Genomic DNA, 144,179 nt, shown 5'->3' on the forward strand with positions numbered 1-144,179 from the left:
CTTAATTTACCTCTTTAGCAAAGGGTGTTGCAAATAAAATCCACATCTGTTATTCTTGAGGGCAAATTGCAGTACAGCAACAAAAAAATGTGGTTGAAAGGTTTTATATATGCTTAGATTATTTGTCCTATGGCAATCAGTGCAGTATTTTCACCTCTCTTGTTAATCTGATTTTTGCTGCTCTTGCTAAACACATTGTATGTAATGATCCATAGGCCAAGTAGACACCATCTAACATTACCAGCTAATAGCATAAATGTAGCAGAAATAGCAATCATGACTTCCTGCTCCAAAAATATAGGTCTACAGCACTTGAATTAAAGAACAATCTCCATAAATCACCTCTAATGATCAGTTTTCTTCAGCCCATCAACTAAGGAGTACAAGCTGTGTGAACACTACAGCAAATATCTGTCCAGCAAATATTTGTGGCACAAGCACACACACACACACACACACACACAGAGAGAGAGAGAGAGAGAGAGAGAGAAGTCAATAAACACCAAGAAGGGCAATATTAAAAGAGATCTGGGGGAAGAGTTAAACTTATCAAGAAGGACATTGGAAACTATATGACTAGACCTAATAAGGTACATTTTACCACTTCAAGAGGATTATTTTATTTTATAGTATTTGTTAATGTAGATACAACACATATGAGTTATAATTTGAAGTCAATTGATTGTGACAATAAATATATAACCTCTGATGAGCAATATACATACCAGTTTCTAAGATTTCACCTTGGAACACTGGCATTTTCAAGACTGACTTTCAGACAAAGGAATGGTTAGGAGATACACATTTGCACTATTATGTGTAAATATATACTAGCCATTTTGTTTTTCAAATTTGAGTGCCTAAAATTGGAAATTTAAATCCATATATAAGCACCTAAGCAAAGGTGTCTTGATTTTTAGAGAAACTGAGGGTATGTCTACTCTTAAAACGCTACAGCGGCACAGCTGCTGCTGCACTGTTGTATTGCTTCAGTATAGACACTCACTACAGGAACAGGAGGGGTTCTCCCTTTGCTGTAGTTAATCCACCTCCCCAAGAAATGCTTGCTAGGTCAATGGAAAAATTTTCCCATCGACCTACTGCCTACATTGGGAGTTAGGTCAGCATAGCTACTACATCTGTCAGGGGTGTGGATTTTTCACATAACCTGATAGGTGCTCAGCCCTTCTGAAAATCAGAGTCAAATGGCCCAATTCAGCCTTCAGTTGTGTGACGCAACTCCTATTTACATCAGTGGGAGTTGGTCTCATATAAAAGAGTGCAATTGGGCGCAGGCTTTTAGCATCCAAGTGAAGCCTTAACAACTGGAAAATCCTTTGAGAATAGCAGTCATTTTGTAATAATCAAAATTCTTATTTTAAATAAGTTCGTAGGTTAAAATAAAAAGAAGGTGGGTGGAAGAAAATGGAATTATGAGGTATGTTTGAAATTTATTATAACAGATGGCAAGCGGCCATTCATTGGATTGTTTTCACAACTTGGAATAAGTATAACAAAAGCAAGCCAATTCCTATAATTTGTTTTAAGATCAGCCGGAAAAGCATTTTTTCCATGCCTTGCAAGTCCTCCCCCTCCCCGCCCCATTTCCAACTGCTTACCATCTCGGAATTTGTGGTTGTGAACTGTTAAAAGTTAATTTTTGAGTCAAAGTTGTCATTTTCTGTAAGTGTAAGTGCTTGGATCCCACTTTTGGTTTCCTGTAAATGAAGAGAAGAAGAAAAGCTTGTTCCAGTAACCAAATGTTAGATAAATCAGAGTGTGGATGAGCTCAAGTGGTTTACTTTTGTGACCAGTATTTAAGATACGGACAATATAATGAAAATCAAGAGTTCTTTTAAACTGTTTTTGGGACTTTCTGAGATTTATTATACATTAATTCTTTGAGGGATGGTATGCCTCAAAAGATTGGTAATAGGCTACAGAGTGTCTCTAGATTAACAGTACATAGCCAGCCCAGGGAAATGACTTTGAGTGGTTTATGTGAAAGGAGGTGGTAGTTTCAGTGCACTGTCTGCTGAGTGGGTAAATACCCCCCCAAAATTCTCAGCACTAAACATATATCTTTCTTGCCAGACTTAGCAGAGGATTGAATGAGAAGGGAGAATGAACTTGCCTTAGAGGTCATTCCTCTGAAAGAGTGTTGAGGTAAAGTGGTAGGACAATATCAAGGACTTCTATGCCACTCTTTGCCATAGATGCCTCTATGCCTCTTCCTTCCATTTGCTCCACTTTGCCACCACCTTGGGCTTCTTTGCCCCTATTTTCCATTGCAGTGCATGGCCCACCAACTCCCAACCTTGGCTTCTTCTACTCCTGTTCCTGGGCTGCCGATTACCTCTAGAGAAAAGCTCATAACCACATGGAATTCCTACACTACAAATTCATTCTTTCATTGTTCAGTTCTGCCACCTTCCAAGCAGCTCTTCTTCTCCGCCTCTGCCCCTCTCCCCCACTGCATCCCACACCTGAAGTCCTAGGCACCTGTTCAATGCCTTTGACTTCTTTCTAAAACCACCTCTACCTATCTTCTGTTCCTTCTCTGCAAAGGTTATTTCTGAATCTTTCAGATAAAGTGACAAGATCTGATGTGACCACTCCACTCTCCCCCTTTTCCCCATCATCTCTTTCTCCTACCTTCCTTGTCAGTCATGCTGCGGTTTCTGTCCTGCTTTCCTCCTCTTACCTTTCCATCTATTGCAGCAATCCATTTCTGCCTCATGACCTCTCTTGCCCTTAAGCTTCCTCTCTTCTTCCCTCCCCTATATCTCACACTCTCATTAAATTCCTTCCCCTCATAATTTAATCCTTCCCACCCTTAAAAGAAAGTCCTGAGCTCACTTCTCTTTCTAACTCTAATGCCATGGTCCTTCATTACTTCAATGCTAAATTCATTGAACTTGCCATCTAAAACTTTTGCTTCAAGTTCCTCTCCTCCACCTCCTTCCTTGATCTCATCCAATCTGGTTTCTTCCCTCTCCACTCTACTGAAACTGCTCTCATTGAAGTATCTAGTGACTTATTCTCAAGGTCTTTTCTACATCCTCCTCCTTCCTAACCTTTCTGCTGCCTTTGGCAATGTTGATCATATTCTCCCTCTTGAAATCTTGTCCTTCCTTGACTTTCATCACTCCATCTTTTCCTAGCTCTCCTCCTGCCTCTCTGGTTGTGCCCTCAGCATCTCTTTTCAGTCACTCCTGCCTTTCTTCTCCCTCACTTTTCATAGGTGTCTCACAGGGACGTGTCCTTAGATAACATCTCTCAGCTTATGACTCACAAATCTTCTTTTCCACTTCTGGCTAGACTCCCTATATCCAAGCCTATATATTGGCCTTTCACTTTAGCATCTCTTCATGAATCTCTTTTAATTGATTTAAACTTAATATGGCCAAAACTGTACTGTTGTTTTCCATATTCCCCTCTTTCACTGTCACTGTTCATAGTACACCATACTCTAAGTCACTCTGGCCTGTAACCTTAACTTCGTCATTGATTCTGCCCATCTCTAGACCTGCACATCCAGACTGTCTGAATCTTGCCACTTTTTCTTACATAATATCTTTAAAATGCATTCTTTACTCTCTACCTACACTACTATCACAAGCATCTTTGCTCTTTTAATCACCCACGTGTATGGAATACCTTCTCTGAACCAGTTCACAAAGCCACTATACTCTGTCCCCCTCCAAATCCCTCTTCAAGATTAACTTCTAATGTGACACATACAGGAAATTACCACCTGGTAACAGCTAGGTAATTGGCCTATACAGACATCTAATATATATTTTATTTTTTGTTTATGTATATCATTTTTTTAGTTACCCAACCTCAAACCATCTAGATGTGTATGTATTTTTCCTGTGTTTCCCTCACCCTTTCTTCCCTGCTCCTTCAAATGGTTTGTCACAACCTCTTGTTGCATCTTCTCAGCTAGCCTGTAACTCTTCCAGGCAGGGACTAAATCGCATTTTCCCAAAAATGATTTTGCACTTAGAATCATAGAATATCAGGGTTGGAAGGGACCTGAGGAGGTCATCTAGTCCAACCCCCTGCTCAAAGCAGGACCAATCCCCAACTAAATCATCCCAGCCAGGGCTTTGTCAAGCCTGACCTTAAAAACCTCTAAGGACGGAGATTCCACCACCTCCCTAGGTAACCCATTCCAGTGCTTTACCACCCTATTCCAGTGCTTAGAAGCCTAAGTCTCATAGTGTACCTCTACACATGGAGTTGGGGGCGTGATTTCCAGCATGAGTAGATATGCTCATGCTAGCATGGCTTAGCTGCTTTTGAAATCCTGCTAAGTGTCTACCTCCATCTTTAGGCACCTAAATACCTTTGGAAATGTAGCCCCGGCAATCTGGGGAGTGTAGCCACCTCATGCTAGCCTGAAGTGCACTCATTGTCCATGTGGACCCTGCTGATGTGCATTAACAGTTAGTGTGCTTTAATCTACTCCCACTTCAAAGAGGATAGCAGCACCTAGGCTGAGCCTAGTAGGTAGATTTTAGTTAAACTGGTTACTTATAGAAAGATGAGTTGAGTGAAGGAGGGAGAAATGAAGAAACCTAGTATAATTTAATCTGTTTGCTTTGGAGAGGATTCTGAACAGTGGTGAGTCACCAACAGCTTTCCAGTAAGTAAACTGAAACAAATGTGGAAGAAGTTCTTTAAAAATTATGGGTCAGATCCTTGCCCACCCCCAATTCCTGTGTGTCACTGGAGCAGTGACCTTAAACCAGCCTTAAAAGGATTGCCCTGGCATGAGGGAATCCTCAGATGGCCTTATGCCACCCATTCTTCCCATCTCCAGCATAAACTGAACATCAAGGCTAGAACAAAGGCATTGAGAAGACATGTCAAGGAAAGAGGGGGTGGAGTTAGAGTGTGTTGGATGTGCTCTGGCAGTCCTGAGTCAGCCAGGAGAACATTCCCCAGGGATTTATTCCTGCTCTAACTTGTGTTGGGGCTGTTATGGCCTCTAGCCACCTCAGGATTAGGGGAGATGAAACAGTGGCTTTAACTTCTCACCCTTTTCACCTGCACCAAGCATGAATATGTGCAGATATTTTAAAAGAAAGGAGGATACTAAAACACCATTGTATTCCATACTTTCCTCACTCCTTTTACCTAGTTCAGTTCTGAAATAATGAACTTCCAAACTTAGTCACTCTCACCAAAAGGTTTCTTATCCACAAGATTATTATTAACTGTGATGACTCTTTCCTTCATATTCATGACCTCCAGCTGTGAAGCTGTGAAACAAGTTTTGATCTGCTTCTTCTGATGGCAACACTTTCATTTATGATACCCAGAAGGTAGGCAGTTGATTAACTATGAATTCTGTTTTCTTTTACTATTTTCAGCAATCAAATTTCAACAGAAAAATGACTTTTACCCCACAATTTTTTCAAACTCAGTTCTCAAATATTTTAGGCCAAATTTTCAAAGGTACCTTAACCTGGCGTCTGCCTATACCAGCACAAAAGCATGTCTATATTATATTTTAGGCACAATCACCTCCATGTTTGTGTGAACAATCAACAAGCAAGCACTTCTGCAGCACTATTATCAGTCCAGGAGATGGAAGCACTTTTGCCAATTCATTTCACTATTAAATTGCATTTTAAGACTTTTCTGGGGTCTTTTTTTCCAAGTACAAAATTCAAGTATGCTTTTCCTTTGTTTCTCTATAGCTTTTTACCAGAAGAGAGTTCCTTTAACATAAGCACAAAAGGCCAAATCCTTTCCTGACCTACACAACTGAGGGTATGAGGTTTAATCCAAAAAAAATTGGCTGAAGATCTAAAATTACCATTCTCCTCGTTCAGTACTTTCTGACTGTAGACCATGAATTCAAAACTGAAACTGAAACAAAGGGTCGTTTTACACTTGCAAAACCAAAACATAATGGCTGAGGGTTTGCAAAAGCAATCATCCCTGGCTCATTCCATCTCTACTCATTTTCAAAAACATCACACTATACTCTGATCACAATAAAACTTTCATATAAATGTGCAATCCAAACAATATTTTTTACAAAAAGGCCAGGGCTGAGTTCTGCCTGGTATCGGCAGACCATATTGTAAATAATCCTGGGAGAAAGGACAGCCATGGGAGAGAGAGCCTCATGCTACATTGCAACCTGCCATCAAATCAGGACTGGACAATGACAAATGGACACAGGAGATAAAATCCCAAACACTCAAGGCATAATCGTATCTTGGAGGGAGAATGCACATAACTGAACAGATTTCTCTCTTTTTAATCAAATTCTTCATCAGGTATTGTACTGGTTGGGATTAACTGAATTGTATCTCCACATGCTTCTACCAGGGATGAATTGAACCTATTTATTAGGAAAATTAAAACATACCTTCTACAGTCAAGAACAAAGCAATTTACCCTAGCCTCTGCTTCTGATATAATAAGGAAGTAGGTAAAGATACTGAATACAATTTTCAAAAGCACCTCGGTCACTAAGGCACCTAATTCCCATTTTGAAAACCTGTCTAAGCACCATTGAGACTTAGGCACCTAAGTGACTTAGGCATTTTTCAAAATTTTACCCACTCATATTATTGTGCAGTCTTCCATTATTCATACACATTACAATAGCAAGCAAACACATCAAATGAAAATTAATTCCCTCCAGTTTGGGGGCTGGCAGGCAGTTTTCCCAGCTTTTAAAGTAAATATAGATAAACCAAGACAGTTGAGGCAATCATAACTCAGACCTCCTCAGTATCCCTTGCTAAGCCTCCTATAGCTGTAATTATTTTATCTATTTACTATAGTACATAGTTTGTCACTATTTTCCAAATGAGGACTATTCAGATATGTTATTAAATTAAGGAATCCTAGCAGTCAAATACCACAGTAAAATTTTTCAAACATCAACCATATTATTCCATAACAGCCATCTTTCTTCCACAGTAATTTACTCTTGGCTTCCTATGCATCTGAAGAAGTGAGGTTTTTACCCACGAAAGCTTATGCCCAAATAAATCTGTTAGTCTTTAAGATGCCACCAGACTCCTTGTTTTTTTTGTAGATACAGACTAACACGGCTACCCCATGATACTTTACTCTTGGCTTGTGATGACATGTAGGTAATAACAGCAACACCAGTTAATATTAATTATCTTCCAAGTAGCTGAATTGTCCATAAGGTCTTAATTATAAACCTGAGACAGAAATTCCAAGCATTTTAATTTATGAGGGACAACAACTATACTACATTTTGCCTTTTATGTCTAGATTAAATACATGTAAAGGACCCACCCTGCACATGCTTACTCAGGAGAGCAGTCCATATTCAGATCAGAAGTACCACTGAGATTGGTGAAGGCTTGAGGGGTTCGATTTCCAGACCCGGATGTCAGTTAAAGATTGCATGTTTGGACCCTAAAAATCCCAGTCCTGAAAAGGTGTTACAGACTTGCTTCACTTTATATATGGTGAGATGTCCTCATTGAAGTCACACCTAAATTCCAAGGAAGAGATCAGCTAACATTTGTGGTGCTTGTATTTAATTATTATGATTAATTGCTGATGTGTATGTTCACTTGGTGGTGGAGAGTAGGATGGGCAGCAAGCCAAATGTTTTCTTTGGTACAGTATCCTTATCACCAAGGAAACAGGCATTTAGATCTAACCATTCTAGCTATAGTGAAGCTGGGATGGCATAGGTAGACTGGAATAAAAGCAAAGAGAAAAAAATAGTATTTAAAGTAACTTTATAGGCACAGTTTTATTGAGGGCATATCTTGGCTAGACAGAGATTCGGTTCTTAGGGCAGATTATTAAATAGATGTGATCACTTCAAGAGCTTCATATCCATCAGTATCTCTAAATGATCATGTCTCTCTTTCACATCCATTCTTATCTGCCAAATAATAGTTGCTTATTGTATCCATTCCTGTTTGCAAGCAACAGTACTGACAACAATATATTTTAAAATATATTAGAAACAGGCTGGCTAGGAGTGACATTGGCAGGTTCCGCAAATTGAATTATGCAGAATTTTCTACATATGTGCCCAGAAATTCCAAAGAGTATTTGCCAGAATCTTTGGAATTAAAAATAACTTTTATGTGACACATTTCTATACATAGGGTTTTGCTTAGTTGTAAAAAATAACTCTGTTTTCCAATACAATTCATGTTTCAGTGTATGAACAATGAATATATTTTACCATCACAACAAAGCCACTGTGGTTTAGATGTAGCTTGCCAGATTCTTCTATCAGTTGCATTGGTGTAACTGAGATCAGAATCTGCTTCATTAATGTCCAAGCAGATTGTGGTAAGGAAATCGAGAAATGAACTTGAATAGCGAGGAAAAAATAGGATCTAATTAATGAAATTAAAAGTTGTAGTTTTGGAATCCATCTAATTTGGTACATTTCCAAACTATCCAAGTGCATCAATTGGTTTTACAGCAACTCCAGAATTCACACTCTCTCTTTTATGCCATTGCCATATGTTCATTTGGTAAAAACATGTCTGAAAATCCCAGAAGACAGTGAGCTAGTAGTCTGTAGCTTTCATGCACAGTCATAGATAATATATTCAAGGCCAAGAAAACAATGTTTCATATTTTCTGTGATGGCAAATGGAGCAGGAGTGTGGAGAAATCTCTTTTGTTTTAAACTAATACCTTCATTCTCACACTGGGTTGTCTACAACAGCTACTGTACATCTCCTCCTATTTCATAGAAACCAAACTTTGGAACAGTCTTTGACTCCCCATTGCTTCATTGGACAGAATGTATTTCCTGTGCATGAAAAAACACTTGGGTTGGGTAATAAAGAACCCAGTGTTGGTGCCCCATCTGCATATGTCATTTCATGCTATAGGAACACTGCATGGTCTGCTGAGATATGCAGACTTGAAAATAGATTATTCAAGACTGTCATTGTAATGTTAATCTCAAAATCATGCCATGTCGTTACAAATATTGCCTGACTTGAAATGCAAAAATATCAAAAAAACAAAAACATCTTCCTGAAATAACTAGTGTCACTAGTGTTTATAGACAGTAGTAAAGACTAAGAAAGGGGTGAACCTACAGAGAAAATGGATAGTAATAAGGAATAATTAATTAGCAATATTTAGAAAAAAATTATCCAAAAAATTGAATCTCCCCTGTATCTTTCATCAGATACTGAAAATCTTCAAAGCAAGCCCTTCTCTATTGAGAAATGACTTCCCAGCAAGAGAGCTGTCTTCTTCATTATGAATCTTAATTAGTGAACCAGGAAAGAAAGAAAAATGATTCCCTTCCCTAAGTGACAAATAAAAAGTTGCACACAGATGACTAACTATGGCTTCCATTGAAATAAATGAGAGTCCTGTAGGCATTACCAAAAGGAGTTTTGGTGTTAAGGCTTTATTTAGCTCAGTTCTGTACCTATTAAAATCAGAGCCACAATGGGAACAAGAACATAAATTTCAGGTTTTGTTATGGCTGCTTATTATCTGTAATATTTTGCATCACATTAGAACATGGTAGCAGTTTTGATACTTGGAAAATCTTACAAAAAGGAAGACAAATAGTGTTGGCTTTGACCCTGAGACTCTCCTACCTTAATTGTAGGCAAGTTCTTTGTCATTATATATAGGCCAACATCACAAAAACAGTTAGAAATATGGTACTGGGGGACATGTAAATACTTTTTGCTATAAAACTTTTCCTGGAGGTGTATTTTGTTGTATTAGCTTTAGAAATGTATACGGGAAAACTCCCATTTTGCTGAGAGCTTATAAAATAATTAGCACTTCTGACCATAAATATAGTTTGAAATTGATTTGAAAATAACGTTTTTATTTATAATTGGCCTCCTTAGCCTGCTTCTGGGTGGGACAGATAGATAAGTCCTCCCTCCTTTTATCTTCCATGTTCTCACACACTTCTATTTCTTGCCTTTACAGATAAAAACTATTATTTAATATTTATATTTTCATTGTATCCAGAGGCTCCAATCAGGATCAGGACTCCATTGTATTAAGCATTGTAAAAAACACACACCAAAAATGGGGTGCAATTCTGGCCTCATTGAAGTCAATGGCAGTTTTGCCACAGAATTCAATGGGACCAGGATTTCATCCATAGTCCTGGACCTGAAGAGTTCACAATCTAAGAAATGACTCTATTATTATTATTTATTTCTCTATTTTTATTACAGTAGCATCTAGGAATCCTACTCATGGCCCAGGAATCCATTTATCCATCCATAGTATGACACCATTTATTTCACTTGGCCTGTTTTGTCTGCAAGTACTGGCCCAGATTTACCTGTATACTCCGACTGTTTTGAGTCATTCTAGTGATGCAGAATACCTGTAGACATGGCTTAACCAGCCAGTTAAATGGGGTTTATGACTGCTTTGCTTCCTGGAGTAGCTCAAAGTCATGGGAGCAAACTGGAGAATCTGGTCCACTGACTTTTTAAATAAATCCAGAACATATATTGGGATTGGGTACTAATCATTTGATATAGAAAGGTTGATTTTGTTTATCTATAAATCCTGGGCTATCATGCATGAAGCGGTGCTAAATAAGCTGAAGAATGATTCATTGTGATACAATGTAATTCATCTCTCAATCCTTGGAAGCAGTAGTTTTGATGGTTTCCCTAATGGAAATAGACATTGCATCAAGACAAATCTGACTCCTGTTGAGCAAGAATTAAGTCAGTGCTAGCCAGTTATGGAAAATGAAATTTTTCCAGTCTGATACTTTTCCACTGATTCAGAAAACAAGTATCCAAGGCTGGTTTGAATGCAGAATCAGGATATGACCTGAGCCAGGAAGTATTCAATATCCACAGAAACCACAAGTAGAGGGTAGAAAATTTTCTTTAGCTGTGATAATGATGTTTCAATTATATAACCCCATTAATCCAAATGGGCCCTCAAAGTACTTTACAACCAAAGCAGGTTATTTCCTAGTAGGGGAGTGGAAATTTGTGAGGTTCAATCCTAGAATATAGTAGTAATAGTTATTTCTGAGGGATAAGGTTTTCTTCACTCGCACATGCATGTCCTTCCGCCCTCCATGAAACACACTGATGGGTTCCACTCTGAGTACATAATTGAGGGGATTTGCTTGATATGGGTCACTCAGGCCTTTCACACCATTGTTCCAACAGAAGCCAGGTTGCTAGGGGCCCCTCTAGCTATAAATGCCCATCAGTCCCTTGGGTGGTCTAAGCCTTCAGGGAGAAGCAGTATAACAACTATCTGCTGAAACTTGAGTCAACTTCTGCAGTAGGTTTGGAGGGGATAAGGGAGTAAGATAATCTGGCAGCCTAATGTTTGTCTCTCTCCTTAACCCACCCTCCAACCTGTCCTCCTTTAGTCTTGTCTCCATTACTATTATTTGTGATTTGCAGTGTGGTATACACAGCCTCCATACACTGAACTACTCACTAGTGAAGTCTCCAGGCCTTCTGCATGTGAACTCTTGTCTGATATATCATTTTTGTCCGAGACTGTAAGAATTTTGTAAAGGGGATTTGTCGAAGTGTTTTGTAAAGTGGGATGTACAGTCCTAGTGCTCTGTAAATTATAAATAACTACCACAGCTGAAAAATAAGCTTTAAATCAAAATATCATTTTCATAGATATTCCACTGACTAGGAAGAGGCATTTTAGGACTGAGTACCCTAAAAAGCTATGAAAGGACAACTGCCACTTTACATATAATGGGATAAGATTTACTTTCTCAAAGATTCCTTTGACACAGACAATCACAATTATACTTGGCTACATATATTTAAATATAATTTGAAAGGGTGCCGTAAATGCATCCTTTTTAATTGGTTAAACTCCCTACATTAAAAATAATCATGGGAACATTTAAGTTAGCATTGGCAACAGTAGCAAATGCTATCTGGAAGCAGGAATGGCAGAAAAAAAAATGCTATTAGCAACAAGATATGGAAACACAGAATGGACTGGAGATGCTTGGCTGTACAAAGCACCTATTTGAAGTCCCTTTAGTCGTTTGATTTTTCCCCCCTAATGACATGAACCAAATTTTCCTTTAAAAGTATTGGTTTTGGCTAGTATGGAATAAGAAAAACAAAGAGTATTAAGGATAGGGGGGTGGGGGAGGGAGGGAGCTGCTGCTGCTTTTTTTTTTTTTTTTTGGTCCCAGACTCATTTTCCACCTGTAACTACATTCCACGATTGTAACAATAACTCTGCCTCTAGAAGCCAAGTTGCTTAAGGGTGTTGTGATTTTAAAAAGTGTTGTTAAAATAAAAGGTCATTTTAATGGGGTAAATGTTGGTCATCAAATTACAATAGCGAAGTACCACATGGAATCTATTGCTCGAGAGAAGTTGACTTTGTATGGCATGTAGCGAAGTGTGAAGCAAATCAAATAGACCCTGTACTCCTTCTGTGACAGGAGTCATTGACAACATGTGGGCTTCTCAGTGATGCTGTAAACACAATTTGCCACTGGATTTGAATAATTTATTGTCTCATTTAGGACCTGATCTAACCCCCATTATAATCAATGTGAATCTTTCCACTGACTTCAATGGGAGTTGGATTGGGGTCCCAGTCCTACACTGAGTTCTGCACAGTCAGACCCCTGTGCATGCATGGAGCCCCACTGACTTGGATGGGGTCAGTGTGGGAGAAAGGGTCTGTCTGCATGGAGCTCATAGCAGGATCAAGGCCTTAAGTCATCACAGTGCATTAAAATATAGATAGCAATTTTATCAATAGCTGACAGTATCAAGTAATTGGCAGTACCAACTGATTAAGTAAAACATTTATTTTGCATATCTTTATAACAGTGCACTCCGTAAGCCTGAAGGTACTAAACTGACAGCAGAGAAGAGGAGGAAAATATTTTTTCAGACATTTCTAAGTGTTGCATGAGTAGGATTAAAATATTTTGTCGAATATGGTATCAATTATTAAAGATCAAAAACAGTTTATAAGCACAAAAAGTATGTTTTGCTTTTGTTTTAGTGTGCAGTAAAAAGATTCCAAAACAAGAAATACACAGTTTAAATTAGGGATTGCACTTATTGTAGGACCAGAAAACAAAAATAATTCTAAAACAATTACTCCTACAACTATTGCCAAATAATAGCCTGATCCTGCAAACCTACTCACACAAGTGGTTCTGCTAACCTCCTTTTCTCAATAGAACTACTCACAAGAATAAAGAACTATAGCGCGAGTAAGAGTTTACAGCCTCGGACACTGATGGTCCAAAGGATCTGTGCTACTTTATACTAGCAGAGAAATAGGCCCTGAGAATCAAAGGGCTAAATTCAGAGATGAGAAACATGGTGATGTTGCACATTGGTAAGACAATGCAAGTAGGCTACCCTGCTTTTTATTACACTTTCTCAAATCCTTCTGCAAGTTTCTTTTTCCACTACACACTTCTTCAATGAGTGAGGTACATGAGATGGCCAATGTCAATGTGTATTTTATGCTACCATTTTTGTCATCTCTGATTTAGTCCTAATATATATAATTTGTTTTTGAATGCAAGTACATATTCTAAAAGAGAAAGAATCAAAGTTGGTAAATGTTTTAATTTGTCACGTTTAATTTTTTTTTCACATGACCAAATTAAAAAAAGAGGAACCTATCGGAAAATGACATTTATGGATATCAACACATGGAAACACATTACTTTGGAAAGAATAGAAATAAAAATACAGGTCTATAAAACACGACTTGGTAGAGGCTACAAAGAACAGAATTGTATTACAGCCATTTTGACTTGGCATTAAAGTCCTGTTCTGTATGTAGTTACTATTTATGAAAAAATATATACCAAGCCAATGATAACAGTAATACATTAGTAACACAGGGGAAATTGCCAGCAGAACTTTACTGCTTATCAGTAAAAGTTGTATTGCAAAATATTTTATCAACTTAAACTCTATACTATAGTCTTCATACCACGAAGTAGTAACATTAAGGGCAAAATTGACTTTAAAGGAGGTTCTCTGGATTTGCACTAGTGTAATTGAAGGGTAAATCTGGCCCTGTGGGACTAGACTTGAACTCAAAAGAGGAAATTTAATGTTAGAAGTTTGATTCTGCTCATTAAAGTCAATAGGAGTTTTGCAATTAATTTTAATGGGAGCAGGATCGATTCCTGAGATAAAGATTTGGGGATCAATTTTCAGAAGTCTTTGTGACATAGGACCCTAAATCCCATTAATTTTCAATGAGGCTTAGGATATCTGTATCTTGTAATCGGAGGGGTGATTTATAGTTTGTGTATACATGTCCACACTAGCTGTACCCTACATAATGCAGCTAAAATAGCAGTGAAGACACAGTTGCACAGACTTCAGCACAGCCTGTACAAGCCTGCACAGTCCTCCTGGGTTCATAATTGTATTACTTGCCCATGCTGCCATGTCTTCAGTGCTATTTTTAGCAAGCTAGCTGGATTAAAACAAGTGTGGGTACACCTACACGAGCTGCACATCCTAAGTCTGATTGCAGTCTAGACCACAGGGGCTTCTAGGGGCCAGATTTTAAAAGGTGTTTAGGTGTCTATAGAGGCAGATCAGTTTCTACTGGGATTTTCAAGTGTCTAGGAGCCTAACTTCCATTGAATTTCTTCCCATTTCTCTCTGAATTTCTTATATTTTATTCAGTATCTTCTAGTCATAGGTTTGGCACTTAAGATCATCCAGCTGAATGTTGAAGGGTTGTCTGATGGCAAGCCTGAATTTACTGGTGTTCTGGCAAAGGAAGTTCTAACTGATGTCATCTGTCTACAAGAGATTCATGTTGCGCTGAATGAAGCACATCAGTTTAAGGTAATTGGGTTTGATCTGTTAAGTCACGATCTTCATGCAAAAGATGGTTGAGCCACATACATCCATAGTGACATATTGGATGCTCTCTGTGTAGAATCTTCACCCTTTTGTGACACGATTGAAGTTGGTGGGTTTCAAATCGCAAATCGTATATAAGCCACTGGGTGAAACATGGGGTCCACAAGTTCTCCCAAGGCTTAAGCATCTAGCAGTGTATGTTGGCAACTTTAATAGTCATCACAGCAAGTGGGGTTATGCGACGGCAGACCCAAATGATGAACAACTGTTGGAGTGGGCAACAAAGAATGATCTTGCACTGGTCCATGACCCTAAGCAGCGAGGTACCTTCCATTCAGCATGTTGGAATAGGGACTATCGCCTAGACATGCGCTGGGTTACATTGTTTGCCAATCACCTGAAGCCAGCGGTGTGTACTGTACTTAATGATTTTCCAGGTAGCCAACATCATCCATTGTTGATGCAGATATGAATGCATCTTATTATTATAAGGACCATATAGAAGTCAAGCTGGAACTTCCAGAAGGCAGACTGGGGCTGCTTTACAGAGTACTTAGAATGCACTGTCATAACCATCCCATTAAACATCATCTCTGTGGAAGATGCAAACTGATGGGGTAAGGGTTGCTATAGTCCCGCAGCCAAGTCTGAGCGACCACTCTGAGTCTTGGGGTAGCGTGGCCTAATGGCCAAAGTCAATATCTGTATTATCTCCAAGTTATTCAACTTATATTCAAATGACCTACCATATACTGGGTCTCGAAAGTTTGTTTATGCAGATGATATATGCCTCGGAACTCAGTCACACTCCTTTGACATACTTGAGAGTGTTCTGAAGATGGCGGCTATGGCCGATTATTGTTGTCAGTGGCTCAGGATACCAAGTGGCAGTAAGACTATGTCAAGTGTCTTCCACTTAGCTCTCTGACCACTTGTGCATAATGTAATTATAGTTCTCAATGGTTAGCGAATAAAACATGATTCATAGCTGGTCTATGTAGGCATCACGTTGGATAGAACTTTCATATATCATGACCATCCTACAAACACAGCAATTAAGGTCAAAATGCGTAACAACCTGCTTGGAAAACTGGCTGGAATGACATTGGGTGCCAATGCCCAAACGTTATGCACGTCAGCCTTGTCACTCTGGTATTCAGCTGTGAACTGCACTCCAGTATGGGCTCACTCATCTCACACAATGATCAAGGTACAACTTAATTCCACCATGTATATTATTTCAGGCACACTTAAATCTACTCCTCTATCGTGATTACTGATTCTCTATTGCTCCATGCAGTGTTCACAGAGAGGACAGCATAGCAAAGCTCATGATGAAATTGCATGGTATGCCACATCTACCATTAATTAAAGACTTGTTTAATCCACCACATGGTCTGCCCTCCTGGTGCCTGTTGTGGATAAGTTTACCGGGTGAGTGATTTATAGTAGAGGCATGGTGAGCTTCATGGTCCACAGAGAAAGTGACAAATAATTATCTTGTCTTGGACCCCACTCAACACTAACCTGGGTTTGATTTACCGTGAAGGCAATGGAGCTTTCTGAACCGGTTTCATGCCAGACATGAAATTTGTGCTGCAGTGGAATTTCAATGTCATTTTAGAGATAGCCCACTATGTCAATGTGGGCAGCCACAAACCATGACACATGTTGCTGCAAAATGACTCAACTTCCTAGAAGTCTTCATGCCTTGAATATTGTTGATAAGAACGCTGTGGCTTGGCTTGACCAGATTGCATATGCCAAATAATAATTCAGTATCTTTCTAGGAATGTGCTACTCAAAACTGAATGTAACATTCCAGGTGTGCATGCACCAGTGGTCTATGTAGAGAAACTACTAACTCCCTGCTCTGCAATGTAATCCCTTTATACATTTAGCACAAAACTGCACTGAATCTTTTAGCAGCTATATTCCATTGCAAATGCATGTCTGGTTTGCTGTCTACCTTATCTTTTTGAGCATTACTTCTTCCCAAGTTTCTCCTTGCTACTGAATATATGCAATTTAGGTGCCCCCGCCTCCCCTGCAATTTATTGTTTTCTGCCCACATTTCCAGTCTCTCTAGATACCTTGTATTATTTCTCTGTCCTAGCAGCTCCCTCCAATTTAATATAATCTGTACATTTCATTAATGTGCTGTTTACTTCCTCTTCTGGATCACTTGTGAAGAGGATAAATAAGACCAGATGTATCAACAAACCCTGGAATACCCCCAGTAGACACTCTCTCCAACTCAATACACTGCTGTTTATCATTACCCTCTGTTTACAACCAGCTAGCTAGTTTTCAAACCACATTACAGTGTCAAGCCAATTTGAACTGAATTCATATTTCAAGTAGATTTTCAGGAGACAAAGTATTAAATATTAATTAAAATCTAACAATAGCACAACTGCTGTGTTCTCCTCATTACCCAATATTATAATTCTGTCAAAAACTAATTGAGTTTGTACCATCAGGCACTTCTGCACTGGTGCTCACTGCACATTTGATCTGTTGCGTGTTTTTACTGTCCAGATATGCAGCTATGCACACACGCCAAGATGTGTACAGTAATGCAGGCACCTCTACATTGGCTGAACACTGCACCATCCTGTTTACTAATGGCACGTACAATGGATATCACTGGAAACTAACCCTATATACTGCTATGGGCAATATAGAGTCATAGAAGTGTAGGACTGGAAGGGGCTTCAATAAATCATCTAGTCAAATCCCTTGCACTCAAGGTAGGACTACATAATAACTCGACCATTCCTGACAGGTGTTTGTCTAACCTCTTTTTAAAAACCTCCAGTGACGCAGATTCCAGAATCTCCCTAGGCAATTTGTTCCGGTGCTTAACTACCCTGACAGTTATGGAGTTTTTCCTAATGTCTAACCTAAACCGCCCTTGCTGCAATTTAAGCCCATTGCTTCTTGTCCTATCCTCAGAGATTAAGGAGTACAATTTTTCACCCTCCTCCTTCTAACAACCTTTTATGTACTTGAAAACTGTTATGTCTCTGCCTCCTCAGTTTTCTCTTTTCCAGACTAAACAAACCCATTTTCCCCCCAATTTTTCCTCATAGGTCATGGTTTCTAGACTTTTAATCATTTTTGTTGCTCTTCTCTGGACATTCTCCAATTTGGCCATATTTTTTCTGAAATGTGGCATCCAGAACAGGACACAATACTTCATTTGAGGCCTAATCAGCATGAAGTAGAGTTAATACAGCTATTTCCTTTGTCCAGCTACCTGCATACTGCTGCCAAGTGGTTCATTGTCCTGTCATTATTGCCATCCTGTCTCTGGTGCTTGCAGTCAATATACCAATGTAGCCAGTGAATGGAGTTCTCTTGCTAACTCAGTGTCCAAGCTGATGTCACCTCTGCCTAATGGGGATGTGTAAGTGAGCAAATGGTGTAAGTGAGAAAAAGTTACAACAGTTTGGACCCTGCTCTACATGGTCACAAACCACTGCGGATAACTGGGTTTGAAAAACTCATTTGCATGATAATCCAAGAAAATCAAAAATTTTGCCCAGAAAACTGGGTTGAGTGGCTCTGAAGAGCTTCTGGCTTCTTCTCTGTAGTGGAAGGGAAGGAAAACAGCAGAATGGCTTTTTTAACTGGCTTCTTTTTGTTTAATAATAATAGCATTTTGCCAAGTTTAAGTCCCAGTTTTCTCCAGTCTAATTTTAAATAATCCAAAACCATGAGGTTTATACCACACCCTCTCTGATTAAGCAGTTGGCAGAATCCTTTTGAATGATACATATTCAATAAAATAATGAATCTTTGGTCTGCAGAATACACTAACAGCAGGTATAAAAAGAGTTTTACTGAAAAGTATACACAGTTAATATTCTGGGTAGTAAAGCGTGATTATGTAATATTTGTAATTTTCCATAATTCAAAAACAAAGGACCAAATTTCTCTTGATGTAACTGTTAGGCAATGGAACTACATCTGGATGATTTTGACTGATGATATTACTCACTGCCAATTCAACATTAAAGTCTGCATTACCCCCCAAAATCTTTGTAAAGAATGCAAGCAAACAAGTCAAAAACCATTGTGTTCTTTCAAGCAATAATCAGGTAGTAAAAGGATGGGGAGGTTATACAAAAGGAAATCTTGGAAGAAAGTTAATTCATATCCATCTTGTGAGCACTCCAAACCTCAAAATAGACCCCTGGAACCTTGTCAAGGCTGCTTCCCCACTTTGAACTTTAGGGTACAAATGTGGGGGCCTGCATGAAGACTTCTAAGCTTAACTGCCAGCTTAGATCTGGTCCGCTGCCACCATTCCCACAGCTAATTCCCTTCCCTGGGAAGCCTTGAGAAACCTTTCACCAATTCCCTGGTGAATACAGATCCAACCCCCTTGGATCTTAAAACAAGGAGAAATTAACCATCCCCCCTCCTTCCTTCCACCAACTCCTGGTGAATACAGTTCCAACCCCCTTGGATCTTAAAACAAGGAGAAATTAACCATCCCCCCTCCTTCCTTCCACCAACTCCTGGTGAATACAGATCCAACCCCCTTGGATCTAAAAACAAGGAAAAATCAATCAGGTTCTTAAAAAGAAGGCTTTTAATTAAAGAAAAAGGTAAAAATCATCTCTGTAAAATCAGTATGGAAAATAACTTTACAGGGTAATCAAACTTAAAGAGCTCAGAGGACCTCCCTCTAGCCTCAGGTTCAAAGTACAGCAAACAAAGATAAACACTCTAGTAAAAGGTACATTTACAAGTTGAGAAAACAAAGTATAACTAACACGCCTTGCCTGGCTGTTTACTTACAAGTTTGAAATATGAGAGACTTGTTTAGAAAGATGTGGAGAACCTGGATTGATGTCTGGTCCCTCTCAGTCCCAAGAGCGAACAACCCCCAAAACAAAGAGCACAAACAAAAGCCTTCCCCCCCCCAAGATTTGAAAGTATCTTGTCCCCTTATTGGTCCTTTGGGTCAGGTGTCAGCCAGGTTACCTGAGCTTCTTAACCCTTTACAGGTAAAAGGATTTTGGAGTCTCTGGCCAGGAGGGATTTTATAGTACGGTACACAGGAGAGCTGTTACCCTTCCCTTTATAGTTATGACAAACCTACACTGTCAATTAAAATTATGATATGTTTTATACAAAGTATGCCTCATGAGGTGGAATTTTTAAAGTCTTAATCTGTTGAACATTAATATCCTATTGGATTGTATGTGCTATCATTGTATGGGAAGTTATGAAGTATTGCTATATGTGTTACTGAAATATGTTCTGAGGTTGGGAACACTCACAACCAGCCTTTCAGTTACAACAAAGGAGCAGCCATCGATAATCAGTCGTAATCCTCTATCCCAGAAACTCCTTAAGAGAAGGCACGTACACAATGGAGTCTGCTTGACCAATGGGGACTGCCTGACCCCCACATCACAGCAAGGACCTTTCTATTAGTTGGAAGAAAGTATAAAGTTGGAAGAGAGACAGTGACATCATCACTTGACCTATCTCCCCCACCCCATCTCACGTTTGGTGGACAAAGACTTTGAACTGGGGAAATTTGGACACAGGCTGGAAGGGAGTCCCAGCCTGTGTATTGAGGAACTGTAACCTGTTTGTACCATCTGTCAGGATGAGAAAAGCTGTTTGATTCAGCCCTTGTTTAGACTAAAAGTTTAGGATTTAGAATAGGTGTTTACTTTTTATTTTCTTAAGGTAACTATTTCTGACCTTTATGCCTACCACTTACAGTCACTTAAACTCTACCTTTCTGTAGTTAAACTTATTTTAATGTTTTATCCTTACCAGTGAGTTTGTCTAAAGTGCTTGGGAAATCTGCTTAGGTTACAAAAGCTGGTGCATGTCCACTTTCCTATGAGCAAGTGGCAAACCAAGTAATTAACTTACACTCGTCCGGTTTCTGACAAGTACAAGATGGTACAGTTCTGGGATGCAAGACTGTGGAGCTGGGGGAATTGGATGGAGTCTCTCTATTGATGGTTCATGAATGGCTGGGAGATCATTCATGTAACACTGTTGGGTGTGTCCCTGCCTGTGGATGTCTGTATAAGTGCAGTACCTGCCAGAGGTTTGTAGCATGACATTAGCATCACAATGTGAGGGTTACCCCAAGCTGGTGGGTTTTGGAGGGCTCAGCAATCCCACAGTCCAGATTCCACCCCAGGGACCCCACCACAGATCCCTCCTAAATAATTACCTCTTCTCCAGGGCCCACACAAGAAGTGAAATAATAATGACTATGAAGCTCCACATTTAAAATAAACAAAAACAAGCAGCTCCCTTCTCTGGGTCTCCCAGTGTGTCTTGCTTTTTTCTGTGTCTGTTTTCTGTGCTGTGAACTCCTCTGGTCAGGGATTGTCTATTTTTGGCCATTGTACAGCCCCATGCACCTAGCTAGTGCTTATTAAATAGTAAATAAAAACTTAATACTAATCCAATTTAATTTTTGATGTTATGACAAAAATCCTATCTTACAAATGGATCAGCCAAACAGAAGCAGGTAACAAGCACATGAGCTGATTGTTTCATTTGGCAGCTGCTCTGATGATGTTTTCACACACCCTTGTAGTTTTAAGAAGTGGGAAGAGGTTTCCTCTTTGATTTAGGAGAAGAAAAAGCATGTGTGTATTTCAGTGTCAGCACAAAAAACTTAGTTATTACATTTAAATCTCATCCCAGCATTATTCTGGCTTCTGATTGTTTAAACAAAATTGCTTTGGCTCAGAGCACGTTAGCCTTTTAAGGGATTGTTTCATCCTTCATGTTGTTACTTGCAGTGAGTACAAATGTTCTGTGCATCTCTTGTTGCAAAATTAGGGCTCAAGGCCACTCTCACTGAAGTGAATGAGAGTTTTGCATTCATTTTACTGGGATCAGGCCCATGCTATTTCACCGGGAAAAGGTAAAATCCAGATGGAAGCAAATGATTTAAGTAGTATCAGTCTCTGTCTCTTATAGGAATGAGCCCACTCCATATGGATGGTTGTATGGAGCTGGTAAACTTGTTGACATTGCTCAATCTATATAGACATTGTGCATTGCAGATAACTAAGAGGCTACTTATACTGCATTACCATTTCTCTTCTTCCCCCACAATCAGAATCTGACCGAAATTATGTTGTAATAAGAAATGGAAAAAAAAAATCTTTGTACTATAGAAACATCTGAACAGAAGTTATCCAGGTCTGTGGATCATTTGCACTCTGAAGGTGAGAAGGAGGAATGCCCAAGGCCCCAGCAAATGCCCACTGCCACAAATCCCATAGGGCTATGGCAACAAGGGGTGCAGATCTGAGAAGATACAAAGCTGAACCAGGGCCAAGCCACTGCCCAGCAGCCCTGAATAGGGAAGTACATGCTGCCTCCCCTTGGTCTTTATGCTGGTGAATCTCCCCACCCCCACCAACACATTTTGGTAGCTGCCCCTTGGCTGCAGAGTTCTGTTCGACAAGAGTTAAGAAAAACCCCAATTCGATCACCTGCATAGCAAAACGCAAGACTCATATCCTTTCCCTAGCCTCCCTATGACACACATACTCTACAAAAGTTGCCCAAACAACCCCAAATCCACCTCCTCTCTCTCTCTCTCTCTCTCACACACACACACACACACACAGGCTTTCTTCACTGCACAAAAAGTATGTGTTTTTACATTGAGATAGCTGCCTTGGTGTAAGATGCTAGTGGATATAAAGTACTGTAACTTCTACCTCAATGTAGCTAGTCAGGGCAAAACACGTGTGGCGTATAGGGTCTTCCTCAGCTAGCTCCCTCAAGTTAAAACTACCTGTACCTTGTCTCTACTAGGATTTTACCTTGAAATAGCTATTTTGCTGTAAAAAAACACCTTTTTTGTAATGAAGACAAAGCCACACACATCTGACCCTGTTCTTGGAGTAGGCATGAAAAGAATAAAAATAGAGTATTAGAAGAAGAATGAAGTTCTAGACAGTTCCTTTCCTTGAGACATATAAAAGATGAAACAAGCACAGCTTTTTGTGTAGCTCACTAGCATGCATTTATGTAATTTCATAAAGCACACAAATATTTTGGTGATGAAAGTAATATAACTACCCACACAGATAGAGAAATTTGACTAGAGATATCATACATGCTTAATGCAAAATCTTTTTCAGGTCTTCATGAAACACGTGCTAAATGGAATCATTTGCTTAGGATCTACAATCATAGAACATCATAGAAATGTAAAACTGGAAGGGCCCCCAAGAAGCTATCTAGTCCAGTCTCCTGCACTGAGGCAGTACTATTATCTAGACCATCCCTGACAAATGTTTGTGTAAACTGTCCTTAAAAACTTCCAATGACAGAGATTCCACAGCCTCCCTAGGTAATTTGTTCCAGTGCTTAACAACCCTTTTAGTTAGGAAGTTTTTCCTAATGTCTAACCTAAATCTCCCTTGCTACAATTTAAGCACATCACTTCTTGTCATGTCCTCAGCGGTTAAGGAAAACAATTTATCACCCTTTTCTTTATAACAACCTTTTATGTACTTGAAAACTGTTATCGTGTCCCCCCCCTCATTCTTCCCTTCTCCAGACTAAACAAACCCATGTTTTCAATCTTTCCTCATATGTCATATGGTCTAGAGTCTAAACCTTGAATCATTTTTATTGCTGTTCTCTGGACTTTCTCCAATTTGTCCATGTCTTTCTTGAAGTGTGGTGCCCAGAACTGGACACAGTACTCCAGTTGAAGTCTTATTAGTGTTGAGTAGAGCGGAAGAATTACTTGTCATGTCTTGCTTAAAACACTTCCGCTAATACATCCCAGAATGGCGTTCCCTTTTTTTGCAACAATATTATATTGTTGACTCATATTTAGTTTGTGATCTACTATAACCTCCTTTTCTGCAGTAGTCCTTCCTAGGCAGTCATTTCCTATTTTGTATTTGTTCAATTGATTATTCCTTCCTAAGTGTAGGTACTTTGCATTTGTCCTTATTGAATTTCATCCTATTTATTTTAGACCACTTTTCCAGTTTGTCAAGATTTTGAATTCTAATCCTGTTCTCCCAAGCACTTGCAATGCCTCCCAGTTTGGTCTCATCCTCAGACTTTATAAATGTACTCACTATGCCATTATCCAAATCATTTATGAAGATTGACTCAAACAGAACCCAGGACAGATCCCCGTGGGACCCCTTTTGATATGACCTTCCAGCTTGACTCTGAACCATTGATTTACTACTCTCTGTGTATGGTTTTCCAACCAGATGTGCATTCACCTTACGGTAGGTTAATTTAGGCTATATTTCCCCATATTTCCTGCAAAGGAGCAGGTTACAATAGACTTGTCAAATGTCAACATTGAAACACATACATTCCTGACAGTGCTCTTTATATTTTCTTATGATTACTGGATGCTCTTTTTCCTCAGCAGGGTTAGCAAAGAGAGGAATTTACACCCTAAATATTGCCTTGTTTTATTCCCTCCTTTTACCCATCATTTTTAACTATTTGCCATTACCATGGTGAAAGGTGGAAAAATTTAAACACTGAGGTCAGTCTAGTGCAGCTTGGCCATGCAATCTCATCAGAGATCCAAAAGAGCAGAAGAGAAGGTGTCCTTGACCTCTACATACAGCAACCAAATGTCATCCTGCATTTGATAACTATGTGAGAATCACAGAAAGTCACACATCTCAGAAGTCACAACATCACAACTGTGTGAAAGAAGAATCAAACCACACCCAAGAACTTCATGTCTGGGACCTTTGCGGCCAGCAGCCAAAAGTCATTGTGTGTATTTTAGAAGCTGTAATGACACCGTTCAAATGTTTATTTAAAATATTTTCCTGCAATTAAATATTCATCCTATTGGGAATTACCTGGCGTGGTCATGTTTGCCCAGACGCAATAGGAGATAGACTGATAGTCATAAGTCGAACAGTTTGTGATGAAAATATTTACTCTGCAGCCTCTCCATGAGCCTGTATAGGGTCATATATGTACAGAGCCTTCCTCAGAACAAAATGTACCGTTTGAAAGTTGCTCACATTACAGCCACACCCATATGCAGCAGCAGCAGCACAAGGCTTAGATCTACAGCATTTAGAGATATAGGGTCAGATTTAACTTTATGCAGAAAAGAGCAAAATAGCAGGACAGGAGCCTTCCACGGAGGTCTGTCTTCCTTCCCTGCCTCCCCCATTCTGAGCAGTGTTGCTCCCTTTTCAACCCTATCTCCAGGTGGAGCATTCTCTACAGGGCTGGAGAGGCAGGGACACCTGGGCCCAGTACTGCCCTTTACCCCATCACACCCATCATAAGCACGTAGGGCATGCCTACACTGCCTCAAGGAGTGAGCCTCCCAGCTCAGGTTCACAAACTCATGTTCATGAGGCTTGTGCCAGTGCTCTAAAAATGGCTGGGTAGACATTGCTTTGACATTGTGGCTTGGGCTGGAGCTCAGGCTTTCAAGCCCACCCCTAGACTTCACAACTATTTTTAGAGCACTAGCATGAGCCCCGAGCACAAGTCTGTGGACCCGGGCTGGGATGCTTGCTCCCAGATGCAGCATAGACATGCTCATAGAGGCCTGCACCCATGCATACAAAAATCACTCAGTTATTTCCCTGCTCATCATGCACCTTCACAAGGAATGTTGTTTTCTCCTCTTCGTAGCCTCGAGTAGCTATGACTTGGAATGCCCCCCCACAGTGAGGTCTCAGTGCTGCCATGCCAACTGGCACTGTATCAAATTGGAAATGTTACTCAGTGTTCTCTTTAGATTAACTTTCAATGTGCACAACTTACAGTAGCGGCTGCTGAACAGTGATGGCTACATTTTGTCATTAAATCGTCTTTAGGGAGGGTGCAGCAGGGATTGCATTGTAGTGGGGATTCCAAGAGGAATTCTGATTGATTCAAATACCTCCTGAGCCTCATTTGCATCCTCTTTTGAAATGTCACACCATGAACTTCCCTCGCCATGCCAGGCCAGTTTTGCTGGCTAGCATCAAAGCACGTGCCTATGTCTATGTTCATGCTTTTATTCAGGGCCCTCTAAGGGCAAACACTGCTGGTGCTGCTAGGTGGGAAAAATGCCTCTGCTTCTCAACAGGATTGTGCTCATGTCTTAGGTCTGTATCTTTAAGACCTCAAAGAATGTGGGACCTGGCTAGTTTAGAGAGCCCTGTTTATCACTTAACTGTCAAGACGGTTATACTCATCAATTACGGAAGCTGAGAAAGCTCGAGGTAAAATTTTCAGTAGCTGGAGAAGAGTGTTCTGAGCTGATGAGCTTAACCTGTGAGTGTTCGTTGAGACACTAGAGATGGATTTTGTGAAAAAAGATTGCCAGGTGACAACCACCTTTACCAATACACTCCCTTCCCCTTGTCCACAGGGAAAAAAACCCTCTGTCTTCTTCACTCAGCAATAATAAAGCAGTAGTATTTTACAGATCATAAGTGTTGGAACTACAGGTTCTGGGGGTGCTGCCGCACCTTCTGGGTTGAAGTACTTTCCATTATATACGCAGTTTGGCTCTCAGCACCCCCACTATGAAAATTGTTCCAGCATCCCTGTTACAAGAATTTGCAATCCTTAAGTTAGTGTTTTTGGCTAGATAATATAGTAAGTAAATAGAGAGGGCTACAGACGATTAGAGATGCAGGCAAGGTTATTACTAGGGATGTCAATTAATCACAGTTAAACAATTAGCTCAAAACAAATTAACTTGATTAAAAAATTAATCACAATTGCATTTTTAATTGCTCTGTTAAACAATAAAAGAATACCAATTGAAATGTATAATACATATTTTTGGAGGGTTTTCTACATTTTCAAATATATTGATTTCAATTATAACACAGATTACAAAGTGTACAGTGCTCACTTTATATTATTTTTTATAACAAATATTTGCACTGTAAAAAAGATAAAAGAAATAGTATTTTTCAGTTCACCTCATACAAGTACTTATTGCAGTCTCTTTATCCTGAAGTGCCATGGTAGTCAAAGCATGAAGGGACATACAAATGTTTAGCAAACCTTGCAACGCCGGCTACAACAGTGCCATGTGAAGACCTGTTCTCACTTTCAGGTGACATTGTAAATAAGAAGCTGGCAGCATTATTTCCTGTAGATGTAAACAAACTTGTTGAGACAGCAATTAGCTGAACAAGAAGTAGGACTGAGTGGACTTGTCGGCTCTAAAGTTTTATACTGTTCTATTTTTGAGTGCAGTTATGTAAAAAATAATTTTACATTTGTAAGTTGTGCTTTCACAATAAACAGATTGCACTACAGTTCTTGTATGAGGTGAATTGAAAAATACTATTTCTTTTATCTTTTTTACAGTGCAAATATTTGTAATAAAAAAAAATATAAAGTGAGCACTCTATACTTTGTATTCTGTGTTGTAATTGAAATCAACGTATTTGGAAATGTAGGAAACATCCAAAACATTTAAATAAATGGTATTCTCTTATTGTTTGACAGTGCAATTAAAACTGTGATTAATTGCAATTTAAAAAAAAAATCTTGTCATTAATCATGATTAAATTTTAATCATTTGACAGCCCTAGTTAGTCCTAAATAAATAGGCAGAGGAGACAGTGATTCTGAGGGGAAACCAAAATATCCGTAGCACTGTGCTTCTAAAAACACTGTTTAGAAAATCTGTGTTTGTGGATACAGGCTAGATACTAAGGAACTGTATTACTTTCTTTTACTCTGCTGAAGGGAAGGAATTGGCAAGTGCTGAATTCTACATATTGTTTACTTCGGCTAAACAAGAGCATTATTGTAAGGAGATGTTCTACAATTGACAACTGTACAGTAAAATGGTTATGTTACAGTATGCAAATACTTTTGTATGTGTGTGTTCCTTCCTATTGTTCAGCTCACTGTGTAAGGAATTAGAAAATGAAATGTAAATTGGAAAAAGCACAGAACTGATGCCAAATGAAACTGAATCAAATACTTGAAACTAGGAAAATGCAATGAATGCAGGATGCAATTTTTCCAACAGTGGCTGGATTACTTCTCTCTGTCTCTGGTATCATTGAAGCATAGCAATGTAATTTACAACTAAGCAAGCAGTTCAATGGGCTTGTTTCTGCTGAAGGAAGCCATCTAAATCTTGATTTCTGGTGACAGAAAATGCTGCAGCGGGATCTGGAACTCAGAGTGGGGGTGGTGCAGGGCTCAGTAGAGTGTATGGCAAAAGTTCCCATCAAATGAGCTGGATCAGAGACTCTCCCACATAGCTTCTGCTTGATGGGCTTTTACGAAGTCCCAGCCAGAATTTAAAGTTAGCGCTTCCTGGATGAAACTCACAAAAGCAGCAACATTTCCTCTGCCCAAAGGCACACAGTTGCCACTGCTGGTACAGGATCTAATCCTTTGGACTCAAGCTTGAGCCCTCTTTGGCTCCCTTGGCACACCTCTGGGAAGAAAAGGAAGAGAGCAAAATGTAGCCATATCTACCCAGCTGTAGAATTCCCTACTCTGAGAGAGACTTCAGCTGGTGTAGGGCTGATATGTCCTATGCCACCCTCACAACCCATAGTCACTGGTGTAAGCTATCTCCAGGCTACCCTCACCTGGTGGACAGCCTCTTCAGGGGCTGCTAGTGCAGATCAGAGCAACCCAAAGGTTGCTCGAATATACATTGGGAATGGGGATGTTGGAGGATTCACACCCACATTACTCCTCTGAGTCCAAGGCTAGGTCTACACTACCCGCCTGAATCGGCGAGTAGAAATCGATCTCTCGGGGATCGATTTATTGCGTCCCGTCGGGACGCGACAATCGATCCCCGAATCGACGCTCTTACTCCACCAGCGAAGGTGGGAGTAAGTGCCGTCGACAGGAAGCCGCAGAGGTCGATTTTGCCACCGTCCCTACAGCGGGGTAAGTCGGCTGCGATATGTCAAATTCAGCTACGCTATTCGCGTAGCTGAATTTGCGTATCTTAAATCGACCCCCCCCCCGTAGTGAAGACGTAGCCCAATTCTAACCTTATTTACATTAGTGTAACTCCAATGACTTCATTGCAATTATGCCTGATTTATACCAGTGTAAATGAGAAGAGAATCAGTGCCATTACATAACACAAAACCCACAACAGACTGCAATGCCTAAGAAGGTGAGCCAAAGTACTGCATAAGGATAAAAGTCAAGTGCTAGTAATGGTCTATATTTTGGGGCTCTGCTTTTACAAGGACTGGAAAGTATTTGTTTGAAACCAATTTCTGCTGCACAAACTTTATAACTGAACATACCTGATTGGATTTTCTAAAACCCACTACAGTAGAACCTCAGAATTATGAACACCAGAGTTACAAATTGACCGGTCAATCACACACGTCATTTGGAACTGGAAGTATGCAACCAGGCAGCAGAGACAAAAAATAATAGCAAATATTGTACAATATAGTTCTGTGTTAAACAAACTACTAAAAAAATAAAGGGAAAGTTTAAAAAAGATTTGACAAGGTAAGAAAACTGTTTCTGTGCTTGTTTCATTTAAATTAAGATGGTTAAAAGCAGTATTTTTCTTCTGCATAGTAAAGTTTCAAAGCTGAATTAAGTCAATGTTCAAACCTTTGAAAGAACAACCGTAACATTCTGTTCAGTGTTACGAACATTTCAGAGTTACAAACAACCTTCGTTCTTGAGGTGTTCGTGACGCTGAGGTTCTACTGTACTTGCTTTAGAGATGAGATTAATGGTTTTCTTTCATGTGCGTCGAGGGGCATATCCATGGCAGTGGTTTATGGATTTTAAAACATTATATTTTGTGGTTCAATTTGGCCAGGAGTGTAATAGGGGTTATGATACGCTGAGCGTGCATTGTTAAAACAAGGATAGCATAATGGCTGGGTTTAATATAAAGCAGATTGCTGAACACTTTGGAGTTTACACGAATTTGAAGTGACACTGCCATAGAGAGGAAGCTCATACCCACTGTCCATGTACACGTGGCTATTTATTTTCAGTGTGCGTATCTGGATGCATCGACATTTGCTTTTGCAAAGAAAGCGCCTTTTACAAATCAGCTCTGAATGGAAAAATGTCAATATTTGCAATTTAAATTGTTTACATGTGTATGCGGCTGCTGCCTTTCTTCAAGATGAAAGATTCATTTTAATTAAGAGCTGCTTTGGAGAGAACTTGATTTCTCTGAGGAATGGTAATTGGATATGGAGTATTTCATTTATTCAAATTCAGCCCAGGTCAGTAGGAATTGAAAGTTAGCATCGGATGTCTCTTTGGTGGTCTATTGACAAAATTACTTGGTGGTCTCAATCCAGTTCCTAATGGGCATGCATCAACATCACACATCTCCCATTACTATTAGTTTCAGGGCTCATCTACATGGGAAAGCAAATCAAAATAACTACAATTGGTGGTAATAACACCTTTAGTTATTTCGTTCAGGTCTGTGTGTGGACACCCTAATTTCAAAATAAGTGCCCTATTTTGAAATAACTTAATATGGAAAATAAAAGTAAGTTATTAGTTATTTTGGTTCCTTTTACCATGTAGACAAGCCCTTGGACAAAAATATGAACTGAATGGGACAGGGAGACTAAACTTACCTTTCACAACTAAACGTACTTCCTCCAAGTCATTGTTGGAGCACTTTTCTAGAGCCATGCAGGGAGGCTCATACCTGTGTTCTTCCAGCTTTACAGCTAAACAGATGGCTTCAGTCACCAGAACTATAAATCCAGGGTTTTGCATGAGCAGTCAACCTATTCAAATAATCAAGAGCTGTATTTTGGTAAAAGTACATGAAGAAACTGTATCAATACAAAACATGACCTACAATGAATTTGTTTATGATATGGTGAGGAAAAACCTCTGGATTGTTAAGTGTCCTGTTCAAAATATTCAGCCCTTTGTAAATTATATTTTTCATATATAATATATATACACCCGTAAACAAACTCGGGCTGGGTACAGTTAATGGCTTAGTGGTCAAATCCAAACCAGGGGTGTTTCAGTTTGAAAAATACTTACATCCCTGTAATGGACAATGGTCAGGAAAACTGTAAAAGAATGGGGGAAGGGAGATGAAAGACCAAAATCAAGTCTAGTCAAAAATGCCTTAGAGACTGTCTTCAGATATCAGCTTTTGTTTTTATTATTATTATTGTTTTAGTGACACTAACTGCTGTTGGCTCTATTAAGCTTATGGTTGTGTTCCCAGCATAAACTCTTCTAAACAAGGTTTAGAATCTAGCTATTAGAAATTTTTTAAAAGACAAATTACTATGTTCAGAAATGACATTATTATTTCATTTAGAAAAGGGGCTAATTGGCATGTGCAGTAACTTCATTTTCTCAACAAAAGATCTATAAACAACAGACTGGCTATATTGCCATTATATGCAGCGTTTTAGACCTGAAGAAGAGCTCTGTGCGAGCTCAAAATCTTGGAGAAGTTGATCCAATAAAATATACTATAACCTCGTCCATCTTGTCTCTCTATGACAGTTACATTAAGGAGAAGGAATGTAAATGGTCCTCATTGACAGATATCTGTCACAGTTACCGGACGGGCTGTATTTTACATCCATTTTGAGGGCACCCCTTTCATGACAGTTTCACTACCTCTGCCTCTCTCTGGGCCAGGAAGCTAGATCTATTTACTGAACCATCTGCTGTTTAGAAATCCTGTAAACATATATTATAGTAGATAGACCACAACAGCCCAAAAGAACTTATTCCATTGTCTTGAGCCAAAATATGCATTTTTAAATGAATTGACAGGAGACACACTATTCTCCTTAGTAAAGAACATAAGACATTTTAGAAAAAAGAGCAGAAGGCCTATATACTTTGGGATATCTCGCTTTGCCTTAGCAGTAGTTCTCCAATCAGTGCTCTGGAATAGTTTATTTTCCCTCAAAATCCTTTTGTAAACCATTTAGAGTACTTGGCTCCTGTTTCTTCACTATGCAATTTATTGCATATAATAACTTCTCTCTGTATGCAAAATTCCACCTAATTTCCTTTAGAGCATAGGCTTTCTATAGTTTATATTGTCTGCCCTCTTTATCTGACACAAGCTTAAATAGCATTGTTGCATTTATCTTTTCAATTCCCTTAACAATTTCTCATAGTTTAAGAGATCCATCTTAATCTTCTCTTTCCAAAAGAATACTGACCTAGTTTCTTAAATATTCTGGAATAATGAAAATTCTTCATTCCCGCTCTCATTCTGGTTGACCCTTCTTTTACTTCAGTACACTTCTCCCTTCCCCCAAAGAAGAATTTGTAGAAAGTTCAGTGAGGAGAAACTCATGAAATCTCCCTTCCTCTTAACTCCTTCCTATGGGGATTTACCATAGGGAGGGGTGATCTCATCCTTCCGTCAGCTTACTTTGTTGGGGGATATCTGGAGGAGATGGAGCACAACTGACACATGTTTCCATCTGTAATGGGGTGGCAGTTGTCCCTCCCCCTCTAACTCAGAGAGAGGCCAGTCCACCTCACTGGGTCACTGTGGGGTCAGCCCAATCACAGAGGGAGTTAGCCAATCGAAGGCTGCAGTCTAGGAGGCCCTGGCCCTAAAGCTGTGTGGAGTAGCAAACAGTCTTGGGGCTCAGTCCCTCAGACAGGGTGGAGCAACAAACAGTCTTTCACCTGGCTTCTTGGCTCAAGCAGACAGCAAACAAACACAGGCCTCTTGGCCTAAGGTGGGTAGGCGGCCACCCCAGGAAGTGGGGAGGCCACAGGGTGTAGGGGGACCTGGGCCCAGCCTACTCCACCAGGGGTCCTAGCCCAGGGCCCTGAGAATGGTGGAGGACTCTGCCACTGGGCCAGCGGGGATCCCACCAAAACACACCAACCCAAGCACTGACAGAAAAACCAGACTAAAGTCTGGATTCCCTGGGCTACTTCCTATCACAATCTGGGGAGGGGTTCTGGTGTCCAGGAATCCTCCGTCTCCTCAGAGTATCTGGCTGCCAGGAAGCTAAGCGACTCCTCTCCTGATTTGGTCTCCTCTGGAGGCAGGGTATACCTAGTTCAGTCGCAGGGCCGGGGGGCTGCAGTCAAGAGGTTTCTGTCTCCTTCCCTGGCTTCCCTTCAATTGAGCAGATGCCCACCTCTTATACTTTCTGTCCTGCCTCTCTCCCACCTTGTGGTGCGAGGGCCAGGCCTGGCCTGACTCCACCCACCCGGGCACAGAGGGATGCCACTCCACCTCACTTCACCATCTGATACCATGAGACCTATGGAGCCCAAATGCCATGGATGGGCTTTCACAGGATGATTGGCAACACACCACAGTGGCAGAATGCCTCCTCTATCTGTTGGCAGGGTTCCCCTCTGCAGCCAGATGGATAGTGGAACAAGAGGCCTTTATATGGCTTTGTATTAATGTTCTTTGTATCTCTTTGCATTAATTTTAATATCTCCATTGCACACATGGTAAATAAGTACATTTAATCATCCTATTGTAGGTTTCTGCATTGACAGGTTAAAAAAGAGTGACTTAGCTCTGCTTTTTGAACCTTGGGCTACTCCACTAACCCTAATCCTCTGTTTCAATTACTTAGATAATTTAAAAGTATCCTTTCATATATAGGGCATTTCTCTAGAGATTCAAGCTCACCCTTATACTCAATGACATGAAAGAAGAATGCAGTTCTACACAGTGTGCATAGCTAGGTACCTTATGCTTATTATTGTTTTTACTAATTTGCAGTGATTCAGTGGTCTAATGTCAGCACATTGCACCTCCATGGATTGAATTTTGAGTCCCAAGCTCAGGCCTGGTCTAATATGCAGGCAAAAGCACTAGTGTGGACACAGTTATGCCAGACAAAAAGTCCTTTTGCCAGTTTAACATATACCAGGTCCCCAAGCAAAATAAGCTATACTGGCAAAAGGAGTTTTTTCCCCCTGTGATGGCATATACAAACCCCACACTAGGCAGGAAGGGGTTAAAGGGCAGTACTGGGCCCAGGTAGCCCCGTCCCTCCGCCCTGCAAAGCATGCTTCAACTGGAGAAAGGGTTGAAAAGGGAGCAACCCAGCTCAAAAGGGGGAGGAGTACAGACCTACCGTGAAGGCTCCTTCCAAAAAGGACTGGAGAAGCCTCCCTGAGGGATGAGGATTATATGCTGAGCCCAGTTGGGGCTAATGGTTTGGTTTCTTTTCCGTTTTCTTTTTTTTCTTATATGGAACCAGAAGCGGAGGGAGCAAAGCAGTTGTAGAAAGTGACCTATGGTGGGTAGTTCAGAGGGACCCTGGAGGACAAATGTGCTGGTCGTCCTACGGCCCTGGATTGGAGCCTGGTGGAATGGGCAGGCTTGGGCTCCCCTACCACTGCCCTACAACTGGTTGGCACTAACCACTAGACCACCCAGTCCACCAAGGACCCTCTTACTTTACCAGTATAAACTGCATATACATAAAGAGGGTTTTCCAGTATTGCTATACCGACAAACTTTTTACTTTCACTCCCCAGGCCATCTGGGACCTATGTGCTGCAGTGACAATCAGTAAACTGCAGTTTTCAGAAACCCTTGTCTGACCTTGCACTCTCAAATTATAGCACATATTCTCACACTTGCTTTAAGAGTCATCTGGGCATGATGGCTCTCTCTCCAATACCCAGAAAACAATCATTGGTATCCATGGAATTGCTTTACTGCAAGAGAGAAGCAGTTAACACTTTTCATCTGAGCACACAAGAAGGACCTTCTGATGAACAGCAGAATATTGTGGCTTTTGTTTTTCTGCTGTGACATTAAAGAGGAATGATACAACAACTTGATCTCGCCAAACAAACTCCATTTTGCCACCAATCTTTTTTTCCCCCATGATTAATATGATGCAATTAGACCTGAAGTTATCATTCCTGCAAAGTGACAATTCCCATGTTCATATTAACAGATACTCCAACACTTAGGAGCCATTGTGGGTATTGTGTTACCTAAAGCCCATTGTTAGAGTTTTGGCAAACAAATATTACCCCTGAGTGTTTTCTGGATTGCATAATATCATTACATCTGGTGAGCGTCTAAGCCAAGCAATCCTCATGTCCTTGATAGCAGCTGTTATTACCACTAGGGTAAAGTAGGCTATAATTTCCTATGTCAGCAAAAGAAAAAGACGTCTCCCCCTAATATTTTTATTACCATATACATTTAATTGCTAGCATAACAAAGTGTGTGTTTTGTCAGGACTGAACATTACAAATTAACAGGGGTAATATAAAGTTCTTTGAGACCATCTGTGTTTCCTATATAATTTTAGGTTTGTGATTAAAGAGCAACCCACTTCTTTTTTGCAGATATCTTTTTTATTAAGTATCCAGTACCTCTAATACCCAATGACTACTAGTCAAAGGATACTTTCTCATTTCCTACCAGAATTCCTTTTCTAAGTTCCATGTTGTGCCCCCTCTTGTTTCTCATCAATAAAGATAACATATTTTTGATTTATGCACAATGGCCAATAATAACCAAATCAGAGTACATTTACCATCTTTTTGGTAGCCTATCTGGAACACAACAAGAAGCCAACAGAGAGCACCAAAGTGAGACTTCGACATGCAAAAAACGAGGTACAGCAAGCAAGCAGACACTGTGCAAATCATTACTGGATCAAGCTCTGTGAAGAGATACAGACAGCCTCAGACACAGGAAATCTCAAAGTCAGGTATGACGGCTTGAAGAAAGCTCTAGGTCCCACTGTCAACAAGGTTGCCCCTCTCAAATTGCACAGTGGTGAAATCATTACAGATAAAAGCAAGCAGTTGTCTCATTGGGTTGAACACTATTCAGAGCTATACGCACAAGAAAGAAACATCACCAGTGAATCACTGGACTAAATACCAACTCTACAGGTCATTCCAGAGCTAGATGTGGCACCCACTGTAGAAGAGCTAAGCAAGGCCATTGATTCGCTATCAAGTGGCAAGGCTCCTGGAAAAGATGGCATTCCAGAGGAAATCCTCAAGTGCAGAAAAGACAGCTTATTACCGTATCTTCATCAGCTGTGACTTAAATGCTGGAAAGAAGGTGAGGTACCACAAGAGATGTGTGATGCAAACATCATCACTTTGTATACAAGTAAAGGCGAAAAGGGTGACTGCAACAACTACAGGAGCATCTTGCTACTAAGTGTAGCAGGAAAAGCTTTTGCAAAAATCATCTTAGTGTGTCTACAACAGCTGGTGGATCATGTCTGCCCTGAATCACAGTGCAGATTCAGGGCTCGAAGATGAACTATAGACATGATATTTTCTCTGGATCAACTCCAAGAAAAGTGTAGAGAGCAAAACCGAACATTCTTCATCGCCTTTGTGGACCTAACCAAAGCATTTGACACAGTCAGCAGAGCAGGTCTATCTGCAATACTAGAAAAGATAGGATGCCCACCAACCCTGTTAAGTGTAATATGTTCATTCCACAACAATACGAGAGCAACTCTCCAGTTTGACGGGTCCACTTCAGACAGCTTTGTGATGAAAAGCGGAGGGAAGCAAGGATGTGTTCTTGCCCCTACACTCTTTGGAATCTTCTTCTCGGTACTCTTGAAGTGTGCATTTAAGGACATGAAAGATGGAGTGCATCTCCACACAAGATCAGATGGGAAACTCTTAAACCTGTTCCGAATTAAGTCAAAGACCAAAGTCAAACAGGTGCTAATCAGGGAACTTCTATTCACTGATGATGTTGCCCTCATAGCCCACAATGAAGATCTACTACAAGAACTCATGGACCGCCTTTCAAGTGCCTGTCAGGCATTTGCTCTCACCATCAGCATCAAGAAAACGGTTGTATTACGACAGCAGGTTCCACAAGATCCTTCAATCACCTTAAATGCAAACCAGGTAGAAGTAGTCCAACAGTTCAGCTATTTAGGTTCTACAGTGACCACCAACCTCTCACTGGATGAAGAACTAAATGTTCTCATTGGAAAGGCAGCCACCACCTTTAGCAGACTAACTAAAAGAGCATGGAACAACTCAAAGTTTACCATCAAGACCAAAATGCTAGTTTACCAGGCCTGCATCCTCAGCACTCTCATGTATGGTGGGAAAACATAGACAACTTATGCTCATCAGGAAAAAGTGTTAAACAGTTTCCACCTACGTTGTTTACGTCGCATACTCAATATTAAATGGCAAGATAAAGTCACCAACGCAGAGTTCTTCAAAGGGCAAATTTACCAAGTGTGACAGCCCTACTCAAGCAAAGATGACTGCTCTGGCTGGGCCATCTGAGTAGGTTGGAAGATGGATGCATGCCCAAGGACATGCTATATGGGGAGCTATCACAGGGAACAAGTACAACAGGACATCCCAAGCTTCGCTATAAAGACACATGCAAGCGAGATATGAAGGAATTTGGAATTGATCCTGATCAATGGTAAATCTTGGCAAGTGATCGTAACAAGTAGTGCCATCATCTCCATCAGGGTATCAAAGTCCATGACAGAAGCTGACTCCTACAGCTTGAAGAGAAAAGAGCCTGTAGGAAGTGAGCAGCTCCCAATCAAGATACATACATTTTGTAATAACTGCCAAAGATCATGCAAATCTCGGATTGGACCATTCAGTCACATGAGACATTGCAAACCATCTACATCATAGGCTGCAGTTCCCACCATCTCTCACAGATGAAAGGATGCCGACATAGGTAGTGATTTATGTGAGAGAAAGCAGCGTTTAATGAGATCAACTGGCTCTGCAGAAAAACAACAGCACAGTGAAGCAAAATAAACAAAAATGACAGGGAAATCTCAGGGTATATGACATAAATATTTGAGAAGGAAACTTTTCAAACTAAAAGCCTTAATGAAAACAATCAGTCAGTCTCCAACAGAATGAAAACTGCAATGGTATTACTAAATAATGCTGTACTGTTTGTATCACCCTCCCTTATAATTTCATCTTGACATGGGACAATACACTTTACCAACTACAACTTCTAAGAAAAATATCGAATTTATTTCTTTTGTATTCCAAGTCAAAGATTATAGCAACAGGTACTGTCGCTTAATACTCACTTATGTTTCACAGAACGCTGGGCACTGTAATGGCTACAGATAGATTTGACTATTGTTTTTTTTATTTTAGAAAAACCTGAATCATGTTTTGTCTTGCTAATAACAAAAGAAAAGCCACCCTAGCTTTGGGTGCTTTTATATTCATGACTTACAGATCTATAATTTTGTACCTTTTTAATATACATGCTTTCCATTTTTTCCCAGCTTACTTTTGACATCTTCAAGATAAAACCATCATCTCCTTTTCCCCTTTAATTCTTGCCATGCTTCTAGGATTAGGAAAGCTATAAAATAGGAAAGAGTCAGTGGCTTGCTATCTACCTCCAGTATTTTTCCTGCAGTAAGATGGTAGGTGCCCTCAGCACCTTCTGAACTCAGGCCCTCCTGTGTTAAATAATTAAGTCAATGACTAGTATTCAACAATTGAATAAAGATTGGACAAATAAACCAAAAAAGTGAACTTTGATAAATAACACATTCATCTACTAGTACTGAGCCAGCTCTAATTAAATGATACCACTTTTGTACAGACAAAGTACAGATCTTTTTCCTCTTACCACTGACCCAGCTGCTATACTTTTGAAACCCACTCAGTGTTTACATGAAATGAGAAATGGAAAGCAAAACACTTTCTAAAGCTAACTTCAGAGAATAGTGAAGTGATGCTTTTTTTGGCACTAGACGATTAAACACTGCCTTTTCTCTCATGATTTCCTTTAATGGCTCCAGTCAGTTACATTTCTGCAGTTAACAGTTTGGACTCCTAGAAGAGCAAACAAAGTCCTTTCTCATTCTTCATCACCTTTTTGACTATGAGTTCTCCAGGGCAGGGACTGTTCCTATATCTCTGTCCGTCATAGTACTCAGCACAATGGGATTCTGATTCTAATTACAGCCTTTGGGCACTACCAAAATATCAATGTTTAATAAATAACAATTGTGCCTTTCATTTTATTCTGTTGTTTGGAAAAGACATAAAAACATGGTATTGCCCACGAAGGCTCTGTTTCCAGAAACTAAGAGTGTTAGGCCTGTTATCCTGGCTGAATTCCCCAAATAGTTAATTACATTCTGAGTACTATAACTCCTCTGTCACTTTAATTAGATATGGCCTAGCCATGCACTGTTTTGTGGTCTTGCAGATAATAATGGCTTCCATCTCCTGCAGTGGAATTACCCGCATTTCAATGGTGAGTTAAGCAATGTGATCCACATTTCCCAAGGAAACACAATAAAAAAGGTTGTCATTGTCAAACAAAACAAACACTGAGATAGCACAATCGTCTAGGACTTCCAGCACAGTTTTGTGACCAGTTGTCCTTTTCCATTGTAAACTCAGAGTAAGGACTGTTTCTTCCTTCCTACCCTGTCGAGTTCAAAGCACTCTATCAGCACTTACATAATGAAGCAACAATATAAAAGTATACAAGATATGCTGAGGCATGGTAAAAACCCTGAATAAATCACTAAAGGACCCACTCCTGAAAACACTTATGTGCATGCTTCACTTTAACTGGTTGACTTCAGTGACTCTACTCGTGTGCTGGAAATGAAGCATGTGTGCTTGCCAGATTGGGGCCTAAATGACCATCACAGGAATTTCATTAGAATGTGTCTTCTTGTCTATGCAGTTGGCACACAGTTAGCATTACTGCTAGGAGATTTTTATATACGCTGTTATGGCTTCTTAAAACATACAATTTATAGTCTTAAAACCATATAGAATGCTCTCCTCAGACACATCACTGTAAGAGAAACTTCCAGATGGGAACGGTTAGAATAGTTCCTGCTAGCATAGGTGTGGTGACGACGCAGGAAAGGAAACAGAACACCAGGTCTGTGGTAGCTGAAAAAGCCTCTTTTAGCTTCAAAAGCCTCCAGCTAAAAGCCTCCCCGGAAAAAACCTTTCCTGGGGTTTTTATTATATTACTTGCTTTGTTTACAACATTTCTTATTGGTACAAATCTTGCGCATGAAGAAGACATGCAGTAGTCAATTACATAAGATAGCAAACCCATCTCTTGTGCACGTGAACACCAGCTGCAAGGGTGATGTCAGGTTGCCAATAAGTTTTCCAAATACAGACGCTAGGACAAGGTCACTCCTGCCTTGTGGCCATGGAAACAGTGTGCCGTAACCATGGCTAACAATTTGAGAGCTAGCATTCCTACACATAGGCCGGTGGAAAGCTTTCATAAGAGCTGCCATAGTGAGTCAGCCCATGGTCCATATTGCTACTATTCTGTCTCTGACCACGGCCGATACCAGAGCAGAGGAGGTGTGTACAGAACATGGCAATTATGGAGTGCTCCATCCGTCTTCCACTCCTGGCAGTCAGAGGTTTAGGGTCACCCCAAGCATGGGATTGCATCTCTGAACATCTTGCCTAGCAGCCATTAATGGGCCTATCATCCATGATATATCCAATTCTCTTTTGAACCCAGTTATGCTTTTTGCCAACATATCATGGCACTGAGTTCCATAGGTTAGCTGTGCATTGTGGGAAAAATTACTTCCTTTTGATTTTATTAAACTGGTTGCCTATTAATTTGGTTTTTGTATTGTGTGATGGGGTAAATAACACTTCTCTAGTCACTTTTTTCTGCACCATTCATGATTTTAAAGACCTCTATTATATCCCTCCTTAGTCATCTCTTGTCTAAGCTGAATAGCTTAATCTTTTTAGTCTCTCCTCATACGGAAGCCATTCAATATTCTTGATCATCTTTGATGCCCTTATCTGAACCGTTTTCAGTTCCACCATATCCTTTTTAAGATGGGGTGAACAGAATTGGACACAGTATCCAAGGTGTGGGAGCTCCATGGATTTATATTTTCTATCGCTTTTCTAATAGTTCCTAATATACCGTTAGCCTTTTTGGCTGCTGCTGCACATTGAACTGATCTCTTTCTTTGGTGGTAACAGCAAATTTAGAACCCTTCACTGCATATGTGTAGTTAGGATTACCTTTTTCCAATGTAAATTACTTTGCATTTATCATTAAATTTCATCTACCATTTTGTTGCCCACTCACACAGTTTTTTGAGGTTGCTCTGTAACTCTTTGCTCTCTGCTTTGGCCTTAACTATCTTGAATAATTTTGCATCATCTGCAGATTTTGCAATGTCACTCTGCATTCCCCTTTACTGCTCATTAATGACTATGTCAAACAGCACTGGTCCCAGTACAGATTCTTGGAGATCCTCTCTGTTCACCTCTCTCCATTGTGAAGACTCACCATTTATTCCTACTCTTTGTTTCCTATCTTTCTACCAGTTACCGTAGGTGGTGCTGCCACACTGTCTGGCTTGAAGTAGTAATAACCACCCAAATAGATGATTTCTGCCTTCAGCACCCGTACTATAAAAATTGTTTCAGCTCCACTGCCAGTTACTGATCCATAAGAGGACCTTCCCTGTAAATCCATGACTGCTTAGTTTGCTTAAGAGCCTTTGGTAAGGGACCTTATCAAATGCTTTCTGAAAATCCAAGTAAAATATCAAGTGGATCAACCTTATCTATGTTTGTTGATTTCTTCAAAGCATTCTAATAGATTGGTGAGGCATGACTTTCCTATATAAAAGCTGTATTGACTCTGCACCAACAAATTGTGTTTATCTAGTGAGACAAAGCTCTGTCCTTGTCTCTGTGGGTCCCGCGTTTCCTAGCAGATTTTGCTAGCCTCAGAGGCTCATTGTGATCCTCCACATAGCCCTTCTCTCTCTAGAGGCAGGGGTCACAGCCTACTGAGCCATTTTCATCATAAGCCAGCGAGGGAGGTGAGGAGAAGCTATCCTCCCTTGCACAGTCTCTGTTGTCTCTCAGTCTCAGTGATTAATCAGGGGGGCAAAAAGGAGGATCCCGGGCCTACCCTCTACTCTGGGCTCCAGCCCAGGGACCCTAATAGTATCAGCTATGGTAGCTGATGTTTTAGAAACAGGACGTCTACAATTCCCTGGGCTACTTCCCCACAGCAGCCCCCACTTCCTCAAGCTCTACTTCACCCTTACCTCAGGGCCTCCTTCCTTGTGCCTGATATGGTGTGTACTGCTCAGTCTCTCCAACAGCACAACTTCTTTCCACAGCTCCTGACATACACGCCTCCCTGACTAACTGTGAGGCTTTTAACTAGTTTCAGCCAGCCTCTGATTGGCTTCAGGTGTCCCAATCAACCTAGCTGTTGCCACTGCTTTCTGGAAGGATCTTAATTGGCCCCAGGTGTCTTAATTAACCTGGAGCAACTGCCATTTGGTTACCATGGTAACAGGGATTTGTTTAACCTGGGGCTAACATACCTGTTTCTCACTACTTTCCTATAGCCATCTGGCCTTGCCCCATCACATATTCTCCCCCCACCCCCACTCAACACCATAGAGTTGGGCAACTTGGGATGCCAGGCAGTGTGCTCGTGACAGACCATCAGTATTGCCGTGGTGGCATCCAGCCCTGTGCTGTATGCGGAACTGGAACGGTTGCAGGGATAAGAATCACCTGGTGACCCTGGAGTTCTTTTCCTTATTCCGCTGCATCCACTAGAGGGGTGCATGGTCCGTCACAAGAGTAAATCACCAGCCTAAGAGGTAATAACGCAGTGTCTCCATGGCCCATTTGACAGCAAGGCATTCTCTCTCGACTACTGCGTATTTCTGTTCTCTTGGGAGCAGCTTTCTGCTTAGTAGAGGATCGGGTGTTCCTCTTCTCCCACCATTTGCGACAGAACCGTGCCCAACCCCACCTCAGAATCATCTGTTTGTAAAATAAATTCCTTGTTAAAGTCCGGGGCTATGAGTACGGGGTCATTACAAAGGGCCATCCGAAGGTCTGTGAACGCCCCCTCTGCTGCGTCTGTCCACTTGACCATGTCTGGACCTTGGGCCTTTACCAGGTCCGTTAAGGGACTTGCCCTAGTGGCGAAGTGGGGAATAAAATGTCAGTAATAGGCTACCATGCCTAGGAACACACGGACCTGCTTCTTTCGGGTCGGCCAGGGCCAGTTTTGAATTGCCTCTAGCTTATTCATTTGGGGCTTCACTATGCCCCTTCCTACAATATACCCCAGGTACCTAGCCTCTGCTAGCCCTATGGTGCATTTAGCGGGATTAGTGGTGAGGCCAGCCAGTCTTAAGGTGCTCAGTACTGGCTCAACTTTCTACAAGTGGGTTCCCCAGTCTGGCGTATGGATTATGACATCACCTAGGTACGCGGCTGCATAACTAGTATGGGGGCGCAGCAGTTTATCCACAAGGTGCTGGAATGTGGCTGGGGCCCCATGTAACCCAAAAGGGAGGGCAGTGTACTGGAATAGCCCGTCCGGAGTGGAGAACACTGTCTTTTCTTTAGCTTCTTTTGTCAGGGGAATCTGCCAATACTCTTTTGTCAGATTCAGTGTAGACAAGAATTGGGCACTACCCAGTCGATCAACCAGTTTGTCGATGTGTGGTATGGGGTATGCATCAAATTGGGATACTTCATTCAGTCGGTGAAAGTCATTACAGAATCTCATGGTACCGTCAGGTTTAGGTACTAGAACAATTGGACTGGATCACTGACTGTAAGATTCTTCAATAACCCGTAATTTTAACGTTTTCTTCACTTCGGCCATGATTTCTTCTCTTTTGGCTGCTGGGATTCGGTAGGGTCTCAATGTTACCTTGGCTCCGGGGATTGTGCGGATATGATGATAGGTCTTAGTTGTCCGCCCTGGTTTTGTAGAGAACACATTTCGGTTGCGATTAATCATGTTGGCTGCCTCGATCTTTTGGATCGGCGTCAAGTCGGGTGATATCCTCACTTGCTTGTGTAAGTTATCCTCCTGGGGAAGGGTCTTCTGCGTGACTAAGCATGCCTCTCGATCGTGCCAAGGTTTTAGAAGATTGATGTGGTAAATTTGCTCCGGTTTCTTACAGCTGCCTCACCTTATAGTTCACCTCTCCCACAGCTTCGATCACTCCGTAGGGTCCCTGCCACTGGGCCAACAGTTTACTTTCTTCTGTTGGCACCAGGACCATCACTTGATCCCCTGGTTGGAACCATCAAAGCTTTGCTTGGTGGTTATAATGGGTTCATTGGGTCTCCTGTGCTTTCTCCAAATGTTCCCGTACAATGGGCGCAACTCGGGCTATCCGATCCCTCATCTGCAGTACATGCTCGACTACGTTCTTTCTGGGATTTGGCTCCTCTTCCCAGGCTTCTCTGGCTATATCCAATATGCCCCGGGGGTGGCGCCCGTATAGTAGTTCGAATGGAGAGAAACCCGTGGAGGCTTGCAGGACCTCCTGGATGGTGAACATGAGGTCCGGCAATAGGGTATCCCAATCTTCCCCATCCTGGCTCACCACTTTCCTGATCATGGCCTTGAGGGTCCTATTGAACCTTTCCACAAGGCCATCTGTTTGCGGGTGGTATACAGAGGTCCGTAGGGCTTGGACGTGGAGCAATGAACAGAGATCTTTGATTAACTTGGACACGAAAGGTGTCCCTTGATCCGTCAATATCTCCTTGGGTAGCACAACCCGGGCAAAGATCCGTACTAGCTCCTTAGCTATTGTCTTGGAAGCTGTGTTGCATAGGGGGACAGTTTCCGGGTACCAGGTTGCATAGTCCAGTACAACAAGCACATGTCGGTGGCCCCGAACTGTTTTCTTTAGGTGCCCTACCAGATCCATGGCTAGGCGTTCAAATGGTACCTCTATTATTGGAAGAGGTTTCAAAGGGGCCCGCAAGTTGAGGGCTATGTAGCTGACACTCCAGACAAGAGGTGCAGTATCGCTGGACATCTTCATGTACTCCTGGCCAGAAGAACCTCCGCAGGATCTGTGCCTGGGTTTTCTCTACCCCTAGGAGTCTTCCAAACAGGTGACTGTGGGTGAGGTTCAATTTGGCTTTTTGATGTTTTCATGGCACCAGAAGTTGCTGTATCTCTTGCTCCTGCATTTGCACCACCCAGTACAGGAGATCTTTCTTTACTATAAAGTAAGGTCCTGGACCCCGGTCCTTCCCATCCACGGGTATCCCATCTATCTCAGCCACCTCTTTCCTGGTGTTATCATATCTGGGGTCCTCCGCCTGGTCCCGCCTGAAAGTCTCTTTCCCAGGACTAACCTGCCCGAGCTCCCAGGGGCCCGCTTCTGCTTCTTCCAATGGCTCGCCGCTGTCATGGCTGTGGCCGGCCTCTGGCTCACCTTCTGTGGTGGTAGTTTCTCTGTTGGCTGCTCATGTCCATCTGCCTACTAGGGGAGTCTTCTGGCCTTCGGTCAGGATCCGGGTTCCCAAGACTTTTGTGGCCTTCCTCTCATTTTTGGTCTTCCGGGTCCTTCGGGGGGGGCTGAGAACAGATCCTGAAAAATCTCAGCGAACATAGGGGGTTGACATTCCCCTGGCGACGAGTCGCTGCCCTCAGGGTTGCCATCTCCCTCCAGCCTCTCCGGGGGGAGTAAATTATCAAACCCCGGATAGTCCCTCCCAATTGACTACAGGATATGGGAGTTTAGGAACTACGCCCACTGTCACCTCCATGGGGTTCCCCTGAACCTCTATTTCCACTGGGATGGTGGGGTAATGGCTCACAGCTCCATGCACGCATGTCATTGCTACCCATTTGGCTTGTAGCAGCTGGCTACTATTTACCAGCTTACCAGATATGAGGGTGATAGCACTCCCAGAGTCCACAAGTGCTGTAGTCTCTGCTCTGTTTATCTTCACTGGCCTGGTGTAGTTATGCGGGGCTAATGTGACCCCTGCAAGGTGGATAAGGGAGCACGGGACCTCCCAATCCCCCAAGTTACATTGCATAGGCTCCTCGGTGCTGGGACACTGTGCTGCTATGTGTCCCCACATGCATAACATCTATAATTGCTTCTAATCACTCCCCTATCACAGAAGTTAGGGGGTTTAGTCCCAGGGTTCCTCCCCACTTAGGCCAGTCCCTTCCTTCTGGGGTCCCTGCTGCTTTTCAGCCCATCCCTTCTTCCACCTAGGACTCCCTGGGGGTTTGGTCGCCCAACCTTCCAGGGTTGGGTTCAGGTGCTTGCTCCGAAAGGGGCTTTCCTTGTCAATTCCCTGTCTGTCATCCATCTTTCTACCAGTGTTATCATCTCATCGTAGGGGGATGGATCGTTCTGGCCTACTCATTTGCTGAGATCTGGCGGCAGTCCCCACATGTAATGGTCCACGACTAGGGTCTCCAAAATCTTGTCCAGGCTGCACGCCTCAGGCTGTAACCACTTCCGTGCGAGGTGTATGAGGTCGAATAGCTGGGACCTTGGGGGTTTGTTCTCCTGGTACTTCCACTCATGGAACCTCTGCACCCGTACTGCTGCCGTCACCCCTGACCATGCTAGGATCTCTGCCTTTAGCCGGAGATAGTCAATCGCGTCCGTGGCAGGCAGGTCAAAGTAGGCCTTCTGGGCCTCTCCGCACAAAAAAGGGGCGAGAATGCTGGCCCACTGCTCCTGGGGCCACGCCTCATGCTGAGCAGTCCTCTCGAATGAGAGGAGATATGCCTCTACGTCATATTCTGATGTCATCTTTGGCAGACAACCAGTGGCCTTCAGGGTTCGCTTCCCGTCGGATCCCTGGGCTTGGGTGGTGAGGATCTTCAGCTGGTCCACAACCTCTCGCAAGAGGGCAAGAGCTTGGGTAACCTGGCCCATCAATAATTGATTGGTTTCCTGCTGTAGCCTCATAGACTCCTGTTGCGCCATTGCCTGAACACAGGTGGCCTCCTGCTGGGATGCCGTGGCTTGTACCAGAGCTCTTACCACCTCCTCCATTGTAGTACAAAGCAAACAAACAAACCAAAACAAAAAAATCCCAAACCCCGGTGCACTTTTTTTTTTAAACTTCTTTCTTCCGCCATGCTGTGAACAATGATCCCACTTCAAACACCAGTTGTGACAAAGCTCTGCCCTTGTCTCTGTGGGTCCCACATTTCCTAACAGATTTCGCTAGTCTCAGAGGTTCACTGTGACCCTCCATGTAGCCCTTCTCTCTCTAGAGGCAGGGGTCAGAGCCTACTGAGCCATTTTCATCATAAGCCAGCGAGGGAGATGAGGAGAAGCTATCCTCCCTTGCACAGTCTCTGTTGTCTCAATCTCAGTGATTAATCGGGGAGGGGGGGCAAAAAGGGGGAGTCCGGGCCCACCCTTTACTCCGGGCTCCAGCCCAGGGACCCTAATAGTATCAGCTATGGTAGCTGATGTTTTAGAAACAGGACGTCTACAATTCCCTGGGCTACTTCCCCACAGCAGCCCCCACTTCCTCAAGCTCCACTTCACCCTTACCTCAGGGCCTCCTTCCTTGTGCCTGATCTGGTGTGTACTGCTCAGTCTCTCCAACAGCACAACTTCTTTCCACCGCTCCTGACATGCACGCCTCCCTGACTAACCAGGAGGCTTTTAACTAGTTTCAGCCAGCCCCTGATTGGCTTCAGGTGTCCCAATCAACCTAGCTGTCTCCACTGCTTTCTGGAAGGATCTTAATTGGCCCCAGGTGTCTTAATTAACCTGGAGCAACTGCCATTTGGTTACCATGGTAACAGGGATTTGTTTAACCTGGGGCTAACATACCTGTTTCTCACTACTTTCCTATAGCCATCTGGCATTGCCCCATCACACTAGCTATCTTGTTTCCTTTAGCTTACCTGATAAAATGTGTGCCTGTGGAACATGGGTGTCAATTTGAGTCCCAGAGTGATGTCTACATAATAGTACACACCACTAATTAGCTAAATTCACTCACAATGTCTGGCCACCAGCAGAGGCCGAAATGTCTGAAATAATTCCTTCAATTGTTATAACTTTTGTTTTCTAATGGCTGTTTACTATACATAGTGTGCACTAATACCATTCATTGGTCTATGTTATTGTAATATTGTTATTTTTGTCCCATCACAAATATTAACATCCTCTTGGGTAGGTTAAATTATCTTGGCTCTTTGGCTTTTGCCTGTAATAATATCCAAGCTCTGGCATTTGCTTCCTCATCTTTTAATATCAGATTTGATGCATTTTATTTCACACTAATTGAAAACTTTTCTTTCAAACAGATTTACTAATGCTATTGCTATTGATGCAAATGCTCTTTATTTATTGTAAACTACTAGATATTTCATATGAATAGAACCACTATAGATATTAATCCAATTTCTATTGTACTGGAAGATAGACATCATATGCCAGTAAGTGCATTTGAAATTGAGCTCGGTTGAATGATTTCTATTTGGAAAGTGCTAGTAAACAGGTGGTTTTCATCAAAGGCCTCTGATAATTTGTTTACATCTCCTTTCTTCTTGGCAACACACACATAAAGTTAACATTTGTTTCATGGCAAAGATGACATTCTTTTTGGATTGCAGCTTGTTTCTTATGTTCCTGATTTTGGAGGGAGACTGACTGACGAGTTAATACTTCTTTGGTACAAAAGCAGCTGAGCGTCTAAAGAGAAGTGCCAAGTACCTGATCTTTCCCTGCTTCTCATTTGGTAGGGCAAGAGGGAGATTAGAAACATTAAAATAACCAAGCCTAGATTAGTGAGCTAGTGGAAGTGGCTCTTTCCCTTAAGCATGAGGATCAGACTTCTCCTGCATTTAAAGGTATTTAAAGATAACACTAGGGTTATTAAAAATAACTTTCTTCCCACTTCACTGGGCCAGTTTCTGTGTTATATTACAAAGGAAGAAACAACAAATCTCTACCATATGGTCTGAGATGATTGAATAGATGGTAATAGCTTCATTGTTAGAAATAAATCCATAAAGATTTTAATATATTTGTGCAAAAGAGTAAAGAAAGGTATTATCAGGATTTGTTTTTTATTGTTACTCCTTTTTGACCCAAACAGTTAGCCAAAATTCATGGCCCTGTAGGATGTTTCCATCAAGAGGAGAAATTGATGATGGAGTCAGGGATTTCCTTGATGCAATGCTGTTTATTTACAAAGAACGTACAAAGTCCTTTCCCCCTGAAAACAGTAGGAATCAAACAAAGGAGACTGTTCTCTGTTCACAGCTCCAATCCTCTTTTCAGCCAGCACTGTACCCAAAACGCCTCTCTCTTGACATATTCTCAGTGCCACACTCCCAGTGCTTTCTCTAGCTGTCGTCTTGATTTTGTGGTTGTTCTGTGTGTCTGTTTCTATAGTGTTTCTCACTGCTTCTCTCAGAAAACACCAGACACACACAGCTCCACCAATCAATGACCTAGCCCCTGCATTTGTTATATCAGTCCTCAGGGAAACTCTTTGGGCCACATGGTTCAGTTTCTATTTAAGCCTTGCTATGTGCCTGTGTTTTGAGTGATGCACATATTGTTTCAGCTGTCTGGTTCCATAAAGGAGCTCAATTGATTTTTATACCTGTCCTGAAAGGCAGACCCACCAGCTTCAATGAGATTTAACCCATCCTATAACTTTATTTTTCAAGGTATGAGGCTTTTGCATTTGGAAGACAATGCCCCATGCTCAAAAGACATGCAGCCTAAGGCCTTGATCCCTGTGGGATCCACATGGGTGCAGAAATCCCTGCTAGCAGATTGTAGGAGCAGGCCCTAAATGGACAACGTAATAGTAAGCAGTGTAAATAAATGTGAAATTTAAAACATGTTAATACCATGATTTTGTTTATTATTCTTTGTTCATGAGGAACCCTGTTCACCTTTGCTCAGTTACTAACCCTTATTCAACACAATGCCACATGTTGAGAATATAATAGTGGGTCAATACAGGGCATTATAATACAGTTTGTGTTACAGCGTAATTAAAGTTCTGGTCAGTGTTTATATTCTAGAAACTAATATTTTACTTGATTAAATGAATTTCTAGATTCTTATCTTTGGTTCATATGATTTTGACATCCTGATGCTGACATGGTAGATTTAGTTACATAATAAAAGCTCTCGGAAAATGATTCACACTAATCCAATCCACATCATGCCTAGACCCCAATTCAGTCTCTCTCACCATATACTGTAGTAAGCCTCCAGCTGTTGGGGAGTGGAGGACAATGGAAATGTTGATGTAAATCAGGTGCAACTCCACTAAAAGCCATGGAGTTACATCAGTAGTCTAAAGCACAGTCTGGGTTCAGAATCAGGCTCATTGTGGGTATATTTTAATTGGGTAGTGTAGCTATGGTTAAAGCTTTTCTTCTGCTTTTGGTACAAATTGTAAATAATCCTGAAATTATGTTAAGCCAGTTTCATTTCAGACAGTAAAATAAATAGTAATCAGAGGAAATGAAAGCAGTTGTTTTATTTCACTGGAATCCATTAACAAAAATCATATTTTAAAATGATCTTTTTTATGCCAAAACATCACATCAAATGCGAAGCAGACAGTGTACCTGTTTGGCTTAGATTTTAACAATCTTCATCAAGTAAGCAAAAGCAGCCCATGCTTTGGTAACTTGCTTTTTATTAAAAGAACAGGAGTACTTGTGGCACCTTAGAGACTAACAAATTTATTAGAGCATAATCAACTCAGGATTAAATAAGGACTGGGAATGGCTGAGCCATTACAAACATTGAATCTATCTCCCCTTGTAAGTATTTTCACACTTGCTTCTTATCAAACTGTCTGTACTGAGCTATCTTGATTATCACTTCAAAAGTTTTTTTTCTCTTACTTAATTGGCCTCTCAGAGTTGGTAAGACAACTCCCACCTGTTCATGCTCTCTGTATGTGTGTATATATATCTCCTCAATATATGTTTCACTCTATATGCATCCGAAGAAGTGGGTTGTAGCCCACGAAAGCTTATGCTCTAATAAATTTGTTAGTCTCTAAGGTGCCACAAGTACTCCTGTTCTTTTTGCGGATACAGACTAACACGGCTGCTACTCTGAAACCTTGCTTTTTATTCTTAATAATACTCTTGCTTTCTTACCTTTGTCTCTACAGGGCATGTTTTAATTTTTTACCTTTTTCACCAACTGTTGGTCTCTTTTGAGTGACACTGTCAATCCAACCCGACACCTTTCCGTATGTTAAAAAAGGCCAAATTAGAAAAAAATTTGGCTCTATAAAAAGGTGACTTCTGTAAAATCAGCCATCTCCAAAAGGAATTAGTCTCTGAAGTGGTCCAGTTAAAAAAGGCACAATTTGTGCTAATTGTTCCACTACCTGCTAAGGTTCATGAATCATGGGAGTTCTGAGTTAGAAAAAATAATTTAATGTTGTCTTGCTTTACTCTTTCTTTTCAAAAACACTTTTATAAATAGACTGTCTTAGGATCAACATCATGGCAAATCCCAAAGTGATCTAGCCTCCTTGAAGATCACGCACCATCTGAATCTATCTCTAGCTAGATCCTTATGGTGGTCTGGCTGGATGTTCAATTTATGTCCATCATTGGCAATCTGATCATGTGACTGAAGTTTTGGTGACCAGGTGATCTCTGGCCATATAGTGGCATTCCTTGGTAAACACACTTCATAATTCATTGGTCTTCCATTCTAACAACATGTCCATACCACAAAAACCACTTAAATTGAATCAGTGCTGATGGAGGCAGCTGCTGGGTCCGACTACAGATATCTTCTTTTCTGATCTTGCCTCAGGATGTCACACCTTTATTATGGATTTACAAACCTTGAGAGACTGGTTCTTGTACAAAACATGTTCACTTGGAAGGGTATGTTCTACAGAACCTGAAGCTCCAAAGGGAAATGTATCTTGCTTAAACTCCCAGTCTCTTCTCAGAACCCCAAAGCTGCACTCTTCCCTCTAGACTTCAAGGATCTACCCACTTTCTATCAGATGTCTTTTGGGGGATGAGTGGCCTGATCATGGGGCAAGATTTGGCCCTGTTTTCAAAAACTGCCTTTAAATTTGAGTTAGTCATTTTCCATACAAAATCATTAATTCTCCCAACTTCCATTAGCATACAAACTAAGTAGTTCAGTATCTAGCTACTTGATATTTTGGCATATATGTTGCTTGTGTATGGTAATTTGGGGGTGGAACTGAGGCCCTTTAAAAACCAGGCCCACAATTTTGGAAGCCTGAAGTGTAATTCACAGAAACTAGGCAAGGTTTATGCTATTAAATGGCATTTTATCATGTTAAGGTGAATTAACAAAGCCCAAAATTCACATTGCTTTAAAATATGCAAGACAAAAGATTTAATGAACATTAGACTTTGCCATGGATGTTTTATGAACCAGTAATCGCAGCTCTTTATACTATTACTGCAAATTAAACTGGACTTCAGGATCGGATTTTGTTTGTTTCTCTTTCCTTGCTTTTTTTGGAGGGGACCATTACTAACTGTTTGGCTGCCTTTTTATTATGTTTCATTTTCATTATCAATTGCTTTTTATTTAAAGAGTTCATGTTTTTTTTTAAATCTAAAAATAACACTTTAATTGTGAAACATTTTTTCAAAAGCAGATCTGTTTGAACAAAAAGTGGAAGGAATAGGAGTGAGAGTCTCACCCCAATTCTGGCCCATTTATTGCTGAGTAAAAGGCCAGAGTGATGTAAGGAAGCTGCAGGACATATGGCTTTGGAGATGCTAGGCAATGCCAACTCCTCTAGAAAGCTGGGGATCGGCTGCCATAACTTAAACAGCCTCCTAGGGCTGTTGAAGCTACCTTGGAGACTGCTTCAGTCCCCTATGCAGCCCAGGATGAGGTGGGCCTGTCTATGAGTTTGTGTTTCTCCTCCTCCAGCCCAAAATCTCACCTGTGTGTGTGTGTACACGGGTATCTCCTGTCAACTCCTCAAAAATATTGAGTCCAATCGGGTTACAGCAAATACTTTAAAGATTCTGCCACACTTACTCCCACTTAGCAGTACCTCACTCAGCAATTAGTCCACTTGATAACTTTTAAAAATATTTTCCACATAATTCAAAGGATTTCCTCAACAATCTATCCTTTCAGCTATTTATCCAAGTTTTTGTATCATGGCTATTGCCTTACTATTATCTCCATCATTTTCCTTCCATACCCTCTGTCAAAAAAGAAAAGAAACGAAACAGGGCAAGCACTGAAATTTTCAGGCCAAATAGTAAAATTTCAAAGAGTTCTGAGTGAAAACAGGGTGTTATAATAATGGTAGCTGCTATGATAATTTGTTTGAGTTTAAAAGCTTCAAGGACAAATAAAACACTAAATGGGTTGTGAAACACAAAACTAATGAAATAAAAAATGAAATTACATTATCAGTCTGAAATTATATCTGTGTAATAGAATTATTCTATTCTATATAGGTTCTTAGACCACTGTGTGAGTGCCTTCTGGTAATACATTAAGCAAACAGACAACTCCATTTGAAGAAATAAGCAAGTTCCTTGGGGACAGAGTCTAATACGGTAACGCATGAGGCCCAAGTAGTCCCAACTGTAGTCAATGGAACTAGTTGCAGAGAAAGGTGCAATCCACTAGGAAATGTCACAATTATTTATTAAATCAAGCAACTGTCAATACAGAATATTGAAGGCTGTAACCTATGATCTAGCAGAACAAGGTATGCCAAAGCACAATTCAACTGGAAACATGAAAAATGCATAATGAAACTTAGTATACAATTTTTGTTTCAAATTATATTAATGGTACTAGAGCTACTGAATTATCTGGGATTGCAGTTGAAAATGAAAAAGTATAAAAACAAGAATATATGTGTTTACACAGATATACAATTGTGAACAGAAAAGAACATTTTAGTTAAACTGAAGTTAGACAAAGAAAATAAATCAAAATAAAAAAAATAAATTCATGATTAAAAAGGGGAATTTAATAAAAGAAATTTGATCATATTGAACCTGCTGAGACAATCTTGGGTAAAACATATTCAAACCACTCTCTCTATGGGGTGAACAAATTTAGTTTGAAATTGTGAGTGAATATAGTGTTTATGAAAGTGAAGGATTATGAGCATTGGCTTGACTCCAGAATAATGCAGGCAGGCACTGTATAAATTCCCCATAAATCTCTGCCCATGCACCTTAATCCAGATCTGCACAACTTCTATTGCGTCAGTCCTGGGTTTCTCATAAGCAAAACTGCAAATCATGCCAGACAGCATAGTGGGTTGGGATGTGAACAGACTTATATGAGATCTCCACATTCATTTTCATTTGTGGAAATGATTGGATGTTTGTTTCCAGAGATGAATGGTAACAATTCAGTGCTCCATTAACTAAAAGAAGATAATAAACAAGATATAACCAAAGTAGGAGATTATAGGAGATGAATCCTTCAACATTAGTTCTCTATCCAAATATTGGTTTGTAACAAAAAGAGAAAAATAATAAAATTGTCTGAATAATAATAAGTTTGCTTAGTGATACAAGTCCCCTGTCTTTAAAGATGAAAAGTTGGTCAACATAAATTTACTTTTGCCCAAATTGTCCAAACGTTTGGGAAAGACAAGGAAAAGTTTGAGCTTCACAGATTCCACAAGTACAAATTACATTCTGTGACCTCCAGAAGGAATAATAAGGCTACAAATACATATGTGTATCTTCATACAAATCCATGTTTCTGTAGCTGCTTATGTATCCCTCTGTACAATTACACCCACTCAACCACAAAGGTTTCACAGTTGAAAACATTACATTCAAAGTGCCACCACATACTGAATTAATTCATGTCTGTTCTCTGCTATTAAATGTATTTTAAAAAGAGAAGTACTATGATATAGTTCCTCAGAAAATTAGTCAAACCATACTACTATACTCCCAAGTTGATCAATGCATTTCAATATAACTGATTTATTTTTTTGGCTTATTTTTCAAACAAAGCAACTATCAGTCACTTTTGGTTGATTTAGTCTTTTTCAACTGGTTAAATATTTTCAGATATAAGCTACAACCTTTCAATTAATTTTGCTGATACCTAAAAGTAAACACTGAGCTAACTCCTGATTCTCACGCTTATGATGCAACTTAACGTTGAACAGCTGATTAGGGGTGAAATTCAATTGTGGCATGAAGGCCCAGTACATGTCCCTTTGTATTACTTCAGCCCCACATGGGCTGCATAGGAGGACCACAGATGAAGAGCTAACTAGGCCAGGGTGTCTGTGCACCTGCTACATACTATGGAAAATGTGGCTACATGGGCTCCACATAGGTAGGCATCGGAAGGCTGGAATGCCTAAATAAATCCAGTGGACACAACAACCCACACAGCTGTTATGAAGGGGCTGCAACGTCTGTCCAACTCATAGAATGGATAACAGCTGCAAAGTCAGTGCTGCATAGTCACCTGCATTCAGGGATGGATACCAACTATCCAACTTTTCTTCAGTCTTGTGCATAGACCCACTGGGTGAGCAGAATGAATTTCACCCTAGGTGAGTGTTTTTAAGTGGTTAATTTTCTTTTATCTGTACTAGCAATCAGAGGTGGTGAGGTTCAAATGAGCCAGAGGCGGGGGGGTGCTTGACCCCTGCTCTGCCCCAGGCCCAGTCCCACTCCACCCCTTCCCCCAAGGCCCCACCCCAGCCCAGTCTCTTCCTGCCCCTGCTCTGCCCCCACTCCACCTCCACCTCATTCCATCCCCCACCTTTGCTCCTCCCGCTCCCCCCCACCAGTGCCTCCTGCATGCCGCAAAACAGTTGATCACAGTGGGTGGGAGGCACTGGGAGGGAGCAGGAGGCGCTGATCGGCAGGGTCAGCAGCAGACAAGAGGTGCTGAGGGAGGGAGAGGTGCTGTTCAGGATAGCTGCCATTGGGTGCTCAGCAGGTGAAAATAACATTAGTCAGTACAGGTAACAGGATCAGCACTGCTGGGTATTGAAAAGTGAGTATCAAACAAAAATATGCAGCAAGCTAGAAAACTAGTTCAGTGATTCCTTAGTTCAAGTTAACTTTTAAACAGAAGCAGGTAAATGGTAATTAACTGCGACTGTCTGCCCCTCTTTCACTAAGAAAAGGAAACCAAGTGCACAGTCTCTGTATTTCCACACCTTCCAACGAACAGGATAAAATCTTGGAACAGCCTGTTTCATACTTAACTAAAAATGACACCCACGTACTGAAATGAAAACGAATTCTGAAAGCTTTCTAGCAGACATATAATGAAACAGCAGGTGGCAGAGAACAAAAAGTACTGTCCTTGCACAATAAATTAAATTCATGTATCCTGTGGAGTTAGAAATATTTAGTTAGAAATAGGGATATTGTCTACCGGGGGGGAAAAATCACATTTGAAAATCTTTTACCTGCTATTGTTACAAGTAACACATAAGATTAAAAACATAGATTTTTACCAGCATCACAGCAGCAGAACTGCTGCTGCTGAGTCTGGGGCCAGAAAGGTGTCCACTTTCCGTGCCTGGAGCCAGGCAGCCAAGGGCATGCCAGAGAACTCCCATTCTTTTCTCTCTGACTGCTGCACAGAGTTTGGAAATATCAGGAACTTGTGGAGGGAGGGCACCCCTTTCTCTGCCTGGACATTTACATGGTCTCTTCATATCTCTTCACAGGGCTGGGAAGCAATAGGTGCCTGGATAGAGGAGCATCCATCTTCCCTCCTTAAACCCCCTGCTCGAGGCTTGAGAGCAATGGGAATGGAAGGGGCAATAGAAGGGACATTGTTCATTCTCTGAAACTCTTGCATACATCCCAAGGATAGTATAGAATCTGGAGGGCCTCAGGACAGTGCTGCTAAAAGGGAACCACAGGACTGGGCAGAGAAGAAGCAGAAAGGGACATGCCAGGAAGGGACACTAGTGGACCTTATCTAACCTAGGATTTAAAGTCTGATGTTAATATGTGTTCACTAATCATAAAATCATAGCAACATAGGGCTGGAAGTCTAGTCCAGCCCCCTGCACTGAGGCAGGATTAAGTATACCTAGACCATCCCTGCCTGGTGTTTGTCTAGCCAGTTCTTAAGAACCTCCAAGGCTGTGGATTCCACAACCTCTCTAAGTAACCTGTGCCAGTAATTAACTACCCTGATAGTTAGAAAGTTTTTCCTAATATCTTATCAATCTCTCCCTCGCTGCAGATTAAACTGATTATTTTTGTCCTACCCTCAATAGACATGGAGCACAACTGATCACTCTCCTCTGTACTCCTCGCTCTCCTTTGACATTTATGAAGCCTGAGTTGAAGACTAATGTGCTAACACGTTGTAAAAGTCAATTATTAAAGGTAGTGTGCCTTGTCTACACGTGTCAAACTGGTGAAGGTAAAGTGTAGAGGAAGGCCTTGAAATCAGCTTGATGGTACAAAATAGGGTACTATAAAATGTGAGTGCAAGTGGCTCAATTGGGCCTTAAAGGCTGCTTTATCAAAAACACGATTTTTAAAAAAGAACTACTAAATTCAGGAGTCACTCAACCCTTCACTGGAAGGGATCCAAAACAGACTTGTCTACACTAGGAAAAGTTATTTTGTTTGTTGCTCACAGATGACAGGAAGAGGTACAATTTGGGGCTGAATACTCCTTGACTGCAAGTACACCTCTACCCCGATATAACGCGACCCGATATAACACGAATTCGGATATAACGCGGTAAAGCAGTGCTTCGGGGGGGCGGGGCTGCGCACTCCAGTGGATCAAAGCAAGTTCGATATAACATGGTTACACCTATAACACGGTAAGATTTTTTGGCTCCCGAGGACAGCGTTATATCGGGGTAGAGGTGTACAGCCAAGGACAAAATGAATTCAACACCATTTCAGAAAAAAAGAGATTTAAACGTCGGCCCCACTATTGCTAACTCCCTTCATGTGGGAGCAATAGTGGGATTTTTTTGTCAATATCCCCTAGGACAAACAATCTCTAGCAGTTTTAAACACCATTTCTAAAATGGTGTCAAACACCGCTTGTCCTTGGTTAAATTTACAGTTAAGTCATGCCCAGCACTGGTTCATCTGCACCCATGCTTGACACCCATTTCCTAGGGTAAATAAAGCTAATGTGTTAATCTGCTGGTTACATAAGAACAACTATACTGGGTCAGACCAAAGGTCCATCTAGCCCAGGAACCTGTCTTCCGACAGTGGCCAATGCCAGGTGCCCCAGAAGGAATGAACAGAACAGGTAATCATCAAGTGATCCATCCCCTGTCACCCGTTCCCAGCTTCTGACAGAGGATAGGGACACCATTCCTGCCCATCGTAGCTAATAGCCATTGATGGACCTATCCTCCATGGTTGTTCTCAAGGCTGTCTGAGACTAACCATTTATGGTTTATAATCAAATATTCTGTATGTATATTGAATTCCAGAAATCTGTAAGTGCAGTCTAAAGACACTTCACTAAAACACAGCTACTGTGCTGGCTAAAATTTTATATTTGTTTTACATAAAAAGATATAGGGGAACAGACAACAATGAAAACTGTTGTGAACTGCATGAAAAACAGGGTTTTTTATGACTTCACTCATCTTGATTTAATTGCTGCACTGACCTTATGGTTTATTGGTCCCAAGACTGTACAAATATTTGTCTAGTTAAATATATAAATAATAGGGTGTGGTCAGTTTTGTTAATTTCAAACAATGTAAGAAACATCCTTGGGGGGGAAGGGGGAGAAGATAGGTACCTTGCATGACTTGCATGGCTAGACATGAATAAATGTGCTAGAACAAACTGGCTCTGTTTCAAATCATATGCCATTTTCTCTCTTTTTTAAAAACATCGGCAGGTTTTTGAGCATTTGTCTTACTTTTCATTGTACAGCTGCAAGATTTAATTTGCTCCAAATGTTTCATGCAGAAAACAGACAGAATGAGTCTGGCCAATTTGCCCATCCCTTCTGTTGGAAAGGAAGATGTACAGGATCCATGCAATAATTGTCAGTTGTTCACTCCTGAATACAAACAATATAAACCTCAAGGCTATTTTTTCCCCGATCAAGGCTCTGATTAGGAGTTTGTTAAACAAAGTCAATAGGTATTATCCTGAGCAATTTTGTCTCCATTTTAATTGCACTCTTGGGAAAATTATATGTGCCTAATTAAACCCTTCTACTGTAGCCAAAATCTGCAAACCTAAAAGCCATAGCCTGTAGCCAAGTTGATAAAAAGTGCAAAGAGCAAGAAAAGTATGTTTAAATATCAGTCAGTAAGCACTACAGAATGTGATCCTATAATGTGCCTAAAATATATAATCATTATAAACTTCTATCACGCTATAAGGAAACATTTTTTCATCAAGGTTTCAGTAACTGATTTGGCTCTAAAGTAAAATGAAAATAGGAGGCTCTTTAAATGATTACTATCTAAATGATCATTTCTTGATCTTTCTTCTTTTTTTTAAATGTGAACTCCTTAGTTTTCTATGAAATGTTTTTGAGGAGTCTGACTGTTTGCAGTACTAAGGTAGATAATGATACATAGAAAGCAACTTAAAGAAATGAAGATAAACAGGTAAAGAGATAGGTTGTGGGAACAAGCATAGTTTAATTCAAGGTTAGGAAGCAGATATGCTTTAGCTGAAAACCAAGTCTCAGAAAAGCCTGTAATGACAGACAAAGGCTTGGTCTACATAACAAACTTATGTCAGTATAACCACATTGCTCAGGAGTATGGAAAATCCACAACCCTGAATGACACAGTTATACCTATCTAACCCGTGTTCTAGACAGCGCTATGTTGATTGGAGGGCTTCTCGGGGGGGGGGGGGGGGGGGGTGTGTGTGGAGTGCCTTCACCAATGGGAGAGGTAGCATCTTCACTAAGCTCCGCAATGGTGTCACTGCAGCACTGTAAGTGTAGACAAGCCCCAAGTAGTACTGACCCTTTTCCTGATTATGTGACATCTCCATTACTGGAGGTTTGCATGGTAGCCCATTCAGTATGATCCTCTCCTAATCTTTTTGTGGATGAATAGTTCTTTTGATCCATGCAGGATCCAAGATCATCTTTTTCTGCCTCATGTTCTGCTTCCATTAACTTTCCTATCCAGTGCCTCACCTGCTGAACCTTTTAAAATGTGCCTTGGAAATCAAATCTTTCTTTTCATAAGATCTCTGACTAGTGTTTGCTGAGTCTCCAATACCTTTTCTTTGGTTACGCGGTCTATCTGTGAGATTTTCAGAATTCTTCTATCACACCATAATTCAGAGGATTGTAATGTATTTATTATTGATTGTTTGGCCATGTTTCATGGCCATAAATTTAACACAGGCCAAATTTAAGTTTTTTATTTATTATTAATTATTATTATATTATATATTATATTATTATATTTTTATTATTATTATACTTATTTATTATATTTATATTATTTTGTTATTATTATTAAGTTTTTAAGAGTTGGAATTTAGTGTTAGTCTTTAGCTGGAAGACCTGGTTCCAGCTCAGGTCAAGGCCTTATTGAACACTTACAAGTGCATAGCTTGAAACCAGTCTTGTTTACCTGTATGTTATTATCAAAATAGGTATTGGATGTTAAGCTAATAAAAATGTGTTGTGTTTATAAAATGCTTGTGGGATACTGCATGTATTGATCTCACTTATAATTTCGATAGTCCATGATATAAAGTTATATTGAGTGCTTGCATTGTAAACCTCTGTAATTATGTAACTCAACAAACAGGAAAAGAAGCATTGATTAAGGTAAAGCACTCACCCTGCATACAAGAATGATCACTGAAAGCAACTGAAGCATTGTGTAGCATCAAAAGACAGAAACTTTGTTGTTCGCATTCCTAACTCCCTCCAAGAAGGGAAGACCTATGCATGAACTCATCCCATCAGTTTTGGACTCCGGAGAGGATGGATAAAAATCCCTGACAAGGAGAAACTGGATCTCTTTGATGCTGTCTGGCCTCTGAGGGGTGAGATTTCCTAAACATAAGCATAGAGATCCCCATGCTGCTTGGCATGGGTAGCCCTGAAAAAAGACATTTTGAATTGGGAAATCACTATTAACTCTGTCACTCTTAGGATTCAGACTTCAACTCATTTGTGTTATAAGCTTGCTTGATTTAACCAGTAAATAACTCTTTTATTTATTTTTCCTCGTTAATAAACCTTTAGTTAGTATATTACAGAATTGGCTACAGGCATTGTTTTTGGTGTAAGATCTAGGGTACCAACTGATCCGGCATAAGTGACTGATCTCTTGGGACTGAAAGCAACCTGAATGTGGTGTGATTTTTGGTGTAAATGATCATTTATCACAAAGTCCAGCTTGCCTGGGCAGAAAGATAGACTAGATAGCCCAAGGAGACTGTTACCGGTAAGACTGAAATAGTGATCCAGAAGTTCACATTTGTTACTGGGTTGGTGAAATCTAATTATAGAACACACCACGAGTTTGGAGTGTCTGCCCTGCTTTTGACAGTGTGCCCTGAGGTTGGCACTCACTGTCATGAGCCACTCCAGACAGTGTGATGATCACCATAGTTTTTGTCTTGTCCACATTTAACTTTTAGACCAATATTTGTTGCCATGTTCATATATAACCTCCACTACCTTTCTCAGACATTCTAAATCAGCCAACAGCACTGCCATCTTCATAGTGAATGTTATTTGCCCATTTTCCATTCATCTTAATACCTTCTTCACTTCCTTTGATTAATTTAATCAAATGGTCACTATAAATGTTGAATAAAGTCGATGATATTATACAACCTTTTCTCACTCCTCTCTTGATCTCTATTAGATTTTCATTTTCATCTCCCGTTATAATTGGCTTCTGATTCCAGTATGATTGTTTTATTACATGAAGTTCATATTCATCAATCCCTACAGATCTAGACGTGTTGAACAATTTGTAATGGTAGATTCTGTCAAATGCTTTTTGGAAGTCCATGAAACACAAGGATACTGTTTTACCCATTTTATTGGATCTTTCTAAGATGAGTTTCAACTTCATAATAGTGTTTATTGTGCCCTTTCCCCCTTTCCTTAGAAGATTCTATAAATAGGACCTAGTAAAGGGAAGTCAAAATGACTTTTCAGGTTATGAAACATGTAATTCCTCGCTGGAGCGCTAAAATTAAATATTGTTCAGCGTTAAACAAGTTCTTTAAAAATATATATATTAAAAGTCCCAGAATGGCATCGTACCAGAAGTACGTACAAGTAGTACTGGAACACACCATTCCAGCTCCCCAAAAGAGTATTGGGATGGCATTCTGGCTTCCCAGAAAAGTGCTGAAAGAGTGTTCCAAGACATTCCGGCACATCTTGAATGCTGGAGTTAAAGAACTTTTGAACAGATTATTCCACAAAAGTTCTGTAAACTGCCGACCATCCATACAACACAAATAGCATAAAAAGATCTAAGAAAAAAAGAGAGGCGTTTTTGTTTTTAAGGCCCTGACTGGGACTCAGAGATCTGGGTTCAATTCCTGGCTCTGCCACAGACTTGCAGTGTGAGGCAGGTATCCTGGGGAAGTTTGTGCTTTGTGCCTCTATTCCCCATCTGTAAAATAGGCCTGGATTCATTTTTTCTCCCACCCACTATTTTGTCTATTTAGATAATAAACTTTTTGAAGTAGAATCTTTCCCTTACCGTGTGTTCATACAGACTCTAACGCAATGGGACCCCAGTTTTAGTAATGACTCCAAGGGTAGTACAAATGAACAATACAAAACAACCCTATACGTAAATCTGCAATCACTATATTTTCTGTATTTTTAGCTGAATCTCAAAAAATTAATTTGGAAGAGACCTATTAGCACATGTACCGATTGTTCCTTAAACTATATTTTGAGTAGTTATTCAAAACCAAGTTTTAAATGACTCAGGAGAAGAAGATTCCAGCACTCAACTGGGGAAACTATTACACAGACTAACAGAACTCATTTCTAGGGAATATTTTCTCTCTCTAAATTTTATCCCTTCCTTTCCTTCTTTAGTGATTACTTCCTTTAAAAACTAGCATTGATTTCCTCCTTCCCTCTCACACTCACCTTATCATTGAAAACCATCAAGCAAATTACTGTTAAAAATCAAGCAGACTGTGTTTGCAAACTGTGGGTACAGAAAATTAAGAATGCTCCTAATTTAATTGTACATTCTCTCTCTCATTCCTAGTGGCCCACATAAGATTAATGTTATGAATCTGAGCAATGTTGAGCATCTATAAATTCCCTTTGAAGCCAATGGGAGCTGCAGATGCTTAGCACCTTCCAGGATTGTGCCCTATTTGTTAAGTGTGGCTTGTTTAGAAATGCTTTGTGGAGAACACAGAAATGTAGTTCCTTGTAAAATAAAGCTGGCTGAAAAACATGATTCCTACATCTTCCCCCAATGTTTGGCTCAGAGATGCTGACCCACTGGTAACAATGACTGCCTCCCAAAATATCTCTAGAGGATCAAACAATAACTTATACATTGAGCAGCCCCCATGATTGTTGTTTAACAGAAAGCTTTTTAGCTCTCTCTTAGGGTATGTCTACACCCAGCCGCTAGTTCAGCGGCTGGGAATCGAAGTTCTGGGTTCGACTTATCGCGTCTTGTCTGGACGTGATAAGTCGAACCAGGAAGTGATCGCCGTCGACTGCGGTACTCCAGCTAGACGAGAGGAGTACCGCGGCGTCGACGGGGGAGCCTGCCTGCCGCGTGTGGACCGAGGTAAGTTCGAACTAAGGTACGTCGACTTCAGCTACGTTATTCACGTAGCTGAAGTTGCGTACCTTAGTTCGAATTGGGGGGTAAGTGTAGACCAAGCCTTACTGTCATGTATTCCTCTAAATGAGTCCAAGTAATATCTCGTAGGAAGAAAAGAGACAGGGAAGATAGGGAGAGATGTGAGCTGGAATGATAAGAGCTACTTTTATACCTTGTTCTTGTAATAAAGAATAAAGGAAAATTAAAGGATTCAATTTAAATCTCATTACCCTCTTCCCAAAGCCTATTTTGTACAACAGCATTTCTATCCTGTAGATCTGAAAGGTATTAGCAGAGAACTTCTAAACCAGGCAGCAGCACCCTATATTATTTGCCAAGTTTTCCATTATTATTGCAGATCTTACATCACATTAATGTAGAGGATTAGAGTATAATATTATGAGATAGAGGAGAAATATAAATTTGGAGAAGTAAACTTTGGATGTACTTGCATAAGAAGAGGAGGATAAATATCTTAGAGTTTAGCCTGCCGAAGACCCAATTTCTTATATGCAGCATTTTCTCATAACATCTTGGAAGCATTACTTTGCTATTTAACTCTCCACAGACCTCCCACAATATTGAATATTTGTGTTTATAGAAGATAATCTATTTGCATTGTAAACTCAGACCTAGTGGCACCGAGCAGTTAAGGGGACTGATAGCACAAATCCTACATTATAAGAAAGGACTGTGTAGAAAGCAGGTTTTGTGGGCTAAGTTTGTGGTTTAGACATTGCCCAGTAGAGGTCCCTCCATTTTAACTCTTTTATACTATTACTTCTGCTAGAATTTGAATTAAAGTTACCACATTCATTTAATCAATTTAAGGGCCTGGGAGTGAATTTGGAAATGTGCAAGTTCAGTTTATTCTGATCAAGTTTAGATCTTTACTGTTCAGTGATGGAGAGCACAAATTTCAAATGGAAATGCACATATTTTTCATGTAGGCATTTTTCAGCTTGACATTCTTTTCTCTGTAGTTTGTTCGAAAAAGGAAGGAAACAACATTTGTTGTTTATATAGCTCTGGTCAGATGGATTTCTGGAGAGAAATAATAAAATGCAACTCTAATTAACATAGTGCCTTTCTTACAAATTAAAACCTAAAATTGAATACAAGACAGAAAGAGAATATGTAGTGTGACTTACAGAAAACAGTGGTATAAAAACCTTGTAAGGTGGATAAAGAGAAGCTTTCAGGCATAACTCAATAACATAGACTGATGCAGCAAAGCTGTTTCAGATGCTAGGAGCTGCAGAGAAGGCTCACATAACACAGTGGTTTGATAGGCAGGGGACCAGAAATATTTGCAGAGTGATGGTGACATCCAGGAGGGCAGCATGGTCCATACACTGTATGTTTTGTTCATTTTCAAGGAGAAGAGCAAAGGCTCAAAAGCAGTAGATAGAAAGTTCTTATCTACTGTGAGACTTTATACCTTCTAGCTACTTACCTGGGGTCTTCCTCAGGACTAGAACTTCCTTATGTGAGGGATAGTATGGCAGGAAGCTGATCCTTTTATATTTTGAGATCACCACTTTGACCTATGACATTTGACCTCAGCTTCTAGCATTCTAGAAAATTTTGGCATACTAGCCCTCTTTGTTGAAGACTAGTGCATCCTTGTTGATGTAAATATTGCCTGGTTTTGTGCTTTTTTTTTTTTTTTTTTAAGCTAAAGATGTTATTTCCAAGAAGGAGGTGTTGTAGCAATAGGATAATACTGAACCATAGAACTGTAGAACTGGAAGGAACCTCAAGAGGTCATCTAGTCCAGTCCCCTGCAATTATGGCAGAACTAGGTATTATCTAGACCAATCCTGACAGTTGTTGAGTACCAGGGTTGCTTGCTTGATTTTTTTTAACAGCCTTTATGCAGCTTGAATTTTATTTTCTTTGGAATAAAAGGAAAAAACTGGTCATTTAAAATGGAGGATTCTGGGTAATTTCTGAATATTAACAAGAGAACTGTTTTTGGGTAGAGGGAAGTTGCTTACATCCTTGGTATAGCCTAAGTTAGAAGTAGACAAGAGCAGACAGCAGGCTTCACAATTGCTTCCCATAATGTTACTTTCCCCTCCTTTGGCTAGGAAGATATAAGAACATAAGATGAAAGTCACCCCCCCATTCTAGCCTGTTCAAGCTCCTAAATTTTATAAAGCCATTCATATAGTGGTGAATGCAGCCTGTCCCTGCCAAATGATTGCAGTATATATGGGCTGTTCCTAAAAACATACAATCAACAAGAAAGTGTGGAAGAAAAATACAAGGAAAGACAAAAGAAAGCAGCTTAGAAAGGAGAGCTTGGAAAAGTCCAGGAGGAGAAATTTGTTATGCTCACGGCAGACAAACAGAAAAGTTAAATAAAAACATAAAACCCTCTTTTAAGAAGGTTGCAACGTAAGACGACTTTAATTCTGAAAATCCAGAACTTTAACACAAAAGAACCAAAAAGAGAGAGAGAGAGAGAGGGAAAGTAGGTTGCTCCCTAAGGCATAGAAGCACAACTCATCCCACCTTGCTCTAGCTGGGCTCTTTACAGTCTGACTCTGATCATGTGATTCCCTACAGAACCCTCTAGCCTGCAAACAGGACCAGGAAACACCTTAAAAATTAAAGTGATAGCCTGCAATTCACACACAGCTTTGAAATGCACCACAAAGCTGTAAGAAGCAGATAATAATGTTTCCTTTCTCCCATCCTTTGTCTCTCTTGCCTATCTAGCTTGTAAGCTCTTTGGGGCAGGCACTGTCTCTTACTGCATGTTTGCACAGTGCTGAGCACAATGGGGCTGTGATCTCAGTTGAAAGCTTTTGAGAACTAGTACAAATAAACAATACAAATATCTTATTCCACCAGCATCCCCTTTGACTTCATGGTGTAAGGTACAAATTCAACATGAATAAGGCATTGACAGCCTGGCCAGGGGTGTTTAGAATGTTGATAAGTAAGCTGAGCAGTGAGGCGGCAAAGGGGTGGAAATAAGAACATGGCAAGACAGTTCTTTCATCTTTCCCAAAAAACAATTTTAAAAAGAAAATGATTTTATATCATTTCCTTTGTATGTAGGAGCCCTTCACAGCTACAGAGGAAATCGTTATTTTCCTCTGACCAGATCAGAAGCCTCATTGAAATCTCTGAGAGGTGATTGTGGAGATGAAAGGTGGCTATTTCTTTCAATCACTTGACTATAAAATGAACAGTTATAAGGTCCTGGCATGGAAAGTGGAGGATCAAGAGAGGAAGGTGGTTGTTTTGCTGTTTGTTTGTTTTTTTAAAGAATGTGGGAGACAGAAGCATAATCTAGAAAACTGGAGAAAGTGCCAGAGGCAAAAGGAGTTGTTGGCAATAATGCAGGGAGTAAAACTGGAGAGACAAGTCCAAGAACAGAAGAAAGGAAGGTACCAGAGAAAGTTACTTTTCTAGACACACGGGAAACTTTTGAAGAACCAGGAGACACAAGAAGCTACTGTTTAGCTTGTCATCACTGAAGACTTTAATTTAGATCCTAATTAGGCCACAATCAAAATGAGTTTTGATATTTCCACTGATTTTTGCAAGTGAACATCTGTGTACATCAGAAAAATCACAATGTGGCATTGTAAGTATATAATCTTCTTAGTAAAAATCCTGGTCTGGATAACAGGGCAATTATTTCTGCTAGGGATTGAAGTGTTATTGAAGCTTGCTGTGCTTTTGCCTGCATTTTGGCTAGATCTAACTACTGCTATCATGCTCCTGCTTTCAGTAATTAGCATTAAAACTCTGCAACTTTTTTAATGAAAATATCAGGGTGGTTGAATATCAGATAGACATTTGAATCTGTGAAGTTTTCCTGGGTTTTCATGCTGGGGCATGGTCTATACTACGTTAGCACTACTATTTATATGTGTTTCAATAGCACCTCGCAGCCCCAGTGGAGATCCCATTGTGCTCTTCAGATGGTTCCATTGGGCTAAGCATTGCACATTCACATATGAAGGCACATTCTGTACCCTGAAGAGCTTGCACACTAAATTGACAGAGGGAGGGAGAAAGAAAGTATCAGTATCACAATATTACAGATTGGGTACAAGGCCCCTCAGACCAAGTGACTAAGCACAAAGTTACACAGGAAGTCTGTGGTAGAGGTAGGACTGGAACCCAGATTTCTGTCCAGAGGCTTAACCACAAGACTGTACATTTGCACAATTCTAGCCGCTCTTTGACTGAAAGAAATGAATATTTGTTAGCCACTAGATATTAGGCACAGACTTACTGCAGGGAATTTGTTTGAAAAGCAAATCCTGCTATGAAAGGCTGTGATGCATTCAGCTATAAGAAGTTAAAGTGAAAATAAAATTGTTGCATGGATAAAACATTACTCTGTAAATTAAATAGTAAAATGTATATTGGAAGATAGTTGATAAGTAACAATTTTTTACAAGCAGGCATCTTGGACTACTGGATAGGGCATTAGGAGTCAGAAGGCCTGGGTTCTATTTTCGGCTATGCCACTGACCTCCTGTTTAACCTTAGGCAAGTCACTTGCACCTATTGGAATTCTACTTTCTCTACCACTCTTTGTCTGTTTGGTGTATTTAGACTGTAAGCTCTTCTGAGTACAGACTCTCATACGATGTGTATGCTTAGCACCAGGAGCTCTGATCTTGGTGGGTGCTCAGATTTTATTACTATATTCAGGGGTATTTGTAATACATAGAGTTATATTAGAACAAATCTGAAGAAAATAAATATTTCTTACCAAACTTTCTGGGTTAAGTTACATTCTAATGACCTATAAAATGAACCACGTGGGATATTTCACACTGTGGTCAAAGACTGACAATTTTGGTCCTGAAGATTTATAGAAATTGGAGGTGGAAAAGAGTCAAGACTTATTATGTCATCTAGTCCATGCACCCATTCAGTGCAGGATGTCTTAGCCTTAAAGACCAACCCCCCTCCTATGTCTGATCAGGTATGAACAGAAAGTTTGGTAGATAAATAGCACTACTGAGGTGGTGCTATTGCATGTCCTTTGGTAATAATCTTTCCTCATTCCCTTCTGAGTATTCTCTAACCCTGTTGTTACCTATTCACAAGCCATGCGTGGGATTACAGAACAAACCCAGCTGAGGGAAAGGTGAGGTGGGGAAAAAACTACCCTGTGAGACAAATACATACAGCTACCAATTTTTCACATTCCCCATGCCCACTTTCAAAGTCAGCTTAAGTTACCCTCTAATCATCTCCTAGCAGTGGGTCAGTGATTATAGCCACAGGGACATGCTCCTCCTTCCCTTTGATGTGGAGCCATAAAGACAGGAGAAAACTGCATGACAACAACTAAAGAAAAACTGAACCTCTGTGCAAGATTTGCTCTGTTCTGGCATTAGGTGTGCTGTTGTGTACATAAGTATTCTTCACTTCACTTCCCTTTCCTCCTCCCAAACAGAAGTCCGGATCTTGCAAAGTGCTGAGTGTCTTCTGCTCAATAGAGGTAGATGGCACTCAGCACTTTACAGGCTCAGGCACAGAAAGCACTCTCATTATAGCTCTTTGAGCTGCAGACTACAGAAGCCTCTTGAAGGCCCACTTCTCAGATTTAGCAGCCTGCTCTTTGTAGAGAGAGCACCAATTAGGAAACTTCTATTTAACAGACCACACATAATTGTCAGTCTTGTGTCCGGACACCAGTCTGATGCTCAGAACTTTTAGGTCATTGTTAATGTTTACTAAAACTATTATCTAAGCAAAGCTTAGCAAAACAACACATTTGTCAGCACTGCAACATGTTGAAGCATTTTACCTGTGAGGCAGTGTAAATACCTATCAGACCAGTAAGGTCTTTAAACATAGTTTGTTGTCAGTTTATTGTTCTTGGTTCCCATAGCAATAATTTTAACATGTGTTATCAATTCTCCTTCTGAACAGGTACCAAGGGACCTAAAAGAAGTACCAAGGCTGGGTCTGTACTTGTCTGCAGTTATTTTACAATGCACATATTGCATAAGAAGACAGTTGATTATGGGCTATATAAGACCAACTGTCTAACAGAAAGGTGACCCACTAGCAATAAATCACTTTTATTCAGTTTTTTCTCCATTTAAAAAATGTCAGACAAATCATATCTTCCCTGCTAGTAAACAAAACACACTAAACATGATAATTAAATAGAGCCCCAAATCCATCTTATTCAGTAAGCGGCCATGCACTCAGAAGTGTGCCTAGAAAAGCAGGTCAAGAGAATACCTGGCACAAATAAAAAACAACAACAAAAAACAAAAAACAAACAAAAAACCCCAACAGTGTTTGGAAAACTGTTTGAACTATGACCATCGAAAATAAATGTGATATGCTGAATATTATTTATACAGAGTCATATGCCAGGAAACTGAACCTTACCCTGCAGTTTTCTCTTGAGCATTCTGCTAGGGGCATGGGGTTTTCCCCTCCCCTGTACCTTTGGTCCATGAAAAAAGCAGGAGGCAGGCTCTACAAAACCAATACATATCCTGAGCTCCACAGAGAAAACTCCTGGCACCCAAGGACCCCAGTAATCCCAAACTTCTGCTCAAGGCTTCCACTTCCCATGAAAGCATGGTTTGCTTTAGAGCTATGCTGCCATTGCCTCCTTGCTGGTAGCTACCCCACTTCTTCCTCCTCCTCCTCAAGGGATTTCACAGTGCAGAGAGGGAACCTACAGAAGATAATGCCAGGGAGTTCCTCTTAGCCAATATAGGAGATATTTCAGAACTGCCAGGGTATCTTCCAGGGTCTGATGCACGGGAGTCCACTGGGATTATAGGTAACTGAATCACACTCATTTTATGGTTAAACACAACATCACTCCCCACACACAGACACACACACAAATAAAACTGTATGGAGCATATGCCCTCTTCTATTAACATGGACAGGCATTATGGAAACTGGGCATGGAGTAGCATCTCCACAGCGTGCGACCACTTTTCCTATGGAAGTCCCTTTACCCACACTCCAAAGGGTTCAGACTCTATAGTAAGAGCATAGCCACAACAGGAGAGGGCAAGGCTAGAAGATGGCCACTCTCACAGTGCAAAATACATTTTTTTTACTAACTCACTCATTGTAAAATGTATTTCTTTTCAAGTAGATTTTAGTCTAAAAATTGATAAAAGGATAACAGAGAGACATATCAACCCCGAAGTCAACTGCGAAGACTTACTTTATTTAGTCATTTTGTTAGACAAACAATTTTGGCTTTAGCTCTCCCCAGTGTCAATAAATGTGTCTAGATTTTACATAAGAAATACAATCTACTGCTGACAGTGTGTGGGCTCAGTTACAATGGTGATTTATCTCTTATAGTAGACAAGAAGTCTGTAGCAAATTGAATTTCTATACATATTCCCTTGACAAGTGTTTGTTACTTTAACATTACTAGGGTTTGGATAGTTATCCAGTTCATTTCATGTTTCATATTCCATTTCATGGTTAAAGTTTGCCTACCTGAAACAGCAATAGGAGTTGTTCCAGTGATTTTAGTGGAGCTGGATAGGACTTTGCCTGCCATGCCCATAAGGGAAAAAAACATAGAAGACACTCTTTTCTATAGCATTGTTAAGACAACCCCTAGAATTCTGTAGAAGGTACATAATTCTTTATGTATAAGTTGATTTCCTGAGACAGAATGTTATCTCAAATTAAACATATAGGGTCCAATTCACCCTTGCTCAAATGGGTACAACTCCTAATCAAGCCATTTAGAGTTGCACCCATTTGAGTGATAGCAGAATTGGGGCCATATTATTCATTATTTTAAACAATTTCAAACATCTTTTCTCTGGAGATATTTTTTCAAAGTGTAGCTTTATAATCCTCTTCTTTAAGGCTAATTGAATCTGAGGGCACGTCTGCACGAGCACTTATGGTGTGGCCAGCTGGGGTGTAAATCTACAGCGCTCCAGTGTGCCATGCCCTAACTGTCCATGCAGCCCTGCTGCTGTGCACTAAATTTCCATGGATACTTGGGAAATGAAGTAGGTATCAGTGATTAATATTTGGTACATGGATATGGAGCGAGTCACTGAAATGGACACGTAGAGTCTGACTCTTTACAGTGAGTACAAAACTCTACCATTCTGGTTTGACAGCACAAGTGGCAAAATGAAGCTGAGACTGTTCTTCAATGGTAATTCTGTTAGAATTTATACATATGTCTCTGCTGGATTAAGGATCTTGTAGCTGAGCCAAAGAAATCTTGGAGGGAAAAAAATTCTCTGCAGCTTTTACAGGAAGGCAGCAGAAATCTCTCAAAGCAGACATTATGAGAGAAGAACCAGTGCTAGTGAGGAAGATCTGGGTTGTGAAATATTGCATGAGTTGCAAGTAATAATGTGGGTATTGACAAAACCAGAGAAGAAATAAAACTGTAGTGTCGAGGGAGCAAATGACTAAAGCATGTACCATAGTCTCTGCATCCTTTCAAACCAACATCATCATTCCTTAATTTAACAATAGTTTTAAAACAACAATGTACAAGAAGTTTAGATGTCCTAATTAAAACAAGTTCTGATCAAAGGATAGATGAATGGCTAAAGAGCTGTTATTCATGAAGTAAAGGATAGTGTAAAGGCCCCTATTTGTAACTGAGGGTATGTCTACACTAGAAGCTCTCCAGCTGCCCAGCTGTAGTATAGACACTACAATGACAGAAGGGGTTCTTCCTTCTACATTATGGTGTCTACACCAGGGTTTAGTTGGCTTAATTACACTGCACAGGGCGTGAAATTTTTCACAGCCCTGAGCAACGTAGTTAAGTTGACCTAACTTTGTAGTGTAGACCAGTCCTCAGGTCCTTCAAGCTGCCTGGCTTTTGTTGGCCCAGGTGTTGTCCACCACCATTAGATATTTGCTTTGCACAAATAAAGGGAGGCTTGGGAACATAGTGCGATCAAGTTAGTTAATATAACCTGAAATATAAGTCTCCCACTGCAAAACTAGACCTAATAGAACACATCCAGTTACTTGGTGAATACCATGATGAAGTTAAGATGAAACAGGGGTTGGTATGTAAATTGCACGGGAGCATCACATAGGCCCTGGTTGAGCTATCAGAGTTTTCTCTCCCTGGTGGCACTGGAACCTCAGAAATTTGTTGTTTTCCATGTTTTCAATGTCTGTGAAAATGACAAATTTTATGGCTTACCAGCTCTTGATCTCATAGTGGCCATGATTACTCTGAAACTTGTTCCAGCTGGTTTCTAGATCAACAAATATAGATGGCCATAATCAGGAACTTGTGTTTGGCTGCGATAAGAATCAGGAGATTATACACCCTTGTCATGGACCCTTGCTGTCACCTTCACCAATTCAAGCCTCACATGCGCCCCTCACATCTGGCCTAAGGATCTACTTTATTGATGTGCCCTTTGAGAAAAGTGGGGCAGATATTTATTATATATATATAATATATAGCAGGGCATAAGGCAATTTAGATAATGCTTTAAATTGAATGACACGTTTCAGAGTGGTAGCCGTGTTAGTCTGTATCAGCAAAAAGAATGAGGAGTACTTGTGGCACCTTAGAGACTAACACATTTATTTGAGCATAAGCTTTCATGGGCTAAAGCCCACTTCATCAGATGCATGCAGTGGAAAATACAGTAGGAAGATCTATATCTATATATATCTATATACATATATATATACACAGAGAACATGAAAAATGGGGGTTGCCATACCAACTCTAATGAGACTAATCGATTAAGGTGGACTATTATCAGCAAGACAAAAAAAACTTTTGTAGTGATAATCAGGAAGGACCATTTCAAACAGTTGATAAGAAGGTGTGAGTAACAGTAGGGGGAAAATTAGCATGGGGAAATAGTTTTTAATTTGTGTAATGACCCATCCACTCCCAGTCTTTATTCAAGCCTAATTTAATGGTGTCCATTTTGCAAATTAATTCCAGTTCTGCAGTTTCTCGTTGGAGTTTGTTTTTGAAGTTTTTTTGTTGAATAATTGTGACTTTTAGGTCTGTAACTGAGTGACTAGGGAGGTTGAAGTGTTCTCTGACTGGTTTTTGAATGTTAAAATTCTTGACGTCTGATTTGTGTCCATTTATTCTTTTGCATAGAGACTGTCCGGTTTGGCCAATGTACATGGCAGAGGGGCATTGCTGGCACAAGATGGCATATATCACATTGGTAGATGTGCAGGTGAACGAGTCTCTGATAGTGTGGCTGATGTGATTAGGTCCTATGATGGCGTCCCCTGAATAGATATATGGACAGAGTTGCAAGGATAGGTTCCTGGGTTAGTGTTGTGGTGTGTGGTTGCTGGTGAGTATTTGCTTCAGATTGGGGGGCTGTCTGTAAGTGAGGACTGGCCTGTCTCCCAAGATCTGTGAGAGTGAGGGATCGTCCTTCAGGATCAGTTGTAGATCCTTGATGATGCGCTGGAGAGGTTTTAGTTGGGGGCTGAAGGTGATGGCTAGTGGTGTTCTGTTACTTTCTTTGTTGGGTCTGTCCTGTAGTAGGTGACTTCCGGGTACTCTTCTGGCTCTGTCAATCTGTTTCTTCACTACAGCAGGTGGGTATTGTAGTGGTAAGAATGCTGGATAGAGATCTTGTAGATGTTTGTCTCTGTCTGAGAGGTTGGAGCAAATGCGGTTGTATCTTAGAGCTTGGCTGTAGACAATGGATCGTGTGGTGTGGTCTGGATGAAAGCTGGAGGCATGTAGGTAAGTATAGTGGTCAGTAGGTTTCCGGTATAGTGTGGTGTTTATGTGACCATCGCTTATTAGCACTGTAGTGTGCAGGAGGTGGATCTCGTGTGGACTGGTACTCCTCGTTCTTTTTAAATTGAATGTTAACTTAGCTTTCTTCTTCTAAACTCCAAATGCATGTTGCAATAATATTCAATCAATGTAACCCTTATATATTCAACTGAGGCTGCTCACTTAAAAAAATGTTGTGTATGAAAGTTGAGGAATTCTTTCCAAAGAAGGAACATCAATCTTGCTCATCCTAAAATGTTTGTTCAGTAAATCACTTCCATTTTTGGCAACAGGAATGGGGTTTTTAAGGTAATAAAATATTTCTGAATGAGGACCATGGAAACTGATTAAGGTTGAGTGTTACTGACTTGTTTCCAGTTCCTGTTTGAGTAACCAATAGACAGTTGTTTGTGTCTTGGCCACTTAATGTGGAAAGATCAACAAGCAACTGTATCAGGTTTATGTCTTACATACTAGATAATGCATGAAGACTATTGTGGACAATGCATATGTGCCCCGAGGAAAGAATAAAAATTGAGAGAATTATGCATATCATGGGACTTATTGCTCATTACAGCATGAACTGCCAATAGGTAGCTACTTTACCATGAAACGTTAACAACTACATTTTCCAATAGGGGCACAGAACTGTAGATTCTTATCCTCTTCCCCCAGCTGCCTCCAACAGCACTTTCCTGGCAATTTGGTGGACTTTACATTTTTTTAAATTTGTAAATGTCTGTTTTTAAAAGTTGAACTAGGAGAACTAAATAATTCCTGACAAAGTTTTTCTTAGAAAAATTATCAGGTAAAATCAGGGAAGCACCATCATCATTGTTTTGACATTGGAGACAAGCAAGGGGGAACACGTTTTCTGCTAGGAGCAGGAGATGGCTTTGCCTTTAAAGTCAACTCTTTGCCCCTGAGCTGAACAGCACTTCTCTAGTGGTTGAGTCAAGGACAGAGTTTCTGTTGTGGCTGGATAAAACATCCAACTTAAGTTTGCCCAATGAAGCTTTGAAGTTCAAATGTGCCAAGGGAGTGTTTCTGGAAGCAACACAGTAGGCAAGTGCTTTCAACCACCCACTCCCTCCACAGCCCAGCTGCTGCTCCTACAGCTTCTTACAGGTGGCTTGGCGGCTGCCAAATTTGCTTCTATTAACCCTAGATCAGGAGCATGATAACTTTCAAGTTAGCTTCAGAACCATCCATGAGGAGCAGCTGAAGAGGGGAGGAAAAACAAGATGTGTGTGGCAGGGAGAAGGAGATATTAAATATACAATTTAGAAAGAGAGAGAGAGAGAATATATTGTATTTTCCCTATTTTCCCTTCTCTTTCCACTCTGAACTATTTCTATGAGTGACATTTTTTATTATACTCAGGCTTTACTTTAAAAATAAATCAGATTTATTTATAAGTTGGTTTTTGCGTCACCATCCTCTCCTGCTTCTCAAACCAGACAAAACTAAGGCAATCACTTTTGGATGTGGGGGACCTGCAGAATCCCTCATTTTTCTCCCTAGAGGTCTACTTTCCATAGATTCTATGCCACAACGAGTCCTTCCAACTTGTCAAGAAGTGGAGAATGTAGCTTCAAGTGGAACTTGCCATAGCATTAGCCAAAGGAGGATGCTTGAGAACAATGAAAAAGCATTTTTCCCACCACCCAAACAGACCATATCCCTGCCCCCTGGAGACAACCCTTGGAAATCCTAGCCCCTGGAAACAGGTATATGTATCACGTTTCCATACTTCCACATTTTAACCTCAGTGCCTTAAAAATAATTGGAATTTAAGCAAAGTAATTTATAAGTAAATGTAGTACAAACTACATTTTCAAAAAGCGCATATCTAACAATCAAAGTTACCAAATGTGTAGACAGCCAAGAAAGTGATCTACTAATAGGAGAAGACTTTCTGAGCCTTTCGTCCAAGAGAATTCCAATAATTGCTCATGAAACCCACAGCACAGCATCACAGCAATAGCAGACACTGAGCAATCACCAGATAATGCATGCCAGGACAGAATGTAATGTTACTGGCAACCATCAGAATGTGGACTGTATAGATGCAGGACAACCACAGCTCTTCAGCAGAGTCTAAAAGCAGGATGGAAGTCTGGCTAGCTAGGCTAGTCATTTGGTGAATGTAACACTACAGGTCAGAATAGAATACTACCTTAAGAGGAGAAGTCTCACCAGCAAATGGTAACACAGGGAGAAAGAGTACAATCTATGAAACACAGAGGGAATAAGATGGAAAATATATGAAGGAAAAATAATTACAGGACATCCAAACTGCTTTAATTTACAAATTAAAACCATCAGGAATGGAGCATTCATATCAATAAGACAAACGAGTGAAGTGTGTTGATACACTGCCAAATTTCTAAGCAATGTGAACAAAAATTAGCCCATCATCACAGAAGAATGTGGACTGCCAGTAACTGAGAGAAGACAGCAGCTTGATAGCTCTCTGAGAAGCACTCTGTTAATATTCTCTATCCAATATTGTCGAAAAGTGCAGACAGCCAACCCACTCCTCAAAGAGCTTCTTTTAGAGAAAGTGGATCCCCAAGCTCCGTAGAGAGGCAAAAACAGTATCTTCCCTTGCTGAGGTCCAGAATACAACATGCCCCATAGACTCATCCTGACATTAAAGGCTGAATCCTGCAAGGTGATGAAAGCCATGAGTTCTCACTAAAGTGCAAGAGAGATGGGCTCGTTCAGCACACTGCAAGATCAGGCCTCAAATTTGCTAAAAAAAAAAAATCATATTGGGGGAACACAGTTATGAACTTAGCTGTCAGTCTTTGCTTTATATCAATAATATGTTTAAAGATTCAATTCCTTAAAAAACATTTTGCTTCATTATGCTAGAACTAATACTTTGCTTCTGCAGTTATGAAGGGAAAAAAAGTTTCCAATTCTCTTCATCTAAAACAATAAGACTTTCATATTTATAAGACTGATTTATCTCAGGCTCCCTCTCTACTTGGGCTGGGTGAACAGTGGAAACATTTATTTTCAAATACATTAGCTAAAACTGATTCATATTCCATTCAACCATGTCTGTGCCACCATATTTTTCACCTGTCCATGAACATTTCTGCAACCAGCCCGTTTCCATAAATGTTTGGGGAGAAGCTTTTATTCATGCAAACACACACATCTGCATGTATAATAGCTGCCATCTTGGTTGATGCAGTGGGGATTGAAATTGACACCTCAGAGCTAAAATCAGCAAGGCTCTCAACCTAGGCTGTGAGCTACAGAGCCAAGGCTCTCTAGGTGGGGGTTATAACAGACTCATATCCTCTATGGATCAGGCCCAGAGAGGGATCTGTAACCCACTCACAAGTGAGTTATGCAAATGAACACATTGGATGAAAGTGCTTACCTGGCCTCCTTACATACAGGATATACACAATATCTCAGAAGAATGTAAAAAGGCTAAAACTGAATATAAAATCTGCTAGATAGTTCAATAAGTCAGGCTCATATATTTATCCTCAGTCAGGAGGGAAGCAGTCTATTTCTGAAGCTTGCTTCCATATACCTAGGCCAAATGCAATGCCTTTTTATGCAGGAGAGGATAGGAAAAGATTTTCAATATTGTAAAATTTCCTAGTCTCATTTCTCTCTCATGCGTCTTTCTCTAAAGTTCTCCCCACAGCCACTCTGAGATATTCAATGTCCTAATAACATCTCTTGTTAGCCATGCAATCGGGAAACAAAAAGCTTTGTCATATAACTAGGGTGAACAAACACACATGCACTGAATACCACATTTATTCATGTTTATCTTTCTTCCTGTGTGACTCTCTCTATTGTACCTGATTCTGAACAGTGAATATTCAAAAGAGATCTCACTCTGAATATGTTGTGAAATTGCATAATTTTTAACTGGCATATTTGGGCTTATTTGTCAAACAATTATGAGTAACGGGTTACTTTTAAAAAAAGTGTCCAAGTAGTATAAAAGCCTAAGTCCCATTGACTTTCAATGAAATTTAGCCTCCTGTTCATTGACCACTTACAAACAGAAGAAAGGACCAAACTGACAAATTGTTTACAACAAATAGTCTGACCATCTACCCTCGGCAGGGAAATAGCTAATAAAAGGAATGTTACACAATATGCAGCTTACTAGAAATATCTTGCCAATTTTAGAAACACTCTGCTATAGTATACTGTACCAGGAGACCTAGCTTGGTCTCAAAATCACATTATCTAAGGGTGCCATTGTGATTGTGAAAGGATTTCCATTTGTGATTTTTATGCTGACTTCTGAAGGAAGTGGCATGCATGATAGTCACCTCTCCACAATTGTACCCACTGTGCCTTGTACGTTTTATGCATACTTTCAAAAGTGGAAAATAAGAAAGCATCAAAAAAGGATGCTTCGGTCTTCAAACTATCGTATTGCAGTTCCAGACATAATTGGTTGCACCCATGTTGTAGACAATGAATGCCTTTTGACAAGATACTCAATACTTGGTATTCCATCGCATTTTGATGGTGTGAAACATCTTGCAACCTTTTGAAGCTTGCTTCAGTATGGATATGGGAGGTAGGCTATTTACTACTCACTCACTCTTTACTCTCAGAATAGCTGGAAGTCCCAAAATTTTATAGAAATGAAGCATGACATGCTGTTAATACCCAGGCTATCCAGAAAACCAATATGTTTGATTACTTTGTGAATAATTGTAGTGAGCAATTAGCCAGTTTAATGAGAAGTTGCAAATATCACTAATGGTTATATCCCTGTGCGATAAATTATAATATATAAATTAATGGAGATATCCCATCTCCTAGAACACGAAGAGACCTTGAAAGGTCATTGAGTCCAGCCCCCTGCCTTCATTAGCAGGACCAAGTACTGATTTTGCCCCAGATCCCTAAGTGGCCCCCTCAAGGATTGAACTCACAACCCTGGGTTTAGCAGGCCAATGCTCAAACCACTAAGCTATCCCTCCCTCCTAAAATGTGTGGTTTGTAAATGCCCTAAAACCACTACAGTAAAAATTGCTCCAAATGCTTTCTGAAACCAAATTAAATGTATTAAAGAAAAAAAGATAAATTGCCTAATTGGTGTCTTCGAGAAATTGCTCTTTGAGGCATGCAGGAGAGTGCCTTTTACATCTAAAGCTGCTACAAGGATCATCTTACTGACTACTTTTATGCTGTCACTAGCGACAAAAGATTTTTCATTCTTCAGCATTTGCAAACTTACAGTAATTGCCTTGCTTATAAAGAGTATTCATATCTCAGTACAGTGTGAATAGTAATGAGAGATAGGACATGCATTCAATTGAGGACATGTATGACTTTAAATGTACACAAAAGGGGCCTTTCTGATTTGCTGAGAAGCTGGATAAGTGGGCTGGGTGATCATATTTTGCATGCCACAGAATCAACTTAATCAGGAAGTGGACATACAGTGGAAATCCATTCTCGGGTAGCTGCTCAAGCAGAGAAAAGGAATCAATAAATGTGAGGTTAAATACAAAGCACATGAAGCCCTCTTCTTTGCTATGAAATCTCACTAAGAACATAAAAGCTTCCATTAACAAAATTGGAAAGCAATTGTTCTTGTCAAGCTTAATTAATATTTGTTCTTTGGGAACCTTGGATGAAAGATGCAAAAGTAGTGCAAGGTGTTGATTATTAAATTATGATGATGATGATGATGATGATGATGATTACCGTATTTATTCAGTGCAATGAATTCTGGATGGCTTCACTGAGTTGTGAAGTTGTTCTACGGAGTTCCATTCTAAATATGGATCCTATTATAGAGCCACTTTGCTCCCTATTTCCCCTGTACACAGAGTTCCAGTCAGACTCTGTACAGAATGTCCGTGATCCTTTTATGAATCACCAGCAGTCCAAAGGTCCACTTCACAAATTGTAATGTTTGCACAATAGCTTGCAACTCCCTGGTGAGGTAGATGCTAAGAGACACCAAGAAGCTTGCCTAAGATCACTGAAGACATCTGTGGCCAAGCAAAGAAACAGAACTCAAATGTCATGAAGTGCATAAGACTACCTTCCTTTCCATTGTATCCTTATACCATTCTTCATGTTTATTAGTGAACTAAATATAAAAATATCTAGTTTAACTGACAAAAGTTGTGTCTATTGTACGCACCCATCCCGTTCATTCTTTCTGTGGTTTCAGATAATTATAAAATTATGGGAACTCCTTATAACCAGAGTTGGAAACAGTTGGACCTAAATAAACATGACTGTGTTGCATTCCAGAGACAAACGTCTCTGTACTTGCAAGTTCAAATAATCTTATTTTCTTCCCGAACAGGAAGCACAAACAGCCAACATTTTAGCTCATCTTGGCCTTTATTGAGGCTGGGTGAGGCCCAGCAGAATATACATTATAAAAGCTAGGTGCTAATCATCTCTGAAAATCAGAAAGAAAACATGAGGATGATTGTTGGCATGAGTCTGCTCATACATGCATCAAAGTAGCTGCATTAAGATTCATTTTACAACTATTTCTCCAGCTTTTGACAACAGGACGATGTTCCTCTGAAATGCCCAATTGTGATTTTAATTCGTGTACTGCCCAACCTAAAGGATATGCTCACAATTTTGTTTTTTTGCTTTTTTCTAAAATCTAGCTCTTTTTATCAGAGAAATAAATTCAAATTAACATCAGTTGATTATAATCTTCTGTCAGGGATATGAAAATGAAACAGCTGCGCAAAACAAAATTAATAAAGGTTACCCCAACCTTTTTTTTTAAACCTTCTGCATTTAAACTGAGGATTTTTCCTAAATCAAAAAGGACATTAGTTGAACCTATGATAGATATCTAAGGTCCTTATGCTTCAGTTACTTATTTATCCTGAGTGGAGGGGAAAATCCTTCTTTTATAATGATTTAACTGTAGGCTGAAAGAAAGTTCAATCTACTGTTTACATAGATCACAGAAGATCTATATATACCGGCTGACAAGTTAATTAATGCTATGCAACAAATCTAGTTTTAAGGGAAAGAGAGATGAAAAACTGAGAAGCTCTGAATGTACTGTGCATTTTAAAGGCTAACACAGAAAAGTTACTACAATTTAGGGCTACATTTTCCTTCAGATTAGTATGCTGGATCTCAGCTACATTATTCTGCTCTCCTTTCATGTCTCATATTTCTGGGCATGTACAGGGAATAGAATATTGCAGCTGAGATCCATCATGGAGCTGATGTTTTTGCCCTGAAGCTTTTTGCTTCATTCTATGATTATATTTCTGGAGAACTTTCATTCTGCTCTTTTTAATTTTTTTTTTATTGTATATGCCATAAAATGCAGTTAACCTTGTAAAATCACTGGGTTGACATCTATTATGTTGAAAACAAAATAGTCCATCATTTATTGGTAAAATTATTGTATCTATTAACTGTCTATGCACACCCCAAAATTGTACTTTGCTAAGATTTTCTTTGCTATTTTAATTTTAAAACTGTGTTAATTTGGTAGCTATATTGATTGTAATTATAGATTAACACTGAAATATTTATATACTGTACATATTTTTGGAAAAAGAAAAGGGACATGTAGCTTTCTATTAAAGGAAGACTTAAGATAATGGAGAATCATTAGTTTAGAACTCAAAGGAACATCATATTTAATAAGTTAGCTAAGCAAACTACAATCCTAAACAAGAGGTCAGTGAGTGAAGAATACTGGATCAGATTTTAATCCCTGCCCAGTTCTCTGGATGCAACCAATCAAGTTGTGGTTCCCAGATTCTGGGACCATTTTCACAGAGTCTAAGATTTATAGATTCATGGATTTATAGATTCATGGGTTTAGGTTGCAGGGAATTTTTTTTCACCAGACAAAAGACTATATTATATTATATATATATATACATACACACACACACTATAAATTTTAAACAAAGAATTTAATACTGGTACACAGTGGTGATGATTGTGAAGCTTGGTTGAGGTGGAGGAGTCAAAGGGTGGGATATTTCCCCGGGAATGCCTTACTTCTAAATGATGAACTAGCAATTGGCTGAGCCCTCAGGGGTTAATTCTCACACTCTACAAGGCAGCAGGAATGAAGGGAGGGGAGACAGCATCGCAGACAGAGACAGAGACACACACTGTGTGTGTGTGTGAGACAGAGATGCGCATTTCCCCTTTAAGTACACTGCCTTGTTAATTAGATCAGCTTGCTCAGTCGGCAGCTGCTGCCAGCAAGCTCCCTCCGACCTGATCCCTGTCGTGTGTCCCCCTGCTCTTTGGAAGATGGGGTAAGCGGGGTGCAGGAGCAGTGGAGAGGGGGACATCCTGACATTAGCCCCCCCTCTTTCTCCCCTCCCCCCCGCACAGCAAGCAAGAGTCTTGAGGAGCAGTTCCAAGGCAGAGGGCAGGAGCAGCACATGGCAGTCGGGGGAGGGACAGCTGCAATTGCTAGCCTGTTAGGCAGCTGCAGCACAGGGAACTTAGGGGAGCGGGGAGCTGATATGGGGGCTGCCGGTCCACTCTGGTTCCAAGCCCCCACCAGCTAGCTCACCGGGTTGCTCTTCCTGCAAGCAGTGGACAAAGCAGGTGGCTGCCAAACGACATTAGAAGGGAGCATTGCGTAACTTTAATAAATGAGCATGTTCCCTAATTGATCAGCAACTTAACAACGATACAACGTTAACCGGGCCAACTTTAAGTGAGAAGTTACTGTACATTTCACTCAGTTACTCCTGTGTTGAGCACAGTAACTAAAGGATATCTTCCAGAAAGGCATCCAGTCTTGATTTAAAGACATCAAAATATGGAGAAGACATCATGTCCCTTGATATAGTTTAGAGTGACCTCAGGGCACCCCCCCCCAAACTAAACCATCTGGGTATGTCCTCTAGGAGCCATTACACTAGCTGAGAATATCCAGAGTGCAGCAGTGCTCTAGTCATACTTTGGACATGCTCCTTACGTTTGTGGCTGCAGCAAAAATGGGGTCAGGGAAGCAGGAGCTGGCAACACCATCTCTCGGCCAGTTGGGAACTCCCACTACACACAGGAATCCTCAGGGAAATCATCACCTTTGCATCATAGAATCATAGAAGGGACTGGAAGGGTCATCTAAGCTAAGGGTCATCACCAGGGTGAAGAAAAGAATCCAGCCCCTTATATAAATAAACCTAGTCTTATATAGAGAGACTGTGATGATTAAACAAGGTTGTTTTGGTTTATAAATAATTATTGAATATTAAGAAAAATGAAGGTTAGCTTTGAAGGTGCAACTAGATGATCAAGCAGCAGCAAGAGCCAGGTCAGCTTTTTGGCCTGGGTGAATGGCCAAGGGCTTGTGATTGTGATTCTTTAAGAAGCAGACCTTGCAACTGGTATCCATGTCTTTAGTCCCTCAATTACACTATTGTAATGCGATCTACATGCGGCTACATCTAAAATCCATCCAGCCAACGAAGCTAGTGCAGAATTCAGTGGCCTACTTATTAAGTGATGTTTCCTATCATAAGTACATAGGCTCTATTTTTGTTATATTTTGCATAGGAGTAATGGAGATTGTTGATTTTTAAAGGCACTGTCAAAGGCACTAGGGCACTCTTCTGTTGGAAGTGTACTATGCATTGAAATAACTCAGAGGTTTGGAACATTAGAAGTAAATATGGTGAAGACTAGTCAGTAGGCAGAGTGCATGTGAAGTGCTCAGGCATAAAATGCAAATACAATCTATAATGTAGATATCATCATTGGTACTGAGCATGTGCTGCAGGAAAGTACAAATTCGCTGCAACTGTGTTCGTGCCCCCTTTGGATTTGTATTAAAATGAATTAACTGACAGAAATGTTCTCCTAAACAATACATTTTAAACAAATGTTGCAGAATGTTTTCAAAAATAAATTTTGAATTTGCAATTACCAGGATTGCTACAGGGAAACAGATTCTAAGATTTTGTATTTCCAATCGGAGAACAGAAATATAACAGATCTAAGCATACTATCAAATCAATTTGGATTTAGAATAATAAATTATTTCAACAAACTTCTCAAACAAGTTAGAAAGTATTATGTGCATAAGTTATTTGGTGACTTAGTAAATAATGAATAACAAATCTAAGAATATAAATCTGTTTGCAGACAAATCACCAACAGGAAGAAGCAAAATTTATCTAACAAATTATGTATTGTGAATTATTTACTCTGCTTTAGTCACCATCCGATATGTGAGACAAATAGACTAGAGATATCTGCATATGGTAGGGAAAATGAGAATGTATAAACTAACTGTCATCAATCCTAAAATCTAAATTTCTGTGTTGGAGCTGAAAATGGAACAAAAGCACTCTTATTAATATAAAACTCTGTTCTGTTGAGTTTCATTTATCTTTAATCAAAGCTAGAACCCTGAGACTCTCATTCAGTTTTCGGGTCTTAATGTCAAATTTTTAATGGTTTTGGTTTATAAGTGAGTAACTCAATCAACACCACTAAGTTTTGCTTGGTTTAAATGGAAAACTCAGAGTTTCCCATGAATCTACTCAAGTTTCTTGGCTTGGTTTTGTTGAAAGGTTTGCCAGAGTTCTGAGTTTGTAGCAAACCTGATACATCAGCAGCCTCTCACCTTAATCCTACTCTCTATTTTTGTGGTTGTGTGTAGAAGAACAAAGGAAAATGTAATCTTCCAATAAAGTTTCCCACTGTGCTACAGCTTGGTCACACGTGCCACGTTATGTGTAGCTTATAGACAGTTTCACCTTATTTGGAGTTATTACAAAAAGTTGCAACATTCTAGTTTAAAGGCATGGAACCATTTTCATTAGGAGTACTGTCTTCTGCCTTTAATGATGTAAAATATTTTTTTCTTTAAATGCAGTGTCAGTAATTTGTCTGTGTGAAAAATTTACCAAGAACTCTGGACACTCTAAATCAGGATAGGTTAGCCAAACCCACACACAATTGAGAGGCCCTTTAGGTAATCCTCAGTTGATGCATTATGCCTAGGTTTTGCATCCCCCTTATTCCTGCATCTACCTGCATGTCCATAATGACTCCCTCTCTCGGGATTTGTTACTAGCCTTCTCTCTCATTTTTTCTAGGGTGCTGGAGTTCTGACCCCTCCCTCTATCCTGGAACCAGGCATCTCTACCTGTGGATTTCAGGAGATGTCCTGTGATTTGTCCCCAACTTTTTTATTTTGTGAGAAGGGGTGGCCAAATGGGGCCACAGCTTCCCTCCTCCAAACATGCCATTGTCTGAAGGGTCAGAAAACTGTCTGATCTCTCCATCCTTCCACCACTATAGAGATGAATGATTGGAGAAATCCATTTGTCTTGTAGGGGACCTCCAAATGGGACAACTATCCCCAATCCCCAGGATCTTTAATGAGTGACAGAAAAATCAGCAGTCTAATGGAATCTGTTGCACTGACTGATCCAAAGTCTCTTGAAATCAAAGGAAAGGCTCTCATTGACTTCAGAGAGTTTTGGATCAGGTCCACAGTGCTATCTGCCTTTGTCTTATTTTGTTTGCTGTGTTGTTGTAATCATGTTTGTCCCATGATGTCAGAGACACAAGGTAGGTAAGGTAATCTCTTTTATTATTCCAGTTTCTGTTGGTGGAAGATACAAGTTTTCAAACTACATAGAGTTCTTCAGATCTGAGAAAAGAAATCAGAGTATTTGAGCTAAATACAAGTTGGGATGGATGGTTAAGCATAAGGGATAACCCATTGTAGGGGGCCCTTTGTGTGGTGAGTGGTTTGTGGATGTTTTCTATGAGTCTTGATATTTCTTCAGTAAGATATGATAGGTCTGCCAGTTCCCTTGTTTGTGTATCTGGGGAACTGTAGAAGGTTCCTGGTGTGGGTTCGTGGGGGATCAGTTGTAGAGATTTTCTTGGAGTTGTTTGGGGAAGGATTTGTTGGTAGCTTTAAATTCATCTGTGAATTGTGGTGTGAAGTCTTCTTTTAGATCTTTGTACCAGGTGGTGTCAGATAGTTTTCTGATGGCCTTGTTAACATAATAATCACAATTAAGGACTACGATAGCATCCCCTTTGTATTCTGGTTTGGTCCATTTATGGTTGGTTGGACTTCAGGGACTGTGTAACTGTATAGCAACAACGTCAATACCCCTACAACACTTTTCATAATTCATGGGTCCTACACATGCCTATCACGACATACGGTGTACCTCATCTAGTGCATTGAAAGCTTTGATGATAACTATGTGGGTGAAACCAGACAATCATAGTGCTTTCAAATAAACTATCATGGAAAAATGAGAAAAGACAAAAACACCATATCACCTTTGGGCAAACACTTTTAACAAAATGATCACTCCACATATGACCTCTCAGTCCCCATCCTCAAAGAAAACCTGCACAACACCTTCAGAAGGTGAGCCTAGGCACTTAAATTCATAATACTGCTTGACACTAAAAAATATGGACTTAACAGGGACACTGGCTTCATGGATCATGCAACAATCTGTAATACACACCAGCTTACTAAAACTTAATTGCCCTCTTCAAGCCCCGTTTGCATAACAAATCTAACCCTTATTGCCTGCTCCATTTCAAATGATCTCCTACAATGTTACCCCTTATGTTGGTCATAAAATTCTGACAAAAAAATAAAGCCTCAAACATTTTTATTTTTACTTTTTCCATTTTCAACCAGTACTAGAAGTCAGGTTTCCTGGGTTCCGTTTCCAGCTCTGTTATTGACCCACTATGTGACTAGAATAGATTCTAGAATGTTGCATGAGGATGCAGAACTTCTATATAATCATAGACATGTAGGGCTGGAAGGACCTCAAGAGATCATCATGTCCAGTTTAGTTGATGATGTCAGGTGCTTAGACCTTCCAAAGAGATACTGAGGTATGTTTGTTAGATCGGCTCCAATCTATGAGTGTAAAAGATATACTCTAGTTCAAAGAAGAATTCATGGAGGGAAGTCCTATGGCCTGTGTAATGCAAGAAGTCAGTCTAGATGATCACAGTGTTCCCTTATGTCTTTACAGTCCATGAATCTATATGAACCCTATATGAAAGGGTTTTGAACCTCTGTGAGACAAAGGGAACTAGAGGTCATGCCAGAAGGAGTCGTTAGGGAGAACTCTAAGAACAGCCAAGCTAGGGAAGAAAAGTATAGGGGGATATTTATGTTTCATCAGCATTTGAGTTACCAATAAAATCAAATCTCAAGAAGGTAGATAAATTTGGATGGTATACTTTCTTTGGAGCAGGGTGGGAACCTGGAAGAGTCACAATTTCTCTACAGATCAGTTTTCCTAGCTGTAACATGGGGATTATAATTCTTACCTGACTCATGGGAGTGTCGAAAGTCTTAATTAAGTGCTTTGATATTCTTAATTGAAAGGTGCTTTAGGAAGGGTCCACTGCTGTTAGATGCTAGAAACAAAATAGAATAAAGTTACTTAGCCATACATCCCACTGAGCTGAATCTTTCTTGGGGTTTGGAAATTCCTCCTTCATATACAGTAATTTCCCTCCATCCTTGTCCAAAACATATGACTGTGTAACCTCATTGCCCTGGCTGCACCAAGAAAGCTTGAATAGTCTTTGGCATGTTTAAGAACTGTGGAGGAGTTTGTGTCATAAGTGAAGTCATTTCAATAGGGAAATACACTTTGCTGCTGTTTGGTGCTCTCCCAGCACACTCCAAAATGCTTGTGTCAGTAAAAGCAACGGGGGGAAAAATCCCTACAAGGTTCACGAAGGAAAAAGTGTCTAATGTCTGCAATCACAGAAGAAAATGGAAAGCTCTGAGACAGTTTTTCTCTACCACCCCAGCACATATGCTTACCAAGGCACAAGCCAAAACACTGAGGAATCTATAAAAGAGACTACTGTGCCCTGACAACTTTTAGTTGTTGCTTCCCTGTCATCTGGAATTGCCTGTCTTTGGCAATTTTGGATGCTGACACAGTTTCATCACTTAAATCTGTGTTCAAGATTCTCTTGCTTGCCTTGCATTACTCACAATGATTACATGTGGTTAATTTTACAGTTTAATAAAAAGCCTGGGAATATATGGCATGACAGGCATTTATAACCTACTTGATGGATGATATGCCATTTATTTATTATGGCTTTTCTGTCTATGGTTTAAACATATGGTTTCAGTGCAGTCAACCGTTATGCCAGGTTCTACTATAACGAAGCAAATTTGCTTCCTGGTTAGGTCTTCATTATCAGGATTTATGCTATAATGAAGTATGGCATTGTGGTAAAAATGCAGGTTTAGCAGTGAGGAGATCTGGGCTCTATTCCCAGCTTGGAGCATCTGTGCCTCAGTTTACCTATCTGGAGATGGTACTACTTTGCCTGGGGGTATCATAAGACTTAATTTATCTTGTGAGATCACTCTGAGATCCTCAAGTATAAGTGCAAAATATTATCCTCCTCATTCTGTCCACTGTGAAATGCTGGATCTCAGAGAGGAACAAAATCTGGTTTTAACACTCTTTTTATACAAAGTAGCAGTGAGCTACAGCTAACAGAATAACCATGCAGAAATTGTGAAAATTTTTCTCTGAAGTGTCTCACATGTTGAGAGAGTTAACAGAAGGGAACAATCTTATGAGTACAACTTATTAAAACCATGAATCAAGCTCAGGCAAAGGCTGTGAGAGAGGCAGATAATGGCCCTAATTTTTCCCCATTACACGTTTTCTTTTCACCTTCCTCACATACTTAACTTTGGATTGGGATATGCTATTCTTATAAAGGTACTCTAGACCCATAGCGCAGAGATGAATGAGTTCCAGTTGAAAACAAAGAAATGGTAAAAATTAATGAACAGCCGCAAAAACAAGAAGAGCAGTGTGGTAACTGACTAGCAATGAAGACTTAGCATATGGCCGGATTGGAAGAATATGATAAAACATCGCAAACCCTCTTCGCATTGGCTGGAAGCCAAATAGATAAAGCATGGCTACGGGAGCACTTACTGTAAACCAGTTCTTTGTTGTTCTCCTTCTGATTTATTCACTTTGACTTTGAAGCCCCAAATCCTCTATCTGAGAAGTTTCCAGCATGAATCCCAGACCTGAAGACTGATTTATACCAGAACCTTGTGTGGCAGCGGCGCTGTGCTTTCTCTCCAGAATTTTGTCATATCTTGTTTTGTATATCTTGAGTATAAATGTATTTTCCACACAAGGCGGCTAGGGTTTGTTTTGTTCATCATACGAACAGCACTCGCAAACCAAATGAGGAAAAGCAGACCAGACCTCTTTCTCCACAGGATCTGATAAATTATTCTAATATGCAGCAATGTATATGTAAGGGTTAATGATTGTTCTGAACTGGAGCATCACATTTGAACCTCTGCAGATTTGGGAAAAGTCTGGTTCTGAACTTCCCAGCTCATGCTAAAGACCTAATTTGGAAACTGACTGTTTGTTATAAAGAGTTGATGGAGAGTTTCCTCTTCATCCTGTGTAAGGGGAGTCATGTAGCTGAGCAGCACCAGAATAGCCTTGGGAAGTAATAGTGACTCCTCCCTTGCTCCCGGGGTCGGAGAATTAACTTACTGTAGCCCTTTATAATGTGAAACTGAATTCCACATACCAGTAGTTCATACATGCATGTGGTGCGTTGTGGAGGGTACAGAGCCAAGTCTCCACCCACTCCCCACCTCTACTCCCATCCCACTTACTTGCCCCCACTCATGTACATACAACTTGATGAAATTGGTGAGAAAAAAGGTTTGTCTGAGTTTTTACAACATTGGGTTGAACTTGTCCATGGTGGCTGTCTTACAATGGGAAGGGTCAGGCAACCTTAATTATAGGAAGTGCTACCAGATGATCCACCTATAAAAACTCCTCACCCAGGCCAGATTCCCCAGTCTTCACTTTTACAGTCCTGCCAAAACTCACCCTCATCGACTGGGTACCTTCAGCTTTTGCACTCTGTAGTACAGCATACGGTTCTTCATGATAAGAGTAATAACTTATAGGTTAAAGTGACAGCGCTTCTCCTTTAGTGTAAGTAGGCTGCTTTGAATCAGATGAGTGGGAGAATGTCCTGTGACTTAATTCACTGATGATCAACTATTGAAAGAAAAAACATAAAACAAAATGTTAATTATCTAAAAGATCAGGGAGTAGAATGATCCTGAACATGTATAAAGGAGGCAAGAAGGATATGGGATACTTCCTGAAGTCTCTTATGGGAATGTGAATAAGCATAAGATTAAAATTGGTCAGGAATTTTTCAAAGATTTTTTTCTGGCAGAAAACTTTGGGCAGGAATGGATTGGTTTTGATGAAATGTTTTGACTCAAAAAATTGTTGACAATTTAGAAACATGGTTTCCTCAGCATGTTTTGTATCAATCTTTTTCAAAACAAAAATTTCTGGCTTTCCAATTCAAAATGAGTTTTCATTTCAAAATTTAAGCTAATTCATTATAAAAGTGGACAAAATCAAAATGAAATGTTTCAAAATTATCAAAAAGATGTTTCAATTGATTCTAACAAAAATTTTGTCAGATTTTCATTTTGTGAAATATTTCAAGATTCTGACTTTTTGTCCTGATTGAGATGGGAAATCTGATATTTGGGGGGGAAAATCATGGGACTGGAAAACTGTTTCCTTCCCAGCTTCATATCAGATACTACATGTTTAGGGCTGTGGTTCTGATTTTAACCTGTGCCTGTCACAGGTCCCGAAGTGACTGCTTGTGTGTCAGAAAGTGTTTCTCAGGCTCCTGTTCCTTTTGGATGCCCTTGACTAAAACGTGAAGGGTAACATCTTCATTTGCTAATGTTCAGTGCATAAAGGACACATATTTTAAACTAGCTTTAGGTGTTACATGCAAAATGCAGTTGGTGAAGTTCCGCCCTCATCTATATATATATATATATATATATATATATATATATATATGAGGCTCTCTAGTCGCGTTTCCTTTCATCTGTCAAGATATTGGATGGCCATGAACATTGAAATCAATGGGTTTTGCACACATGCATTTCAAGTCAGTCATTCTTTAACTACTGCTTTTGAGAAATTATATGAGCACTGGAGATAAAGAATCACACTTTAAATAAGATCTCAGGGTATCTTTGCTTTGTTTGTAACTTTGACTTCATGTAAATATAGTGTATGCTATAGGGGAGGCTTGGGGAAAGGTTAGAAGGGGGCAAAAATGAAGTCTGATACATTAATTGGCTACCCGGGAAACATAAGTAAACTGAATGAATTCTTCAATGCTGGATATCTTCAAGCAAAGCATGGCAGCACGGTGTTTATTTTTATGACTCACACACTGTGAAAGGTTTCAATGAACTAAGATATGAGTCAACAGACAGTAACCAAGTCAATATTGCAATACAGTGTCTACAAATCACCAAGCATTGTAGTTAGTTCACCAAATTTGGGAGTTTTGACTTGTGTAACATAACAGGCCTTCACACAGCATGACATCTAGATCTCTAGGTGAATAGCTTTAATTAATAGGTTAAAATAAGAAGGTAATGGAGTACCTTCATTATCTAAGGGCCTGATCTAATGTCCCTAGAAGTCAATAGAAAGATGACTCCCATTGACTTCAGCTGACTTTGGACCAGTACCTAAGTGCACAAAATAAGACAATGTGAGGACATTTGTTTAAAAAAATATTTGTTTTCTCACCATTTTAGCTAAAACCATGAAAGGACCAGCATAATCAAAACTAAGTACAAAGATTGTTTGCTTTCCTGTTTTACGGTGAAATAGTCAACACTCTCCTTATCAGTTCAAAACCATCACCTACAATATTTATCAAAGTCATCTCAAGAGCTTACAAATTTTAGCCCACATAATGCAGGAGGTCAGATTGGTGACCCTTTGGGCCTTAAAATCAGTGAGTCAATGAAAGTTTCCACTAGTTTTTCCTCCTTTACAATCTGAATGCAATTAGACCTGGTAATATGAAAGTCCTACTTTTGGGTCTGATCCATTATCTATTGCAGTCTATGGAAAGACAATCAATGACACTAGGAATTGAATTAGGCCTTTATCACCCTTCTCACAACCATTTTGATATCTGCTATAGCTTTGTTAAGGTGTGAGGGCTAAAACCCACCACAATACTGCAGATGAAGTTCCACTATGATCTAATACTGTATATTAATAATAATTTTGATTCCCAATTAGAGATAGAATCCATTTATTTTGATGTGATAACCTACATGCCCATATTCCATGTTTCTAAAATCTTTCCAGTTAGTGAATTTGGTGTCTGTGTATATTTACATATATTTAATCCTATAGACAACTAAAATATAGCATTGCCTCTATTTTATCTTAAAATCAAACATTCTAATATCCTGCATGGAATGAAGGAGATTTCTTCTTAGCAATTTATCTGAAGTGGAAGCGGTTTATCTGAGTTGGAAGGCAATCTGGGAGTAATAGGTAAAACTGTTACAACACCCAGCCCCCTGGCTTTTGGTTGCTTTTAAGTCATGCTAATTAAGTAACACTTTTAAGTAGTGCCACATTAAATTTGTGGTACCCTTATTACAGCTGAAATCAGAACACCTGTCTAGCTAATCAGCTTTTCCATGATTAAAAAGCCCAAAATAGCTGCAGTACTTAATGAAGAACAGAATGGCAGTTATCAACCACCTGGTAAATTTTGCTAAACAAATACTAGGTTACGTCTTTTGATAATAGTATAAAAATTGCTTTGGTTACTGATATTAATATTTCTTCTTTATTCATCTATCTAAAAGCCTATGTAACCATGTATTCCTATCACTGATATCCTTATTCCCCCTCACACGTTCCCCATTTATTTTTTACACCCCCATGTGTTTTGTCTCAAATAAAATTATAAGTTCTTCAAGGTAGGGACTATCTCTTATTTGGTGTTATTACATCACATAGCACAATGAGAGACCTCACTTCTGGACATTACTGTAATACAAATAATAGTAATAATAGATACTGTTTGAAGAAAATCAATCTTGGTTCACAAATATAATTCATGACATCGTCACCAACATATGGAATAATAACAACTATAGATGAAAATATGTTGTGTGGCTTCAAACAGCATTGATCTGATATAACAAGATTTTTTTTCAGAGATAAATTATTGCCAACAGATTTCTTTCTACTATGCAACTTTTTCCATGCACATTTATAATATGGCAGTTGTTTCAGTCTGGTTTCCAGGGATACAAACTCACTCCCTTTTGACTGCTTTTTTTAATATCTTTTCTCTGATCAGTTTTGCCTACCCACCTCCCTAGGTTTCAAAACCTGAGCTTCAGACCAAGCCACAACTTCAAAGTGCTGTCTACACTGCTGTTTTTAGAGTGATAGTGTGAGCCCCCGATGGGCTCCAAAATGCTGTATTGACATACCCTCGATGTGCAGATCTCCTCAGTGTGTGGAAATGGCCTCTGAGGAACTTTCCCACTCAAAATTATTTAAAAACTAAATTCTTGTGGCAATGGGGAAATGGGGAGAGATACTGGCCTTTTTTCCTGAACATCAGTGTTCCACATAAACAAACTGAGGTAAAAGAGAAAATCTTTAAAATAACTATAATGTAAAATTAAATAAATGATTGATTTTGGTGTGTGTTATATGTATGAGCCAGTGGTAGTAGATTTCAGAGGAGCATGGGATATACATAGTCTCCTCCCAAAGTCTTTTCCCCCAATGCATCACTAGATATCAGGGGACAGCCAGGCCGTCCGGGGGGGAGGGAGGGCAAGTGGGGCAATTTGCCCCAGGCCCCGGGCCCCCACGAGAATATAGCATTCTATAGTATTGTAACTTTTTTTATGGAAAGGGCCCCCGAAATTGCTTTGCCCCAGGCCCCCTGAATCCTCTGGGCAGCCCTGGGGACAGCTCATTCAGACCCTGCTTACATCATGGATGAATAAAGGAGTGCAGGAAGAGAAAGGATGGTCTCATGGTAGAAGCAGTTGAATATTGCTCTACTTATGCTAAATGATCTGTTCGACCTTGCATTCTGCTGTGAGACTGGAAGTTCCTTTCCCAGAATTGAAGAAGAGCTCTGTGTGGCTCAAAAGCTTGTCTCTCTCAGCAACAGAAGTTGGTCCAATAAAAGACATTCCCTCACCCAGCTTGTCTCTATAATATCCTAGGACTGAGAGAGCTACAACTACATTGCCTCCCCCAAGAAATTGAATTTATGCTGCCTCTGCCACAGAGTTCCTGTGTGATGCTGGGTAAGTCACTTCAACCAAACTTTTCACAGATGGCCACTAAGTAGTCCTCATTTCTGGATACCCAACTTGTGCCACTTGTGACTGGATTTGCAGAAGGCTAAGCACTCACAACTGCAACTGAAGTCAATGAGAGATCTTCTCTGAACAAATAAAGTGCTATAAATATGTTAAGTACTCTGACAAATCAGGTCCTGTGCATCTCAGATTGGGCACCCCAATTAGTAGATACTTGTGAGAGTTTTAACGTTTATCTCTCTGTGCCTTAGTTCTAGAGTTGTAAAATAGGAGTATTAATACCACTTTACCTTACAGGAGCCACCAGTGTTCCCTGATATATAAATATGTTATACTATATACAATGGTGTGTGGTTTTTCATTCCATGATTCATGGATGACTGCATTACTCACCTGGCAATACCACGTGTGAATTAGTCGTGTCTTCTCAAAAGAGTGAAAACAAAACCTTTCTAATTTCCACCTATTTTGCAGTTTGTATACACCATTTATTTGGTTCAATTTTTTTGTCTGTACTCTTGTTCTTGTTTTACCCTCTCTTTGCAATATATTAGTTGCTAGTCTGGAAAGAGAAACATAATTGCTATGGGCTGATTTGGTTACAGCCACAAATTCTCGCATTATTAAGCATTCATGCCAGGATTCTGCAACCACTTACACACAAGTAAGCCAAGCCAATAAGACTATTCATCTGAGTAAAATTACTCATGTGAATGCATGTTTTCAGGATCAGGCCCTTGTATAGTAGCATTAATCTACACTGTACTTTCCAAAATGTATAAGACACATTTTGTGCCCTTTTATGTGATGGATGCAACAGTTATCATGACAAATTAAGTACTATTCTACATTATAGACTGTTCATTAAACACATGGTTTTACTTGAAGCATTTAATTGATATAAGGAGGAAATCACTGCAGTAATCTAATATTGATATTGACCTACTGGTAGTAGATGCTAAAATACAGGTTTTCAACTTACATCTGCCAAATTTGTTGTCAACAGATGGGGTTAATTTGGGTGACAACAACACCTGAAGAGCAACAGGTCTCATCCCTGTCCCAATTGGAACATTGTAATGACATTATGATAGGACTTGAAAGAGAGCAACTTTAATCAAGATGGCCAAAAGCTCTGGTTTCTGCGCAGGGGGAAAAGTGGAAAATTTGGAATCCATATGTTCATCTTGCAGGTTTGTGATCCTAAAAAGAAAGTCAGTCAAGCCAAACTAAACAATTTCCTAAAATATTTTTCTAAGATCTTTAAAAAAAAAAAAAAAAAAAAAAGCTATAACCAACTCAAGATTATACACTGGTTGGCGATCTAAATCTTTTAAAATTACTCTCTGAGGCATATAAAAACACCTTACCATATGCTATAAGCAAAGAGAGCAATCCTGCAAGTAAACAGTTTCAAAGAACTTCTTACAGGCCATATTATTCATTAGTATTACTGTGAAAAATTATATTTCATCACTAACAGGTAGGCACACCAGGGAGCTGCAATACAGCCCTTAAATAGCTGCTATTCCAGCTTGCAGACTGGAGTCATGGCTGCTGCCCCTCCACAGGGCTTTGAGAATAAGTGGCACTAATTAAAAGTACATCAAGGAGTTCCTGGCTGGCCTGACCCCCTCTGACCCTCACTTCCTGCTTGACTCCAGACAAGAGCGATATAAACAGTCAGAAGTCACAGCATAAACATACCAGCAGGACAGACTGCGGGAATTTGTCCTCCCTTTGTGTATAAGCTTTGCCACTTGGGAAGAGATGGTCTTCTTGGATGCCCAGCTGCTTCTGGATGTCCAAATAACTGCAGATGCCAAGAGTGCTTCCTATCATCTATGTTTGAAAAAAAATCTTTGCTGAAGCAACTGTAGTCCAATATGCAACTACTAAATACATTTTGGCTATTGGATCCATGTAGCTTCAGACCTATTGATATGTCTCCAATCGCCCTGTCTCCCTTTGAAGAAATTGCCATCACAGAGCTGTGCTCTATGGGGCACATTCTGTCTGTGCAAACTCTGTGTCTGTCCCCTTCATTGTACCTAGGATTTACCATGCCTGGGGCCTTCTCCAGCAATTCTGTGGGCCAAATAATTTGCTTATTTGTCTTTTCACCCTTAGTCATTTACAAAATGTTATGATGTACCCTTTAGTCGCTACTTAGCCAAGCTGCACACATTTAACTCCTCTTTATATCATTCCCCCCGTCCCTTTCAGTGAGGTCCTCAGATGTCACTTGAAACCTGCATAAAACTCCAAAACGAACACAATTATATTTAACCTGCCAATAATCCAGAATATCCTGGATTAGGTGCCTTTTTTGGTTAGAAATCCAAATACATATATTTTTCCACCCATGACTGAAAAATGTCTACTACCTTCACCTTTTGAGCTGTTGTGTAAATTATACTGGCTTCAGCCCTTTAAAGCACTGAAAGAACTACGAGGGATTTTATTTACGCTTCAGATACCTCCTTAATCAGCTGTGACAAGTAAAAATGTACCAACTCTTTCAGAATGAGCTGTTTTCTATTTGCCTAGTTGGACCTCCCACTGATTTTATTTGGTCTTTTAGAACAGGAATCACCAGAATAGCATGTTGAATACTGAATAAATGTTTCCTGCTTTAAAAATAAACAGTGTAGCTTCACCTCTACATAGACAGAAAGCTAATGCATATGATAGAAAATCAGTTAGAGTAGCTTTAAGGTGGAGATTTAATCACATAATAATTGGAAAGTTTAAAGTTATATTTCTCACAGCATTTAACCTCTGTCCCATTGTGCATATCCATTACTATATGGTCTTTGTAGTCCCAAAACAACAAGGCACTTAGGCCTGCTTAACTTTAAGCACTTAAGTCACATTAGCTTTTGCTTAAATGCACCTACTTCCTATATGTTGTGTGAAATGTAATCAGGCCCAGATCTAGCAAAACCACTTCATATTACTTCCTATATGTTGTGTGAAATGTAATCAGGCCCAGATCTAGCAAAACACTTAAACGCCTGCGGGAATGCATAGTAGAACTACTATGTGCTTAACTTTAAGCTGGTGCTTAAATGCTTAGGCTGGGTCAGGGTCTAATTACATTATCGGAAAACCTATGGGCAGTAATAGAAGATGCTACCCTATGTGCATCTGAAGTAAAATTGAGGTTAAATTTACATTATTCAGTTTATTTATAAATTATATTCTTACTGGAGGAACTGTATGAAAATTTAGCATGTGAGCACAAAGGGTCAAATGCCCTAATGTAAAGTTTGCTCAAATTCTAATGAAACCACATGAAACCCCATTGGGTAGAAATACAAAATGCTGCATACTGTGGGGCCAGTTTCTGCTCTCACTTGCCATTCAGGAATAGGGTTGTGCCAGTTTAGATGAGAGTAAAATTCTGCCGCTGGCCTACTGTATGATCTTGGGCAAGTCATTACACTTCTCACTGCCTGTTTCCACATCTGTAAAATTAGGATAATGATACTTACCTACCTTTGTAAATTGCTTTGAGATCTGGGTACAAGAGCTAAGTATTATTCTGAGCCAGATTCTGCCCCCTCTTACTCAAGAATAGTATTTAGTAAGAGAGAAGTCCTGTTGATTTCAATGGATTTACTTGCAGATAAGTTTCTTTGTAACATAAGTAAGAGTGGCAGAATCTACCTCTATATATGAACTACAGAAATAGAAAACAGTACTGTTCCTTAGTACTGTATTATATTCTATTATTTGCTAAGTAGTCACATTGCTAGTGGTTTATGATATCACCAGAATCTTTTACAAAATAATCAGTAATAAACCTTACTTGCTATATTTGGGACTGATAAATCAGCTACTACAAGTCACAATGTTATTCAGTATTATTTAATAATAATGTTTATTGAAACGTATTAATGTGCTCCTCCTATTTCCAGTGATTCCTATCTGCTGTGCATACAAAGGGACAGTGTTATGCACTCCAGTTATTTGTTATGGTTGCTTTCCTAACCCTGGGAATGAAATCCTCTAGGAAAGGCACTTTACCAGTCCAGGCTTTTAATTCTATCAATGGAAATTTTAACAGTTATAGGTTTCCTTTTTGTCCCTGTTTATACCACGCCCACAGAGTTAGATGTTTTGCAAATGTGGAAAGTCCCCTGATGTACTGGAAATAGCTCAAGTTAAAACAAACACAGACTAGCCCAGAGAGACTTCACCCACAATGTGGCAGAGTCCAATAAATTATTTAACTCTGTGGAAATACCTTAATGATGGGGAGAATTGTTTTTTTTTAACCAAATAGTACATTTTAAGACCATATGGATGAAGGTATCAGGACCATGACCATGATTTTGAAGTTAATGTAATCCTTTTGCCAACTTCTGAATGCACAAAATCTTGTAGGTACCATGACCAAATGTAGATCCTTTTGGCTCAATTTTTTCCAAATTTAATAACAGTTATTGCCAGGAAGTTTAAGGCAGAACCAGATCCCAGCTAAGTAATTTACATATACTTGGGTCTATTCCCCACTTAATATAACCTCCCTATTATCATTAAGGGAAAGTGGTGTTAAACATATGGATGGAAAAATAGTCAATACCCAGTGAATATAAATATTCAAGGACTATTGGCACCACTCATGAAAATAACAGCTAGAGATGTCCTGGAAATTCAGAATATTGGATTACATGCCAACCTGCAGACTAGTAAATAAGGATGGGCAAATTGCCTTTGTCTAATTTCAAAGCAATGCATTCACACCAAATTCAAACATCAATCTATGGGGCAGCACCATGTCACACTGCTATATCAACAATTGGGGTCCCTACATTAACCTCTAAAAAGCTGGTATAAAGCCGCACTGTGCATTGGAATAGGCAAATTTAGATAATTTCACCATGGCATAAAATCTGTTCTTGCCACTTATTTTGTAAAAAACCCGTCTGTCTTCTCAAAGCAATAGCAGTCTCAGTACATTTGAGTGCTAAAGGTTTGTTCCAAAGTAATGGAATTCCATCATGACAGACTAGCATTTATATGAAAACATTATTCGTTTTCATCTTGTAACCCCAGGAATTAGGACATTAGGGATAGATAGGTACGTTATATCTATTGTTTTTCTGGCTGCTTCCCATTTCTTTGTTGGAAATTTTATACCTCCAGAACATTTCCCCCCTTAAATGATTATTTATTCAACATTATCTTAACCTGTGGTATCTCACTATCATCACTTTTGGAGGTGTTTCTTTCTGGCACAAACTTATTCATCATGGCACTGCACATCAGAGTAAAAATAGGTGACATAGCCACATTACTTGGCCTTGTCAAGGGCAATCCCTAGTGTTCAGAGGTACCTGCAACATGCATATTTCTATTCATTCTAGCCCTACTGCATTTGAAAGTTTGCTAGCTACTTTTACAGACAAAAAGAGGGGTCACTGCTCTGACAATCAAAAGAGAACAGAGAGACAAAGGATGAGTAATGATACAATAGAAAGCTGTAACTGAACTGTGAGTTTAACACAAATGGTTAGCTTCATAATTTTTCCATTAGAATTTTTTTTCCTTTAACTTTGCTTTTGTCCGTCTACTAAATATTTCTTATATGGGCTGGCTAGGGTTTGTGGACCTTTGAAATTTCTTTCATTTTAAAGAAACAGCAAAAACTCTTTCGGATTCCTGAATTACATAATGCTGCAGTACTTATTCCTCCTGGGAGAGGTAGTGTTACTTACTGCTTAAGCATGACAGTGTTATCTGATTATTCCCAGCTGCTGGTTGTTTCTTTCTTTTTTTGAGCAGATTTCTTCATATTGAGTATTCCATTTGACAGTACAGTAAGTCTAAGTAATAACATACCTAGCAGAGTGTAATTAAATAAGTCTGGTTCCAAGACCATCATTAATAATACTGAACTGATAAATCAAATTTTGATCTACGCAGGAGAAGAAAGAAAAAAGGGAGAAAAATGTTGAACTTTTTACCTTACAAAGCGGAGTGGAATAACTTATACATATTTAAAATGCATCTAGCCTAAACAAGAATAGTTTCATTTCATTCCATTCTCAAAATATAAAGCAAATCATGTGCTGCCTCAGATACCATCCACACTACAGCTTCTAGGTCTGGGAAGTGGTTTTCAAACATGTTCATGACCAAATATGGCTAGAACATGGTTTGTGTCTACACCCAACATAGCTGCAAACTGTACTCAGAAATCATGCTAGTGATGATCATCTAGGATTGTTTCTTCCACTATGGTCCTTAAAAAAAAAAAAAAACACCTGTGTTCACGTAGGTCTATATGTGAACTAGCTAGCATGATTTTAATGCCTTTTTAGTAGCCTATGTGTATGTTTACACAGCATTTTGGAGCCAGTGGGAGCAAGCCTCCCACCCCGGGTCAACAAACTTGGACTAGCGGGGCTCATGCTACTGCTCTAAAAATGGCAGCATAGACAGCACATTGCATTCCCAGCTCTCTGCAGCTCGGGCTCTGAGAGCCAATGCCCTTCCAAGGGCCTGAGCTTAGCCCAAGCCAAAGGTTCAAAGCACTGTCCATACAGTTACTTTTAGAGTGCTAGCACAACCACTGCTCCAAAATGCTGTGTAGACATACTCACACACTGAAACGGTGTTAAAACCAGGCTTGCCACTAGTTCATGCTGCCCTTGAGGCTGTGAGGTGCAGAATATGACACTGACACTGAATTGAGTGGAGAGTGTCCTGTTCCTCTCAGGAAGCACCCGGTGTCCCAGAGCATCAGGCCCAGCAGAAATATGGGCTACAGGCCCAATCTTGTTCCCACTGAATAGTAACACCTTTCTCCTAAATAGTGCTTCACTAGGTCTCAAGGTGGTTCACAAATAGAATTACATTAATCTGAATTAGGAACCATTTAGTTTTCAGCCACGGTGTCCACACAGGGAGTTACTGTGCAGCACTGTAGGGCAGTGTAACTATAGCCTTACCTTCAGACCTCAAAATAGCATAGAACACTTTAAAAATAACATTGCAATAACAGAAAGAACAGGAGTACTTGTGGCACCTTAGAGACTAACAAATTTATTTGAGCATAAGCTTTCGTGGGCTACAGCCCAGTACATCGGAAGTGTAGCCCATGAAAGCTTATGCTCAAATAAATTTGTTAGTCTCTAAGATGCCACAAGTACTCCTGTCCTTTTTGCGGATACAGACTAACGCGGCTGCTACTCTGAAACATTGCAATAACACTGCATCCTCCCCCTTGCAACACACATGCACCTGAAATATCCATCCAGAGGTGGAAATAGTGCATTTCCTCCTCCCCTATTATTACAACAGACTCACTTCATCTGGGTATCAAAAAAGAGGAGGGGCTTATTGTAGGACTAAGAAAGAAGAGAGTTGTGGTTTGGGTGAACTAGGCCTGGAAGGTCATTTCATACATAGGAGACAGCACAGAAAAATGCCCAGAACTGAGAATGGGAAAGGGAAGGAATGCGGTCAAGCAGTGTACTTTAATGCTGTATCTTAAGAGATGCTGGAAGCAGAGATATAGAATAAGTCACTTCTTTTTCCCCTGTCACTGAACCAAAATATAAGCAGGCAATAGTAAGAGAGAAAAAAATTAAATATTAGAAAATAATGGCTCCCTTGGGCATCTCAGGAGACTGAAAAGAAGTGATAGCAGAAAGGTTAGTGGACAGAAAGGTCAGGAGTGGGTTTGGGGGAGGCTTGAAGAAACAGAAGGAGAAGCTTTGCAGGCAGGAGTTAAGTTGGGAAAAGAAATCTTGGAACTTCCAAAGCCCTATTAACTTCAGCTGGAGTTACACATAGCTGGAGGGATGGGGGGGGGGTGTGTGGAGAGGGGGAGAATAAAGCCCATAGAGAGTAAATAGAAAAGGCTTTTGAAGAGAGGGGGAGATATATGAAGTAAAAAGCTGCATTGAAAAGGGGGACTGCAAGTAGTCAAATGAGAAGGGAAGAGGCAGGAAAAGAGAAAACACCAAAATCAAGAAGAATTAATGAGGGTTTCTGAAGAGCTCTTGAAGTTATAAGTCCTTCACCATCAAAATTATCTAAACTATTTTGATAAAAATATATTTTTTATTTTGTCCTTTCCCATGAAAAAAACAATACCCCCCCTTCCTTAAAAGTGACGGTGCTTTTTTAAAGTTCTGAACCATTAAAACATACAACATCTAAGGAGTCTTTCATCCCTATTGCACAAGACAAACTCTGGCAGACTTTAGATCAGTACAAAATTCTAAAATTGGAAATATATTTATGACCAGAGCTCATAGCATGATGGTAATAAAAATGAAACTTGTTTCAAAAATGACCATTGTGTCTTGGCACCATTGACATGTCATTCTCAATGGACTCTTGAACTAACAAGGTTTTTATTCCAAGTAAAGCTGTGTATGAAACAAAAGTATTAATATTTCCTCATGCAGTATCCACAAAAGAACAGCGAGATACTAACTCTGACATTAGGCAGTAATGTGGAAATCAGGGCTGGCTTATTATCTTTTATGGCTTAGCAACTGGAGAGAACTGTTAGGTAAGGTTGAAAAATGTTACTGTGTAATTTATTGGAGAGGGAAAATATGAGAGAAACATACCTACCATTATGTGAATGAAATAATATATTGGGATGATTTCTCCCATATTTTTCACTTAAACCTATTCATTTCCCATCAATAAAATGTGCACATAATAGGATTTTTCAAAAGGTTCTACAGGGGGAAAGTCTTCAACTCCCATTAAAGTCAGTGGAAGTTTTGGTGGGATCCATGAAGATACTTAGACATCTAAACCCCAGACCTAGGAGCCTAAATCTCAGGTTTAGGTACCTAAGTGCCAGTTTTGGTTCCCCCAGTGATCTACAAAACTTCTGCTGAGCCCTGTAGGCACCTACATTTGCTTGGCACCTAAGTTTTTTAGAGTAAAAGTTCCCTACCCATGTATGTTTCTGCTTCCCACTAGAGGCCCAGACACCTATCTCCCACATAAGCCTCACAGCAATTCATGAGTCCAGGAAGACAGACATTCAGCAGCCTAAATCATTTATGGGACCTGATTTGGTAGGTGTACTCAGAGGCCTACCATATCAAGTTCCATTCAAAATCCCACCAGAGGAGGTAGTGTTGCCACCTACCTTATAACTTTTAGACCAGTGGTCAGGGCACTTGTCTGGGATGTGGGTGGCCCAGATTCAAGTCCCCCTTGTCCACCAGAGGGGGGAAAAGGATTTAAACAGAGATCTCCCGCTTCTCAGGAGAGTGCTCTAACCACTGAGCTATGAGATATTCCGATGACCCTCAATTTCTCCTGTTGAAGCTGTCACACAGTGTGGATAAATAATAAAGGAGCAATTGGAGCTCGGGGACTGGACCCAGGGTCTCACATCTCCCAACCATTGGACTACAGAGTCATTCCCATTCCCTCTCTCTCTGGGCCAACGTCCATTTGACTTTGTGGATTGCAGTGCTGTTCCGGTGATTTTTCCAGTGCCTAAATGTTAGTCATTGTGATGCTCAGCATTGCTACACCTAAGTCCCATCATGGATTCCAGCCTTAGATGGTGAATTCCCTAGAGCCCTTTTGAAAGTCAGTGGAAGTTGGGTGTCTAACTCTCCTAGGTTCCTTTAAAATTCCAGCCAGCATCTGCAACGGATTTAGTGTTGTCCCATAATGGAGCAAGCTTTTCTCTGTAATAAATCATATGTCTCCACTGCTAGTGCTGGAAAAAGCTGTGCATCTAGACCTAAAGCATTTGCTGCCTCACATTTGGTGACATAGGTCTTGTTCGGTATTTGACACAACAAATTACTAGTCTTTAACAGTCCTGGGCCATTAAACTTGATAAAAGTTGTAATATTTTGTGATGCATGGCATCTTCATGAGACAAGGGACTGATCTTTCTGAAGATAAATGACAGGCAAACAGAAAATCTGGCACCCCCATCACAGACATACCACTGCGTGCCAGCTCCTCTCAAAAGGAATCAGTGCTACGCTTTTTGACCATTAGCATTTCAATAGCGAGAATACTGATTTTGAACGTGGGAGGCTGTTTAATTCATTAGCCTCTCACAGATTTTCAGTGCTAAATGTTTAGTTTTCAGATTTGGTATGTAACTGAATCAATGTATGGTTTGAATTATTCTCCTATGACCACATGAGCTATGAATAATAAAATAAAGGTTGACGCCTTCTTTGACTGCTTCAGTCTGCACTAAAGAGCAACCCGGCATGTTAAAATTGACTCATACAACAAGTATTAATCATACCATGGCAGTGAGTATTAGTCACATCATCATGTTAGAGCTCCTCATGTCTCTGCTGCTTCAGAAAGCCATGGCAACTGACATTTGGTGGTTACCCAATTTTGCAAGGCAGCACAGCTGGATAAACACAGAGATCAAGTGGTGGAATAATCAAAAGAAGGAAAAGCTTATTTCAGCTACAAACTATTTTTGTTGATATACAAATCTCAGGAACTATAATGGTGCAAGACTCAACTTCATTTTTCAGTAGGATCTCATTCTGTGAATGCTTATAGTAATTACAATATTTCTTTTATCTAGCCATTTAAATCTGGCATACATTAAAAAAAAAAAGAAAATAAATTTTGCATACAATTGTCAAGGGGAGGAGTTGAAGTGTGTGTGTGTATGTGGGGGCGGGGGGTGACTGAAGAACTTTACCTGGAAGCTGAACACTGATATTTGATACTCATTAGAAATTCAAGAATTATGTCTAAGTAGATTTCTTGAAGGTCATAAGCAAATGATAAGGCAGAAAATTTCAAAAACTATAAACTAGATCATAGAACTCTGTGAAGCCAGTTCCATTAGGTTTATTCAAGTTGCTTATGTTGATCCTCGCCAATGTGAATAAGAAGTGAACAATCTGGCACTGTCAAAGTATTTGTAGTATTCCCTCACCAGGGAAACAACATGATTTCCTAAAATATCAGTTTACCCTGTTGGTTAAGAAAACTAGATTTATTAGTGATATTTGGTTGACTGCATGAATATCTGGTAGAGCATTTGCCTTGGAAAACCTAAAGATTTAGGGTGAAATCCTAACCCCATTGAATTCAATGGACAAGCTCTCTAGTTTTCAGCTCTGGTTTCTAGTCACACTATTGGTGTCTCCTGATATTAACTGGCTTGTTTTCTTAAAGAATAGAATTTCACACAGGACAATATATGAATTTGTATGCCTACACACGCACAAACGAATTCACTTTGCCATTTTAAATTTTTTTTATAGCTAATATTGTAGATAATTGTTTTATGTAGGAGTATTTCTCACAGAAATGTACTTTTCCTGAAGTGAAGTCATAATCCATTGTTATCCAGCTCTACAGGCTGTTGCCATGGACATTATTTTAATGTCACACATCCTCCATTATGGCACCACTGTGGAATCAGGAGGGAGCGATGGATTGCAAGAAAACCCTTTCTTTACAAAGCTTGCAGAAACAAACACATGAAAGATACTTATGTGTAAGTGAAATATGTTTGCCCCCGGGAAGAAGTCCTTTTTGAAGAGGTGTATGGTGGCCTCTAGTGGTTCATGTGTTCAGCGAAAAATATCATAGTGCCATATTTTTAAAACATATCTTGTTGTATGGCCTGGTATATTTAAAATGTAGTGTGTCACACTGAAGTAAGCTAATTGACATATTAGCTTTATTGATTTATGGATGGAGTTAATATGCTGTATATTTTTAATCTTCTGCTGATAATTAACTATAAACTATTAACTATAAAAAACATAAATTAAATGATGGCCTGAACTAAAACCCTTGACTTGAACATCCTCAAAAATAGGCCAAGTTTGGATCCAGATCCAAAATTTGTGGCTCCAGCACATCTGTCATGCAAACGTCTCTGTAGCCAACCTTCATTTCAGTTTACTATGACATGAAGAGCAGAAATTAAATGGGAAAACTGCTACAAGCCTGACACAAATCTCAAAGGCCCTCAAAGGTCTACCTATCTGCCTCTTGAGGCAGCTAACCTAAGTGCACTATTTAGGCACATTGACATTTCCATAACTGTTTCTCAGGGCCTCCTAATCCCAGAGGCACCTAAGTCCCTGCCAGCTGATATTTGCAAAGCTGCTTATGCCCTGCCACTACCCCCTGCTAATGAACAACTTGAGATCCCAATTCAAGATGAAGCCCCAGAGACCCTGCAGAGGGATTCTCAAACTAGGCAGGTTAATGTCCACCTCACCAGTGGGGCCTGATCCTGTAAGTGTGCTCTGAGCATGCCTAAGACCAGATACCTGTAAGATCCCACAGCAGGAGGGCCAGATGCAGGCCAGAGATAGGTGCGGGACCAGCACAGCAGCCCCACAAAAGAAGGCTGTGGATACAGGGAATCATAGGGTGAGCATGAAAGAGATATTGAGTGTGAGGAGATGAAAAAGAGAGAGAGAGAGAGAGACAGACAGACAGACTGATTCAGCTGTTAGGGCTTGAGCTACTTAACAGGTTGATCTAACTGTAGGAGAGGGTTCATGGATGAGGATCCTGATTTGAGGGTGAGCCTATCTCTGGCCCATCAGCCATGCACACCAGGTTTAAGCGCCTAGGCCCCTCACTTCTTCCCACTCCTCTCTGTGGTATTTCACTCCTGTTTAGCTTAGGTGACTCCCCACTCAGTTTACCAGCTTCTGAGGGTCCCGTTCTTCTGTCTCTAATGCTCCCCATGCAACGTATGACAAGACTAAATGCTAGCTCGATGATGAGGATTCCACCACTGAGGTTCTGGACCTAAGTGACTAAGATACATCTTGCTATTTCTAAGGCCCCACCTGCATTAAAACTAAGTTGGGCATCTCACTTATGGTTAGAATTTGCAGTGCTGGTAGGACCTAAATGTGTCCCTGTAAGTGGGCTAACACCTTGGACTGTCCAAGTCTGTGACACTTACCTTTTTATATTATTAATTATTATTATTATTATTAGAACTGGTTCAGACACTTTCTTAACTGCAACTATAGCATCTCACAGCAAAAAAGATGTTCAAAGACAATCAGGAATGTTGATTAGTTTATCTGTCACCCAACTAATGAACAATTAGTGTGCTGCAAGACTTCATTCTCAAGAGTTCTGCCACCACATACCACACATTTGAAGATGACATCATTAGTGGCAGCTATTTCTGAATTGTTACAGAAACAGAGACCAGTAGAAAAGCTGCCTATCAGGGATAGCTCAGTGGTTTGAGCATTGGCCTGCTAACGCCAACGTTGTAAGCTCAATCCCTGAGGAGGCCACTTAGGGATCTGGGGCAAAATCAGTACTTGGTCCTGCTAGTGAAAGCAAGGGGCTGGACTCAATGACCTTTCAAGGTCCCTTACAGTTCTAGGAGATAGGATATCTCCATTATTTTTTAATTTTTTTAAAAGCAATGTGTAAACATTGAACCAAAAAATGGAATACAGTACAACTAGGCGTTTTCTATGCCATAACCACAGCTGTTTTTATTAACAGTTTCAGCTAGCACAGATGGGCCACCAAAGGGTACAGCTTTGTTCAAAGTTTTTATCATCATTTGAGATTCCTCATAGTTTCAGCTAACATGTGCCCCATTTACAATGGTGTCACCACCATGCTGGCTCCAAATGCCTGTCTTTGTAGTCCAGAAAGTCTTTAAATTGTTTTCTTCTAGAAATGGATACTTATACATTACAGTCATTAGTAAATGTTTTAAGGGGTAAAGTGCTATAAAACATTAAATATTTTATTTTTATTAATGAGCATTCAAGTTGACAAGGGAATCTGGACTGATTGGAGAAATTATGGCAGTGTACAAAACCTAGGAAAGGACCCAATGCACAAAGAAATTCCAGGTGTATTACATCAATCTGCTTCTTATTGAAGGTTGGTGGTTATCCACTTCAAGGCAAAGAAGTGGAAAAATACTTAAATTATTAGTGTTTATGGCCACTTAATTATGGTACATTAGTGCAAGTGTTTTATTCATTTGCTGTTTTTCAGCACTTTCCATAATTCACAAGAAAACAAGATTAGAAAACTCCTGAAATGTTACAGCAGTGGACTGTGGAGACAGTTAATTTATATCCTGCAGACACAACATTAATACATGATAAGGTGTTAACTGCATGCAGATGACACTGTGGTACTTTGAAAGGTAATTCTTTACATCCTCATTAACACATGATAATAGAATCTTAACAACCGGACTAATCAGAAACAGATGCTACCATCTGAAATAAGTGAGACAATTTGTTCCTTCATCCTGGGTTATGGATTATATTTCTTCTAATCTTGAAGATCCTGGCCCACAGTAAGTCTCCTTTACCGTTCTCTGTCAGCACAAGGGGGACTGAAAGCTGCCTTCAGTGGGCAGCTGAGGATTCTCTCGGTTTTAGGGAAACTTTGGGGAGCACAGAACCAGAACATCTTGTTGAAGAGCCAGTTATATGCCACCCCTTCCTGGTCCCAAATATAAACATGCCTGGGGCTGGCAATTCCTGGTGAAAGACTCATAGGGGGTTGTTACAAACTGGCAAAACTTACAAAAGCCTTAAGAATGCTCAAGTTGTGCTGTAGGCTGCACCTGACTGTCCCCAAGATTGGGATGTGGGGAGTCTCAGAAAGACTCCCCACTTTGGTCCCCAGGTATGCCAAGCTGCCCAGTCGGACGTGTTCAGTGACAGTGGCTCTATATATTTACGAGATCTCTTTTGGGGATGACTGGAAGCTGTTTTAATTAGTTAATGAATTTAATTGTTTTAATTCTTGAGAGACTCCCAAGATGATGACAAATAACATAGCTGAATAGTGTGATCACTATCCTTGTAAGTAAACAGGTGACCAAAGCTTACAAATAGAGCTGGTTGAAACATAGGGAAGTTTTCTGTGGAAAATGTATTCTTTGTTGTTGTTGGCGACATTTTGATGAAAAAAGTTTGTTGAAAAATCAAAATTTGAAAAATTTTCACCAGCTCTGCTTACTAAAAATAATGTTACATGACCTGCATGGATACAATCAGAAATATTTTACAAGTGGTCATTAATGCAGTGTATACAATACTTTAGGAGCGTACTATTGTCTTCGTAAAAGATGTACATCACTGTAATTGGTAATAGTTAAAAGGTAACTGATGTGGGAAAGGTTCTCTCATTGAATATTTAACTGGAAAAAAATCATCCATAAACATCTACAATTACCACTCTAGTCCCAGAGAACATTAACACAACTCAGAGTAATGGTATAGAAGCTGCTTAAAATTTAATTACATGGTAGAATGATTTTAACATTATTTAAAAGATTCCAAATAATTGTGAAACAACAAACAGAAATTAGGTGGGTCCACTGGGAAAGCCTTACTCATACAGGCAGATGCAATGTTATGCTCCTTTCAGCACTTAAGTTAAACAGTAAATCTTTATGTGTATTTTACACAGCTCTGTCTATTGGAAACTGTGAATCCTTCATTTTTCTGAAAACTGGGTGTTGTAAAGGGACAATTACCAATGGATTTCAATGGGGCATGAAGTCTAGTCAATAGGGCTAGCCTTAAAAGTCCAGACACTGCAGATCCAAACTCTCTTCCCTCCCATTCTGGGTTCAGTACAGCACCACTTCACCTATACCTCAGCACTGGTTCCCATCTAAACCTTGCCAATCCCTTCTGCCTCAATGAAACCTTTGTCTCCCTCTTCTTCTCACTGCTCTCCATCTTTTATCAAGCTGCCCTCTATTCCTGCAGCTTCCTCTTCCTTCTAGTGTGCCAAGCAACCTCTCCCACCTCCTCCAAGTCTGTCCTTAAGAGAAAAAAAAATTCTGCAGATGCCTCCACAGCAGCCAGGTACATAGGGAGAGCATTCACCTACAGTAGCCTATGTCCCTCAGAGTCCTAGTGCACCTGTGCTGGTCAGTGCACAGGGGTGCAGAGCCAGACCACTCCCTGTTCCTCAACTATTCCCACCCATATGTACAGAGGTAGGGCATAGTGGTCCCAGAGACACTGTTCTCCCCTCTGTGCTGCTACCCATGGCCTTACACTTCTTCACTACCTGCATGGGGTCACTTTAAGTTCTTGCCTTTAAAATGCTTAAAACGTTTCTGTGGTTTGCTTTACATGCACAATCAGTGTGCTTTGGAAAGCCTCAACAAATAAAACCCCCATAGAGAAATGTAGACATCTGTCATCTATATTTACCTGAATATCCCTCTCAGGAAATGCAAGCTTGAAAAGATGAACCGCTTTCTCCTTTCTTCAATAGCAGCTGTCAGAAAACCACACAGACAATTAACTAGAGAAGATCCTTAGCCCAACATGATAGAAAACACAAGCAAAGATCATTTGGCCCACACAATGTGCAGATAAGAAGCCTGGGAAAAGATATAATGAGATGACTTCTACATGTCTGGTGAACCTTTCAGGCATCTTAGCTTTGACTGTTGGTGACTCTTCCATTGAGTATTATTTTAAAGTCATATCAGCATACATGCATAATCTCCCAACAGTCATTCCAAGCTACTGCCACTAGAAGAACTTTGTGTGACTTGAAAGCTTGTCTCTCTGACCAACAGAAGTTGGTCCAATAAAAGATATTACTTCACCCACCTTGTCTCTCTACTGTCCTGGGCCCAACACTGCATTCACTATAATAATGTTCACTGCATATTGAGGAAAGTCAATAATTGATATGTCCTCACTTCAAGAAAGCAGTGGTCTCACCAAAGTCTTCACATTATTGCTACTAGTCATTATTTTTACAGAGACATGTTACTCTCCAAGTATATATCAGCAAGTTAACGAGGTCTGCATCTCAAAGAGCTTACAGTAAATTTAAATGTATTTCAGTTGTACATCACCTTATTCTACATGCTTAATTCCTTCCAAATAAAAGCTTGAATTTAGTGTGGTAAAAGTTCCATTTCCAGAGAAGTGAATGGAAAAGGTATTTCTATTCCAAACTGAAGCATATAATTGAAAATTTCTCTCCTGTGGTATTTTAGGAGACACGAACATTTTTCTGGCATCCTTGAATAGAAATTCCATCATTTTGTAAAGTGAGCCTGCTCAAAATAGCTTGCTCAGATGTGTTAGTGGGTATGGGTGTTCATGCATAAATGCTGTACTTGCACTTGTCTATCTACATCAGGGGTGGGCAAACATTTTGGCCCGAGGGCCACATCGGGGTTGCACAACTGTATGGAGGGCTGGGTAGGGAAGGCGGTGCCTCCCCAAACAGCCTGGCCCCCGCCCCCATCTGCCCCCTCCCACTTCCCGCCCCCTGACTGCTCCCCTCAGAACCCCCAACCCATCCAACCCTCCTGCTCCTTGTCCCCTGACCGCCTCCTCCTGGGACCCCCCCATCTAGTCCCCCCCCCGCTCCCATCCCCTGACTGCCCTCCCGACCCCTATCCACATCCCCATCCCCTGACCGACCCCCCGAACCTCCGTCCCATTCAACCGCCCCCCCGACTGCCCCCCAGAACCCACCGGTCCCTTACCCAACCCCCCCGCTCTCCGCCCCCTTACCAGCAGCAGGAACTCGTAGCCACGACACCTGGCCAGAGCCAGCTGTGATCCCCACGCTGCCCATCGGGAGCAGCGGGCCAGACCACAGCTCGTGTGGCTGCGGGGGAGGGGAGACAGCGGGGGAGGGGTCGGGGACTAGCTTCCCGGCCGGGAGCTCAGGGGCTGGGCAGGATGGTCCTGCGGGCCGGATGTGGCCCGCGGGCCGTAGTTTGCCCACATCTGAACTAGGCACTGATGGCTAGTTGACCAGTCAAAGACCTTTAATCTTACCAAGTATTTATTCCTAGAAATCCTGTTTCAGTTTAAGGCTTAATTACTGCTATGAATAGCTACAAGCATCAGACCTGATGCCCCACTGCCTTGCACCTTGTATAATCATTGACATCTGTGTAAAATGAATACACATGATAATTATAATATCATGTTCTCTAGTTACCACACAATGGATTATGAGTCTGCTCTCCCAATGAGTTTAGTTACTGAAGGGCTGCAAGGAGAAGGGGAGATTTTTCTTACTGTAAGTCAGCCATTCATGAGGAGGTGAGACTGGTACATCCTCTTTGTACCTTCCTCCACAAAAGACTCTTATGGTATGGGGAGGCAGTAGCCCACAACTGGGTCCCTCCCTGAAAAGGTTTCTGAGGGAAGTGGCCATCCACTGCCTTCTGAAAACCTGGGAGAGGGGGACTATTTCTACCATGTCACTGATTGGGAGAAGCAAGAATGAGCCACAGGGCTGCTCTGAAGAGATGTAAAAGCACGGGTCATGTCCCAGGGCTTGTTGGTGATAGATATACAGCCCCTTGGGGAGTCAGTATGCTCTGCTACCCCAGGAGCGTTGGGTTCTTAAACCAACTAGCATCCCTTCTGCAACTGAAAATAAACCAAAAACCTGTCTCTGTCTCCATAGGTTTTTATACCAGTTAGTCAAAATATCTTCCGAAACATTTTCATGAAAAAATGTCAGCCAACTCTCTTTGCAGGTTCTAGTTAACTCCATTGCTCCTGCTCATTAGTGAGCTTTCTCATAGGACTTTACCCCAAAGTAGTCCATTTGAAAGGTGGCAGGCGCCTCCAGACGTGCAGGGCCCCTTAACAACCTGATGAATATTGGTTCAGAATAACTCAGAAGACGCAGTGTCACTTTCCAAATAATCAGCATCTCCTGTAGCACCTTGGTTTTCCTTGGAGGTTTCTCATCCAAGTAGTGATCAGGTATACCTTACAAGATTTGACAATATCTATTTACTCAGGCTGTTTCTGTATAAGCAATTTAAAATGGGAGGATTTACCTTAGGTGGACGGTCTTAGTTGTGAGGTCCTGTTTTAATGTTGTAAAATTGTATGCCTTTTGATTGTTGTAGAAAGCTGCTGATAAATATAGTGTATAAAATGAAATGATAAATCTGTATCACAGGCTGAAGTGGAATAGCTGCAGGCTTCCAAAGATCCGAGGCAGTAGAAATAAAGATAAAAATTAAGGAACTTTTTCTGAACCACAAGAACGTTCAGACTTAATAGAGCTTTAGAGTGAAGATTTGAGTGAATACTTACTTTATCTAACCCAATTAATCTATCCATACCTGTGAACCAACTAAATGTGCACAGAAGCACTTCATTTTCAGTTGCAGTAGGGAAAGGAAGGCTTTTGATATGCTTATAAATGAAGAGGAGAAAGACCAAAAGAAAATACATGTGTGACTAACTTCTGCTCATATAATTTACTTCAGTCCAGAGATTTAATCCAAGCCTACCAGTTTGGAAAAGATATCAATGAGACAACAAGTCATTAACAGAAAGTGAAGAAACACTATATTCAAGCTGCTTATTAGAAGGATTACTGAACTGCCTCAAACTCATAGTAGATGTAGCCCAGACTCCAAGAGTAGCCCACCTCTCTCTCCCTCCTTCCCCCCCACCCCCGCCCCGCTGTTTACTGGCAGAAATCTGAAGAAATGCAGGTAATCTTCCCTGAAAAGTATGTTTACTAATCTCTTTCCCAAAGAGTAATGCTTGGATTCAGTCCCAAAACTGTAGTGAAGCACAGAAAGAGACAGTGTGATCCAATGATCATATGCCTCTGTTTGTTTTTTTGCTTTATTTTCTGCTATTTTCCTATTGTTGGATATGTCAGTGTTTCAAAATGTCTATATTTTTTGACACTGGGGTCTAGTCAGAGTCACAACTGTGAGTGCCAATATTAGGTCAGACTGTCCAAACTGGGCAATCACTCCCAAGCTGATGGCATATTCAATAGTTAGATTTAACCAAATCAGCAATATATGTGTGCTCCTGGGTCACTTTACTAGCTCACCATAAAGCCACTGACAGACCCTTTAGTGCTCCACTCGGACCAACTGGACTTCTGTGATGAAAGGTTATTAAAACCAAAAATCACCACACGTTAGGTTACACCCAATCCCAAAGGATCAATCTCTCACCCCAGGTCACTAGATGCTCCGGATCTCACCAAAGACAACACTGCCAGCCAATTTAGTAACTAACTGAAGTTTATTAGCTAAGAAAGAAATGAAAGTTATTCAGATGTTTAAAGCAGGCAAGTTACATTACAGGTGAATTAAAGCTTGTAAATCTAAAATGTTAATAGGGATTTTTTATCTGCTAGTTTATCAGTCTCTCTGGATTTGCCCAAATAGTATTGGGGACCTCAGTCCTTTGTTCAAAATTTTCTTTGTCAAAGTTCATCAGTCCAGAAATGATAGGAAAGAGGACAGAGGTAATCAGGGGCCTTTGTTCTTGCCTTTCATATTTTGACTCTTTTCTGGAAAAATCCTGTCTGTGCCATGGAGTCAGGTCTTCATCGCCTACATGCTGGGTTACCCCACTCCAAAGTCTATGTGCTCTTCCACCAGCCCTTCATTCGAATTGCAAATCTTTGCCTGTCTTTTCTGTGTGGAACCTGATGTACAAGGTGTCTCTGGGACTGAAAAACAGGAGTGTTTCTAGTTTGTTACTCCTGCACAGCTAACCTCTGCTAACCTGGGCATTTCCCAGACTCACAACAGGTTTGAGTTACAACCACATAGCAAAATGTCATAACTCCATACACAACGTTGATACACACATTATAACAAGATAAAACTACACAGCAGGTTATAACTTTTCAAATGATACCTTACAAGGCATACTTTGTACAAGATTTATCACACTTTTGTACAAGTGGCAACCATATTAATGTAGATGGCCACCTTCCCCAGTATATAGCATCACAGCTTGTACCAGCTGTGTCTGAGAAGTCTCTGATCAGAATTTTACTCAAGAAATTGTGTAAGCTTAAGGGAAAATGAGCTAGATTCAGTCCTTGCTGCAACACAGTCCCCCTCCCCTCCAAAGACATACTAAGTCAAACAAGGCTATCTTTACTACCCTTTCCAATAAAAATAATCAATCAGTGTTTCCCTACTCTAACCCCAATCTTTTCAAAGGGAAACTCAAAACCTCATTACCTGCCAAAATCTGAAATCAGGGTTCTGTGTTTTTCCCGCTCAAGGACATGGCATTGCTATCTCTTAGATATGGGACTGAGCTGCAAATCTGGACATAGATTCAAACTTGTTTGAAAGATTAAGTGTGTCCGGAACTGGAATTTTCATTTGACCATTATAGACACCAGGGCCTGATTGATATACAAACTTTAACACAAAGCTGGGTAGGTAATTCAACTCTTTGCTCTGTGTTAGTGGTGTCATTATTTACTTCTGCAGGAGAACCAGAGCTCAGGTCTTGGAAGATAAGTAAAAGAGGATATCACTATAAACAATTTTGTTTTAAAATGTACTTGTAGGTAATTTTTGAAATCTGTGTATAGATACTGTAATATGAATGAATTAGAATTGCTTAACTTTTCCTTCTTTTATGTTTAAACAACATTTCAGTTTAACTTTAACATTTTTGTAAAAGAAGTTGAAAGTAAGATCTGGGGCAGAAAAAATTATGATCTGTTAAGCTATAGAACTACCACCCAAGCAAGTGGTAAGATACCCACTGCTTCTGCTTGGGTCATGTAAAGTTTTGTTTTTGAAGGTGTGGGGATGAGGGGGAGTGGCAGAAGCACTAGAAAATGTACTGAAGGAAATAGTATTCACTGGCCTAGGTTTGGATGACCTAAGACATAATTACATTATGGTCAACAGTAATTACAAAATGTCTATTTAACTAGTGTACCAGCTCTTTCTCACAACCCAAATAAATCCTAAATATTCCTGTGACGGGGCGGATCGGCCCAGCACTGGTACTGAGCGGGTTAACCCTTCCCTTTTAGCAGAGGAAGCCCCACCCCCTAAGGCTCTGCTGGGCATGCTCCAACTGGAAGTCAGGTATAAAAGTCTCCAGAGCTGCTCAGTCAGGGCTGGCTACCGAGGAGGAAGGATGCTCGACAGAGGCTCCAGCCCAGGAGATGTTACAGCCCTTACCTATGAGAGCTGAAGAGCCAGAAACTTGGACAAGAGGCCTGACGCTATCAGAAGCCCAGGGAGTGTCAGGTGCTGAGGAACCTGGAGACGCTGATGCCATATGGCCTACTGCTGCCAGAGAACTGGTAGGAAGTGACCCAGGGAAGGCAAGGAAGTGGTACCTCCCACCATTAGGAGGTCAGCATGTTTCGGTACGATTCCCCATTGACCCCGTGGCAGACCGCTACACCAATGGCAGGGCTCTGGGTCGGGGCCCAGTGGAGTCGGGTGGGCCCAGACCCCCCACCAGCGGCCACCACCCCCTTGCGATGGCCCCAGTTATCTGACCCCTGTTTTGCCTCCAAAGAGGGCAGCATGGACTCCGGCCGCTAGGCTGCACTATCCCACGAAGGGAGGGGAATTAGGCAGACTCCAGCCATTGGGCCGCACTGCCCTAGGGGCACATTGCATAGACTCTGGCTGCTAGGCCGCATTTCCCCACTCAGGGAGAGGCAGTGTACGGACCCTGGCCATTGGGCCACACTGTGCTGACTACCGGGGGGGTAAAAATAGACATAGGCGTAGAGAGGCAGGGTTGCCACTTGCCCCACCCCCTGACTTAAGGGGTCGACGAGGTACAAAACCCACCACACGTGGTGGAGAATGCGGGCACTGACCAGGGCCTGATAGAAGGACCCATGCTTACAGGATAGAGACCAAGAAGCTCCTGAAATGGCTGCTGGAAAACCAGCAGCAGCAAGTTGCACAACAACAGCAATAACAGTCGCAGCTGCTACAGCAACTGGCTACCCAACAGCAACTGCAGGTGGCACAGCAACAAGAATCACAGCAACAGCTGATTCGGGAATTGGCTGCCCAGCAGCAAGTAAATCAAGATCGGCTCTTCCAAAAGGTGTCAGCTTTGTTGAAGTCGTCCTCAAGTCCTTCTCACACCCCAGCTGGAGGGGACCTGGGGATGGCCTTGGGAGACTACTGGTACTTCTTACAAATTTGGGGCCCAGGGACGACCCCGAGGCCTTCATAGTGACTTTTGAATGGGTAGCTACTGCCACTCAGTGGCCCCCCGAACACTGGGCCACTATTCTAGCCCCATATTTAATGGGGCCAGCTCAGGCTGCTTATCGCAATCTTGACCCACAGGAGGTGCTGCAATATGAGAAGGTTAAGGCCGCCATCCTAGACCAGATGGGCATCAACCCGGAGACGTACCGGCAGAGGCTCCGCTGAGAGAAATATCTGCCGGGGGCCAGACCATGGGTAGTAGCCCAGAGGGTCTGCAACCTCTGTTTGGAGGAGACTAGAGCCAGAGCGCCACACCATTTGCCAAGTGGCTGAGACTGTGGTGCTGGAGCAGTTCCTTCGGATCCTGCCCACCGGGAGGAAGGAGTGGGTGCAGCGACACCAGCCAAAGACTCTCGCAGAGGCTACGTCCCTCGCCAAAGATTACATGGCAGCTGAGCAGGAGGAACGAGCGGGTCTTAGGACAAGGAGTTCAGGAGGAGGAGACCAACCCCGAGAGGGAGCGATGCCTAAGACAGGAGGGGGAAGCCCCCAGTTGTATGCCAGGCAGACAGGGTTCCCGACGACCCTCAGGACACAGGGCCCTTCGGGGGCACACCTGTCTCAGTGCCAGGAGGAATCACCGGGGAAACCGAGCCTATCACAAAGTACCCCACCCATGGAGGGAAACTGGGACCAATGCTACTAGTGCGGACGAACAGGATACTTCAGGAGAGTGTGTCCCTACATGGACTGTAATTATGGGCAGGTCCTGGTGGCTGACCGACGAGCCCAGAAGGATGGGCCACCGAAGATCGTGATCCCGGTGAGAGTGGAGGGAACTCTAATCGTGGCATTGCTGGACTCGGGGTGCAGCCAGACTATCATCCACACGGGAGCATTCCCACCCCACCGGGGCATCAATACGGTTACAATATATACATCTGGGTGCGACTGGAGGCAGCTCAACAGGAAGTGCTTTGCCTAGATGGGGTGGCCCCTAGGTTAGCCTACCCCGTGGTTCTGGCGTGCGACTGGCTGGGTTTCACTGACCTTAGACGGGGGTGGAGCAGACGGCCTGAAAGAAGGGGAGAGTACACCACGGGAGGCAGAGTTTGTTAGGTCAAAAAGGGCCCCAGGACCCCTTGGAGAGGACGTCGAGAGGCTCTGAAGTAACCAAGGAAAGTCAAGCCCCAGCCGACAGTCCAACAGGGAAGAGCTGGAATGGCTGGATATTGATGGAGATTTTCTGGATGAACAAAGAGGGGACCCCAGCCTCAGCCGAGCCTGGGAGCAGGCGGCAAGCCCACCCTCTGCAACACCGGTCCCCAAAGCCCCCATTTTGAGATCCACAAGGACTTGCTTTATCGGGTGGCCCAGGAGCCGGAGATGAGAGCCAAGTTACACCAATTATTGGTCCCAAAGAGGTTCCAAAGAGGACTACTCCACCTGGCCCTCGCGGTCTCCTGGGCAGGGCATTTGGGGTGGCCCAACAGTTCTTCTGGCCAGGCATACATCAAGACATCCTGAGTGCCAGAAGTCCAGTCCAAAGGGGATACCAAGGGCCCCCCTGGTACCTTTACCAGTGATTGGCGCTCCTTTCGAGCGGATTGGCCTTGACCTGGTGGGACCCCTGGAAAAGAGCAGCTCAGGGTCTTGATGTCTGATTTGTGTCCAATCTCTACGCAAAAGAATAAATGAACACACATTTCATTTATTAAGACGTCAAGAATTACAACATTCAAAAACCAGTCGGAGAACACTTCAACCTCCCTGATCACTCAATTACAGACCTAAAAGTCACAATTCTTCAACAAAAAAACTTCAAAAACAGACTCCGAGAAACTGAAGAACTGGAATTAATTTGCAAACTGGACACCATTAAATTAGGCTTGAATAAAGACTGGGAGTGGTTGGTTCATTACACAAAGTAAAAACTATTTCCCCATGCTAATTTTCCCCCTACTGTTACTCACACCTTCTTGTCAACTGTTTGAAATGGGCCATCCTGATTATCACTACAAAAGTTTTTTTTCTCCTGCTGATAATAGCCCACATTAAGTGATTAGTCTTGTTAGAGCTGGTATGGCAACCCCCATTTTTCATGTTCTCTGTGTATATATATATTCCTACTGTATTTTCCACTGCATATATCCAATGAAGTGGGTTTTAGCCCACTAAAACTTATGCCCAAATAAATTCGTTAGTCTCTAAGGTGCCACAAATACTCCAAGTTCTTTTTGCTGATACAGACTAACACGGCTACCACTCTGAAACCTGATATAGTGGATGTTACCATTCTTCCAAATTTAAGAAAACTTTCAATCTATATGTTGAAATGTTCAGAACTGTAAAAACATAGATGGCCTATATTTTATAAGGATCACTAACAATCTCTTTTTCCAGATAGTAAACTTGCCAGAAAACTTAATTGCTTCCAGGAAAATTTATACTGTTCAGATTTAATATCAAATTAGCCATCTTCAGTTTTTCCAGCAGCTACTGAACATGCTCCAAATGCTCTTTAACACCTTTTCAATATATAATATGCCATCCTACCCACCATCCCAGTAAGGAGTCCTAACACAATTTCCAACAAACGCAACAAAACCCTCCAGCATTTATTAATAGAATCTGCAATGCATCAGTCTGAATTTAAATAAGCCTTTTGATGTTGCAAATGCTCTTTTTTTTTGCTTCCTGGATTCATCTCAATCTTCCAGTGTACTGACCAGAGTTCCAAAGTTTACTAGCCAAGCAACACAATTCAAGTGTGTGACACACCCTTCTTCTTAATCCATTTCATATAAATTGCTTTAGGCCAATATCTCAGATTCCCTTGTGAGACAGAATGTCAGCTGACTGTTTCATTACTGATTGTTTTTCCACTGTTCCTTCATAGAGGTCAGTATAAGTTTCTTCTTAGAAATTGAATTTTTCACTCATACATAGTCCAAATGATTTACGGCAACCATTTTAAAATTTGTATAAAGATTATTTATTTACTATTGTGGTTATTGACACTCTTATACATACAGATATTTGAAGTTAATTGTATTCCTTATACATCAGCTACCCAGTGTATTGGGGGAATTCCTCTGGAATTTGCTAAGTAAATCTATTATCTACATATAATCTATTATTATATAAGTAAATCTATCATGTAAATCTATAAGTCTATAGATCTAAATCTATTATGTAAATCTATAAGTAAATCTATTATGAATGATAATATAATGATAATATAAAAGTTATTTTTGTCCAAAGTGCCTATTGGGTTCAGTGAGATATGGGAAGACATTAAGAGCATCTGAGCTTTGCACCATTATTCACCAAGGATATAACTGAAGCAGATAAAGTGTACAATAATACTGGAAAATAATGATGTAGATTCATAGATTTAAAGCCAGAAGAGACCTATGATCATCTAGTTTGTCCTCCTACATAACACATGCCAGTAAACCTAACCCAGTAGTTTGTGCATCATGTTTGTAATGGTTGTTTGAACCATAGCTTATATTTCAGAAAGATAGAGTCTTATGTAGTACCTATAGCCATTAACAACTTGGCATCAGTCTATTCTTGCTTCATCTTTACTGCTTAGAAAGCATCGTGGTTAAGAGTTCTTTCCCCCAGAGCTTTATAAAAGGACAGGAAAAAAGGGAGAAGACAGGAAAGACATTACAGTGTAACTGTAAGAATATATAATTCATTTATGCACATACAAGATTAAAAGAATAAGGAGACAAAAGGTAGGCCCACATATGAGTCAGGAGAAGACTGAACCTATGATATTTTATACAAAAGCACTTAAAGCTATCTGGTTTATTTATTGTTAACGATGGCTTGTTTTGTTCAAATTCTAAAAAAAGCCAAGTTGCATTGAAACCACTAGGATTCATATTTATGTTTCTTTGGGGACTGTGTCCCGGAGCCTTAAGCCAAATAATTGTGTCTGGAGCACTCTTATTATTGAAATATCTGTTGACCATGTCTATGCTAGAATTTCAATCATGTTAGTTAACATGTTAAAACATGGTGTACACAAGCCCTCAAACAGCTCCACCCAAAAAGAGATGGAAACAGAACCTTTTAATTGGTTAAAAATGCCTAAAATGTTTCTTTTATATCTCTAAATTCTCAGTAAAGGAAAATTACGGGAATGAAATTATATGCAACTGTTTACCTGGGATGAATGCCAAGCAATGGCTCTGGCCTAAGTCTGAGACTCTCCTATCTCCTCCTTTGACTCATTGAGCTTTGAATCTGGACTGTGAAATATTAACACAAGACTGAGTGTTATCAGCCTCTTGTTTTAATCTAGTCTTCCATTCATGCTCCCACAGAAGCCCCTGTGCTGCCTCTGAATTTTACGTGGTTTCTCACATCATGATGGTGATCTAATGCTGGTGGTAATAGGGATATATGCAGTATTCAGGACTCAGACCTTTGTTATCCCTTCACTTCAAAGTGCATGTTGGAAAGATTCTACCTCTTTACATAGAGAGAAACTATATAATCTACTTAGGAGATGTCTATACGTACAGCATTGCAGCTCTCCCATCGGCACCTCCTCACGGAGCATAAGCTATGCACCACAAACACTCGTGTCAGTGTAACTTATGTTACTCAGGGGGGTGGAATATTCACACCCCGAGTGACATAAATTTTACTGACATATGCTGTAGTGTAGACATAGATTTAGACAAGAGCAATCCCAAGGAAAGTAAATGGTCACATCTGTACATTACATTAGGGTGCATGTCAAGTGATATCACCAGCTATAACACCATGCCAAACCATCTATAATATGTTGAAAAATTTAACCCCTACAATCCCACAGCAGTACACCCATAAACACCTATAAAGTAGACATGTCATCAGACACAATATGGCCATAGCATAGAAGGTGTATTCAGATCAAGGGTTCTCCAACTACTTCATAGCATGGATCATATGTTAATGCAAATTGTCTTGTGGAACTCCTTTCCCACACATAATTATGTGTGGACTTCCCCTCCTATTCACAATTGCAAATTTATGTGGAAATTCTCTTTTAGTGTGATTTAGCAGCTGGAAGTGAGGAAAACCCACACCAAGGGGGACTCGTGAGTTCTCTGTGTGCCACTGCCAAAACAAAACCTATAATTTGGGAACCACTGATCTAAATTTAGCAGTGTGATGAAAAAAAGAGAAAACATGATGGAGAACAATGCAAAAAAACAGCCAAACAAAGCCATTGTTTCCCAGGAAATTAAGGATCTGATTTTCAAAAGCATTTAGAATGGCCTAACTCTGCTCCCATTGAAGTTAATGCTAGAAGTCCCATTGACTGCAATGGGAGCAGAGGTAGCTGAATACTTTTGAAAATTTTCTTGTAAAACTGTTGATTTGGGAGTACATCTCTTACTCTGGCTAGTCCTGTGAGATGAAATCATTGAAGAATGAGAAAACAATGTTTAAAACTTTGAAATATGTGCTGCTGTTTCCAGGGATCTGTCAAATCACTTCCTCAGCAACACCCTTACTTGGAATTTTCACAGAATCATAAATATTGGAGATGGAAGCTAACAAGATAATCTAATCTATCCTTCTTTATCCAGCCGGGCTATAAATGATTCAAGCAATGCAGCTTCCATCATTTCCCTTGTAAGAATATTCTACAGTCTAATAGACCTTATATTCTGCCTAAATTATTCTTTATTCAATTCCACCTGCTCTATGAAGCCCATTTTGTACTGTCCTTCATTAAATGATCATCTGTGCATGAGTTTTGTAAAATTATATTTCAAGCTATCATTTTATTTTGACCAGTTTTCCATCCTCCTCAGTGATGAGTCAGAGAACCAAACCCATGAAAAAAAATCCTTAAGGAGGGACACCTTTTCTGAGATGAGAGAAACTTTAATGAGGTTCATGTTGTTTTTAATGAGCTTCCTAGTCATTTTTAAAGAATCAATAAAGCACTTAGTCCACTGTAGTAAATCATTTAAAACCACAAATTTCGTCACAAGGTAAAAAAGCATTTGCTGTAGTTCGGAATAATTTCTAATTTAGGAATGAAATATGGGATTACTTGTGGACAAATCCCCAAAAACATGCAATCTGTGATCCAAAATTTGGTTTCAGTTCAGCATCTTCCCCGAAGTTATGACTGCCACAACGAATATTTAAATTAAATTAAAAACAAATGACAAAGTCTGTACTCAATCTATTTTTCCATACCTAACCACTCTCTTTTTAACACAGAGGAGAGAATGACACCGCGTCTTTCCCTGAAGATTAATAAATCTATCAATAAAATTTATTTTAATAAGAAATCAGTGCAGTTAGCTAAGAACAGCTACCACAATATGAATAATAGTTCCAACTCTGAAGACTAGGGCTGTATCTAAAAGCATCAAAATAAATATATTTTGCCACTTAAAATATTGGCTTGTACTATAGCAATATGCTGTATTTTAATAGAAATTATGCTAATTGTTGGACTCCACATGTACCCCCCCCATCTTAGCAAACTGATGGGCTGTGATATACTATAGTTCTTTGATAAGGATAGCTTCTGGAAAGTCACAGAAAGATATCACAGTCAATCAGTGTTTTTGCTTTTATTTTATTTCTAAATTTATAGCTTTCAGGAAATAGAAATGATGAGCTAAATTCTCTGCTGATCTGATTGGGCACAGCACCAATGATTTAAGCTGGAGGAAAGAAAGCCCATTTACACTAACAAAGAATTTGACCCCGCATATGCAGGTCAATAAACATGGCTCAAGTGGCAAAACACCTGCACTAACAGTTTTTCCAGAGCATTGTGGTCCCTCTGTAATTCACAGCACAGCTGCTACTTAATTTCTCAGTTTTATCTATCATTATCATATCCTTCCTGAATATCTGGGGAAAGGCACTAACTGGCTGCTCCCTAAAGATTAGAGAGGTGCGGGGGTTAGAAGATCATTGTACTGTCTCCTACAAGATGGCTAAAAGTAAAGAAGGAAACTATAGTGGGAAGCAATATTTGCAGATAGTGCAGGAATCCTGCTTGTAATGACTTAAAATAAAACTGGGAACCTGGTAAAACACCCTGAGATCCATCAAAAAGTGTGTTAAACCTTGGGTGAGCCTTTTAAAGGTTACTGAAGTTCAGGCTCCTCTTTTTTAAAGAAATTAGATTTCTAGCTTGACAAGCTCAGTGTTCTCCCCCCCCCCCCCACCCGTGGTAGTGTCAGGGCGGGCCCCCGCGCTCGTGCCTCCCCCACCTGCGGACAAAAAAGGAAACAAGAAAAAAAGCCGTGATCGGCGGCACTTCGGCAGCAGTTCTACCACCACCGCTTCATTCTTCGGCGGCAATTCAGCAGCAGGTCCTTCCCTCCGAGAGGGACTGAGGGACCCGCTGCCAAAGAGCCGGATGTGCCACCCCAAGCACCTGCTTGCTGCACTGGTGCCGGCGCTGGTGCCTGGAGCCGGCCCTGGGTAGTATGCTGCACTCCACTAGAATACTGTATGTGATGCTCCCTGGGATACACAGGGCTGTGAGGCACATTACCACCACCTGCTCTTGGCATGAAACAGTTTTGTCTGTGCCTGTGGTAGATCAGCTCCCTGAAACCAACAGCTTCTGGCAGCACAAGCACTTCCTAACTTTCAGATCCCGACAGGCTTCACACTCTCTGTTAAGATAGTGACAGGCACACATTAACTCCTGAGTCCTCCAAGTGTTCCTACAGTGTCCCCCCCCCCCCCCGTGCCCCTTATCCACTGAACAGTCACAGAATTACCAGACCTCCTATTACCAAAGGAACAGTACACCCCAGCTTGTAAATTTCAACTCAAGATCATCCCTTTACTTAACATCACAGCACTTAGATATATTTATAGTGAAAACAAGAATAAGTTTATTATCAAAGATTAGAGATTCAAGTGGCAGTGAGTAAAAATACTGGAAACAAATGGTTCCATATAAAACAAAATCATAACATGCTTTCTAGAAACTAAACTAAGAAATTACTCTCTTGTCTAAAGAAACTTATCTCACCCAAAGTTCTCTCCAGTGTTTTCAGCCAAGCCTGGTTGAGAACTCATTTTCAGGAAGCAAAGACCCTTTACTTCCTAGGTAAGGGATTCCAGGCTGTCTTCTTTGCCCCCCCAAAATATAGTAGCGCAAACCTTTGAAGTGTACCTCAAGATACGTTTCTCTCCCCTTCCCTGCTGTTTTTCTCTTTCTGTTAGTTTCTTCTTAAAAGGCTTTATTTGCATTCGGTTCAGATTGGTGATAGGAGACCCTTTGTGAATGAGACAATGCTCAATTTACACATAAACAGATAGATGGATAAATATATCATTAGACAGAATATCTGTTTTTCACCTTTGCTGGTGAACAGTACCTAGGCACGGACATAAAAAAAAAACATTTTCAGTATATATACATAACTTCCTACACCACACCTGTACATGTACTCTACAATGATATTAATGACCAGTGAAACACTGAATTTCATTTGAGACCTCTGGTGACTCAGGAGATTCCTGTAACCATGGGCGCCAACTCCATGGGTGCTCAGTGCACCGATGGAGAAAAAAATAGGGAGTGCTCAACACCCCGGGATTGGCCGGGGCTGCTGCTCTGGTGGCCCTGGGGCTGGCTGCCAATCAACTGTTTAGCAGCTTGCCCCACACTGCCCCTATGCTGTTGAGAGGGGCTGCCCAGCCACTCGCTTCTCTCTGCTCCCTCCCCTCCTCACTTCCCTTAAGTCAGGAGGGGGCAGAAAAGAGCGAGTCATAGCGGGTGGAAGACACTCAGGCATGGGGGTCTCGGGAGAGGGGGCAGGAAGAGGTGGAATGGGGGCGGGACCTCAAGGAGGGCCGGAGGCATTGTAGGGCACCCACCAGCAAAACTAAAAGTCAGTGCCTATGCCTGTAACCCCTTGGTACCCCCCCGTACCCCTCTGCCAAAGAACACTTACCCTTCCCATTTCCACAGCTTCTATCTCAAACCTAGTGGAGAGGCAAAGCCTATTACATGCTCTTTATATTGCACACACAATATATTGGGCAAGATTCACTGGTACACTTGGCAGCTTTGCGCTGTTCCAACAATCAAGCGTCATCAAGCTGTCTTAATCCAGCCAGTTATGCAGGGTTTATTTTGAGCTGTCAGAGCAATGTAAAGCAGTCAGGCCATACCAGTGAATATGGCTATAGTCTATCTACAAATTCTGACTGCTCGTATAAATTACTGATATATTTTGGATCATAGTTCGGCCCTTCCAAACCTGAATTTTAAGGTAAAAGCGTCAATTTGGACCATTTCAAATAATTACACATGCACACGCACACACACACAACACAAAAGATATGCACAATAATTCTTACTATTAGCTACATGTTCAAAGGAGAAAAGCTGCAGTGATTTGGTCTAGGAAATCTCACAGAAATACTGCATACAAAGGCAGGGTAATGTCACCTGAGAGAAGTCTTGATGCCACTGGGTTAATTGAGATCGTAATTAATCCAAAACCAAGAATGTGTGCAGTGTATTTAAGGGAAAAACTACCATTTAAATACTTCAGGTTAATTTCTTTATAGCAGTGGTTCCCAAACTTGTTCTGCTGCTTGTGCAGGGAAAGCCCCTGGCGGGGCGGGCCGGGCCGGGCTGGGCCGGGCCGGTTTGTTTACTTGCCGCGTCCGCAGGTTCGGCTGATCGCAGCTCCCAGTGGCCGTGGTTCACTGCTCCAGGCCATTGGGGGCTGCGGGAAGGGCGGCCAGTATGTCCCTCGGCCCACACCGCTTCCAGCAACTCCCATTGGCCTGAAGCAGCGAACCGCGGCCACTGGGAGCCATAATCGGCCGAACCTGCAGACACGGCAGGTAAACAAACCATCCTGTCCCGCCAGGGGCTTTCCCCGCACAAGTGACGGAACAAGTTTGGGAATCACTGCTTTATAGAAATGTTGTTTGAGATACAATATGAAACAAAAGTCAGCAACACATGCAAGAAGCTTAAATTAATTCAAGAGGAAACTCAGCAAAACATTTGGGGAAGAATGGAACAAAAGTTAGCTGTTACTAGCTCTTTGGGGGATACAGGTGGATTTGTATTCTCTAAGGCAGGGGTGCCCAATCTTGAAGACACTTAGCCCTGGACTACACTGGGGGAGGATCGATCTAAGTTACGCAACTTCAGCTACGTGAATAACGTAGCTGAAGTCAACATACTTAGATCGACTTACCATGGTGTCTTCACCGCGGTGAGTCGACTGCTGCCACTCCCCTGTTGACTCCGCCTGCGCCTCTCACAGCGCTGAAGTACAGGAGTCAACGGGAGAGTGCTCGGGGGTTGATTTATCGTGTCTAGACTAGATGCAATAAATCGATCCCCACTGGATCGATCGCTGCCCACCGATCCGGCGGGTAGTGTAGACATACCCTTAGAAAAGCACAGTCTTTATGAGCTTACAGTCTAACACAATCATATTGAACATTTCATTCAAAGATCCCAACGCCTCTTACAAAGCTGGGTAAGTATCCCTCTTTTGCAGCTGGGGATACACACAGAAAGGATGAACTTCTGGAACCACTGAAATCAATGGCAAATGTCCCTTTGACTTCATTGGGTACAGAATTTCACCCAGAGAGCTTGAAGGAGTTACTTAAGGACACACAACTAGCTAGTGGAGATGTGGGGTAAGAGCCCTGCTTTTCTAATTTTGGGTCCCTTGGTCTAACCAACAGCGCAATCATGCATTAGAGCCTCCACTCACCAAAGACCAGAGATACAGCAGAAATCAAAAATGACCTGAACTAAAATTAGCAAAATATTAAATTTGATTGAAGGTCTATAATCCATTGATTGACTCAATAAATGATAAAGTGAAGGAAAACATGGAATAGTATCTGATACATACTCAGAATCTTCCTACTATGCAAATTGTGTTTGTTTTTCAGTTAGCTTGTCCTTGTCTACCCACTCCCATCCACTTGTCAGAAACCTTAGTTGTGAGCTACTATGGGCAAGTACTATCTTCTTATAGTTTGTTTATATATAGTACATAGAACCATAGGGCCCTAATCCTTGATTGGGACTTCTTAGCACAACTGTAATAGACAACCAATAAGAATGAGAGGTTTTAAGCTATTTTATCTACATAAAATTTTTTGATCAAACTCTCCAACTCTGAGTATTCAGCAAATACAATAGTAGGCAATATACTGTCATAGATTCCAAGACCAGAAGGCACCATTGTGATCATCTAGTCTGACCTCCTGTATAACACAGGCCATACAACTTCCCCAAAAATAATTTCTAGAGCATGACTTTTAGAAAATCATCCATTCTTGAATTAAAAATTGTCAGTGATGGAGAATCCACCACAACCCTTTGTAAAGTGTTCTAATGGTTAATAATCCTCACTGTCAAAAATGTACACCTTATTTCCAGTCTGCAGGTTTAGGCTAAGACTTGGAACAATTTGTTTTTAATTGGTATATTTCACCACACACACATACACACACAAACTGATGAAAAAAATAGCTTGATTGATAATGATCAAAATCACATATTGGCAAAGTAAGAAAAGAGAAACTTATTAGAGTTTGATTTAAGGAAATCTACCTTTATATATTTTGACATGTGATGTAACAATTTGTGTTTTTATGGCTATAAAGCTTAACTTTTTGAATCTCAGTATCTAGTGTCATTAAATAATTATTGTCTAACCCCTCATTTGTCTGACCCCTCCATAATTTCCTGAAACTGTGAATATTTAAATCAATAAAAACTGGGAAAAAAATGCTTAAAAACAAACTTCAATATTATCTGTCTAAAAGATAAAAAAACATTGAATTCTGCCAAGCCTAAATATACTCATGGGTGCTATTCTTTTTATTTATATGCAGCATAAATATTTATATGCCTTAACAGTCCACCAGTGCTGCAGGAAGGGTGTGTGTTTGTACAACAATCCCCTGTTGTTTAATTTGATTCACCTGCAGAACTCTAGAATATTAGGAATATTGAGTTTTCAGGAGTGCGGCATCCTAGCTGTGTATGGTGCTTTACAGGGAAATAAAAGTTGCAATCACTGACCCTATGAGTTTGCAAGATGGGTAAGGGTTGCAGAATCTTGTCCTGGGTTAGACACGGCATGGGAGACAGATAAACCAACAGGCATGGAGGTGGGAATGAGAAGAAGAAGAAACTCACAAGAGCAGCAGCAGAATCATATTATTTTACCATTCCAAGAAGTAACACCTCCAACAGGCAGTACTTACTGGATGGAATGTTCTGAGAGAGCAGCATCACCCTCAGAAGAACCATTTTTAGGTATGGATCTGTACTTCCAAAAGTAATGGGATAAGGAGAGACGGGAAACCCATGGTAGCTCCCTAGGATATTTAAGTCACAGAGTATCAAAATACCCACCTAATGCATAGAGATTTCAGAATATCCTTTCTATTCAGAAGTAAGTAACCTTTTTGGAACTAGATTAATTTGCCTCTAGTGAATGGTTTTATCCTCTCAGCTGTACGTGGATTACATTGTTCAGAGGACTAGCACAGAACACTGTAGGAATGATATTGCAATTTACATTGCATACATTTAACAGTAAAACATTACTTTGGATGAGATGGTGATGAAGAGCAGGACATAAGCTCTGTGGGGCAAGGATAGTCTTTTTGTTCTGTGTTTGCACAGCACCTAGAGCATTGGGGTTCTAGTCCATGACTGGGGCTCTGACACACTATGGTTATGAATAATAATAATAATTCTGCCTGTCAACCCTCCTTTCTCATGATATTTCTGTACTGTATCTGAATGCTCTTTGTCTGGGCCAGTGATATTGCTTCCCTATCCTTGAATAATTGTTTCCACCTACACATTTTTTTGACTTTTCATTAAGAGACATGATGTTAAATTGTTGAGCAGATCCAACATTATTTTGGTCAGCAAATTCAATTAAGTGCTTAATATTTCTTTTTAATACTTTGTTTTACAGAAGCTTCTAATCATCCAAGTGAAAATACTGTACAAAATTTTCCATTCACAGTCTAAAGCATGGCTTTCCTTTGAGTCATTTTCTTAATCATTAAGAAGCCATCCAAATGCAGTTGCCATAAAATTTATAACCAGAGCCTGCGTTTAATTAAAACCTTACTACAACAACAGAGAAACTGTGGACTTTTCCAGGCAGCTAAATGGAATCTGCACATCCTGGTTTATAATTCAATTTTAACAGTGCCCTTTTTAGAGAAGAATCTTCTCTCTTTCACACACCCCTGCCCAGTCTTCCCCCGTCTGTCTTAGATTATTATTGGACTGGTGCCTTTACAGTGGTCTGCACTCCACAAGATCAAATCTGAACTTACATAACACAAAGAGCTGGCCCCAGTTTCTCAGCTGCATCTGACAGCATTCCTGAAGCACAGACCTTACACAAAGTGCTAGTAAAACTCAACGTTCCAAATTTTGTTCTCTTAAAAGCCACCATTGTTCTCATTCAGTCTTTGGTTTAAAGAGGAAAAAAAGAACCCTGGCTAGTATGAACAACTTCCAGACATTCCTTCCACCCCCATTTTCTTAACAATGTTGTAAAGGTCTAGTATACCATACCCTTGGAATGGGCATGGTTATCATTAAGCCAAGATTCATTTATCTCTAAGATATGACACAAGCTAGAAAAACAAATGGGATTTCCAATTAAACATAAGCTCTAGCATGATATTCCTTTAATCATTCAGAATAAAGTTTCCAGATTAGAACAGTTCATGGGTTTTGGAGAGCAGTGTATTCAAATAAAAAGCAAGACATGACCATATCTTTGATCTAGTAAGTGATTAACATTGGAGAAATTCCACCTTCTTCAGTAATGCGTCATTTTCTTTTGCAATCCCTCATCTGGTTTTCGAAGCATATAATGTGCCTTGAAATGAGACTGCTGAAAATGATATATTTCATTTTTTATTGTTACATAAAATAGTTAGATCCAAGGTCATGTCATGTATGCATGTATTTAGAATAAGGGGATTACTAGATTTTTCACATATCTCTTGACTATCCATCTTAATTTATCCCTTCTTTATTACTTACCATTGGTTTCCAGTAGCATCCACAATGTCTTAAGCAAAAAAAAAAAAAAAAAAAAAAAAATTTTTTAAAAAAAAAAAAAAAATATAAAAAAAAAAAAAAAAAAAAAAAGAAAGAAATTGTGGCCCCTGCTCCAAAGTGCTTATGATCTAAAAAAACCCAACATAAACAGATAGACAAATGAAGGGTAGAAAAACATTAAGAAATATTCATTGGGAAAATACTCGAGAGAAATATTCTCATAGAACTAATAACTATCATTCGTCAAAATTCATAAAAATCTTAAAGCTGTGTTCTACTTGGAGCCAGACAATTTTTCAATGGATTATTTTTCTGCTGGAACATGCTGATTCGTTGAAACCAAAAATTTTCATGGAAATGTATCCGTTTTGATGAAACTTTCATCATGAAAGTTTTTCAGGTCCACAATGTAATTTCTGGTCTGAACCAGAGAAAGCGAGAAACTCTGGGATATGTTAGACTCACATTCAAGTCCCTTATCCGAATCAGGCTAAACAAGCATTTGAATGTGGGTCTGCCACATCCCAGATGACAGCCCTAACAACCGGGCTGTAAAGTCAGTCTCCCTCTCCCTCTGGAGCTATTCCACTGTGTATAAATAATTAAATATTCATCGAGTCAGAGAGAGAATCAGGCAGAACCGTGTGGGTACATAGGCCTATAGTAGTGTAGATGTGAAGTATAAAACTTTAATTGGTTATATTTTTATTATGTCTATATTAATGGGATCTTAAAAGCAGCTTTGAATAGTTTTGTCTTTGGGCTTTATTAGAAATAAAATGACTTTTCAATAAGACACAGGGTGACTGGTCTATAATTTGTTACTGTGGTCATGAAGCCCTAGCAGACCTTGAGGAAGTATGAGTATAAAAGATGTGAATGAATAAGCAACAATGACAATTTTGTAAGGCAAAAGGCAAAACTCCATGAATCATGTCCAGGGAAGTGGCTAGGCCTTAACAGCCCAAGAAGCCATTAACCCAGATAAAGGACTGCCCTCGGGGGTTCAAACTGTGGAGTACAGCTCCCTGGGCCATACTGGTCATGGCCCATTCCAAGACAGATGAGACTTCCATCAGAATCCCAAATCAGGAGGCCCCCCTCTGAACAAGCTCCCCTGACTGCTCCCCCTCCCATGGGTTTGGACCCTTTTGAGGACAGTGAGACACTGGAGGAACCCTGGACATCCCATCACATATTTCTTCCTCATCTCCAGATAAGGGTAATTGAATCCACCATCCCACCTCCAGAAGACTTTAAGACCTTCCAGCACTTAATAAGAGTGGCCACTTCTTTAGGCGTATAGATGGAGCTCGTTCAAGAAAATCTGCACAGTCTCCTAGATATTTTACAAACTCCTGCTCTGGGAAGGGTCACTCTTCCCATTAATAAAGCCCTGCTGGAGCCAGAAAAATCCTGCTGGCAGACCACGGCATTTGTACCACCTACAGCCAAGAAACTGTACTGATGCTACTAAATCCCTCAAAATGACTTTGATTCTCTTTTCATACCTCTGATTCCTGACTCATTAGTGCTCATGGCTACCAGAGAGTGCACCTGCCATTCTCATCCCCAAGCCACTTCTAAAGAAAAGAAGCTTAAGAGACTGGATATGTACAGAAGGAAATCTTACTCCACAGCTATCCTGCAACTGAGGGTGGCTAACCTCTCCTGCCCAAATATAATTTTATTAGTGATACAGCTTTAGCCAAATTTGAAGGCAAACTATGGAGGAGTATAGGGAACAGTTTATGGCTCTTGTCTGCAAAGGGCACCTCACGGCAAAAACATTCTTCCAGGCAGCTGTTGATGAAGCTGATATTGCTTCACAATCCATGGACATTGCCGTCGCCATGAGACTAAAAACAGGCATCTGGAATTCCAAAGAAGCTGGAAAATACAATCAAGGACTTGCAGTTTGAGTGCATCTAAGCTTTTTCTCTCAAAATACTGATGACACCATGCATACCCTGAAAGGGTCGCAGGCACTTTGAGCTCTCCGGGGATATGTACCCCAGCCTCAAAGAGGAAACAGTTTAGACTTTAGCCATACTATACATCACATTTCCAGAAGATATTCCAGGGCTGTGATAAGAAACAACCTAGGAATTCTCGACATCACTAAGCAGCTTCATCTCAATCAGGCCCTTCTCAAAAGACATCAACAGCTTTTAAAGAGCCATTTTGATTGCCCCCTTGAGGACAACATACCAGTCTCACTATCTACCTACCTTTTGGAAGACACCTATCGCTCTTTTATGGTGTTCAGAACAAAATAACATTGGACAAGTGGATGCTGAGCACTGTAAAGAAGGGATATGTTATCCAGTTCACCTTCCTCTCTTTCCCCAACCCACCTTTCCCATCCCTTTTCTGGGACCCATTTTATAAGACCATGTCACTTCCAGTAGTACGGTCTCTTCTGGAATTGAGAGTGATAGAAGAGGTTCTTTGTCATTGCAGAGGCAAAGTATTCTATTCCCGTTACTTCCTAATTCCCCAAAAGTCTGGTGGCCTATGTCCCATGTTTGACCTCAGGAAGTTGAACTGATTGATCAAGAAAATCAAGTTCAAGGTGGTTATCCTCACTTCCATTATCCCTTCCCTGGAGTGTGGAGATTGGTATGCTACTCTTGATTTGCAAGCTGCGTACTTCCATGTGGCAATACATCCTGGTTACACAAATGCCTTCTCTTTAAAGCAGGAGACACCCACTACCAATACACGGTGCTCCCTTTTGGCCTGTCATTGTCCTCAAAGGTCTTCACAAAATGCATGTCAGTAGTAGCAGCTACTCTGCACCACCTAGGTGTCCAAATTTTCCCTTACCTGAATTACTGGCTAGTGTATTAACCCTCAAGCATCCAAGGCCACAGCAGCATCCTCATTATCAGACAGATGTTCTCCTGTCTGGGCCTGAAACTGAATTTAGACAAATCTAGCTGGCATGGTGTACAACAGTCATAGGAAAAAACCTGGACTCCATAACCAAGATGATCTCTCTTCTGATGGACAGATTTCAATCTATAGTTGCTTTATCTGAAGGCCTAATATTCAAGCCAATGACAACAGTGCTTTTGTGTCTACAACTACTGAACCACATGGCCTCATGCACATATGTAACTCCGCATGCCTGACTTCACCTTTGCTATCTACAGACCTGGCTCAGTTCAGTCTATTGGCCAGTGAGGCATCCTGTGGACAAGCTGGTTTGTGTACCTGCATGAGTGTTTCAGTCTCTGGATTGTGATTGGACTATTGCAATGTGGGCAAAGAGGTTCCTTTTCTGTCTCCAGAGCCAAATATGACTGTTTACAGATTCATCTACCAAAGGCTGGTGGGCCCTACCTTGGCCAGCTTTGTGAGCAAACTCTGGTCAGCCCAAGAAGTCTCTGCACAAATATGCTGGAGATCCATGTGATTTGTCAGGCCTGTGAGATATTTATGTCTCCCATCAGGAACCAGGTGGTGTAAGCCCTAACAGACAACACCACTACCATGTTTGATCTCAACAGGCAGAGAGGTAGCAGATCGACTCAGCTATCTGAGGAGTCTATCTACCTGTGGAACCTACACATAAGAAAGTTTCCCTGATAGCTTTCCATCTTCTGGGAAAGAGAACACCATTGCAGACTCCCTCAGCAGCAATTTTGTAGACCACCACAAATGGTCAATCAGAAAGGACATCCTCCTCCAGATCATCCGTCAGTGGGGATACCCAGAAATAGACTTGTTCACTACCCATCAAACAATAAATGCAAGACCTTTTGCTCCAGGGAGGACACAGTCCCAGTTCCTTAAAGATGCATTTCTCCTCCCATGGACCAATCATCTGCTGTATTTCCTCAAGTTTGTCTCATCCCAAGGGTACTCAAGAAGCCATAAACAGAGAAAGCAACATTAATCTTAGTGGTACCAATCTGACAAAGTCATTACTGGTTCATAGACCTACGCACCAGATTTTTATCTGTTCATCTATAACTTTGCCCCCTAGTCAGTGATTTCCTCTCTCAGAACCAGGTCAGGTCTCTGGATTCCAACCTCCAATCCCTCCACCTCACTACATGGATAATCTATGGTTAAATGCTCAGCAAAAAATATGCTTTAGAGATGTCCAAGCTGTCTTAGTGAGCAGCAGGAAGGATTCCACTAGAGCCACATACTCAGCTAAGTGGAAGAGATTTTCCATCTAGGCACAATCTCAGCATTTATCACCACATAGCTCAGCCATTAGCCATATACTGGATTATGTACTACATTCGAAGTCATTTGGCCTTTCTGTGAGAGTTCACCCGGCTTCCATATCTGCACCAATAAAGGGTTTTTCTGTATTCTATAGCCCTCTGGTGTCCAGAGTTCTGAAAGTTCTAGTCAATTGCTGCCCTCTGGTATCTGATCCAGTGCTGTTATGAGACCTTAACCTACCTCTGTCAAGATAAATGGGACCCCCTTTGACCACATAGCAACAATGTCATGGTCTCTGTTATCTATGACAGTTGGGTTTCTTGTGGCTATTGCTTCAGCAAAAACGACTTTGGAACAACAAGTTCTGCTAGCTGGCCCTCCTTATGTTTTTTTTTTTTTTTTTTTAGAAAAAGGCTTTTTTCGATTCCCATCCCCCCATTTCCCCCAAAATGTGATGTTTTTCTCTACCTGAATCTATCTATTCAGTCCCCCGCCCCCCCCAAAGTCACTCTTCCAAAGCTGAAGAAAGACTTGACAGCTTGGATGTCTGCTGAACTCTGGCATTCAACTTCACCAAACTAAGTCATTCAGAGCTTCTCCCAGGTTCTTTGTAGTCTACGCTGAGAGAGTCAAATGCCAACCAGTGACAGCTCAATGTATCTCACACTGGAACTCTGACTGTATCAAACTTTGTTACAATCTTGCAAAAGTCTCTCCTCCACCCACAATGTCTCATTCCACCAGGGCTCTGTCCAGTTCAGGCCTTTTTGAGCAACATTCTCATAGCAGATATCTGCAAAGCACAAATGCGGTTGTCTGTACACAGCTTTTCCAGACATTATGACATCATTCAGGCCTCTTGGGACACTGCTAACTTTGGCAAGTCAGTATTTCAGTCTCTGTTCAGATAATTTGAAGTTTCTCCAACTGTAAGGGAACTGCTACATGGCCACCTGCAGCGGACTGTATATATGCACATAATCACTAGAATGAGAAATAGCTGTTAGTTACCTTAAGTAATGGTTATTCCTTGAGATGCATTGTGCACATATACATTCAATGACCCTCCTACCTTCCCCGCTACTTCAGACAATAATTTCACAAGTGACAAGGAGAAGGAGGAAGGGGACTTTAGACACACCTCTTTTATGGCTCACTGTTTGAGGAGAATAGGGGGCATGGCACCACCTAGTGGTACTGCTGGCAAAAGTCTCCAACTCGGGTGCATTGGGCACACATGGACCTGCAGTGGAATGTACGGATGTACAAAACATCTAGAAGAACAATTACTGTAGGTAAGTAAATACTTTTTTCATTCTGGTGTAGCATGAAAATAAATTCTGAAAGCTCACAATTTTTCACAATTTCCAACCAGCCCTAACTCAAACTCAACTGTTTCTGACATTTAAAAAAAAACATTTATACTAGGGAATGAAGAACTATGGTCTCTTGAAACTTGATTTAAGGTCTGATTTTGCTCTCCTTTGATGTAAATCTGGAATTAACGCTACTGAAATCAGTCAAGTTCCACCTGTATCAGACTAGTTTAAGTGAGAAGAATCAGGCCCATGAATCAATATTTCAAAAGGCTCCAAGTTACTTAGGCGGCTAAGTCCCATTTTCTAAAGTCCGAAATGTCTAAGTCACTTTTTAAAATGGAACTTCTCCTAAGTCACTTAGGCACTTTTGAAAATTTTACCTAAAACTTTCATCCTGGGCTCTAGAGATAACTGATGGGGAGGCTTTCTGATCCTCTTCAAATATTGCAGTGCCAAAGGCAACTTAGCTCTTCCTAAGTATTTTATTTTTAGTTTCCTTCTGGTCCTCAGTGAAATCTCTACTCTATGGTTTACCATTGTCACCAGGACTTTTGTTCCAATGATTTCAGTTACATCATTTTCTTTCCTGTCCCTCCATCCTCTTCTATCTCACTTCTTCTTTCTCTAGTTTTATTTTCTGACTTTTCTTTTTTGTACTCCAAAATCTCACTCAGTACCATAGATCTCTGTTTTTACTTCTCCAATCTCTCCTTCTTCATCCCCTTACATACTATAGGGTGTGGACATTATACTTACTAGCCAAAGACCAATAAGGATAGGAGATGGGGGGAGGAATTATCTCCAGAGGCAGTGCCCAGGTGAGACTCCAACTCCTTGTCTCAGCTGTTTGGAAAGGAGAGACTGCTGGGATTCCTACTAAGGTTCTCTCCCTGAACCCTGTTCAGAGCTGTAATGCTGAATAGTAGCTATGTGATAAATTTTAACCCCACTTTTCCACACACTCTGGCTTCTGTGGAAAAGAAGGTACATTCTGTCTCTCTCTCTCTCTCTCTGTTCTCCCCTCCTAGCCAAGAGAATGAACTATGGTCTCTTGTCTGTCTCTATTTGTGCCTCATTCAGTGGTCCTTAGTAATGTTTCCAGTTCATTAGCAGAAATGGAGGATTGGCACCTTTCATAAAAATCTGGGGGCCAGTGGCAAGTCAGTCACGGTACTTCATACAAAGTTAGTCCAAAAACTTAGATGGACACTAATGTGTTCAACATCTGCAGCTTGACTAAGCTATGACGACAGGAGAATATAGCTATCTACAAATATTTGAAGACAGTAAATACTAATGCTGGAGAGAAGTGATTAAATATGGCATGAGGGAGGTTAATTAGGAATAATGAAGTGGAATTATGAAAGGGAATACTTGCATTGAATGTAAAAACTTCCTGACAAGGAGATCAAATTAGACTATGAAAGGGTACACTGCAAGAAGTGGTTGAAACCCAATTTAAAGCAACTTTTAACACTAGAAAATGAGCTATAAAAACACCACTGGCAGAGAGATAGACTGAGTGAGCTAATAAAGTCTCTCTCTTCTATCTACTAAGATTCTGTGATCTAAAAATGGGACCAATCCAAATAGGTTCAGACTTTGGGAAACTTCAGATCCAAATTTTGGGACTGCAGTCTAGGTCTACTAAGAACAGAAGAAAAATAATTACGTATTACTAGGGAAATTGCTGCTATTAAGGTTTCCTGAAGCATAGGTTAGATTCCTGTGTTCTTCAAATCAAAACTGACACCCAAAATAGGAGGTGTTTATTTTTCTCTGTTCCTTTTTAAAAGACGGATGAAACTGGGAGAATAATCCAAAGGCTTCCAAGTGAAATCCATTTGGGAAGCATCTGTCCTGTGCAAGGGGTTGAAACATTTAACTCTGTGATTCAGTAGAACTCCTCAAAATAACCCAAAGAGGGAGAGGGATAAGGGAACAGGAAAGGAGGAGGAAAGTGAGGGGGGAAGAGGAAGGTGGGAGGTTGGGTCACTGAGTATTCTAACTCTTGAAAGGGGGAGAAGGAAATTAGAAAGGTCAAGTCATTTTTCCAATTCATCATACATAAAGCTAACAGGACCCACCAGGCAATATTATGATATTCATTCATTCATTTTCCAGACATCTACCAGCTGTGACTTAGCCTTCGGGGTTTATCACAAAGCATCCAGGCTGCAGCTATCAAAGTCATCAGTCATGAAACTCTGAAATCCTTACATTTCAAAAGCCATGTGATGCTGGAACATAAGGTGGACAGTGAATCTTTGACTTTCACATGATACTATGGTGGATATATGGCTCTGAAAAGGCTTGAATTAACTGTCAGACATTGCCTCAGGTCACAAAGACGCATAGTTTTTTCCATTCACTTTTTCACAATTCTTCGCTTAATCCCACGCAGCAGTTTCCAATGCAAGACGATAGGTCACTGGTGGGCTACTGTGTACAATTCATGTTTTCTTCCTGTGCAGACAGTCTCAAATGTGCCAGCTAATTCAGATTCAAATGTCTGGCATGCAAAAACTGGAAATGAGGGAAAATGTCATCAAATGAGAAATGAGTTTTGAGCCAAGAGACTAATCACGTTATTCACTTTAATGGCATAGTAGCTCTCTTAAGGAGGTGGAAACTAAAGTGGCACTATTGCTGCAACTTCATTGCTTTATTTATTAATTGTGATTGAGAGATACTGCTTTAAATGGATTTTTAAATAAGTGTCCAGTCTTTATCTCTAGTTTATGGAATATGTCTGTTTTATATACCTCAGAAAATGAACCCCCAGAAGGTGTCTTGGATCTCTTTATAACTTGTATAAATCCCAATCAAGAGACACATCTATATGAGAAAAACTGAAGCATTTTTATTCCCAGCCACCTGCTCTATCTTAGGGGCTCTACAAAGCAATTATACATCTGAATACAATAGCTATGGACTTTGATGCTTTTTCATTATAAAATCTTGGCTAAGGAATTCTGGAAATTCTGAGTTTATGTTTATCATCATTACTTTTATGGGCTTTGGCAGCATTACACAAGGAAACAGAGGAGTTTCAGCTTCATTATTTCCCACAAATGATATACATTTTCATCAGGTGGTGCATAGAAAAAACGGAGGTTGAAGCATATGTGGGGAAATGAAGTCATTATTAATTTCTGTCCAGAAAACAAAGGAAGGTGCATGCTAGAAAGCGTTCAGAAAAGGGGCTTGGGAGGATTCAGTCACTGAAAGACAATAAAGCTTTTGGAAAAACAAAATCTGACAATTCTTCATAACATTTCCAGCCAATTACTTAGGAACAGTAAATGAATTTAAAACAAATGTTTAGGGGTTGCTTGTTTTTCCTTAAACCAGGGAGAGGACAGCTGAAGTCAGAGGATGTTTGACCCAGGAGAGTATGTGTGATCCAGGAACTTCTTGGTGCCAACTGGCAGAGGGGGGTACATACAGAGTTTTACAGGGGCCAGAGGTATGCATATTAATTTTACCAAAAAGTGTAGGTATGAAGTCTCTACTAAGAGCCAATAGCCCACTAGTCATCATAGACATTGTGAAATGTATAGATGGATGGATAATATTTAGGAAGCTATGTCTATACTGGAATTTATGTTCTCAAAGCCTTGGAATTAAGGCGGATGATCAAGACTGGCATGTATTAAGCAGGTTCCTTTCAAGCAGAGATAGCAAACACTTATCTCCCTGTCTGATCCTTGTGTATTGTGTGTCTCACAATGTAAGCCTATCTGCGTGCAGAGCTGGATGTGGATGTGGGGGAGGGATAGCTCAGTGGTTTGAGCATTGGCCTGCTAAACCCAGGGTTGTGAGTTCAATCCTTTTGAGGGGGCCACTTAGGGATCTGGGGCAAAAATCAGTACTTGGTCCTGCTAGTGAAGGCAGGGGGCTGGACTCGATGACCTTTCAAGGTCCCTTCCAGTTCTAGGAGATAGGATATCTCCATTAATTTAATTTAAAAAACTGCAAGGTCGACAATCAGCAGAGGGTGTCCTGTTTATGAAAAAGAACAAAGGACTGTCCCGATATATGTAAGGTTAACAGGAGACACCCTTCATCCTTCACCAAGGAGATTAACTGTCAGCATGCCCTATTTTATGAAAGGAGGGTCACAGCCAACCTGGCTGGAAAATGCTGCAAAGACTTTTGGTGAGCTAAACTTCATTAGACAAGACAGTATCTTACTAATTAAGTCTAGACTGTAGAAGGCATCTCATGATTTTATTTTACATGTAACCATTGTTTACAATACTTTTACTTGCTACTTCTCAAATCTTTATACATCGTTAAATAAACTTTTACTTGTTTTCGCTATAATATATCTATGTGTGAAGCGGAGCCGTGATCTAAGGTGTAACTGGTAAGTTGGGGGGTAGTGTTCCTTTGGGAACAGTGGATCTGTGAATTCTGTCAGTGTCCAGTGGAATATGTACTGGACACTCTAGGGGGACGCTCAGATGGATTGGAGCATGCCTATTTTTAACCTGCAGAGGGACAGAGGAGCCTGCATAGTCTAAGAGGGCAGTGCTTCTTTTATCTGTGGCTGGGGGACTCAGGGAGCTGACACCTGGCAGACACACACAAGACTTCCTCATGCTAAGGGCAGGTGGTAGCGAGGTGCCTGACCCCTGGGAAGCATCACAGTGTTTTAAATCAGTCTGTAAGTGAATCAAATTTGTCCTCTCACCCATGTAACCTGAATCCCATCTCCTTGTCTAGCTGTCAGAATTGGCATTTGAGCCAGATGAAAGAATATTACAAGAGGTGGTTCCTAAGCATTTTGGAATGAACTCCTAGTGATTAGACTGCCAACAAATATCTCCACTCTGAAACAGACTTTGGTGATACAGATACTGCATTGTGGTTCAGAATTTCACTGAGCTCCTGCCTTAATCCACCTTTCAAAGGGATCGATTAAAGAATAGAGAAAGCACAGTGACCTGTCAGAGTGAACCAAGACACTGACTCAGTTAGAACTGGAGATTTCCCCCGTCCTCTAGTCTAGGAGTTAAACTACAAAATCTGGATGGTAGGCCCATTTTAAGCATTTATTCACAATATGGCTCTTAGCATCTCTTTGCATATCAGCGTCCCCATGTGTAAAATAGAGATACATCTTCCTTAGAGACAGGTTTCAGAGGGGTAGCCATGTTAGTTTGTATCAGCAAAAACAATGAGGAATCCTTGTGGCACCTTAGAGACTAACAAATTATTTGGGCATAAGCTTTTGTGGGCTAAAACCCACTTCATCAGATGCACGGAGTGGAAAATACAGTAGGCAGGTATAAAAATACAGCACATGAAAAGATGGGAGTTGCCTTACCAAGTGGGGGTCAGTGCTAATGAGACCAATTCAACTGAAAATGGGCCACTTCGACCCTGATTGAATTGGCCTTGTTAGCACTAGCTGTATTTTTATACCTGCCTACTGTATTTTCCACTCCTTGCATCTGATGAAGTGCATTATAGCCCACAAAAGCTTATGCCCAAATAATTTGTTAGTCTCTGATGTGCCACAAGGGTTCCTCGTTGTTCTTCCTTAGAGAGGTGTTCTCAGGCTTGTAGCTAATATTTGTGGAGCACGTGGAGATGTCTGGATGGGAAGCATTATATAAAGGTTCATTGTTATTATTAGCTCTTTGCCATAATCCCCCACTGTAAAGTCCTGAAATCACCAGAGTTTCAAGAAAGATGACAGATAGATGAACCAGCTAATAAAAAATAAGATGGCTAGCAGCAGCCAGTTCCATGGCCAAATTTAGCAGCCTGATTGTCAGCACAGATTGTTGTGTGTTATGGATCTCTGTTCTGGATGAGAAATTGATGTTGTCTGGAATATTGGAGGCAGTATAGTCATTTTCAACTAAATTACAACAACAGGTACTGCTTGAAGTGTGTAAGGCGAGGACACATGGAAGAGCCATTTCCAGCATGATGTCATCGTTAAACTAAAAAACATCTGAGCTTTGTTTTACTATATAAGGTTTTTTGTTTACTAAGCCAAATGTCCTCCTCAGATATCCTAATCCTTCCCACAGAAAGATTTTAGATGTCTAAGTTTACCGGTGTTCTTTTTCTGCCAGCAATGCATATATTTCCTTCCTTGTGCGGTATGCTAAAATGCTAATCTTTGTTCCTTATTCATCAGTTCAACAATTTGATACTTAATATTTTATACACGGAGTTCTTAAAAAAAAAAACAAAAAAACCCTGAACTGTCAGCATTCTGTAATAGAATTATCTCCAGTGGTCTTCAAAATGTTTTACAGCATCTCTTACTGCCACATAATTATAGCAAATTGTAAGAAACCTTTCAAGTTCAATCAAGTCCTGTGAGTGATAACTGTGTGCTGCATTTCAGGGTTGTTGGGTTGTTTTTTTTTTTTTTTTTACATGTCTTGATGGTAACTGTGAGAAAACAAATATGTTACCACAGTGGTTTAGAAAAATAACTTTAGCTTTATGCAAAGATTAATCATGCAAATATGCAGCTCTACAAGTCTGTCAATTTCTTAGATACCTGAGTTCTCACTCTGTGATCTTTACACATCTATTTATACATTCAGGAAAAAAATCCATCCAACTGTTATTACACGTTGAGCAGAAATTAGAATGTCTTGCTACCATTCAATATCGCTATTCTAGATTGCAATGTTACAACTTTTTTTTTAATCTAAGCATTTAATGCTTTCTCTGGGGCTTAGTTATTATTCACCATATTTCCTGAAGACCTGTTCAGCACATATAGCCATAAATCAAAGACTTTTGGTGAGAAACACAAAAGCAAGCATGAGTGTCTACCTATGAGTCCCATAAAAATGCATGCCGTACCCAGATCTCATTCCAGAGACTCTTGCCTCTGAGAGGCAGGAATGTAAAAATTAGGGCTGTCGATTAATCGCAGTTAACTCACATGATTAACTCAAAAAAATGAATCATGATTCAAAAAATGAATCATGATTCAAAAAATTAATCATGATTAACTGCAGTTTTAATCACACTGTTAAACAATAGAATACCAATTGAAATGTATTAAGTATTAATGGATGTTATTCTACATTTTCAAATATATCGATTTCAATTACAACACAGAATACAAAGTGCACAGTGCTCACTTTATATTACTTTTGATTACAAATATTTGCACTGTAAAAATGGCAAACAAAAGAAATAGTATTTTTCAATTCACCTCATACAAGTACGGTAGTGCAATCTCTTTAG

The sequence above is a fragment of the Terrapene carolina genome, unplaced genomic scaffold (assembly GCF_002925995.2).
Source record: "Terrapene carolina triunguis isolate 2854851 unplaced genomic scaffold, T_m_triunguis-2.0 Scaffold25, whole genome shotgun sequence".
Taxonomy (NCBI): domain Eukaryota; kingdom Metazoa; phylum Chordata; order Testudines; family Emydidae; genus Terrapene; species Terrapene triunguis.